The 144179-nt window shown below is 37.8% G+C and overlaps 2 protein-coding genes across 9 annotated transcripts; both read left to right on the top strand.

Moving 5' to 3' along the window:
- The first annotated feature begins 6638 nt into the window (after positions 1-6638).
- Positions 6639-94091, top strand: SORBS2 (sorbin and SH3 domain containing 2). 7 transcript variants are annotated; one of them, XM_072861495.1, is made up of 23 exons: positions 6639-6648; positions 14459-14551; positions 16163-16189; positions 17188-17312; positions 31691-31835; positions 35638-35813; positions 40990-41056; positions 42136-42180; positions 43390-43576; positions 46642-46756; positions 54122-54205; positions 56326-56382; positions 63240-63292; positions 63977-64164; positions 66422-67984; positions 71016-71104; positions 73815-73861; positions 75191-75305; positions 75402-75530; positions 77304-77507; positions 89270-89319; positions 92393-92499; positions 93296-94091. In XM_072861495.1, exons 1-23 carry the CDS (start codon positions 6639-6641, stop codon positions 93355-93357), a joined length of 3738 nt encoding a protein of 1245 aa, XP_072717596.1. In that variant the 3' UTR covers positions 93358-94091. The 7 variants fall into 7 exon arrangements, with proteins under 7 accessions (XP_072717596.1, XP_072717597.1, XP_072717598.1 ...); XM_072861496.1 differs by lacking the exon at positions 54122-54205; XM_072861497.1 differs by lacking the exons at positions 54122-54205; positions 56326-56382.
- A 17580-nt stretch (positions 94092-111671) lies between these two features.
- PDLIM3 (PDZ and LIM domain 3) lies at positions 111672-136817 on the top strand. Of its 2 annotated transcripts, XM_072862807.1 has the most exons (8): positions 111672-111912; positions 116727-116878; positions 118584-118668; positions 126384-126451; positions 129773-130036; positions 132691-132818; positions 133923-134034; positions 134863-136817. In XM_072862807.1, the coding sequence occupies exons 1-8, from the start codon at positions 111820-111822 to the stop codon at positions 135050-135052; spliced, it is 1092 nt and encodes a 363-aa protein (XP_072718908.1). In that variant the 5' UTR covers positions 111672-111819; the 3' UTR covers positions 135053-136817. The 2 variants fall into 2 exon arrangements, with proteins under 2 accessions (XP_072718908.1, XP_072718907.1); XM_072862806.1 differs by lacking the exons at positions 126384-126451; positions 129773-130036 and adding an exon at positions 125754-125941 and having other exon boundaries at positions 111677-111912.
- Positions 136818-144179: the final 7362 nt, after the last annotated feature.

The raw sequence follows: 144179 nt of genomic DNA on the forward strand, positions 1-144179 counted from the left end.
AGGAGGAAATAATACCAGTTTCTCTTAATTTTGCATTTATAGTATTCTCAGAAAAATTACATTAGGAAAAGAGTCCAAGGTCCGGAAAGAAGTTCCTGTGTCATCCGATTTACTCCCCTGCCTTAAGACAGCCCTGTTTTTCACATACACTTGTCAAGTTCAAGCTCTTAAGTTTGACCACAGCACTCCCAATAAGTGCTCCAGACCTTAATGAATGAATAGAAGCTACCTTATGATTTTCAACTTATATTTAAGATAAATGAAATGGTTAACAGTTGTTCTTGTGCCAACATCGTTCCTTTACTTCTTCCAGTTATGTCTAATCCCTAGATGTGTTTATAGAGAATGATCAGCCATCGACTCCTGTGATGGATTCTCCTGTACCTGATGCTCTTTAAACTCTTGCTCATGGGAACTAGAACCACTTGTGATTTTTCAAGACAAGATCTTACCAGTGCCTTGAATAGCAATGTTAGTGTTGTATTTGCTAGAGGAAGTAGGCTCATGTGTCTGATATGTCGTAAGTTAGATATCCACCTAAGTTAGCTAGTAATACTGTCGGCAGTTGAAATATCTTCAAGTTTTTATTCCTAATTACAACTTGGCAAACACAGTAAAAATCATAAATCCAACTTCCATGTCTGTTCTGCTGCCTTGCCACACTGCTCAGAAATCACCTGTTTTCTACTAGAATATCACTCATAACCAAAATTTCTCGATAGCTGGAGCAGGGTAACTACCCATCCCCTTCCTACCTCTGAAGGAATCTCTGCAAACACAGATCTCCTCATCTTCTCCTGGTCAGTTAAACCAACTCATGCTCCTTGCAGCCCAGACATGTCTCCTAGTATTTTGTGTCTCCCGAGGTGATCCAGTAAACGGAGCTTTTGTATGTACAGATTTCCCTGATCATGCACTTATTGCTGCTGACTACGATGCGACCTATCTATTGCGTTCCAGTAGAAGTTTATGGCCATGTACAAATCAGTCAGACATCCCAGTTGTTTAATGACCTGATCAGTACATTTGCAGATGGTGCACATAAGTAACACATGTATGATGACACTGCACTTAACATGAGGATGTCTTCACAATCCTGTAAGCAAAATTTAAAAGTTAAAATTACAGAAACTATGATGGCAGTTGTCTGCCTGTGTTTTGTTCTTTGATTGTCTATCTGGCAATTAGTTAGAACTGGAGTATTCAGCTCCTTATAGGGTGAGGCAATGTGATCTGGGGCCAACAGTATTTATGTTTAACATTAAGCATAGAAATAGGTCTGTGGGGCCTACATAAAGCATATGCTTAAGCATATGCTCAGCATATGCCTTGCTGGGTTGGATCTTAGTACAGGCTCCCTGTCATTTTGTTAGCTTGTTGTTGCATGTTAATGAAATTGAAACATGGTGGAACCTTCTTCAGTACCTTCTCAATTTTTTATTATAAGCACTGTCTACCTATGCTCCATCAAACTTTTTTCATACGAACAATACATTTGCATGTACACCTTCCTTCTGCTTAGGGGCTCAGCAGGAGAGACCTCTGCTCCCAAGGAAGCTTCAGGACAAGTTGTTTCTTCGTGTGAGTCACTCTTGCCACAACCTAAACATTTTGCGGTCTGTCAAGTTCTCATTGCATTCTCATTGTCATAGTCATCCTGCTACAGCCAAACTTCTGAAATAATTTCTTTTAAAAACTGAGAGAAATAAAAGTCAGCTTCACTATTTTCCAGAACTAATGCTTCATACTTTTTTTCCCTCCTTCACTGAATGTATGAGTTGGCATATAAAGTATATTGGCCTGTTGCAGAGGTGAGAGCAGGAATGCTCTGCAGAGTCTTAACGATTTGGGTTAAAAGAATTTACTACCACATGCAAATTAGGATATAGAATCCTGCCTGGTAATAAATATGTGTTTGTAGATTACCTGCCATGTTTAAACTGACTGAATAAACAATCCTTGGAGTAAATCACCAACTGATTTGGCTCCTTAATTTTGCACATATTTTCTAAAGTAGGTTACTGTCTCTAGCTCAAACTGTGAAACTGGCAAACACCACTAATGCAAGTCTGACACTCCTTCTCACGCAAATCTGGGAAGCTCCTGTCCTCTCCAAGTATCTGGGCGCTGCTGTCTACCTCAGACAATGAAATCTGTCATTTTCCAGCCAGATCACACACACATCTATCCTGCTGTTGATCCATCCACACTCTGTATTGTAAGCCAATTGCTCCTCTCACCGAAGGTCCTTGGGGTAGAATTCATTACAAAGGGTGGTAACTATAAAGAGCACATACTAGAACTAGCTTTAAAATTAATATAAATACTGCATCAAAAAACTACATTTTAAACCTGCTTTTTATATCTTGTGAAATGGCAAGGAGTAAATAACAGGTAACTTAAAATCTGTTAAAAAAAGTCATTAGTCCATTAATAATGTCTGGTAATACTCATCTTATAAAAGTTGTCCTGAATACCTTTGGGGGAAAATATTCACTTGGTTCAAGTCAATCAAACTCACAATTTACCCTACAGTACTGAGCACCAAGAATGCCTGTAATATAACTGTAGGGGCTGCTGTTGGTGGGGAAGGGGGGGGGTGTAATAATAAATATTTTCTCTTTGAGCCTCTTTCATACTCTGGCTATATTAAGTAGAATAGTCAAAAATATTTTCAGACACAATCTATGTGGAAACTGCCAGCTTGTTTTGAAACAGCAATAGAGTCTGTATGCTCTGATTCAAAATATACCAGGCAAGGTGACTTACTACCTTGTTCTTCAAGAGCCTTTCAAAACCTGTGTAAGCAAGCAGGCAACTAGCATTCTGGAGTTTGCCCCCTGGTTAGCTACGCAGCTAGCAGGCCTGGGATTTCAAAGGGGTCTACACTCCATGGCTACAGAGCAGGAGGCAGAAAGACCCTGAAAGTTAACCATGAACTTGGATGCCTTTGATCTGATGCTCCTATGTGGCATTTAGAAATTTGCAATATATTAAGTTATTAATAAAGCTGTAACGATAACTTTTGGAGTTTCTGTATGTGCTTCCAAAAAAAGCCAAACAACCTCCTTTCCTTTACCTCCCAGGTAAAGGAACCTCCCAGTTCCTTCCAGAATTTTACATGGAAAGGATATTCTAACTTCTGATGGTCTCTATCCTTAGGTAGTTATGGATTATAGTTATTAACAATGATTAACTTAATTCTTTGAACAAGGTGCAAGTGGGTAAATAGCATGTTAGTACTCATTTAGGCTTTGATTCACAAAGCACTTGCTCACATTTATTTAGTTGATGTTTGGTTGGATGTTAAAGCTCCTACCTTACAGCTGTAGGTGCTCTAACATCTGATCAATAATGGAATTAAACTTCTCCCAGTGAAGATATGCGTCTTGTATTCATGAATAAAATGAGGGCGGGGAAACCTTTCTTGACTTCTCACTAGCCCTTTTTATAGCTGCATATAAATGTGGAACAGAAGGGGTGACAGAATGGCTCCCTGCAGCACCCCACACTTCAGCACTTATCAGGAACAGAAGCAGCGATCACAACTAGCTATCAGGGTCTCTTGGAGAAAATAGAGCAGGTGTCAATGAGATTCCCACAAGTCTTTTCAGTAGCCTCTCTCAATGCAAAGTATTGCTGAGCTGAGGTAATCTTTGTAGCGTTACCAAGAAATATAGGGAGTTATCAAGAAATAACACAGCAATATATATTAAGTATTTAGTGGAACTGTAGCAATGGTAACTGCAGCTGTATTCAACCTGACGGACCCATTTTTGTGCATTAGCGCGGTCATTCATTTCCTACTGCGCTGCTTCTGCCAGATGAAGCCAAATATAGAAGGTTAATCCTGGATCTTCCTCTGCAAAAGTTAGACATGCTACTGTGGTTAAACTTAGTGTTCTTTTACCTCAGCATCTAAGATCAGGTGTGAGCTTAGTAGAAAACCTGCCTGACCTAGGTGACTGAACAGCAGTCTCTGATTTTGCAAACTCATGCGTTCCAGTAGCGCTTTGTGTCTGCACAATAATTACGGGCATTCCTTCAGTCACAGTGTCAGCTATCTAAGAGCTGAGTATCTTAGCTGATCATTGGGCATTCTTTTTGGCAGTGAAGAGTGTCTGACGCTTCCAGTGGAACATTCATCTCGCCTCTGTCAGGGGTCTATATTAGAGCTACTTACAAACCCATTCACAAAGAACAATTTTCAGGAGGCAGTGAAGTAGGAACAGAAGTACAAAGCAAAAAAGGCCTTTGCGCCCCCTTTCCCCCCCCGCTTTCTTGAAGTAAGGATCTTAAAGACTGCTTGAAACAATACTGAGTAAAATGCTTTCAGGCATATGACTGTTAATTTCATTGTATTCGTTTGGATCCTACTGCCAGTATCATTAAGTATTTGAATGCTACTTCAGCTCCTTAGAAGCAGAGAATTCCAAATAATTTTAGTATTAAATGCAAGGCCTACTGTTTGCATGAGTGCGATTTATATTGGCTTATTTACATGCATACTTTTCAGGTATGCAAGACTCATTTGTTCTTCAGGAAAATGAGATTAATGTGGAAATGTTAGTGATTTGTATGCAATCCCTCGCTGAGTGTCAGCAATGCAGCCTAAGCTGTTCAGATAGAAAAACTCTTAGGAGGACAAAGCTGTAGTGCTAAAATTGAGTGTTGTCTGTTAAAACTTGAGTGAGAGTTAAGCATGCTTTATGTAAATATATCAAAGCCACCTGCTAGAAATCATTTTGGCTCTGCAGTGTTCCAAGAGTTCTGTACTTGTTGGGTCTGAAAATAAATATCATGTTGCATTTCATAGCTTGCGTGCGGTACCATCAGTGATTCAGTTCCAAGCTAAAAGAAGGCTTGAAAATAGTGTCTCCTCTAGCAGCCTGAAAACACTGTAGGGATTTGAGGCTTTAAGAATATTCTGTAGCTGTTATAGAAATACAAAATTTCAGTCAAAGACAATTTATCAAAACAATGAATAAAATAGAATTTGCCTTAATTTTTAAAAGATCTTTTAGAAATTCTCAGAGGTAGCTTGCTGATAGCTGCAGCTTAAAAAGAATGTAATAAAACTTTATTTACTGCCACATATCTATTTCTGTAGTTCTCAAGAAGTTTAACATGCATCTTCTTTGTCACAAAACTGACTGAATAATAGCAGCAGAGTTCAGATAGTTTCTGAAAAACAGTAATTCTTTCAAGCAGTGGAGAATCTGGCCTCATTATGAATACAAGAGAATACAGCAACGTGCATGTTACCTCAGAGGTACAGCTAGTTCAGGGTTCCTGTTGGGCTGAGCTGGAATTCTGTTTCGATATTTTGTTTACTTGGATTAATTAGTATCTTGAGTCTCCCATTAGAAAAAGGGTCCCTCATGCACACATTCCAACTTACTCCAACATAGTCGGGCAGTTTATATTTTTAATTTATTTTTTGAAGCTGTATTACATTAAAAATTCTGATTTTCCTTTGTTTTCTCCTGAATTGATGTGGGAACAGTGCAGAGGGAGAATGACTTTTTTTTTAGCCCTCAGTATTTTGGCCTCCAGTGCGTCTGCCCACTCAGTAAAGTAAATTATAGTGGGCAGAATATATGTAACGATACAGCTGAGATTGGCCAGTAGGCAGAATGCCATTGGAAACCTTTTCTGCATTTTATCTTTTTATGTCTAAAAGAGCCTGAATAGAAGAGGTATTAAAGCTCCTGATCTAAGATAAAGCCGTGAAATAAACTGGCAGAGATGGAAAATAGTGTCTAGTTTGTCCTGTGATATACCATCAGTAGGTTAAAGTCGCCTTTTAATGTAGGATGTCATGCTTTTTCTACAGCTGTAATTTGGTTTTGTGGGCTTTTACTATGTGCTTGTTTGTAAGTACTGTATGGAGTTGGGATATCTAAATAAAGAGATTCAACTTTTGCATGCATTTTACATTATTTTAGTGCAAATTATTACAGTTAAAAAGCACATTGATGTATAGTGATTTGATTCCCTACCTATTGACTCCATTGGGAGTTTTGAAATGGATTCCTGTGGATGCCAAGATGTATGCCCTGATTCTGTGCCTAGCAATACAGAGAGCAACAGTAAGAGTGTCAGTGTTGTCTGTAGAGACACATTAAATCACTGGATGAAAACAGCTGCATCTCCTGCTTATAAACCATTGAAAAAGACCTGGTAACTTTGGCTGCTTAAAAAATATTCGGAGAGATCTACACTTTATATCTTTAAGTTTGCACAAAGGAGTGAATAAAGCTTATAAGCAGCCTTTAGAAATATTTCTCCATTCCTGTACAGGAGTAATTTTTAATTTATAGTTTCAAGACCAAAAGTCAATCACTAGTTTTTTATCCCAGAGCAAATGTTTATAACAGAGATACTAAACACTTGAAAATAGAGTAGCTTATAATGGAAGCCACAGCTCATCTTTAACTTTGGAAGGACAAGCAGTACCAATTTAATTAAAGCTGTATTAAAATAGGACTGTCATTTGTATCATAGTGTTTCTCCACCCCTCCAAGAAGTCCTGCTGCCATTTTGTACCACACATTCTTGTCTTGTGCAAATTAATAGATCGTTTTATTTCCCACAGGAAATCTGAAGACTTTTATAGCAAAGCGTCCAGTGTCAAAATGAACACAGGTATGCTGCTTCTGTGAGATTTTTCTTTACTTTTATGTGTTATTTAGTAAGCAGAGAAGGTCCCAAATTTATTTAAGTTTTCATGAACAAATTTTACTTTAGTTGGTGGTGAACTCAAATTAAGCAAGATCTTTTAATAGTATGTCTGCTTATGTGCATTTGTATTCCATATATAAAATTTACATACATGTTTTTCTATGTATGGATATATATGGATATGTGAAATAGACATGCATGTGTAGCTTTCTGTGCTTAAGTTGTAAGTATCAGTTTTGTATGTGTATGGTTTATGTAAAAATATGAGTGTGAGGACATAACAGCTATGGAAAAGTGGTGTTAAAGCATCACATTTTCCTAAGAAAATGCACATGCTTTAAAAATGCTTTGTTTTCATTCTCTACTGTCATTAAATTAAGGGGCATATAAATACTACCCTGTATTATTAGCTACACTTGCATAATCAGATGAGGATAACTATTTTGTACTTAGAGGGATTTATATTTTCTCTCAAGTTGCTGTGATAGATGTATTGCCCAAATGAAGTACTCTATAGGAAGTTATCTTCATGATCCGTGAAAACGTACTAATATTTGCTCCTGAATCACTGAAGTCAAGAGATAGTGCTGCTGGTTTTGCTGGAAGTGGGAATAGGCCTCTCGAAAGCAGGCTGGTGAAATCCTGGCCTCACTCACGTCAGGTGTAAATTCTCAGTTGCAGTCAACTCTTTATACTCCACGGGGAAACTGTCTGGTTTGCAGATTAACTGTGGCACAAGGATAGACATATCCATACTTTCCAAACCAGTTGGTTTCATCATTGACCATAGTGCTGCACCAGGACACCTGATATGAGAACTTGAAAGAAGCAAAATGTGTTATGTGGGACCTAAGGACCTGAACTACCTTTGAAGAAGCCAGTTTGGGTGTTTCAGCAGCACACTCTAAATCAACAGGATTAGCTTTTCCATGGTATAGGCTGCCATGATCTAAACCACTGTATTAATCGGGCTTCCTGGCTTCCCGTTGTCTCAGACAATGACTGGAACTCAGTAGGACCAGGTTCTTGGACAGATTTTTTAATACAAAGTTAAAATATATTGGCTTATTTGAAACCACTACATTTGTAAATATAATAAGCAGGAGAAATGAAATTTCTCAGTTGAGTTTGTGGGGTTTTTTTCCCAAAGTTTTGGTGGTTGTTAATTATTTTACAGGCGCTAACCAGTGTGGTGTGTTTTTCATTTATGGAAATACTATTTGAAATTTGTCCTGCCTCTTGCATTTTTAGTGAAAACGTCTTTCCTAAACTTGTCAGTCTGTATAATTAAGGTAGTACTGAAATACTGCATGCTTCATAGAACTGTAATTTCAAAAGTAACTCAGCTAATCATCATACATTTGACTGTGATTACATTGTGCATTGCAATCATATGAGTTAAAATCATACGATAGATGTCATTTTATAGCTTCTACTTTGAAAAATGTGGATAGTCAGAGCGGTAAATTGCCAGTTTGTGCTACTGCAGCTCTGAAGTATGACTTTGTTCTATGTTGTACTAAGATTTTTCATGTAAGCTAGAAAATCTCAAGAGAAACAGATGTAAGATTTAAGTAATCTATGTGGCTGGATGACTTCTGTTGGGGATTGGGAGTGTTCTGATCACACAGGAGCCTTAAAAACTGACTTAAAGGACCTGAACACACTGAAATCCTTTCCAGTTACCTAAGGATATCATGATTGTAAGCTGAACTGTAATCTGCTCCGCACTTACACAGTGAAAACATTTTTCATTTTGTGTATGCTTGATATTAATGTGCCTGTTACCAGCTGCACTAAAAGGAAGTATTGACAACAAATCTGGTATTTCCTATCAGTTCTATTGATGTAGATTGTTTCCTCACTGCAAAAAAAAAAAAATAAATCCAGTGAGTAGGGTGTAAAAGTGAATATCTTGCACCTGTCTGTTGATAAAGCATCACTTTACTAAGGAAGAGACTGACTGAGGTGGAAGCTGTTCTGCATGGTGTTCTAGTCTAGTAGTTTCTGTTTGGTTTTTTTTAAAATATGTTGTCTTTGAACATAAAATGGGTGCTGCAGGGGGGTTTTTTATATATTTCACTGCTTTATGACAGGAATTTGTGCATGACACAATTGGAGGTTATCAGATACTATTGATTTGCCACTTGTTTGTTTTAAAAATATGCATTTCATTAATTACTCCTACAGATAAATGAGCACTCTAGTTTGACGCCAGTAACTGCTGAAGTGGCAAAGCTAGTGTATATGCAGCTTTAAAAAGAAAAAGTAAGTCTACTGCTTAGAGTGGGCTCCTCTAATCCAGTGTTCCCTGTGGCTGCAGACTTGGCAGTCTGTCTCAGCAAACCCTGCGGAAGATATTTTTGTCTACAGAGAAAATGTTTTGAAGAGCTTTAGTTTTCAGTACTCTACCATATATGGGAGGGATTTTTTAGCATTTTATATTAATTCTGTACCACATGTTAGGAAGGAATATTCAACAACATAAGGCAATGAGACATGTTTGCAAAAGCAAATAAATTAGACATAAGATATAGGGGAGGTTTTCAGAAGGACCAAAGGTACTTTGGCTCATAGCTCCTTTTGGTATTCAAATGCTGTCATAATTTAAAAATAGTAGTCTAATAGAACATGTGCCTTTTTAAACCCAGACTGAGCAATCATCAACAGAATAATGTTTTAAACTATATATAGGGGTTTTCATCAATGAGTCTTCAAGTACTTTACAGATTTGCTGAGCATTATTAACTTGGTGAGACATTTTGAGCAACTAAGTCACAGAAAACCTGAGCTACCCATGAAGCTCATATCAGATTAAACTACAGGATAAATGTGCTTATTGTTCATACTATATATGTGCATGCATAACTGATGTTGGGGAAGAGGTAATTGCATCGAGGAATAATGAATGGATACAAGTAAATAGAATAAAGAATGCATTAATAGAATAATCCATTCTTTGTTAATAGAATAAAGAATGGAGAATAAAGAATGGATACGAGAATCTGCTAAAACAGATTCTTAGTGTCCATCCGTAAATATTTTGGCTGAGTTTCACACAGATAATTAATGGTAAATGCAGCTAATTTTAAAATTATTAAACAAGTTAGCTGTTTGCAGTAGATGAAGCACATAAAAAGCAGCCAAGGGTGAAAAAGTATGCAGCTCTGGAAGATCGCAAATATTTTGTGTTTGTTAAAATTGTTAATGGAAGTCATCACACACACTAATCTCTTACATTTTGTCTGGGAGACAAGAATAGAAATTCTTGGGTCTCTGCAGAGTTCCTGAATTGATTGTGAAGCTACTTTTAGATCACTAAAGCAAATTAGGTGGGCTTGAGTGTTTCAGGCATTCTACAAAAAAATTACTTTTTTAATCATTATTTGTTGTAATTTTGCAGCACCAAGTAATAGTAGGTCCGCCTGTGTAGTTAATGTTAGGTTATGTGATAAAAGCTCGTCTGCACACCCACAAAGGAGCTCTGAGAAACAGTGGCAGGAGGAGAAGCCCAAATAATAGCCTGCCCTGCCAGGATACTCCCAGGCACATCACAGGAGCCATCAAAGATCCATCTCCACAAGCCTAGAGGAGCACAAGGGCAGGCAGGAACCCAAATTAAGGATTCCAAGAAACGAAGAGAGGCACAAGAGCCTCCCTTGTCGAGGCCCCTCCCAGGACTGTCCCAGGAGAGCCTCAGCCAGGCATGGAATGAATGAGGATCCACTCAATGTCTGAGCCCAGTTTCTGGCATGATCCACCTTGTACATGTGTGCGTATGTATTCTCACTAGTGGACCTTCATCCTTCTGATGGACCTTCGTCCATCAGAGAGGGATGAGGCCTTTGTACCGTCTGTGTACGTGTGAGTGCTCTCTCTGTGATCTGTGTGGCCAGCCATGTATGTATGTGGTGTATACGTGTGCTCGTGTGCATGTGTCTGCTGGGAACACAACTCCAGACTCACTGCTGGTTAGACCGGGGGACGTGGAGAGGCAGCAGCTTCATCTGTCTTGGACCGTTGGAGCCAGCGCTATATATTTGCCTTAGAAGGTCAGAATGCAAATAGTGATCCCTGGTCTAAAGACTTCTAAACTTGAATTCACTGTGCAGACAAAGGGGAAAATGATACTGTTCACAAGTACAGTGGATAGAACAATGATCAGCAAACATTATGTTTGGGTGCCATTTTTCTTTCTTTGAGCTGTAAGAGCTTATTAAAAATTTCCTGCTTCTAGCTGCTCTCTCTCACCTCTTCACAAGAGGTCACCATCCTTTCATCTTTGCCGACTTGGTTTATACCACTGCTTTTACTGACTCTCTGAAACAGTCTTTTCAAAAAAAAACACCCTATGTTCCTAAATGGAAGTGATGGTGTTTTGAATTGGCTCCATTCTGCTCTGGAGCAGGACCTGACCAATAGACTATGTGTCAAATAGAGATACAGCTCACTTACGGTGATGCTGTCTGTAGTGGGAGCAGTTGTTGGGATTGTGGATTTAGGGGGAAAGGGTTAAAGTACTTATTTGTGGAGAGAAACAGAATTAAGGGAGGGAGAGAAAGAAATGAGGAAAGGTGAGGAATGGAGAAAGGCTGGAGAGAAAAATTGTAGGAGAGGAGTTGGCAAAGGGAGAGGAGCTGAATGGTGAGCTAACAAGAGGAAGAGAGCATCCAGAGCCCCACTGTGAAGAGCTTAGGATACCTACACAAATACACATCCTCCTAGCTGGAGGGCAAGCCACCACCTTGCATGTCTTTTCCAGTCAGTGGGTGGCTCGCTCTTTTTCTCTCTTTAAAGGTAAGTCTGCAACATTGATCCTAATATTCAGGAGTTCATCCCTGTATGGCCCTTGCTCCGCAAGAGACTGGCAGAAACATGTCTCACCAGATAATCCTTACCTCCCGTTTCTCCTTCATTTTCTGCAGTACCTACTGAGGATGCTTATTTGTCTTTTCCTGATTTGATGGGAGTATGTAGGGCTTGCAAAAGAATATCTAGGCACCAACTGTGCTAAGTTCTGATTTGGGCTGGACTTGCGTTTTAGGCAGCTGTTTTGATTGTGAATTATTGCCCAACTTCATATTCTATTACTGCCTGCAGACCTTAGCTGATTCGGGCCTCCTTTGCTTCAATATTAAAACAATACCTAGGAAGACAGGATCCTGACTCCTGAAGAATTTGTCATGTCAAAAGCATAGAGAATTGTGCGTATGCATATACATATTTGCACGCATTTCATTTTTTTATATATGCATACATTTTGTATAGATTGTTTCACATACCCGCATATGTTCTTGAGTAACAGCTGTGCAATATTAATTGCTTATAGTTTGCAAGTGAAATGAGCAGATTATCATTAATTCAGCCTCCCTTACTGTTTTTGAATTCTCTGTTCTCTAACCTTTGAGCTTTTTGGTGTTATTTGGACTTCAAGAATCTGGGTCAATATAGTTAGTATTTGCTGGATATTTGATGGAGCTGTGAAAAAGGAATACAAGCTGAAATAAGTCTCTTGAAGTTTAGCTGTGCAAGGCCGTGCAGATAAGGGAAGCAGTTTGAAAACTGCCTCTTTTGAGGCAGCGTGCAGATTCTTCTGATCCTCATTCAGATATGATGCCCTTGACTTAATGGGAGCCTGGCCTGAACAAAGATGGAAAGATGGAGTCCATCATGCATAAATATGTACCTGCCCACACACATTCGTATTTTATTAGAAATTTTGCACAACTCAATATGGTATATTTGTGCAGTTGTGTCTTAATCGAGTGCTAATTGACTCTCGTTATTTTGTACAGATACTGAAAATGTTATTGCAGGTACAGACTTGTGTATGGGCTTCTATATATAGGGGTAAATGTTGTATGCATATACGTATATAGTCCGTTACAACATCTATTTTAGCTATCTTGTAGGAAGCCATGTCAAACACTTTGCTAGATAATGGGTCCACTAAGTATAAAAGTCTGACTCAGTTCAGTTACATTAAAAATTAATTTGAAGCAGAATTTCTTGAAGTCACAATGATGAAATATTTGTAGTGTTTTCTCATTGTCTTCCTTTCCTCCCACTTCAGTTTCTCTATCCTGAAATTCAGGAAGGTAGCTCTTGAAAAAATACAAATAAAGCCTCACTTTGAGTAAAAGATGTGACAGTATAACAAAATTGTTTGCCTGTTAGCTTGTATTAATCAAATAAAGTATGCTGTCAAAGTCTGCCAATATTCGGATAAGAACAGAACCTCAATATCAACACATCATCAAATCTCCTTGGAATTACTTCTGGTGTATGTCGGGGGGCGGGGAAGGAATACAAGAATGGAAAATGTGATTTTAATTACCATTGCCACTCTATATTTATGTAAGCAAACTAAAACAAATGTGCAGATTTGACAGCCATTGTCTTTGTTTCACATGTACAACACCAATAATTAATTGCGGGTAATGTATTGCTTTTGACTATTGCTGACTGAAATCATTTGGCCTTTTGCCTTGAGACTTGGAGTTGGCAATGAGTCTTTGGAACCGCTTACACCTGGGGCAGTGGCTCTGATGTTTGCCAACCTTAACAACTACTTAATGCATATCCTGCAAGACCTGTGGCCAGAGGGCTCTGCTGTTTCGGGGGAATATTGGAACCAGCAAAGAAATACCAGGAGCTCACTTCTCTTGCAGATGTGGGTTAAAGATGTCTCTGTGGCTCAAATTACTGCTATCATAGGAAATACTTTTATAGTAATAGGTTGCAGGTCTTCCTTAAGCATAATTTTATAAAACTCCCTGTCCTAGGACATGTATAAAAACTGTTAGGGCCTCTTATCGTAGTTGTGGTTCTTCTTGACTTCAGTGGGGCCCTGTATGAAATTTCAGTAATATCAAATATGCAAATTAAAAGAATTATTATATTGAAGAGCAGAAAAACATTCTAGTTAAATATAATCAGGAAGAATATTTATTAACTTGCTTTTACAACTATGATAGAGTTGCTAAAAAGCTAAGCTGTGGGAAAGCTACCTTCTAATAATAACAAAGTATTTATAAAACAGAATGACAGCTCCAAGTGAGAGAGGAGCAGAGAATAAGGAAAGAAAGGAGTCACACAAGATCCAGAAGAAAGGTTTTTTCCATTCCTGATTGTTCAGAGTGATTTTAGATTTCTAGTCATTCCGTCGGGATGTTATTGGGTTCCACACATATTTTTTTTCATCTTCCATTAGATAAAAAAGAAGCGAAGGGAGGGAGAACAAAGATGTTCCATGAAAACAACAAAAAAATGATGCCATCCTTAGTAATTTTGTTTCTTGAGCTTAAAGGATCTAAAAGACTGAACAAAAGCACTTTGTCAGCTGATCAAACATAAGCTTAGTTTATGAATGGTGTCTTTCTAATGCATACAATGAAATGATTTTACAGTGCAGATTATTGATTAATATTACTCTGGAATGCTTAATCCTTCATCTTGATTACGTGTTTGTTTTTACTAATTAGCTATAATTAAGGAGTCTTTCAGGTAACAGAATGTATATCTTTCCCTAGTGGATTAAGTATTAAATATTGCTTTCTTTACTTATTTTCTGTGAGGTTTATTGTTGTTTAAAGCTTGTGAAATTTTATGTATTCTGCTAATCTGCGAAACTTGCAAATGTACACGTTCCTGCAGGAGTTCCCTAACTGCATGCTTATTTTCATGTATGTTTGGCATATCTCACACCGTGATACGTTGCATGTGCTTGCTCCCTTTGTCTGGGGCTGCTCTCTGTATTGTTTTGTGCTTCCAGATAGCGGTGGGTGTGCTCGCAAACGTGCTGCAATGTCTGTCACATTAACAGCTGTGAAGAGAGTTCAGAGTTCTCCAAACCTATTGGCCTCAGGTATAACCGCTAACCAGTGAGATACTACTCCTGAATGCCTTTTCTATGGTGTTACACATTCCTGCAATATTACTCTGCAAGGAGGAGAAGGGTAACCGTATTTTCTGTTCCGCTGATAGGTCTGTTACTTACTGCTACAATGCTCTTTAAAAAGTGGTCTTAGTTTCTCTCTGCCTATGCTTCGTAGCCGTTATTGAAAAAAATTAGGAAGACTCAGGAAAAATCAGTTATTTATAAATTCATTTTGCCTTTGATACATATTTTGGGTCTCATGTCCCCTGGTTTTTTTTCAAGACAACATAGCATGAAGAGTAGGTTTTATTACAAAATTTGTTTATTGCAACTTGCTTTAAAAACTCTTCTCAAAGGAAAAGAATCTGAATGTTGTTGTAAAATGATCATCAGAAGCCAGATTAACCTTAAAAAAATGATTTAGCAAGCATGTTTTCCTACAAATATTTAAAACAATAAAAACATGCAGAATATTCAGTAGACAGGCAGAACTGCTTCTTAGCAATACTCATGTGTGGTTTTGCAAAATTAAATCTTAATGAGTATCAGCTGCCCAGGTTCACTGGTGAATTAAGTAGTTGTAGGTATAAATCAGTAAAGAATCTTGAGTGGTGTAGACTAATTTACACCAATCTGAACATGCAGTGTTCACAGCAAACAAGTATAATACAGGAAGCTGAATAAAGAATTAGCCAGAAAATAATTGCAAGATAAAGTCTTTGTTTTGTAGATCTTTTCAAATATAAGACTAATCCCCAGGAATAAGAACTGTTAGAATTTATGAAGCAAATTAAAAATTTGGTTGCTACTCTTTGTAAGGATAGTGGAAGGGTTATTGGGATTACTGCATGTAAGTAAATTTAAGAAAACATTGGGTTCTTATTTCTTAGTAACCCTTCTAACAAATTTTTATCATTTAAGCATGCAATACAAGCCTCTTAATGTCTTGCTTTGTTGCACTTAAAATTTGTGATAAGGAGCGCTCTTAGGACTGTAATTATTGTACATTAAAAATATTTTTAGTCTGTTTAGAGACGTTGTAATTCTAGTTTCTTTAGGAGAAAAAACACTAATATATCTACAAGTAATCCAAAAAAACACCAGCATTTCAAATCTTTTCTGTGCTGGCAGTATGTATGTATCAGTTTCTGTGTTTTGCTTTGAAGTGGTGAAGAAAGCATCACACATTCTGGCGTGAAAGGGGAGAGAGAATCCTGACAGTCTGTAGGCATCTTTCTTGGTTTTGAATTAAACCTTTCCAGCTCATCTTAAAGGAATGATATTTCTTTTGATGCCTAGATTTTAGATGGTAGTATATCACAACATTGACTGGAAAAAAAAACCACAGCAAATGTTTGTTTATTATTGGCTGTCTGAAATAGCAGTGATTAAATAACAGTGACTCTCAGCGCACTATAACCTTCTGTAGAACTTGTGCAATAAACATTATGCAGTTACCTGTGGTCTAATATTCTGAGGTGTGCTTAGGTAACAGGAGGGAATTAGGTAACTGAACAAAAAGACTCCTACATATTTTTCAAGTTTTGTCATCATGTTTTTATTTCTAACACAAATTAATATTGGATGTTTCTTTTTCAGGATCTGATTCTCAGTCTCCAGATTCAGGTAAATAAAACACTGTGTTATTTTATGCATCAGTGTAATACCATGTAAGTGGATGAATTACAGCAATCTTCCATTTATTTGATTTCATTACTCCATACATTCACATTCTTTAAAGAAAGGACCACTGAAATTGTAATAATAATTGTAATCAAATTCAGGTCTCATTTGAAAGCAGTATTTCCTATAACACAGTATATGTTGTCAGAAAATGAATTGTGTGGGAGAATACAGACTGCTAATTTGCCACCTTTAGCTTCAGTGGCACTTGCAATTTCATTTTTAGTCCCTTGCTCAGGATTGCAAATTCTGCCCACCCCACTTAGCAGCCTACTCACATAATGTGTTGCTTTTCCCAGCCTCTTACAATATTTTGTCTTCAAATCTGTAACTTGTTGAGGCAGGATAGTATCTCCCTCTGTGTTTGGGCAATGCCTTGAGGGCTTTTCAGCTCTGAGGACAGATACAAAACATGGTTGGTTGGTTGGTTGGAAAATCGAGGTGTCATTCAGATTTAGAAATAAGATGCATTATTGGAACAACTAATTGGGCATTGTGGTGAAATTTGGTGAAACTGCTGTGACCAACTAACTTTACATGAGCTGGGATGTTTTTCAAAATCCGACACAGCTGTGAAGTTCAAGAACCTAATCTGTGAAAGCACTTCAGCCTGCTTTATACAGGGACTGAAGCACCAACATCTCAAAAGGGCTCCCAAGGTTAAAGTCCATAGTCTGTATGCATGTTGTGGGGAGATATCAAACTGCTACCAGCAGTATTGTCAATTCTCGAGTTTTCTAAATTTTAATGATAAATATTTTGTAAGGTGGCAGCTTTAGCCCTGTTCTTATAACTTCCACGGTGATAACAGCAGCAATGTCAGTTGTGTAGTAGCTAAACTTTTCCACAGTTTGTTTCATAGCTGGGTTGCTATGATGTTAGCAATATAGAGATCTACTAATCACAAAAAAATGGTTTGATTTTCTGTTTCCTCACAAAAGCTTGGAGATCTTACAACGATGGAAGTAGAGAGACACTGAATGGAGATGCTAGCAGTTCATCTCTTACTGCAAAAGGTTTTAGGAGCGTGCGGCCAAATCTACTGGATAAAAAATCACCAACTCAGGTAAAACTGACCACACCAAATTTCATGCTTTGACATTTGTGTGTGGATTATTCTTGGGGGATAGCATATATAGATGGAATACCTCTATGGAACATTGTCCTCATGTCTTCCAGATAGTGCAAATCACCTGTTCATATGGGTCGTTACAAACTGACTTACTGTATAGATAAAGTATACTCCACACAGGATGCATGCCTCCAGGTTAATTGCCAGAAATTGCTTTCAATGAACAAGACAGCCAGCTAAATAAAAGTAGGTCATACACAAATAAAAGCTTCCTAGGAGTGTTCCCAGACTTCAAAGAGTACTTATTAATATTTTACACTCAGAGAAATGCATCAGTCATCAAAATAATATGTGAGGATAAACGTTTATTAATTATAAGCTAGACAATGTTTCTGCATGGTTTGCAGAACAATATAATTAGAGTACGCTAAAAAAAACCCACTTAACTTGGAAACATATTTATCTGTCCAAAAAAGACCAACGTACCAACATCAATAGTGTCTCTGTTACTATTTTAATTCAAAGGTTTAAGAGGCTCTGTGTGTTTTATATATATGTGTTACCTGTGAATAATATCTTGATATCTAAGATCATGGAGTGCATTTTGGAAATTACTTACATATCTGAACAATTTCACAGTAATAATTCTTATTCAGTGTAATAATTGTTTTTTTAAAAGAAAATGGACTATTATGGGCTCCCTTCCGATCCAAGTTTACTCTGAGCAAATGGAACATCTAGCTTTCTAAACACAAGCTGTACAGCCCTGCACAGCAAAAGGTGGTGGGAACCTGACCAGTTCAATTGTCCATTGAATTGAGCAATGTTGGGATGAAGCCCCTTAAGTTGCTAGTTCCTTTATTTAAAGATAAAAGTCAAACTGAGTTATACCTCCTGCTAACATTTACTTTCTTTTTGTTTCTTCTTCAATGTTATTTTGCTGTGTGTGGATGCTTTTGGCAAATAAGGCACCTCTGCCACCCCCTAGAAAAGAAAGTTTTCGGAAAGCAAGAGTAACTAATCACAAGAATGAAATTAATCTCCAGGCAGTAACAACTGGTCCAGCTAAACACCTTCCCACAGATACTGCCTATTACACTAACGAGAAGTCTGTCCAGAAGACAACGTCTTCTCAAATATCTAACACAAGTGTGTCCTATGCACAAAAAATGATTAAACCACTGACCTCAATCTCCAGTGCAGGCACAAGCACAGTAGCTGGTGTTAGTACTACTCTCCATCAAGGCCAAAGGCAACAGTCTCAAAAACGTAGGGTATCTACCCTGAAATTAACCCGGACACGTGACCCAGCAAGTAGCATTCATTGTAATACACAGCAAGAGCTCAAGCCTGTTGAAGTGCCAGTATTTCCACAAAGGCCTGTCTCACCTGCCTGTAACCCCGTGCCTGAGATACACACAGCATCTCTTTCCATTCAGATAGCTGCCATCCCTGACAATAAAGCAGAGCCTGAAATCCAAGAACATCCACCTAGTATTTCTCCAGACACTTCAAAGATGTCTTCAAAGGATTTGGGACAAAAGTCTACAGTTCTTCCTTCTTCACAGGCTGCAGAATGCCATGTGGTATATTTAATTTTTCCATCTTTTATTTTAGATCATTCATGAGTCACTTAATAACCCTCTGTTTAGTTATACTTACATTATCAAAGTTAGACCTTGTGTTTTCTGGGTAAAACTACCTGTCATATGGATCAAAACAGAACTGAACAAAAAGGTTTGGGAAGGGTATTTAAAAAAAAAATTAACCCAGCTGAGCTGGAAGGCAGACTTCTTTGTTCCTCTGTGAGCATGTTATGGAGTGGAAATGCACAACAGGAAGTTACTGAATTGTAGGTAATGCATCTGCTTAAGTGGCTCTTCCTAGAGGGGATTGCATTAAAGCGTTATGCTGCCATAAGTGCTGGAAGGATTAAGTATGGATAGGAGAGGGTTGGGGGGGTTCCACAAATGCAGCTCTGCCAGTTTGCTAGGGCCACCAAAAAATTTATTTTCTCAGTCAGTGCTTTCTGCAAGACTAGTCACTGCTGTCTCCTATGTGTCCTGTGCAATAGTGCTTTTCAAAGAAAATGGGTTGATAAAATCTTTTGTCAACTACCTCTACATGAAGCATCACAAGGCACTGAACTTTTAAGTCCCTCTGTTTCCCCTATACCCTATGCCTACTGAGATGACAATTCTTTGTTAACTATACTGATCTTATCTAGGAGAAATGGGAGTCTCAAGCACACATTATAGGACCAGAGAAGTCTGAGCAGGGTTTATCGCCATTCAGAAAGTTACCGAGTCAAATAAAATAAACCTGGGAGCGGTAAAGCAGCAGCAAATACATACTAGGCAAAAGGAGAGCTCTGAATAAACTTTGTCATTTCTACTCTGCTTTACCTAGTCACATTAAGATTTTTCTACCTAGAAAGTTAAATATTCTAGTATATCTACCAATATACCAGCTTATGTGAGTTAGAAAGCCCTTTGGTTGGAGGTAGGCATTGCTATAGGTCTAGGCATATCTGCCTCAAAGCTTTGTCTGAGCGAGGGTCCCATCATGGCGTATTTGTGTTCATCTAGTTCTGCTGAAATCAGTGGGGCCACTCTGAAGTAAATATGGCACAATCTTGCAAACTTAAAATCCATTGACAGCCCTGTTGTCAATAGTAGTAACACATCTGCTCTCTCAGACTGTGGTTCTTGCAGAGCATCGCATTCAACCATGTCTTTACTCTGGAAGCCATAAGTCTATGAATAAGCTACAGGATAGTTTTACAAGTTGTAATATGTCAGTTCCCCCCTTCAAGTCCCAAGTAAAAATTTTGATCAGAACAAAGCTCTGTGAAATTATATAGCAACAATTTGCAATGCTCCTTTTGAATTCACTCCATTAACAAATGGGAGCACAGAAGAATTAATCACATTTGTCCTTCTCAAGATTAGAGACAAAACTATCATCTTAAACCCTTCTATTAGGCTACATAAAATTTAGAACATTTTGAGAAAAACAAGTTGCTTTACCCTTGAGAATAACCAGTTTGCTACTTAGTGATTTTTGTCAAGTAGAACGAGTCAGTTCAAGCAAGAGGCACAATAAAGAAATCATGTCAGAAACAGTAATGAAGGCTGAGCAAGAGCTTTTTCCAGTAGATAGGGTAGGTATGAAGATTATAGGAGGCAGGCTCGCAAGCCTTTTAAATATGGGCATCAAGGGTCATGGTCAGACAGTAGGACAGATGTAGGTATGGCCAATACAACTTCTCCATCTATGTTTTCTTTTCACTTAAAAATAGTTGTTCAGCCTGTTAGCAATATGATGCATTATATATGCTCAGATAAAACAAAGTGTGTCTCAAACAGAAAGTAGTTTTATGACAGCTAACAAGAATTAGGGGAAATACCTTTTCTATGATCCAGAATAATACTCAAACTCTAATCAGAATGACTAAAAAGAATTTATCTCATAGCTACTTTTTTTTTAGAATTTTAAAAGTCAAAACACATTTTGCAATTTATTTTTATTTTAGAATCTGTTTTAGTTTCACTATGAGCTGACAAAAGTCAGAAAAGTAGCTGTGACTTGTTTGGCAATTCTACACTTATTTTTCTGCCTTCTTGGTTTCAGTGTATGGGAAGAATGATCAGAAATTTGGCAACTGGGTTTCTTTGAATAAAATGATAAAAATTTCAGTTGATCACAGGGATCATTAAGGAATGTAGATAGCTTTCAAACTGCATCCATTTATTGATCTCTTGCCTGCAAAATTCAGCTGACAGCCTCCCTGATGTTCAACTTTGAAATAAATTCTAAACATTAGTATGAAGAGGTGTGTCTGGCATCACAATCAAGTCATGGAGCCAGTGGGGTTTTGCTGACTCTGTTGAAATACATACCTAAAACTAGAGTACAAATCAGCATGTGAGGTGGTGTAAAATTCTACATCAGATGAGGTCCCAAAGCCAAGATGCCATGGGCTACAGTTAGAAATTGAGGCTACAGCTATATGTCTAAAAAGATTTCTTTTATGACTCAGATCTCTGGTTGAAATCTTGGAACTGTTCTAACTAATGCCAAGAATTATGATCCCCTTTAGCGCTATATCTCATGGTATTTGCAAAGTTCACAATTTCTCTCACATAGACAAATTAACTTTCAGTATACTATGCATGACAGTACTCTCATTTTTAAAATTGTTTTAGATTTGCAAGCTCTACAGGACTTTGTACATCAGTTAAAATACTTTTGTATATGCAGATAATAGGTTGTTATGTTAAGCTATATCCTCTAGGGATGCTCTCAGACTGTAGATTAGGCCTATCAGCAATGTTCAAAGCTGCCACAGAAACTCTCAAAAACCAAATGCATTTAGAAAGGCGCTGTAAAAACAAACAACTCTGCCTTTGCATCTGGGTTTATGTATGTGGAGGAGAATGAGGTAAGGTTGGCTAAGCATCACTTCTTAAGAGGTGGTGAATGAGAAATACTGTGCATGTGTGGGTATCTATGTGTGTAGGGAACATGTACAACTATATTATGTCACAGAGCATGGCAAAAATACAGCCAAAAGAGAGCTTGTATGGTCCAAGTCCACGCACAACAATTTTGCTGTATTTTTTAATGTATCTTGTTATGTTTGTGCTCCTATTTGCACTTCATTTCAGAGCTTGTCTGCTGAAACTTTAGGAGCAAGGAGAAGTGTGGTATGACTCACCAAGTGACATTTTGTAAACACTCCTACTCAGAGAAAGGTTAAAACCCTTAAAAGTATATATGAAAAGAGAATCATTCAAGTTACTCAATATTTGGTTTTTTACATTATTACAGTCTCAAGAGATGCTGCTGCTGTGCACCATATTGCAGATACGGGAGAAATAACAATCTATTTCAACAGAGAAATTAGTATTTGTTAGTATGAGACAGATGGAGGTAAATTCTGTTGTCCAAACTTATAAGAAAAAGTTCTAAACTAGTAAAGAATTCTGAGCTGCATCTTCTGAAATAAACACCTGGTATTTTTATGTTCATTTTGTTGCTGGGTTTATAAGTGTCCTCCTGTTCTAGATACTGCTCTCTCAAACTGTGGATGAAAAATATTTGTGCTGTTTGTTTGAATTCCACAGATGAGTGAACACTTGGCTTAGTCCTGGTGTCCTGGAGGAATAAAAACTACTATACTAGATGTTTACGAAAGTGTTTCTTTTGCCAGCCTTATAGCTGTAGACAACAAGGAAAATAAGCCTGGAATTCAAAAAATTGTTTCTGAATCAGTTTAATACATTAGTGTTTGTTAGGTATTGACAATACATTGAGTGATGTAGAAGGGAGAGAAGAGAGGTGTCAGTGTTTTGGGGACAGACGGCAAGCAAAGAAAGTTGAGCAAATAATTTTCATTTTAAGTTCTGTATCACTGGTGTGGTTTTGCACAAGGGCTGAACTCCACCTCCTTATACTGAGTTTAGAATAAGAGGGCTAGGTAGTAAAAATGGGCATAGGAATATAACTTGCAGCCTCAGTTTGGAAATTTTGACATCAGCTTTTAACAATTAAAAATAGAGGTATTTTTACCCATTTGTGCAAGCGTATGGGTGTCATTTGACTGTTGACTACTAAACTCTGCTATGCATTAACAAAATGAGTTTATTCACTTATTTCTGAGTCTCCTTATCTGTGTCTTGACTGTTGAAGCAAGGCCAGCACTTTGGTGTCATTAGTAATCTCACACCAGTCCCCACAGATCTTGCATTAAAATGATAAATGACTGGTTTTGAAACCCATACTAGGGTCACATGTCTGCTTCATGTGAATTGGGTAGCAACCGTATTCTTCAGGCCTGACATTTTACTATTTGATGGAAGGTGAACATTTCTAAGGACCAGCAGAAAGTTGCGCTTGAGACCTTCAATTCACTTCAAGACAGTGATGACATCTATCTCTCTCTCTCAAGCATTGCTCCACAACCGAAGAGAATTATGTAGTCTGACTAGTTTTTCATCATTCTAATTGATTAAGTACTTGTTTGGCATTTAATCTGCCTGACTTCTGCTAGCGTTTCTTGCGCTATAACAATTACAAACCTAATCTGAAGCACACTGAATGGAACTGGTATTAAAAGTTTTCTGGAATGCATTCAGCCTTGTCCTCATATTTTTCACAGTGATGAAAAATATGGATCAGTAGTAGCCAAACGTATCTGTTTAGACTTTACCAACACTCCATGTTTTTTAAATGGTGTAATCAGTTTTTTAAAATAATGCTGTTTTAAATCACCATTTCAGCCACTCTTTCCCAGAGTGATGGTTGTACCTATGACAATTCTAGAACCAGGTAGAATATTCAAGTTTTACTCTGCAAAGCTGAAAAACTTAATGTTGGGAATCAGTACCTAGAATTGACACATTCCTTCTACCCACGTTGTAGAAATGGTAACTTTATATTCTTTTTAAGAATTTAGCTTGATGAAATCAGCTATTATTTGCCAAACACAATTAATTTAATTCTTTAAGAACTCAATTTCACTAGCTCTCTGGATGCACCCTGAATATCTCTTCTTGTGTTGTCCATCCCTTCTTTTCTCAAGCATGCAGGCAATCTTCTCAGTTCGAAACCAGAAGGCTTACTAGGTTTCTCAAGTCTCCACAATTTCCTGTTATTTTAACAATTTAGAGATCAATTTACATATTTTGGCTCAATCATATGTAACTTTTCTTCTGGGGATGCTGAGAGGATATCTGGTCTCAAGAACTTCAGAGCTTCATATTGTCTCTGCCTCATAATTGCATTATGATCTCCTGGTTCATGCCTTTTGCTGGAGATCTTGAATTATGACATGGATGATGAAATTCGTCATGAATGATGGCTCTGTCTTCCCTTTATGTGTCTGTGAGGTGAAATTACTGTTTCTTATATGTGTATGTAAATGCACACATCTTAAACCCCTGATATACTATGCTGTATAACCAGCTGTTTCAGATCTGCATATGATTGCTTTTCATGAAATTATTTTAATAGTATTCCATTGTTTTTTGAAGTTTCCATTGGCAAAGTAGTTATCTCTAAAAACCGTATCTCCTTTTACAGTCATACACTCCATTACTGATTTTCTGATTATGAAGTAATCTGTTCAGATTTACTCTATGGAAAGATATTTTTTTTTTCAGTTGTAGATTTGAAACATTGCTGTGAATAATATTTAGATTTTAAGCTGTTTAACTAAGTTTTTTCACTGTTTTAACTGCAGATTTTAACAGCAGCTTCTGGCTATTTTGTGTACCCCAGAGGTCCAGTAATGCCAAAGAGTTCTTTTGAACCGTTTGGAACAAGTGATGGATATCTGTTCACATGCTTAAGATTCTTTTCTGAAATGCTTATTCATAGGGATGGTCCCATTGACCTCAATAAGGTTATTTGTGTAAATTCTAGTTGATCTCAGCAAGAATTATGGAACTAGACCCCCAGTGACCTCTCATAAGTAGCACAATCTGGGTTGTGTTCCAAGTCTTCCATAAGGACTTTAGAAGATATTTTCAGATTTTGGATTAAAATGCCAAAATGGCATTTTAATCTGATGGCTCGAAACATTTTTTGAATGATTAAAGACATCTGCCTATTCTGAGCATAGGAAATAACCATAATATTATTGGTAACAATGTGATATCTATGAGTAAATGTTGCTTTTTTAAGTAGCAATTACTGCATATGGTATCTTACTGTCCTCTATTTTACATAAATTTAAAATCCCAAACACTGTTTCCCTGCAGCTATACCGGAGTTGCTCAGCCCTATCGAAAGTGAAACCATCAGTGCTGAAGTAGGCAGTATTTTGACATACTTCAGGAATTGCTTGAAAGCTTGTGGCTAATAAGCAGTATAGAAGGATTTGTGCAGCTGTTTAACAAAGGTTGGATGCCAACATGCTTTTCCTGTATCTTTCATTCAAAAAGAAGTTGCAGATGCAAAAAGCCGGTTTTAGGACTAGTTTAAAGCCAGTGTCCTGTGACTGATTTGAAATAACAGAACATAAAGCTCCTACATTGTGTGGCAGTTTTCAGAAGGCCTCTCATGAGGACATTCCCTTATACTTTAAAGGAATTATGCTGAAGCCAAACAACTAGCGTGTTTTGTTTCAGTATGAAGTCATCCCTGTCCTGTTCTTGTGCTCCCAATCTTTGTTGTTCCTCAGATTTATACCAGTTACCCTAACAATCCTTGTGTCCTCTAATGTTGAAAAGACTCCTCTGCACACACCTTATCCAGTAGGCTGGCAGGGTGCTTCCAGGGTGCTTGGAAATTCTAAGATCATCCAAACATTTTTATTAGAGAGGCAGTGGAGAAGATGTATTCAGTCACAAGAGGCAAAAAAGTCCACAACTTATTGCTTGCAGACGTATGAACATTCAATATTAGTGTTTCCATTTAGCTTGCAGTCCTGCCCATCTGTATATTACAGTTAATTTCAAAATGATACCTGTCCTTTAACAAAAAAGAGAGCAACATTTACAGAGATCAGGCTTGCAGATCCTTTTTTCCTTTTACAAACAAAGTGAACATGATGTTCTCTAGCCTCATATTTATGTAAAGTATAAAATAGTGTGAACCTTCTTGATGCACAACTGAGATCATTAATATATGCAGTACATTGTGAATATTCATCCCCAGCACACTATGGTTTCTGGCATTGCTTCCACTAGTATTTGATGCATTCATTTCTTTCATGTTTTCCTACTTTAATGTAGAGCATGGTTGATTTATTTCCTAATCCATGTGAATGTGAACTTCCTCGGGCTGCTGAAAAACTTACACTTTTGTAATTCTCCTACACACAGCAAGAGGCAAGGGGAAAAGTTTTTTATTCATTTGGTAATCTGTTTCTTTTCTTATTTTTTTTTCCTCAAATCTCAGCTTGGAAACCAGAAAGTAACTGCCCCTGTGATGGAGGTAAATGCTTCACAGACACACAGACAAACAGCAACAGAAGCTTCTCCACTGCCTCTTCCTCCTCCTGTGGTACCAGTTAACAGAGCCTTTTTCTCACCAGACAGTGGCACCCATCTAGTACCATATTCTTTGCCAACGCTTGATGATTTTTTGCCTTCACGCTTTTATAAAACCCCAGCCCTTTCACAATTTTCCCATAAATGCCCATGCCTAGCTCCTGAAAGTATTATCCACAGGAACGAAACAGCCTCTGTAAGCACAGACTCTGCCATGAGTGAGTGCTCCTCCCGCACAGTGAGTGAGTGCTCCACAGCCATTCTAGATGAGCTGCAGACTTGTAGCTATGATACTACTGACTGCTCTGAAACACCTTCCCCAACCTTGAGCCAGATGTCTGCTGTGTCAGATGGCACCACCTTAACCAACACTGCTGCCACTTCTCATGTAATTATGCTTCCTTTTTTCCTCCTCCATTTTCTTCAAACAGGTTGTCAAAGGGGAAAAGAATTCGAACTTGTCTGTTATCCTGTTACACAGACAAGTATGCTGTTAGTAGTTGTCTGTGTTCGCAGTCTGGCAGTATGTTTTGCAACAGTTGTTTAAAAAAAATCATTGGCATAGCAGATTGGTAATAGGAAAATTATACTAAGTTGTTGCACAGTTGTATGGTCAGCTAAGGTGTATCAAACACTTTGCTTAAAAGAAATGAAAATAAATTCAATAAATACCTGTTTCAAATGCAGTAAAAGCAAGCAGTCTGTAGAGTTTGAAGAGACTTGTTTAAAATACTGTTAGCAATGTACAGGTTTGTGGAGTTTGTAGCCTCTGCGCTACCACTGGTTTTGGTTTATACTGAGGTACAGATTTCAATAATATAACTTGTACATTCATAGTAAATGTTGGCAATATTTAACGCAGTTTTTTCCCCAGCCGTGACCACTGACAGCACCAAACTGTTTCTCTCCCCTCTAACTAACCTTTTGCTCTCCTAAGCACAGTTTCTTACAGGAGTGAGCTTCATAAATAATCCTGTAGTACACAAGTGTCCTGTTACTTTTCTCTTGGTTAAGTCAAGGAAAAAAACAGCATGCAATTAGGCATTTTATACATACATTCACTTTTCTGCACCTTAGTACACTCATATATGGGTAGAAAGAAGGTATGGAATTTGGGAAAAATCCAGATCACTTCTTATTTTTTTCGAGATTATCTGCATGATTAAAATGAGTCAGAACAAAGCCTTCATTTAGATTGAGCAATTCATTGTTGAATTACAAAACAGAGAGATGTTCTGAGACCAAAGTTTTACTGGGTCACAACAGTGTTCAAACTTTGTACAAATACTTCAGCATGCTATCATTTTCAAGTCTGAAAAGAACAGTGTGTATATTTTTAAAGTTTCATGTATATTTTATAAAAAGTATTTTGAGTCCAAACTTGCACATAGTGACCTGGGAAGTCAATGATCTGTTGTCAGTGCTCTGGATGTTGTTAAAAAAAATAATATTAATAACAGGCTTGTAAAAGCTGTCATTCCTAAGTCTTGTAACACAGCTCTGAAACTTTTTTTTTTAAAGAATCAGTACTGTGAATGTCTGTACAGCCCAGTAGCTGTAACCAAAGATACCATAATCAATATAGACTGGTATGTGTAAGTAAGGCACAATCACTACATGACCATTTACTAGCTATGGGAAGCATGTAACATTTATATTTTCTTCTAACCTAGTTCTAAAATAATCATCCAACCGTGTTTGTTTTCTTTGAGCATCATTTTTGTAAGCTGAAGTGAACAGTCCTTCCTTCTTTCCTTTTTTGGGTAGTCTCCCTGTAGAGGGATATGTTATGGTCAGGTCTGACCACCGCTTTCTCTCTTAGACATGGCAGGGATGAGCATAACAGTTGTTAACCATTAATGGACAAAGAGAAAGGGCGAGTCTCCCACCAAAGGACAAAAATCCCCAAACAGTCTGAAGAGCCCCACAGACATTAAACTGCTGGCAAGACCCCACCTCTGCAGTGTAGAAAAGTCTTCGTCTCCCATCCTCTGTAGAGGAGGCCCAGATGACTATAAATGTACCCATGAAATCAGAAAACGATGGGGAAGCTGGTGGCACGCACATGTGTGCTGCTAGTGGCTCTACTCCTGTAATGATCTTCATTCTGAAAGGAGACTCTTGTTGGTTTTGTAGATGAAAACCGCTGAGAGAACAATAAAAGTAATACAGGATTGTACCATCCAGCACTGTGCCCACGTAATACTGAACCACGCTTTCAAAGACATTATGTCCACATTGGGGATGTTTGTTTATTCTTGAGGTCCTTAACGAGAGCTTAGGCAAAAAGGTTTTACAGCAGATCCTCAGAGAAGAAGAGCGAGCATCAGGAAGAGCTGAATTAACAAAATTGTAAAATATTCCAGGCAAAAGGCAGAACTAAACATAAAACTGTGGTTAATTGGCCATACTTTTAGTCATAGGTTACAGCTTCTTTGAAAACCTGAAGTATGAGAATTGTAATTATTATTTGGGCTTATGCTTAGAATTGGAGTTAAAATCAGAGAACAGCTGGTTTTAGAAACTATTTTTTCTGGTTCTATTCCAATTATGAACATTTCCCTTATAAAGTAATTTTCATGGGTTCTTTTTGTTTATGTAGTTTGAAAATGTGGAATCTAATGGAAACTTGGAAATGGAAGTACGCATTAGATTTTGCCTTTTCCCAAGTTCCGGGACTGTCTCGAGCTTCAAGAATTGATCCTGAGTCTTTCAGCCTAATTCAACGTCTTGAGGCCAGGGGTGTGCTGCGCAGCATTGCTGCACAAAACTGCTCAGACACCCATAATGGGACCTCTTTCCCTTTGCTGCCTGCCTCAGCAGAGAGAAAGTTAGAAAGCAGCTCCAATCCCAAATAGATGTTTTTCTCTGCTCTGATTCCGAAGTTCAGAGGGCTGCTCTTTCTGATGTTCAGGCCAATTAAAGTTTAAACCTGGTACCTAGCAGGAATCGTTATAACAGTTTGGTTACTTAGCAGCAGAAGTAGGTGGCTCTGCTAGCAGTGGAGCACAGGTAAAGTATACCGGAGAAAAAAAGAAATGGAGGAGCCTAGGGAAACGAACAGCATGAAAGAGATGAGGATTATCTTCCCAGTAAACTGGGAAATATGTGCGTTTTGGTGAAATAGTTTTTTTTCTCTATCATCTTATTTTCCCACAAAGGAGATTACTTAGGAAAGTAAAAGGTCTAATGCACGAATAGGCATCTTAAAGATTTCACTTCCTTGTAAAATCTGGGAACAAACTCTGTCGCCTGGAACTAAAGCATCGCATGCTCCGATTGAAATGTCAATTGTTCCCAAAAGATTCCAAGGGCAGGAAGAGGCCCTTGGAACTTTGAAACTTTGCAAAACTGTCTTTTATAGCTAATCCCCTCACCAGTGCAAGATGCATCAGATAAACAAATGTAACAGCCACCTTCATGGAAAAGTTCCTCAAAGAGAAAGTCATTAGGAACTAAGAAATTACAGCTGCACTGATATCATCTCTAAAACCTTTAGAAGCAAACCCAAAAATGTCATATATGCACATGCCACATCTATATTTAGGACTGATGTCCATCAGCTACTTGTGTGGATCCTGTTTTCATAATATTGTGTACGACTTGGTGTAAGAGCCTGACTGTCTAACCCAGCTATTTGGTAAGGCCCATCACAGGAATATCTTAAATTTTTATTACAGAAATTCAGAGAAGTAGCTTTCCAGTCTACAAAGAACTCACACTAGTTCTGCTCCTCTCTTCAGAGAAACAAAAGCCGTAATAAATGAGTAAGAAGGTATAAGGTTCTGGACAGAGTTGCACCCTGCCTCCCCTAGAAACAAGCTTTCCCAAAAAGACAATATGCAGGAAAAGAGAGTGGGTGAACCCCTGAAGTAGGGTAGAGACAGCTGGCCTCATCTAGCAACCTCATCTGAAAACAGGACTTCATACCTCTTGAAATGCTATCCTGGAGCTCGTGTAGCTTTTATATTCTTGCAGCTCCAAGTTCTTTTGGAGGGGAAGATGGTGTGAGAAAAGCCAATTTAGTTTATATTTTGGTTCTTGACTTTATTAAGAGAGGAAACATTTAAACACAAAAGTTTTAACGGAGACATCACCACAACACAAACTTTTCAGCTCAGTTCTGAAAACAGGCATCCTTAAAATGAGAAACCCCCGAATGCATCTAGCCGTTCACATGATGTCTGCATAGGAGCCAAAATTTGTTTTGCTCTCTTAGCTATTGGAGGCCGAGACGTTAAAAATTTCAAATCAAATCAATAATCTCCAAAATGCAAATGTATACAAGAGGTCACGAACCATTTCATTTTTAAACGTAAAAATAATATGCCTTTTAATACGTTTTTTACTTGTGCTTTGCTGCTTCAGATAGTTTTATGTTTTGCATTTACAGCATGTTTTAGTTCTTCTCTTTTGTTATATAAGATTCAGCAAAGTTTGTAGCACTTCTGATTTTGTTCAGATTTAAAGAAGAGTTCTGCATTAAAAGAGATATTACAGAGAGCTTTTCTCCCTTTTCTGCTGAAATATTCACTATCCTCTCATTTCATTCAATGCTCTCTCAATATCTCTGTTTAGATCCTTGCAATACTGCCCATAAAAGTGCTACAGCCCAGATGTGGGGATTCTAAATCTGGGGGCAGGGAAGCAGATTGTTGCAGAAGTTCCTCTTGTGACTGAAGCCTAAATGGCTTGTGATGCTGCTGTACTGCCGGTTTACTTAGCGTCCATTTTATTTATTTGATTTTGTTCTGTTGTTTCGTGGTTGTGGATTTTTTTTATTGGTGCTATTTATTCTTATTGTGATAGATTACACATCAGCATCCCATAGTCACTCCAGCTGGCTTCCATTTTTTAAAGCAGCTTTGGCTCCCTCTCTTTAGCTAGTCTTAATGAGACTTTCCCCTTCGGTCTGAACAGAAGTTACCATTAATATCAGCAGGGCTTGAGCATGTGTGTTAAGGGAATATGTCTCTTGGAGTGAGTGATCTGTGGCAGGCAGCCTTTGTCACACAGTGGGAGGAGCTTTTACTGCCATCTTCATTTTATATTGCTGTCAGACCTCTGCAGACCTTGTTTGTGCCATCGTCGTTGCCTTGACCGTGGTCTTTCTGTCAACTTCCCATGGCTTCAGCACGCTTCACAGACAGCACATACATGGAGAGAAGGGGGGAGGTACAAGGTATAGAAGGAACACATTCTGCTCCCCTTGTGATGAGTTTTGTATTTCAGTGAATGCAGATGCCGTTATGGCTAGGTACCTGACAACTGGTAACTGTTGTGTGGATAACAGTCTTGCATCACTCTCTGTTTGGGATGGCAGTCGGAGGGCTTTGTGTGTAATTTAATGGGATATTGTTTTGTTTCTCTCAGGCTCAGATCACAGTGAATGGGAACTCTGGCACTGCTGCCAGCCCAGTGAGTCACTCTCAAAGGCCTTTTTCCCCTTCTTCAGCTTACCCTCCACCAGCTTCGCTCAGTTCCAACGTTGTTATCATGCAGCACGGCAGGATGATGGGTAAGCCTCACACAGAATGTTTGCTTTATACATTACGCAACGTATTCCAATTCATGTGGCAAAGATTGCAAACAATTGCAGAGTGCTTCACATCCATAATGAAGGTATTGTCTATTCATCTACCTTCGGCAGTAAATGCAAAAAAATAATAGCATTTATTGTTAGATACAGTAGTGATCCTGAACTGGAATTACTATTAAGGTTTATTACTTACGTGTGTGAGAGTGACCTTTTGCCACCTTTCTACTAGCTTTACCGAGGAAAGAGCATATCTCAAAATAGCTCAACCTGTGCAGCCCCTTCAGGTTTTGCCTTCTTGAAGAAACCAAGGGCCAACTTTGTACATTGGTTCTCTCCACAACTTCTGTAATCTTCAGTAGAAATACTGCCAACAAAGGGTGGGGCTCTGGGCTCTTAAACACCTAAAGCCATGTCAATCTATACTTTGTTTCTGTATTTTTTTGTAGGGCGTTGTTAATTTTTTTTAAAAAATACACAATCAGCCTTAGAAAGGAGCTTTGCCAGTATAATCCAGTTTTGCCAGAACAATCATTTGCTTGCTGCTTTTTCTACTAATGTTTTGCATATTCAGATAAGACTAGACATGCAAAATAATTTGAAAGTGATCCTGGAGTTTACTTTTTTGTTGTGCATGCAGGGAAATTAGGTGACAGTTCTTGCTCTGAGACTTATGGCTCAGACAAATGCTGCTATCCCTATCATAGTGATAAGTACAAAAACTGCATACATGGGTTTCTCCACATCCCACAATTCTAGATTCTTTGATTGCTTCCAGTTTGCTGATCTAAAGGCCTATCAATTTTGGTTTTGATATACCTGAAAGAAGTATATATATATACGTTGGAAGAAGGGAGATATTGTGCCCATCTTTAAAAAGGGTAGAAAGGATGACCCTGGGAACTACCGACCTGTCAGCCTCACCTCTGTGCCTGGGAAGATCATGGAACAGATCCTCCTAGAAGCTATGCTAGAGCACATGGAGGACAGGGAGGTGATTCGAGACAGCCAGCATGGCTTCACCAAGGGCAAGTCCTGTCTGACCAACCTAGTGGCTTTCTACGAGGGAGTTACCACATCAGTGGACAAGGGAAAAGCAATGGATGTCATCTATCTGGACTTCTGTAAAGCCTTTGACACTGTCCCCCACAACATCCTTCTCTCTGAAATGGAGAGAAACAGATTTGATGGGTGGACTGTTCAGTGGATAAGGAATTGGTTGGATGGTCGCATCCAGAGGGTAGCGGTCAACGGCTCAATGTCCAGATGGAGATCAGTGATGAGTGCTGTCCCTCAGGGGTCCGTACTGGGACCAGCACTGTTCAATATTTTCATCAATGGCATTGACAGCGAGATCGAGTGCACGCTCAGCAAGTTTGCAGATGACACCAAGCCGAGTGGTGCAGCTGACACACCAGAAGGACGGGATGTCATCCAGAGGGACCTGGACAAGCTGGAGAAGTGGGCCTGTCTGGACCTCATGAGGTTCAACAAGGCCAAGTGCAGAGTCCTACACCTGGGTCGGGGCAATCCTCGGTTTCAATACAGGCTGGGGGATGATGTGATCGAGAGCAGCCCTGCAGAAAAGGACTTGGGCGTACTGATGGATGAAAAGCTGGACATGAGCCAACAATGTGCGCTCACAGCCCAGAAGGCCAACCGTATCCTGGGCTGCATCAAAAGAAGCGTGGCCAGCAGGTTGAGGGAGGTGATTCTGCCCCTCTGCTCTGCTCTGGTGAGACCCCACCTGGAGTACTGCGTCCAGCTCTGGGGCCCTCAGCACAGGAAAGACATGGACCTGTTGGAGCGGGTCCAGAGGAGGGCCACAAAAATTATCTGAGGGCTGGAGCACCTCTCCTGCGAGGAGAGGCTGAGAGAGTTGGGGTTGTTCAGCCTGGAGAAGAGAAGGCTGTGGGGAGACCTTATAGCAGCCTCCCAGTACTTAAAGGGGGCCTATAGGAAAGACGGGGACAGACCTTTTAGCAAGGCCTTTTGTGACAGGACAAGGAGCAATGGTTTTAAACTAAGGGAGGGCAGATTTAGACTGGATTTAAGAAAGAAATTTTTTACAATGAGGGTGGTGAGGCACTGGAACAAGTTGCCCAGAGACGTGGTAGATGCCCCATCCCTGGAAACATTCGAGGTCAGGTTGGATGGGGCTCTGAGCAACCTGATCTAGTTGAAGATGTCCCTGCTCTTGCAGGGGGTTTGGACTAGATGGCCTTGAAAGGTCCCTTCCAATCCAAAGCATTCTATGCTTCTGTGATTCTATGAAGTAAAGTGTTTTCCCGTGACTTTTACTCTTGTATGATGCTGAATTCTGTGTTCCACAGTAACAGCCTGATTTAATTCTCCTTGCTCATGTAAAAATCCTACTGATGGTCTCAGTTTGAGGCCTATGAAGAATGAAGGATCAAATCCAAAATATTTTCTAAATTTAACATCATGCATTTTGGGAAAAAGGCCCAAATATTCAGACGTTTGCCATGCAGAGTTGTTCCTCGCCATATATGTGTAGCACTGGATTATTTACAGGATTTCAAACTTGAGTAAACAGCTGAAAGAGCCATTGCAAATCCAACTCTCTGCAGTAGGAATGAGCAGAAATATTCAAATTAAAATTAGAGCTTTCAGTCACCAGAGCTCCTTTTGCTGATTTATATTACAATTCAAATATTTTGTTTCAGAAGAATCAATGGATGTTAATGTCACACAAAAGGCAATTATAATCTTCACCAGTAGAGTTAGAATCTATTTATTTTTACTCCCTACGTTGATTTATCTTGTGTGGAAATGTCTCACAAGCACTGTACCTGCTCTTGCAAAAAAGATGCTTTGTCATAGCAGCCCGCTAATTTACTGAAACATTCTGCCTGAAGGAATAGGGCTCTTTTTCCTGCATACAGGAAAGAAGTACATAATCTGCAACAGTACAAATTTTTACACGACACATCCCAGCAGTGAGGTGGATTTTGTTAAATAAATGACTCTGAATTTTAGAGGGAAATGGTAATAGTGACATATTAATTTCATTAATTATAAAGGAAGACTGGGGGGAGAGGGGTAGAAATATTGCAAGTCACCACAAACCAGTAGCAGCCTGCACAGTTCACCTAAAGTGCTGTAGTTGGATCATCAGATTGCTCTATAGATGCCAAGTTACTGAGGTCCATTTTTATGGATTTTTATGTAGAGGTACTCAAACATACCAACATAAATTTAAGGGATGAAAATTGTACATCAGAATTTGTTTTTTAAAAATATTCATGCATCAAAACTTAATGTTTCTAAACACATATCGCGTAAGTCTTTGTGGAGGCCTGTTTGGAATCTGTGGCTGTGCTTACAGAATAGCAATCTTCTGTAGTTTGCTAGACTTGGCGGGTGGGGAGAAGTTTTGAAATTATATCACTAGTTTCAAGGAAAGGTGCAAGAGTTTGATTTATAGGAAAAAGGCTGCTGCCACTATTTCTCAATAGATTTTGCTGGGTTTGTGGGGGTTTTTTTCTTTTTTTTGTGAGCAAGATGCTGTGAAAAAGTACCTCTTATCTAAGATCTGAGTTGAATAGCCGGTCTGGTCCTTAAATAAGTTTATAATTCTGTTAATGTAACATTAAGTAGGGCAAAGGCCCAGCTAAGATGATTTTTTTTTAAGTGTTGTATATGTATGTGGTTAAGATTGTTGTTGGTCTTTGTACAGCATAGTGAAACGGGGAAGTGTGTTATAACTGCCAAGTATGATTATTGTATCATTATACAATATTCTGTCATGTTGTCTTTACAGAGTCCACAGAGACATACTCACAGCATGTTCAGGCTGTTGGCAGCAGCACCACCACCAGTACAATACCAATCTGTAGATCCTCAGAAGAAGAAAAAAAAATTACAGTCATTAAAGCTCCACATTATGCAGGGATTGGCCCGGTAGATGAATCTGGAATCCCTACAGCAATTAGAACGGTAGGAAATTCTGGGGAATCTGTGTATGAACTCGTACAATGAATTGATTGTTGGTAATGGGTTTTTCACATTCTTCTAGTCTTATATAATGTGGAATACAGTGTGCGTAATCAGCGAGCTCATGAATATAATATTGTGTGTTGACGGAAAAGGAGAATGCTGATGGGAGCATAATTGGGCAACCTCATGTTTCTAGTTTTAATTAGAAGTAGCCAAAACTTTGTGTCTCTTTCTTGCTTCTCTTGTAGTTCTGCCTTTTGGAGATATGCAGTAATTGCATTTGTTTTGTTATTTCTAAAATAAAGTTTATACGTACTATATATATGCGTGCATGCAAGTATACATGTATGTGTGTACATATAAAAACCTCATGCTTCTGCATTCTGGGGGGCAATGGTTCTCATGTCATCAGGGTAGCGTCAAAATGAATAGTTTTGTTCTGATAATAATCTTAAGTGACTAGCATTTTTGTGGGAGTGCAATATATAATCATTGTGCCCTTGAGTGACATGTAAACGAATAGCGTGGAAGCCCTTTCATTGTGACTAGCCCAGTTTTGATCATCTGCCACTAGTCACTGCTTGAGTGGTCCCGGGATGTCGAACTGAAGAGTTTTGTTTTCACTATGCTGAAGCATTCTTTCCACTCTGCTGTCAGGGCAGCCTCTTCTGGCTGGCCCAGAGAGCACAGTGGCAGCTGCACTAGGTCTGTAAAGGAAGCACTTACTGGCCTTCCCAGCCAGAGAAGAAGTGCTGTGCTAGACGGAGAAAGAGTAAGAACCGTGGGAGCCAGGATGAAAGCGGCAGAGCCCTTGCAGGTGAAGTCTTTGTCAGGTGCAAGGATGTAGCAGCTGTTGGATGTGTCCTCTCTGCCAATACTGACATACGGGGCTGTGTTGTATTGCCAAGAACTGCTCAATGGATTGAAAAATTAGGGGGAAAATCAGGAATTGATGGAGAAAAGCAATAGGAAAAAATCAGAATAAGTGGTAAGATGGGGACAATTTTGATAAGAATGGGGGGAAACTCTGGCATTTCTTGCTTTATTTTTGACATTAAAAGTAATACGATCAGAATCTTTTAAAAATGAAGACGTTTCTTTGCAACAATGCTCTAGCTTCCTACCCCCTTTTTAAGTAAGTAGTCCCTATGCTTTATATAGGATAAAGTAATTATTTTTGTTCTTTTTTTTAATAGTAGATTGATCTAACAGGGTGCATATCAGTTATATAAGATTATAAGAGAAGTCCCCCTCGAGTGTGCTTAACAGAGCTGGCAATCTGCCAACCTCTATTTAACTTTCGGATCATATGGTCTGAGTCTCTCAAGTTTTCTCCTAAAAACATAATGTAGTTTGAATTAGGACTTTTTTCGGATGGATTTGCTCTGGGTTTTGTTATGTTTAAATTTCAAAATATCTTATAGCTTGTAAATTTAGTATTATAGAAATGATTCTCATAATGAGATATGAGTTAAAAGATTATGCTAGCATGTGTGTGTGTGTGTGTCTCGTGCCGCTTTGTGTCCTTATTCTGCTTCCTTAGGACTAAGCTGGAAGTGAGATTGTTTTCAAGATACTGATTTGAGATTACATTTTAAATGTGCACGAGTATATTTGAGCCCTGTGTACCCCAGTCATGTGAGAACAAAGGTGATATAGTTGTCAGCAAAAGATTCAAATATGCTGCACCTTGACACCTCTCAGAAGTGCAGTACTATGCAGAAACATGCAAAAGTGCTATAACTGCATTTCCCATGAACAGTAGAAGGTAGGCTATATCACTCGCTCCTTCTCCAAGGTCAGTGAGCAACCCAAATAGGAATCTTCTCCCAGAAAGTTCAGCCTCACTCCATCTGGAGAGAGAGAGAGTAGTTTTCAAATCAATTGAGTTTATCATTGCATGCAAAGTTTAAAAGTTTCTTATTCTTCCATCTTTATGAAAATGGCAACAGTCTACCAAAAAAGCAGTAAATGCAGATTCATGGGTGATAGGTTACATACACACTGTGTTCCAAAACACTATGCTACTCAACGGTAAGCTTGTAAATAAGAACTTGGGAGTATCCGTATTCTAGATTTGGAGTGCTTTTCAGGAGTAGAGAGATTTTTCAAGCTGCAGTTATCTCCTCCAAGTCTGTCTTTACTCTCAGAACATGGTTTGTGACAGTTGTTTAGCCAAGGAAAGCAGAGTATGTTCTCTTCTCCTTCTATTCCTGCAAACCCTCTCTGTCCAAAGCTGCTGAGAGGGGAAGGATTCCCATAAAGCCTTCCCTTCTCTCAGAACCTCCATCCTGTGTTAGCATGTTCCCTCCATACCACTGTATGCTGGCTCCTGCCAGCTCTGGCAAGTGCAAGTCTGAAGCCTGAAAATTCACATCATTGTTAAGTTCTGCCACCATGCCAAGCCCTGCCCCAAAGATGGTGAAATTCCAAGGCATTAAAAATGAAGTCTTTTGAAAACAGAGGGTAAAATGCTGTTCACTCAGAAAAGCGTTCAGTCAAATGACACCACCAGAGTTTACCACCAACAGGGTCCTAGGAAAGGAAAAGACAGATTCACAGAAAGCAGTATGACTGCTCTGTTTTAGACTATCCAAAATGATTGCTTCATGTCTAACTATCAAAATTAATCTATAGAATGAAAAGGCCTCTATTTACTAAGGATGAAAAAAAATCAAGTCCCACCAGATTTCTTTTCTGTACTTAGTGATGTAATATTTCAGCTTGAAAAAAAAAACACAGAAGGTCCACTGAAAGTCATAAATGCCTCCTTTAATTGCATACTTTCTGATGGATTATTAGAATACCGCAATGATTATGGACTCTCCTAAGTACCAACTGCAGGTACTTCTTCTGTCCTCTTCGTGCTATTTGGCTGATTGTTCATTCACATATGATGATACTATGTTCCAACATTTAACTGCAACAACTATAATGTATGCAAAGCAGGATGGCGTCTGAATGGCTTGGTGCTTTGTGAATACTGCTAATTCCTCAAACAAATATTCGTATGTGGGATTAGTGAATATAAATTGAGAAAATTTATTTTAAAATTAATTTATTCTATTCCTTAACTAATCCTATCTGGCTTATAATGTAAAGCCAAATTATTGGCTGAGGCTTTAAACCCCAAGGTAGGGGTTGGGGGGGAGATGATGAGAGACAAACGTTCAAATGTCCAGAAAGATGTTGGGAGACCTTCTTCTCTGGTCACATGGGAGCTTCTCCATACCTGATCTCTATGTGGAAGCCTCCTGTGGATTTGTGGACCTGTGGACCTGACTGAAAGGAGGATCCAGCAAAGAGATATATCTATGCACCTTTGTTCCTTGAGAAACAGGAGGGTCATAGCAGTAATATTTATGCACTGTTTCCAATCTATTCACCTATCACTGGTTCAAGCTCTATTGGAAGACTCTTCTTGGCCCAATACAATCAGAAAGGCAGTTGCAGTATCATGGGACCACTGCAGGAAATGAGGAGTACCATGGAGGTTATGCTCATCGGCATGAATTCCTTCAGACCTTTTGGACTTCCTTGTAAACTTTTGAACATACATGATCTTGGAGCACCAAACAGCATACTTATTTCAAATCCAGCTAAATTATTCTTACCAGAGTTCTGCTAGTACAGATGTTAAGTACCTTTAGGGAAACAATGTTAAAATAGTCCAAATCTGCTTCTGAATATCTTCTCTTTGGCAAAAGTCAGGAATGTTGGTAGGTGGGGGAAGGGACTTGATCTTGATACAAAACTATATCTCCTTCATCTCTATCTTGCAAGCAGGTCTGAGTAAAAAGCATGACCTTCCGCTTAAATTTCTTTCTTCCCCAGCAGATCCTCGAGTTCTTCAGTTGACTGTCAGCTCTTCTTTAAACATTTTTTTTTTTAAATGTCATTTAGTAGCAATTTTATGAGAACTCATATTGATTCCTCAAAATATGGGAGCATTTTCTGCCTAGTCCCTTATAGTGAGAGCTCACCATCATTAACAAAACAGATTAATTGTGTACAGTAACTGTAACAAGTATTTAGGGCAAAAGTGCGATTCACTAAAGATGGCATAGAGCCAGGTGAACACACTCAGATCTGTCAGTTATTTTGCAGAGAAGAATTTATGGATTTTCACTTTTCATGGTAAAGAAGAGTGGGCAGAGTGATTGCAGATTTAGTATTAGCTAATGCAAGATAATGCACATCAAGAGAAGTCTTTTGAATTATCCCTGTGCACCATGAGATTTGAAGATAATTTTGTACATCTGCATTAAAACTTTTGCTTTTCTCACTACTGTGGAACAAGTAAAATTTTAGGACCTAAGAAGAATAAGACTGACAACATGTTTGCCTTTGTGTTATCTCCTTTTCTGAAATATTATCATCCTATCTCAAAGAAAATTGCAGCAAAAGAGAAAATGCAGACGGGTAAGAGATAAAAATAATAAGAAGCACAAGCAAATGTTGATATGAGGAGAGTTCGGGAACTTCGGGATTGCTTAGTTTATAAACTCGGGATTGCTTAGTTTACAAAAGTAAGGATAATTTAATGAGTGGTTATTGACAGGTATATTGTATTCACTTTTCTCAAAATAGAAAAATAAGTTAAAATTAAGTTGCCTGGAAAGGGAATTTAAAACTGATTAAAGGAAATACTGTTTGTTTACAATCCAAACATTAACTCTTTAAATATAGTGTTATCTTAATTCTTTTCTTGGTAGTTTTCCAAAGTTTTTCTGCATTATTTAACAATTACATTTTGAAGATAATTGAAGTTGGAAAATACCAGGAGTTCAAAAGAAGCTCTTCTTACACGCTTGTAATTGCTGAGGTGTTTGTATTTTCCTGTAAAGTATCTAGCATTCATCATTGTCGAATATAAGGCACTAAGATAAACTGTTGATCTGGCACTAATTCCTATGTTCCTAACCATTGTACCCTCCAAGATCAGAGTCCAAAACTGACTCAGTCTTCAGTGTCTTCCAGAACTTGTTACGCAGGAATTCCTAGATGAAAAGCATAAATACAGCATTTGAAATAGATGGTATGAAAATGATTATATTAAATAGGGGACAAAACATAATAGACTTCGTGTCCAGAATAACATTAAATGTTTGATCAGATCTGTACATGCAGGTATATTTATTTTTTTGTTAATTGTTAAAAACTGTATTTTATTTAGACAGTTGACAGGCCGAAGGATTGGTACAAGACAATGTTCAAGCAAATCCATATGGTTCATAAGCCTGGTAAGTATGCTTTTGTCTTGGCTGGGTGGTTCTCAGTGGTATTAAAAAATGCACTTTTCTGCATTTTGATTGTCTGCTATGTGAAAATACAAGTGTTCACCAAGTGTCAGATAATGAATCAAATCAAATGGGTAAATTCGATGATAGATTTTACTGCAGAGCACGCTGTTTTCCTATGCTAAAGGCTGAAAATTTCTAATGGGTTTATTTTATTACTAAAACTAAATAAAAATTAAAGTGATTCGCATAGGTATGCAACCAGTATGATTCCATGTCACTGGGGAGCTCAGTGAAGTGATCCTCATCTCCAGTTTGAGGGATGAGAAATTGGCCACTGTAAATCTCCTACCATACCAGCTCTCTCTGGGAGAGCTCGTGTTAGGACAGCATGGGCTGGTAAACAGGCTGTTGTGAGGATACATTTTCTGTCTGAATTGCATTGGTTTTGCTGAAATGGAGCTTTGGTGACATTACTAGCTTCAGAGTTAATGTCCTTTATCATGATTGTCACCAAGGATGTCAAGAAACTGTATAAATGGCAATTATGCTCATTACACCTCCAGAAGGAAGGAGACTATTCGTCTGAGGTAGAGCTTGCCTTCAGTATGGTCACACAGAATGTTAGTGGGAGAATAAAAAATGTAAGCAGGAAAATTTTGGCTTTCAAGGTCTATTTTGAACATTAGTCACACAGTAGATATTTCAGGTTGCTTTTTGTGATAGGAGCAACAACTTAATAGTCTCCAGTAGAAGAGAGCTGACATAAGGAAGAAATTGAGCTTAGGGAAGGGAGAAGAGCAGACAAAAAGCTGTAATTTGCAATTTGGTGCTAACCAGTAAGTACACAATATGGGTGACATGACCAGAAGGTACCATTTTACCAATAAAATAGTAAAAATAGCCTATGGTAAGTATAATGGGAAGAGAGAGTCTTCAGAAAACACCTATGAGATGATGAAAAGAAATACAGCGCTTGATTGCTTACCGATCTTATGTTTGTATATGCAAAAACAAAGCTGCATTGCTGTGATAAACTGGCATGTATTGCACTACTGTAACATGCATATTTCTTTTTGTAGATGACGACACAGACATGTATAATACTGCATATGCATACAGTACTGGTAGGAATTATTCCCTCACTTCAAAATGAGTCTTTTGTTAATGTCATCAAGTAACAGGGGTAGTTAACTATTCACGTTTGCTTTTATAATGCATCTATAACACTTTTAACGTCGTGTTTGATCTCAGTTGGTGTTTTTTCATGCCTTTTTTCCCAAATGAAACAAAGTTTAATTTTGGTTTCATTCGTAGCACAGAAATGTATTGCAGCTGTGGGCCTCTTACTGCAGATGGGATACACTGTAATGCTGTAGTTTCTTGATTACATTGCATTTATTTTCACTAGTGATTGTGAGTAACACAGCCTTTCCTTATCAAAATCAAAAGGGAACTACTGTGTGAAAGTACAAATGCTAATTACTGACATGGGAAGACAAAAATGTTGTACTGAAAACACCTTTTAAAAATATGCAGTAAGAGTGCCTAATAAAGATGATTCTGTTTTATGATCTTGTTCATTTTTACTATAGGCACTGGTGTTGACATTATTTAGCTGCAAGACAGACATATTCATCTAAGATATATAGTTGTTGTGTCTTTCAGAAGATTATAACCATGTGGTAAAATTATTTACAAAAACAAAAATGGAAGTGGAAGGCCAAAAATGGACTATATGTGCAAAAAAACCATAGTGCCTTGTGCAAAAATGCCATTCAAAATTCTTCCATTTCAGTGTTTGTTGCATTCGACATGGTCTCATACTGCCTTTTTCTGTACTGTTGAGAGCATTTGTTGTGGGTCAGTTGTTTGAGATCTGTTTGGACTCTTCTGATCCTCTTCAAGATATGCCTAGTTGTCCCAGACTAACAGTAATTATTAAAACAATGAAAAAAATGTGCATTTCCTGCCTCTTCTCTTCCTTCTGAACGTAGAACAACTGAGAGGCAGGATGAGCCTGGGGATTAATTACAGGCTGTCATTAACAGCTCTAATGGATATATATAGCCATTAACTTCTCCTCCCCTCAAATTAATCATTAATTTATTTTAACTATACTGCACTTTATCTGTGTGTTTGTAGTTTTATATAGAAATATATAAAAAGTATTCTAATGAGCTACATAGTATACAGCAATGTACTTTTAAAAATGCATTTACACATTTTTGTAACCTTGCAGCTTTATTAACTGTGGGTTCTTGTAGCATTCCATGTTGTGTTTTATTAAAACTCATTATCATGCTGTGACTATTTCTGGTTTTGTTTTATATTAGGTAGCTACAGTCCATCCTTCTCTGCTCAGGCACACCCAGCTGCAAAGACACAGACGTACAGACCATTGTCTAAAAGCGCTTCTGACAGTAGCTCCGATGCCTTTAAGGTCTCATCCCCTTTACCACCTCCACATGTGCCACCTCCAGTACCACCACATCGTCTGAGGGAAAGATCTACATCAGAAAAGTAAGTTAGCATATTTTCAAAAAGTGTTCTTAGTATGTACACTAATCCAATTACAGGATGTCACAAAGGATAAAATAGCTATAGAATAATATGATTTCAAGGGCTTTATTCAAAGGACAGTCAGGTGATGAGGGGTAATCTTCATCAGTAGTGTGGGCATCATGCGTGGTGCAGCCATTTTGTCAATGTGCTAAAGAAGTGCTTCTGCTTATTCTTACAAGTGATACCACCATGAGCATTTAAGATTTTCATTCTCATTAGCAGGATTGTCCTGCTTGTTGTGTTTCAGAGCAATCTGTGCTCTAGCAGCTGTCTTGAATAGTTAGTCTCTGAGTAGGAAAGGCTATTTATGGTATCCAGGAGCAAAGAGAAAGGATCTAAAAGATGTTGTAAATTGAAATTCAAGGAAGAGCAAAACTGTAAGAGTGTAGCAGCCAACCCACGTTTCCCCATAGCTCAGAAGTGCTTTCTATCCCCATTTTTTCAATCTCCATCTCCATTTTGGTAGACCAAGAGGGTGGTTACAGATTAAAGGGGCATTTCAGATTTCTCATTGTTTTCCAGCTTCAAACTTGCTTCACAAAACCAGGTCCCAGTGGTTAGAGTACAGTCTGGAAAAGGTTAATACTTAATAACTCAGGAAAGAAATGCTTATCCTTCTGATAAAACCATGCAAAGTGCCCTGCACACAAACTCTACAGAATCTCCAGCATATCTGTAGCTACTAGCTCAAGCAAAAAGCTTTTTCTTTAGTGTTTACATTTATGAATGCTACATGTTAATATAATATTATGTTGTTATACATTTATATGTGTATGTATGTATATATTTTATATATGAAAAGGGTCATTTTTAGTTCCATTTGTGGCTACAAGCCCACCTCTCTTGGTTACACTCAAGCAACAAAACAGAATTTGCCCATTTTTGTGAGCTTGGACATTGTAAACATTTTTATATGTAGAAATGGAATTAAACAGTTTCAAATAATTTACAGTTTGAATAAAATATTATGAGAAAAGACCATACTAAGTGTTTAAAGTTAAGACCATGACTATGGCTTTTTGAAAAATTTGTAGGTAGTGGCAATCCCAAAGGTAATCCAGCAGATACACATATTGCAGAGGAAAATAAGATTGCTCGAGAGTTACTAATTTGGGCTACTCCTGTTGCTGAGGGCAGATTGTCAAGAGGAAATGCTAGGGGTTAGAGTTGAGCTACCCTCCCAAAGGCCATGAGGTTTGAATTTTGTTAGCAAGTCATACAGAAGTGTAGATTTTGTTAGCAAGGCACCAAAATGTGGATCTGCTTAGCTCTGATCCCTGAAGTTATGTGAGTCATCATCCTGTGCTAGGCCAAATGCCTTGGTCACAGAAACTGAGGCCTGTTGCAGTTCCTTTTGTCAAGCTTGAAAATAACTGCTTCAGCACTGAACTTGGATGTTTAGCCTCTCCTTTTAATCTCCTGCATGATAAGACAGGCAGTGGAAATCTATGTTCTCCAGGGCAGGGGATGCCAAACATGTTAGTTATGCTTTGCCTGCTGCTGACAGCTATAGCTCGTCAATCTTTTCCTGCCATTGGGAGATTCTTTTTTTAATTGCCTATAAAGCCCGAGTATTTAAAAATCTCACATAAGAGGCTTAGGTCCACATGTATCACAGTTTCATAGCTGGGAGGCAAGATATGGTTTGCATTAACAGTTGGGCTCAAAAATATAGTCCAGAAGGGATTACAGGCTAAATGCTGTAAATTAAGTGAACTGAGTGTCAATCAGAATTTCAGTAGCATCCTTTTTTCTTCAGTGACTTGCAGCATAATGCAACTTGATCAGAACAGTTCCATTTTCCTGTTCATTCTCAAAAAATACAACTTTTTCTGCTCTGAAACTAATTTTTTCCTCAGTGAAAATAAACAATAGAGCCATGTAGAACTACTTCCCTTGAAATGTAGGGCGTTTTATAAATAGAGGTGTCTGTGTCCCAGAAATTGCACTCACAAACATATTGTAAACAAAAGCTACCCCATAGATTTTTTTAAGGCACATGACATGTGCCTTATTATGTCAGGTCACATCAAACCAAGTCACATCAGAAAGGCCGATAGAACTGATAGAATTTAATCAGTGTATGGTCTTTCTTATTGTAAATACCAGCAATAGCTGATAGGATTTCCCCTTTCCTTTCCCCCATTCTTTGAGTTACTGGTTGGTCATTTTACACGGAGCTAAATAAAAAGATGTGTGAGCTACAGTTTTCCAAATGCAATGTAGGTAGTGACTACAAAAACTGCCATGAAAAGGTAGCTCTCACTGTGATAGTAATTAGCTATCCTCCAAAAATGTATAGGTAGCTATTAATAGGACATGGTAAATCACTGAAAAAATGTGGTAGTAGACGTTACTTTTTATTCTTTGCATAGCTGTATTAAATTGAAAGCAAATTTATAATTATAGAGAAAATGGATAAATTTCTGTCCCAAAGTCAACTGCCAAATTCTTGTTCTTGTTTATCTATTCAAATTTCCAAGGAAACGGTATAATGCTTGGAAGAATATTCAGGAGCAGTTCTACAGATCAGGATAAAGAGCACCTATTAGATTTTCACACTGTCTTTTAAAATAATTCCTCATTTTTTGTCTCAGAAAATTTTGTAACTTTTTCAATATGGACTTACTATGACAAAAATATCTACCACTTGCCTGTATTAGTATAGTGCATAAAACAAGTATTGTAAATTTGCAGTTTGAGAAGGCATGTCATGGTGTTTTGACACAGTATGTCAAGGAAGTTTTTGAACTGGTCTACCAGTTATAACAAAAGTATGAGTGATCACATAAGCTGGACATCTCTAGTATTTTTCCTGCTGTACTCAGTATACCTGCTGTAAACAGGCTAAGATGATACAGTGGTTAAAACATTGGGATGCTAGGCCAGACGTTTCACAGCTGAAATCTGGAAAGAGAAACCATGCTGAAATTCATTTGGTTTTGGATGTTTATCTTGCACAGAGCTGTAAAGCAGATGGCCATGACAGTAAATTAACTCAATTGCTCGTATTTGTTATTTAGAAATGACTGGGATCCCCCTGACAGAAAGGTAGATACCCGCAAGTTCCGTTCTGAACCAAGAAGTATTTTTGAATATGAGCCAGGAAAGTCATCAATCCTTGAACATGAAAGACCGGTAAGACACATAAGTGAAATGGGTAATATAGTAAAGAGGTTTGGTGAGAGGTCATCTTTTTATTATTTACTGCTGATTGTAACTACTTAGATGAATAGTGAAGGTCCTTTTTCAAATATGATTTTGCATAAATTTGTCTTTGCTCTTTCCTGATGGTTGTGTTGAAAATGTGAGTTTGGCTTATTTGCTAAACTTAGATCTTCTGATATTTCCAAGAAATCAGACCACCACTGCGCAAACCTAATGGATGATGAGCAAAACTGTGAATTAATGGAAACTGCTTTTTCTAATTGCCAGGCATCTCCAGCACTCATTTTCAGTAGTATTAACAGCACATATGATATCTGATTAATTAATGCATAAAAATAAACTATTTGCATTTTCAAGATGTGCCTAATTGTACACTTAAGGAGATTTTGGTCAAATACTGGTCAAAGTTGCCCAGAGAGGCTGTAGAATCTCAATTTCTGGAGGTGTTCAAGACCCACCTGGACACAGCCCTGAGCAACCTGATCTGATTAGACCTGCTTTTTTTTAGCAGGAGGTTGGACTAGATGACCTCTGGAGGTCCTTTCCAGCCTCAATTACTCTGTGATTACTGAGTGTACATTAACGTGTAATTAGAAGTCTTTATTCCTGCTTTCTGAATAATGATTGCAATTGTGGAATTTTTCACAAGCATGGCTAAAAGCTACACTTAATGCATGCAAAATGACCATTAACAGAAGTTTTCATTTGCTGTAAGACACATTCACCCAGCCTTTCTACTTTAGCTTTGTGCTATCACAATACTTTCTTATTTTAGGAAAACTGTTATGTATCAATGGCAATATTTTCTTTTCTTGGGCTTTTACTTTGAGGTTGGAATGGTTGAGGGAGTCCAGTTTTAAAGAAGAGGTTTATGTAATCAATACTGGATTATTATTTGCTTCTGTATTACTGTATTACATGCTTGTTCGCAGAATGTATTTTACTAACTTAAAATACATTAAGCAAATAATTTAATTCCAGAATATGTAGTATGTGTGAAACACCTGTACTAAGCACCTTTCCCTTGTGTTTTTGTGGTCTTTGCAGGAATATAATTTTTGTTAGCTAGAAAATACTAAGCTGTGTTTCTGTGAAATAAAGTTCTTGCAGAACTGATGCATTTTTCAAAGAGGAAATTGGCATTTCTATATGAACTGCTAATTAATCAGTATAATTAAATGGGATTTAGTATTTATTGTGAAGCTGAACTTAACAAATCATTTTATTTAAAAGGTGATGGCATTTGTTCTGAGCACTTTTTTGATTGCTATGTCTGCATTATACACACTGAGGTCATTTATCAGCCTTCCCAATGCCAAAGAGTAACAGCAGATTCAAGTTAAAAATAAGAAAATTACAGTGATGTTTCAAGAATGGCCTCACTTCTAATAAATTACATTTTCTACTTATGTAATTTGAAAAAAAAAAATTCATATCAGAATTGTGGTGCTGATGAATATGATCATAGATACAATTTTTCAATTTTAGCGTACTAATGAAATTACAAAAAAGTGAGCTTTGCTGACTGCTCCTGAAGCCTTTTTTTTAACTTGCTTATGCATTTTATTTTTTATGTTCTTAATCAAGAGGTTGGATTTTGAACTTTGTTTGGTCCTTAAAATATTTTCATGCAGAAAAGCCTTAGTCGCATTGTACTTACTGAGCAGCATCAGTCAAGGGCAAGATCACACTTTGTCGTCTGAAGCTTAGACTCGAAGTTTAGACTTAGCTGATGTAAATACAAGGAAACATCCCTTTGTAGAATAAATTTTAAAAGCTGAGGAAATAATATTCATGGACAGAATGGAGAGGTTTTTTGTTTATGTCTGATTCAGAGCTGTAAAAGATTGGAAAACAGGAATTAATGTAGAAGACGAGATGAAAGTTGTGCTGATACTAGTGTAACATTATTAACTGATACAAAAATAGTTGAAGTGAGCTATCACAGTTTTATCAGTCTGGAATTTCTGTGGTTGATGATGTTTAGCTTTATGTATTTATACAATTGCTTTGGACCATGTTACAAAAAGAAAAAGATTTGGTTTCACTAAAGCATTTGCTTTCCTTGTTTTCATTGAATGGGATATGGAGAGCAAAACTCACGACTTGTTAAAGGATGATCGGCAGAGTAGGTCAAAAGATTTTTCTGTGTGTCTAGGAAAAGCTGACATCTGAAAACAAAGCATTAGTTCCAAATTCAGATAAAACTCCAAATTCTCAACTGTGTCAGTATTGCATGAGTTAAGTCTTCCATCTTGATAATCTTAAAAGATTTCATTTTTAAGGTCTGAAAAACTGTTCTGTTGATACTGAAAGAAAATATTAATCAAAATATGGAATATAAAAATAAATATAGTTCATTAATTTTGTAAAAGACAGACATTTATAGCATCTGACCTAGAAATTCTTACTTTATTAGTTTTGCCAAAACCAAAAAAGTCAAAGGGAGTTTCTCCAACACACTAAATCTTAAAATTTTTTGCTGAAATTAAATCATTTTCATGTCTACAGAATTGCAGTTTTGATGGCAAAATTATCTGAAAAAAAAAAGAAAAAATATTTACAGCTGCCTTATATGATAATAAACAGGGCAGATGAGGTTGGAAAGATCAGCATTCCCTTTACTGATGTAGGCACTCCATTGGAACCAGTTGTGATTAATGTGGAGATAAGAAACATGGGAAAATATAATAAAATGAGATTCAATGTAAAACTAACATTTAGTGGGAAATATTATTCAGCAGACCCTCATTCAGTAGGTCAGAAGAAAGTGAGAAATAATAAACCTAAAAAAAATGACCGAGTAATAAACATTAACTGGATAGATTGGTTAGGGATAGATGATTATCTTTGCTATGAATATAAAAAGATGAGTGTCATTTCAAGCTGCAGTATCATGTAGCAGCCTTCTGTCATGAAACAGGAAATTAATGGGTTTTCTTCTGTAATTTGAACTTGGAAGAGTATAAAACATCAACAAAAAGGAGAGGCTTGGGATTTGTCCTTTGAGATTACAACTAAAAGTAACTGACATGAGTCTGTTGAGTAGTTTTCCAAGCAATGATGTGGCAGGTCCTTTTTTCCTATTTCAATAAGCCCGTAAAGCGTTACCATTTTTTCTAATAACATAGCACTGGTAAGGTGGCACGTAAGTTGTTCTGATGTATGTTTCCATCTCCAATGTCTGCAATTCAATAAAACACTCTTCTTTTTCCCTAATATCATCTAAACCATGGATTTGTTTCCTAAAATGGGTGTTTACTTTCAGTAAATAAGTAAATTGCAGTGTATAATTTAATCTTACTCATAAGAATATGCAATTAAATTTTTATTCTTTACTAGTTTCAACCTTGTATATGTGAAGTAATTCCTTCACGCATGTACATTTCTCTATTTCTGCAGTAAAGCAAGTAAGGAAAAATCTTGGTGTTACTGTAAAGAAAGACTTTGTAAAATTGGGACAAGCAATAGATGCCTTTATTTTCATTAGGTGTTTTAGTCTAAGCATGAAAATACACATATGCTAGTCACATAAAACTGTCAGGTTAAATTTTAGTTCTAGATTTTTTAATATATGATCAGTATACAAATTTTCTACTGAGTTTATATGCAAAAGGATTTCATGATCAGAATAAATTAAAAAACATTACTGTTTTGTCAAATACCAGATATAGACTGGGCTTGCACCATGATGTACATCTGTTAGTTTTGGGTTTGTTTGTTGTTTTTTTTACTGTAGTGGAAAATTTGAAATTTTCTTTAGAATATGCAAGTTTGGTCGCCTTTGACATCTCAAGCTGGTTATCAGAATATTCTACTCAGTGTTAATTGCATTACTTGAGTAACACTGTCAACTAAAAAAATTTTCTCAGCATGTTTTAAAAAGAAATCAGGAATTCTACATATAGGTATGTTTTGATATGACATTAAAAACATATGTCTTCTCATAAAGATATGGAGAGACTAAGTCAATGTGGTAGTGGACTTGGAGCTACAAGAGCTATTTAAAAGCAGTCCAAAAAAAGGAAAAGCAAAAGCAAACTCTTTAGAGTAATAAAATGCCAAAGCCAAATTTACAACAGACATCTGTCCATTGTTCCAAAGAGGCTTCAGTATGGTGTCTGAACTTGCAAATGCAAAATATTAATTTGACCATGCAGATTGTTTAAGAACCATTTCACTCACCAGTTTCAATGCACACTTTGATTATTACCTGTGAGTGTCTACCTGTGTATATAAAATCAAGCACAGGCAAAGCTGCATGCAACACTATAGATGTAATTTTTTTAAATTATGTCAGTGGTGGTCTATACCTGAGTAAGTTCATGCAGTGCTGTGTTGACCATCTGATGCAAATGGCAAAAAGAGTGAAGTTACTTACTAGTCTTTAGTAGTGTATCTTCAACAAGTGATGAAAATGTTACTAAATGACTAGATGAAGGATAGAGTACAGGAACATGACTTGGTTTCACTGACAAGTCATAAAAAGGGAATTTACTTTATTGCTTTTACCTTCTATTCAAGCAGTTTGGGAGATACTTTGTGAGACCAAGCCAAGTTCTGGTTTTTAAGTCAAAATGATTTGTTCATTTTAAGTCTCTTAGAAGGGGAGATAATAGAAAAAGGTCCATCAGCGAAATTGAATCTGGAAGCCAAGTGAAATCTATTGCCTGTGTATTGATCTCGGTAGCACAGGGAATGCAGAGTTCTCCCTAGAACTGCCAGGCAGCAGTGAACTTGCAGAATTTAATGCTGAGTTTCTTTTTGTTTGCTGCCCTCTGTGGGTCGAGCTGTAAATAAAAGTAGGACTCGTGTGCGTGGAGTTAGCTTTACACACTTTCTTATGCTCTCATTTTATTTGCACAAAATTACATAAGGAGAACTCAAAAACTTAGAAAATACCTCAAATACACTATTTCTAACTTTTTCTTTACAAACAGAAATGTGGGGGGTTTTAAGCTTTCAACTAATATGCAAGAGTATTTGAAGATAAAAGGGGAGCCAGCTCCCATTCTCATTTTTATCTCCTTGGCTAGCTGGATGGAAGCCCAGCTTGTCTGACCGTGTGTTCTGGCTCCCTGCAAGAAGGGACCCCAAGCCATCAATGTGTAGGTGTGGGGCTGCTGCTATCCAGGGGACTTTGAGGCTCACAAGGGTGACGCTGGCTACGCAAGCAAGTAATGTCGGTAGGCCTGGATTTGTAGTACCAACAGCTCCACAATTTCTACACTATATGCATTTCAAGGGATTTATTTATTTATTTTATGTAGATGCACCCAGTTGTTGATGTTAACATTTCTGTCTGTGAAAATGAATTCATTGTATAATATAAAGATGAAAACATGCTATAAATATTTCAACATACTGTAACTTACTTTGGAGAAATTATGAAAAAGCAATTGTTTAGTACTGTCTTCTCAGATTATCCAGATCTAAATTGTGGATTTTTTTTAAGGTAAGCAAAAAACTGAATATGCCAAGCATTCTCTGTAATGGCTATCAAGTTGATATATGATGAAGTTATCTTCTGCATTGTGAATCTGTCATTTTTTGCCCTCATGCCTTCATCTCTCTGTAGAAGAGAATCATGTTTTTTCTTAAATCAATTATAGTCTTTATTAAGGTCACAAATCTTTACTGGTCAGTTCATGAAACTAATTTCAGTGGTGTTTTTCTACTAAAGATTTGGATACATATAGCTGAGTTGAAACAGTTGTCATTAGCAGTGCTGAATTATGGCTGTGGATGGTGGAAATGTAAGGGCAAAAATCCAGAGCAGCTTCACTTCCTAACCTGCTATGGAGCACAGCAAGTTGTTCATCACTGGCATTCACTTCCCACTCTGTTCAAAGGAATAATACTGCCCTTACTTGAAAGGGACATTGTGAAGATAAACCTGTAAAACAACAGTTAGTGTCCAGATATTGCATGAACAGCTCATAGGTATGTGAGCAGCAAGAGAGTTCAAAAGGGCTGTTGACCTTTCAATAGAGCAAAATTGGCAGCCTGTTCCAGTAACATCAAAGGCAGCAAGAAAAGTGCTGTAAGATGTTTAATTACCTGAAATGGTCAAGAGCATGGTGTTCTCTCTTGCAGAAAACAGAAATAGCTGTATGTGATTGCTCTGGTGTATTGGTGACAGCTTGACTCAGGAGGAAAAAGCGTTACCTACTTAATCACCAGTATCACTCTTTAGGCAGGACCTGTTGTCATCTTTGAGGATTGCTTTCTAGGTCACACCATAATTAGTGTCTAAGTTCTGATAATTACAGTTGTGGAGGACCAAATTTTAAATTCAGAAATGTCTTTAACAAGAGGCTTTCTCTGTTTCAGAGATCTTTAAGCCAACAGTTCACTGTAATTCTGTGCTGCATGACAGCTTACATCAGATCCTACAAAGGAACTGGAGCTATTTAGAAAATAATTAATTCAGCCAAGTTTACAGTTGATTAGATATCCCATTGGGAGCTCTACTGTTTTGTACTGTCATGTTTTCATGCTACTTGAATAAATCTGTCAATTATTCTTCTGTTCATTGAAAGATTTTCTTAATGCTATCTTCAATTGCTACTTTATCCCTTTGCTGTGAGAATTTTCAGATTAAAACAATGTATTTCATTGTGGAAAAAAATGCTTCATTATGTCAACAAGGCTGTGGGAGATAAAGCAGTACAAAATACTGATAAAACAAATATTATGGAATGCATAATTTTTTGTTCCCTATTTTTTGACCATAGGATTTAAAATATACTAGTTCCATTTCTCATGCTGAAGTGGCTTTCTGATATAGTCATGCCTGCATGATGAATATTGATAATCTCTGCTCAGCACTTGCTTCAAGACAGCAAGATCCAGAATTAACATGCTTTGTGAGAAGACAAGGAATGACCAAAAAGTAATACTGATAAAATTATGTCTTTATTGCTGATCAGATGGGCAATTTCTTGCCTATGCTGAAGATGACAATCATTTAAACCATCTTCTTAACAAGGAATCTTTAGTGACAGTAAACATACTTAAGTAATGCAGTGATGTTTACAGAAGTGGTCAAAGAGCCCTCTTAGCTTTAGAAGAGTAATTTTAAAATGTTTAACATCTTCCAGTCATTGGAAGAACAGCAACAAAAATAAAAGTATTAAAGCTACCAGTCAATGACAGCTCTTGAACAAGAATATTCTCTATCTTAAATACCATCTTCATTCTTTGATTTTGTTCCATTCCTTTCCCCATATTTGTTTTGTGTTTGTGTGTGTTTGTTGCTAAAGTGACATGGCATTTCTAGCACTTTGCTCAGTGTGTACCTTTTCCTTCCCTTTTCCTTCACAACTGCTCCAGACTGATCGCATAAACCCAGATGACATAGATTTAGAAAACGAACCCTGGTATAAATTCTTTTCAGAACTGGAGTTTGGACGTCCGGTAAGTGAGGACAGAATATTAATATTTAAACATTAGGAAAAAAAATTTATAATGAGGAATCTACAAATTACCAAATTCAGCAAACATATGCCAGTAAAATTAATATGATTTTTTTTTGAGAAAGGTCAATAAAGTCATCTCATACATATAACTATTATTTTTCAAGTGGACCCTTAACTTGCCAGAGTAGTGGCTTTAACAGCTTTAATACGGACTACATGTTAGACAAATAGTAGTGTGTAAATATTTAAGAACAAGACAAATTGCATGTTAAACAGGGATGTTTACTGGTCTCCCTAAATCTTTTGCATTTGGCTGGATTATTTTTGAACAATCTTTCAGAACAGAAAAACACGTCAGTTTTTGCTTTAGAGATGCTAAGTTAGAAATCATGTATTTTACTTGAAGGAATGTGTCTAAATTTAAATGCATGCAGCCATATACAAATTGCTTATGGCAGTAAATACTGAGATTTTTTTCCTTTCTTTCCTCTCTTATATGCGTACAGGCAGAATACATATTTTGTACCTGAACACAGAGATATGGGTTTGCTCTGGTTTCAAGCTGGACACATGCTTGAACAAACAGACTTCAGTTCTGCTCTGATTTTCAGAAATAGCCAGGTCCAAAAAAAGGACTCAGGCAAACGGATGCTACCTTAGTCCTACTGCAAGCATTTGCGTTTAAAATTATAAACCTGAAAAGCTCCATTTTGGTTTGAAACACCCAAACAACAGAGATAACTCAGTTTTTCACCTCTGGTTGCCTAGGCACTTGCAATTCTTCTGCAAATACCACAGGCTTAATTGGACGTAAGCACCAAAGGCTGTTTGTATATTTTATACACGGATAAAAGAGTAACGTTGTCCTCAAAGCAAGACTGAGAACTAGGTTTCACTTCCTCCCTGCACAGTGCCTTGATGAGTAGGTTGGAGATGCGCCTGCTCTTGCTTTTGCACACACCCTCTCTGGCTCCGGGGAGCTCAAATTCTTTCCTGTACACTCTAACATCTTTAGGAAAAAGGATAACAAATGTCTTCATCCCAGAAGAATGTCTAACACGGTGGTTAGAGTACTTTCCAGACAGGTGGAAGATGTGAGTTCAGATCCCCTCAGAAAAAGGAGGGAAGTAAACCCCAGCATTCCCTCAGTCTGGTTAAGTATTCTCACAGCTCCCCAGGATCCTGGGCAGCTTGAGGGAAAAAACCAAAAGCACCTGCCCACAGGCAGGAAATCCCAAATAGACATGGCATTTGAGCTTGAGAGTATCAGGATTTAAAACGTTCCCATTCTTACCTTCCCGTTAGCTAGCAATTCTCTGGAGCCCCCCTCAGCGTGCTGACTGACATGCCGGGCTACGTGAGGAGCCTGAGCCCTTGGTGCAGGGCCCTGGAGGGCACGCTGGGAACCAGGTGCCTTAGTCCCTTTTTGTAGCTAGCCATAAGCCAAAATCAGAACTCCCAGCTACTTCAGTGAGAGCAGAAGAGAAAGCAAACCACAACCATTCTCTTAAAACTTTAATTTTTTAATCATAACATTTCAAAAAATTACCCATTGAATACCACCTGAAAATTTTTTAAAAAAGTTAAATATATCTGGGTTTAATTTGTTGTCCAGTGGTCTATCACATTTTCACTGATTACCTTTTATCTCCTTTTATCTAGCCATTCAAGCTGTTTTGTCATTCCTCCCTCTAGGTGGGCAGAAACAGTCCAGATACATTCTTCTGATGAACAATATGTCAACAATATTTTACTGATAATGATAGCCTGAGAATAGTGTCTCCTGTAAGATAAACTATATTGAGATTTCCCCAGCAGAACATAACTGTGATGCTTTACACTCTTCTGTCTCATCAGTATTAAAAACTACTACTGTTGATTCAGCCATTCCAGTTGTAAATTTTACCACCTGAAGTTACTAACATTTTGTTAAGATGCTTATAATTTAAAAAGTATTGTAACACATTCTTCCTTCCATTCTACCCATATGTGTCACTCTTTGTATCTGACGTTGTCAACACTTAGTTTCTAACTGTGTCACCTTCTCCACATGTTTCATTCCTTGCTGCCATTGATTCTACTCCATTTCATCTCTACACTTCTGCTTTTCTGACGCAGCCACCTAAAAAGCTTTTGGACTGTGTTCAAGACAGTTCTTCTGGTGTTTCCAATGAGGTAAATGAATGATTCCTGTTCAGATGATTCTCTTGGGAAGAAGGGTTGGAGTGCTCGCCATTTATGTCTTAAGTTTGTTAAAATTTAGTGGTATTCCTTCTGATAGCTGTGAGACGTTTCTAATTCACAATCATTGTATCTTTGTCTTCGTATCTTTCCAGATCACTAGTGCATTTGGATGTTGATCTTATTATCCTAGGAACTGTGAGTCCTTATCCCCCAAACTTCTCAGAGATTAACACTCAGAATTACACAACAGCCCATACATCTCTCACTCTGACAAATTCCCACTTCTTCAGAGTTGAGCAAGTGCATTGCTTTTCAGACACAATTAATACACCAGCACAGTAGTATTTTTTTATTAAAATATCTGACTGCAAATTCTATATGTCGAGTGAAAGCCTTTGTGGCTAAGCTATCATTTCCCCAATTAAGTATTTATGACTAAGGTTGCTGAGCAGGAAATACAGCAATTAATAATCCTGTTGTAAATTTATAACTCCAGGATTAACAGTCACTGTCATTACTCCAAATAAAATGCATCAAGATCAGGTGGTGGGCTACTCTGAGTGGGAGAGATTCAGGCTTTCATTCTTTCTCCCCTCCCTCCCCATTTTTAGAGTGTTAGGGCAAAAGTCAGTGAATCCTGTAACGACAACTTTACTTCATATGGTGGCTTTACTTCATTCATATTCCTGATTCACTCTCATCTTCTGTAGCCTGTCCAAAAATTAAACGCAAATCATGGCCTTAAATTGATAATTGTTTGCAAGTTACTCTGGTTTGGTTTTAAGCTCTACAAATCTGGAAAAACCTCATTGTTGTGAAATTTGGGCCCAGTTCTCTGAGACAATAAGCTTCTAGGCCTTTGCTCATACTTGAGAGTACTCTATGTATCAGAGAAGACAATTTAAAAGCCCTAGCATGAGTATTTGAAATACGATCATGTTCAGTAGGTCTGGGTAAAATGGTTATTAAGTAATACTGGTTTTCTCTTTGTTTAATTTACAAAGACATTTGTAAATGTCTTTTATTTTGAAACTTTTTAAATCTTTGAATATGATAAATCATGTTCACAAACTACAGCAAATTAAATATTTTTTCAGGAGGGGAAAATACGCCAAATAACTTGTTAAAATATTAGAACCATCATGCAAACAAGCCTGTTTGTTGTTTACAGCTTTTGCCTACTTTTCCTAACTTCATTTTCGGTCACCATTAAAGCCTTGATGCATGAAAACAGCTAGAACATTGGCATAATTGTAAATATATATCTGATTTTTTGAGTAGAACCCAATCAAAATATCCAACAAAGTCTGTATTTGGTAGTTTGGGGTGGTTGTCTCCAATATTTAATTATTTTTGTCAGGCAGCCTTTATCCATACAGGACAGTGTTGAATATTCTGGAAGATGCCTAATTAGCTTTGGAGATGGGGGAGTGGGGGAGATGTGTTCTGTTGGGCCACCTGGAAGTGGCTTGGATGGATCATGGGTCAATAAATGCCCCAGAGCTGACAGGACAGCAACAGTGGTACCCGCTCTTGGCAGTAAAAACCAACCATATCCACTGTTTGCTTTCCCCTATATGCCATATCAGTGCAACCCTACCTATCAGTATACCTTCTACCTATGCAGCCTATCAGTGCGGTAGAAGGTATAAACTCCACACAGCCTATATATAATAACGTATGCCTGTGGATTGTGCAACATACAGTATTTTTCGTATAGAAAAAACTTCAAAGAAGGCATCAAAGAAAGGGCAAAAGGGCAAGTTGCATTCAAGGTGATAAGAGTATCTTAAAGGACAGCAAGCACAATCCATATAGTAACCCAGCAGTCAATTTTGGCATGACACACACTTCTTGCTGTCTTAAGCTGATTACTGACACACTATTTGTGGCCTGGAGAATGCTGTGGATAAAGAAGTTCTCTGGGGTTTGGTTTCAGTTGTGTGATTTACCCATTGCCTTCCATAGGAGGCAATGGGTATCTATCTACACCACCCTTGGGATTTACATCATGGTCTGTATAGCCCTGGAGCCATTACAAGTGGTGGAAGGTAATGACTGCCTCATGGCTGTTTGGCCAGTATTACGTGACAGATGGTCTTGGTCCAGTCTCTAGTGGAAGGGGTTGGCACCTGCGCAAGAAACCCAGCAATGACAATTAATCTGCAATTTTGTACCACCTCATGCAACAGTTCTAACAGAGATCATCTGTGAGCCCGAGTTTCCTTCCTCTACTGGTACCAGACCGTGGTGGTGACTGGTCCACAAAGATGAGGTTGATAGTTGTGTCCAGTTTTGAAATAAGACTCTGACGTTTTCCAGAACAGGCTCAATGTGTGTTTTGTGGGTAGTGCAGGGAAGTACACAGACCTGAGGCCTTTGCTTCACTCTGTTGTGTAGAAATGTGAGGAGAACTGTGGTTAGACTAGCTGTTGGTGTGAGCAACTGCTGCTGGCTTCTACAGTTTCATTGCAGATAGACCTCATAATATTAGATATTTATCGTAAAATCATTGAAGTTGGATAGTGATGGGAGAATTGTCATAAAGTAGTTTTCAGCTTTCAGAGGTTGTAAAGAAACACTTGAAAATATGAACTGTATGAACAGTAAAGACTCAGGAATAAATATGTTCTTCAGAATATATTTTAAAAAACAAATGCCATCATATTTTGTTTAGACAGAATAGGTTAACAGTAATGCACTCATCATGAGCCCCACGCACATTCCAAATATTGAGAAATAAAATAGGAATAATTTCCTAAGTGCTAATAGCAGGTTTATGGTCTGTCTGAGAATATCTGATGATCATCAGCACACCTCCATACCAGAACTGGCTCCAAAACACAGGCTTCTATTTAATCTGCCTGTGGAAAGGAGGTTTGATTCTTTACTCCTTTCCTAGAGCAGATGGTATGGTTTTGTTTCACAGTACCCCTTCTCTCTCATGTTTAAGTCCATTGACTTTATGAGCTAGGTTACAATACTTAAAATACTTCAGTCAACAATTATCTGTTTCTGTTCTTCACATTCAAATCCACAAGTCAGTTTTTATTTTAAAGTGTCATATATAGTTTATTTATCACCTAAGAACAATGCAATGACAGATGATTAAAAAAAACCCCAAACCCCCAAACCTTGAAATGTGTGTTTTGCTAGCAAAATGAAACTTGTAAGGAATAACTTCACATTTGTTTGCAGAAAAATAGGTTGGTTTTAGCAAATTTAGCAAATAAAAATCAGATGCTGTGATAAAACTTGATTGTATTCCAGTCTTTTGTATTCTCCCATCATGGAAAAAAGCATATGTGGAGCACCGCTGCACAGAAAGCCACCTGGGAAAGGGATACATCATTGTATGAGTGAGGCAAACCTTCACTCATGGAAACACCTAACAGTGGGAGAAGCTGGGCATGTGATCAGTAATGTTGGTGGTCGTCTTCCAACAGGCTGTTGCTACAGCAGACCTGCCCCACTGAGAGCGCCATCCTCCTGACATCACTGACGCACACTTCCCTGCTCCGTGAGAACGTGGGCTATGTGCCACTACCTCACCTCGCTCCTCTTGGTAACAGCTTAATTCTCAGATTCTGTGAAGATCTCTCATACTCAGGCTGCAAATTGCAGATCAGTGTTGCTTGAGGACATGTTTATTTACAAAGAATAAACACAATAGTAATTCCTAGCAGGTGGACGTATTGCCATCGATAACTTTTTTAATGCCGCTTTCTACTTCCTACTGTAGTGCACACACTGTGGGTTACATGCATGGCATTCTCTACTGTAAATGAGATGCAGGTGAACAGAGGAGATCATGTCTCCCCTAATGGGTCTGGAGGTTGTATTGGATGAGCTGAAAGTGACTGCATGGCAAGTAGCCCCTTTTTTTAGCATAGCACTAAAGTAATTTTTGGAGCTTTTATTTCTAGCTCCCCTCTTTCATCCATAGCATAAGTCACTGGAGCAGAGTTGTATGTTGCCAGAACTTGAGCATCAGTTTCCACAACCTGAAAATCCATGATACAGTGCAGTAGTGGAAGGATAAGGGTGAGAAGAAGAAGAAGCTTATTCTTTTGGTTTCCCTTTTTATTATAAAACAAAATATTTGTCAGACAGAACAATGTAGCGCATTACAATAGAATCACATTTGTTGTTTGGAAGCAGTTCCAGAGGTTTTGGGCTAATTGAGCTCTGATGGGAAGAATTTAACAGTATGCATCAGGTAAGAATTTCAGCAGCAGCAGAGAAATTGCTTCAGCTTTGCCTCTAATGTGGTGACAGAATATTAAAAAAGAGACTTTAAAATCTCACAAAGATGCATCACTTCTAGAGCACGACTCTTACTTAGAGGTATTACCTGAGGTATTACCTGAGTCTTGCATTGCTTCCATTCTGAAGAGATGCAAAGACTAGCAAGTTTAAACACACAAATCACTAAAACAGTGAAGTGGTACAATCGTCATGGTTTCATGATTTAGTCCAGTAGTCTCTTTCATTTCAAAATAAATTGGAAGAAAATAGAGAAGTAGTTATAACAAAAACCTTAGGTTTCCTTTTTTCTAGACATTTGCTTACTTTGAGATTTCCCCCACAATGAAATGCACGTGAGAGTTTGTGGGATGAAAACTGCCATGTTGAACTGTCCAAGATCACCAAGAAGCCTTGAAATAGGCCAGAAACTAAATTCCTTCAATTACAGGCCAGTTCCTATGCTTTCTCTTGGTGAAACATCAGAGTTGCCATAACTCTGTTTGCCAACGTTACAACCCAGTGTTGTTTTCAAAATTTGTTACCTTCAAAATTTCTGTTGAAATCAAGAGGAACAAGAGCTGTGCCCAAACAGTACTAATAGGATACAGCTCATATTCATAATGCTTAATCTAATAGAAATCCATGTTAGAAATAGTTCTGCCACAGTGTTTTACAAGTTAAGCCAAGTATGACTTGAGAGAAGTATCGGGAACCTCGTTTTGCCATTTCTGGTGGTCAGGTTTATGTTCCTGGTTTCTGCAGTGAGCATATTCTTTATAGATCACTTATCCCAGATTTGTAATCTCGCTTGAGGACGGATTCTACCTTTGTGTTTATGCAGCAGGTGATTCTGCTCCAAAGTGGAGCTTATGAACATAACAGTATTTAACAGTGAGAACAATAGTAGTAATAAGTAGTAACACAGAAGAAATACTTGAATACTTGTCCACAAAGCAAAGAAATTTCTGTTTAGAAAATATAAACATTTTGAAACCCTATGCAGAGATTACCTTAAATAAGTTATAGAGAACTTATTTTCTCTGGAAAGTAACTTTAAAGTCTTTGAATTATTAACATCTTTTAACTGTTTACATCTCAGCTGCCATTCTTACCAAAAGCCTGAAAGTGTTTTTTTTACCTGATTTTTAATGTGATTTAAGTTAAACTACAGTTAAAAATTACTAAGAGCATGATCTTAGCTCAAGTTTTAGATAACATTTGATCCATATTGTATCATGTTTTTGTGGTTCTCTCTGCCTCACAGTATAATAAATTTCAGTATAATCCAGAAGTCAAAACTTCAGTTAGTTCCTGATGGGATCACTTGGTATGTGATGCAGGTCTTAAATAGCGAAGCCTACTGACAAATGAGCTGTAACTGAACAATGGTATTGTCTTTATAGTGCCCCACCTGTAAAAGTAGTTTCAGCAGTTACTCTAGAATGTAATTTAAAGTATGCAGTCTCATGAAATCTGTTCCTAAATATTCTTAGACTACAGGTGCCTTCTAGAAGTATACTTAAGTGTCAGTTCACAAATCTGGGTGAAGTCCTATTCATGAACTTGCAATTCAAATCACTGGGAAAAAAAGAATACCTAACAAAAAAAGCACTTACACAGGCTATGAATGCTATTACTTCTGCAGTCCTTCTGTACAGAGAAAAGTCTGTAACGATTTGTCCATGCAGAGAAAAAGTCTAGAAGGCTTCTATAGAGAGAAGAATAGTTCCTGCAGCTTACAAAGCTATATGATAGTTCTATTTCCAGTCCATCAGGTTAGCTTGGAAATGACATGCCAGGAACTTAAAACAAGTTTAACTTTTGAATCATACTGCTTCGTACCCATGAAGAAATACCCCAGGGACCATGCAGTTCCTTCTAAATTCATACCTCGTTACTAGAGTTGTAGTATTACTTAATTCTGACTGCAGGCTTGAAATGTATGAAAGGATTGATTTATAATTAGTCGTCGTTTAAGGTTGACTGTATTAATAATAAAATTATGGAGCAGGACTCCATTCCATCTTCCAGGGTTCGTGCAGTAGCTACTACTGTAACTCCGTAAGCAATGACTAATGTTCTGTGATAAGAACTGTTCCTACCCCGAATATAAGGTGGTCAACAACTGGCCACAAACATCATGGGATTTACAAAAGTCTCTGGCTATAATTGACTGTGGGATTTTGGTGAGTAACTGGGGGAGAGGAGAAGCTCTGCAGACCTCACTTGCGCACAAAGGAATTATTTTCAGGTTTTTATGGTTTTTATAGTACAATTTTGTTTCAGCTGTTCTGTATCTATTTTTGAAAAGAATATAGAGAAGCATGACTTTGGATCAATATTTAGTAGTGCTTTCAAAGAAAAAACATTACTGAAGTAGAATATGAAATGAAATCTAGTGATGCGTTTTAAAAACTGCATAACTATTCTCATGAAATATTGCAGTATCTATGTTGGAGTGCCCCGGATGTTAATCATCATAGTCTGGTTTTTATAGGGTTTGTTGCACAGTAACAATCATAATCAAACATGATAAGCAGAAATTGTCACCCCTTTTTCAAATACACATGTATAACAGATTCATATATTTGTTTTCACAGACTTCCTTATATCATCACTATTCCACAGACAAAGGCCTGGACAGGCCCTCTAGGTAAGAAATACAATATATGATTTCAGTAGACACAGATTTTCTGTGTGACCTGAAGCTAGCAGATGTTACAAAGAGTCAGATTTCAACATTCACCTTGTGAGCTACTGACAAAACAGACAGATGCACGGAGAGGGTGTTCGTATCTTGATACTGAAGTGTAAATCTTACTTTTGATTTAGAAGGACTTACTGTTTACATTCAAAATAAGCCATGCTGTATTCTGGATCTTTCCACTAACATCCCTGAGCTTCTGTCTCAGCTGCAGTGATCTCTCACTTAACCTTCCTGCCTGCAGCACTTTCAGTGCTGTTTCCCTAAGCATGCTACCTCATCTGTGCTCTGTCTCTATCTTTTTCCTATCTTTGTGCTGAACTTCTAGTACCAACAAATAGTCTAAGAAAACTTGATGCATTTATTTCAAAGCCTTCACTATGAAAATGACAATTTCAGCAATTTTGTATAAAACTTTAAAACAATGAGGTGAAGAAGAAAATGCAGCTTTTCTCTGTGAAATATGCTGCAAGATGTCCGAGACCAGTGCTTCTCCCCTTTACATGTCTTTGATGTATTTGTTCTGGTATAGTTTCATCTATAGACCAATAATATAATTATGAGCTTACTTTTTTAAATTCCTGAATTCTGATCTCAGAATCAGGCTGCTGCTAATACTGCTTATTTCTGCAGTTCTGCAAGTACTGCGAGCGACTACAGAAAAAGAAGGAAGTCGGAACCTGCTGTAAGTCATCAGAGGGTGCACAGCGATCAGAACGCAAACAGGCCTAGCCTGGGCCGTACAGATATGCAAGGCCCATATACCACCCTTAGAAAGCCTTTAACTAGCTCGTCTCCTTCTTCTCCATCAAGAGCAAAAGGTAAGAGGAGAGCATATTTGTTAGCAGAAAACCACTGATGATATGTTGTACAATACGCCGGTGGTAAATGCAACTGTCTGCTGTTGCTCAGGGCACTTTACTGGGAGATTTACTATATGAAGCAACAGCTTTGGGCCTTTCATGAAAGGCGAACTTGTAATTTTAAGCTGAAAAGCTGGATTTGTAACAATGATTTTCCCGTGTCAACTGCTTATTCTAACAAAAGAAAATTGACTAAATGAAGGCTATGATTTGTACCACAATATATAAACCCACAAAGTTTTATTAACTCCACTATTCTCTTACTAGATTATTGTGATTTTAAAACTGTTTTCAGTATATACAAAAAGTAAAACAAGGCAAATAGCATATAAAATTAAAGATGTGTTTCCAGAATAGTAGACCTTTCAAATCTATAGCTGATGTCTTAGACATTGTCAGTTATCAGGACCTAATTTAATTAAGCAAACATCCATAGTCTGATTTTTTATTTTGTAAATCCTTGAAGTATTTAGTACAGCATATAGCATATAATTAGCTTATTTTTCCAAGTAACTTGCCATTCCATTACTGTTCTCCATGTCTCTCCAGAAAAGAGATAATTGAATCAGTTGTTCATTTCGGTTTGGGGTTTGGGGTGGTTTTTTTTAGCAAGACAAAAGGTTTCCAGTAAAACATATGATGGAAGTAATATACAGAGTAATATCATATACAATATGTCTCCTTCTGTTCAAGTTATTATTATTCATTTAATTGCTGTATTTTGTAGCTATACTTTCTAATCAGCCTATAGCTGTATTAGGGACTATCTAAACCTTTGTAAAAGTCAGTTCCCACTGAAAAGAACGTAATTTCCAGCCTGCAACAGAATGCATCAGACAGAGAAAAGCAGTGAGGAATATTAAGAGTGAAGTGATGGAAAAGCAAATGTATTTTAAACCCCATGTTATAGTAGTAATTTAAAAAGTGGGTAAAATCATCGGTTTGGTGTACCAGGCCAGGCAGTGAAAAGTTGGTAAACTCCATTTACCTGCACTTACCTTTGACTACACCACCAATAATGAGCACTTACCATGACTTAAAACGCTTCCTGTGTTTGAAAATCCTTCCCTTAAGAACATCTACCACAGCTAATTAACTTTTGGAAGGTGACGTAGCTGTGTCACTCCGTTCTCTCCCAGCATTATGAAGCCTACTAGAATGTTACTTTTTCTTGGAATTAACCATTTTATTAAAGAACGAGCACATTATAAGCTGTTTGATCACCATGGATTTTGAACTCAAGTGTTTCAGTTTCTGATTCAGATTCAAGTTGTTCTTCTAGAAAGCAGATTGAGCTGTTTGAAGCATTTGTCCTGAACTGAATGTTGCCACTTGAGACCATTTTTGAAAAAAATGAGACCATTTTTGAAAGTTCAGTGCAAGTATGAGAGATGACAGTTCCAATTTTATCTCATAGTGACTTCTAGATATAGCATGCGCATAAAAACATGTCTTGAAACTTGCTTGAAGACTCAGGTTTTGTTATGGAAATCAAGCTAAGGGTTATTGTTTCTTCGACGTGCTGGTTAGGCTCAGTAAACTGATACATCTTCCTTTACACCTGTATAGCAGCTCCTCAGGCACCTTGTTCTGCCCTCTATAAGCTGTAAAAAACACTGCTCCCTTCAGTGCTATCACACAGGGAAAGAGCAGGCTACCTATGAACAGCTGGGAGAAATTTCCCATTTGATCTTATATAAAGATTTATCTTTATCTTAATTATCTTAGAATATGCAGTTGCTGTGAACTCTCTGAGCATTATCCAGCTCAAAAATTCTGAACAGCTTCTTTCAGAATGCACAGGTGGAAAAGTCAATATTTGACTGAGGTCTAGATTTGTCGTTTGGCTTCATCTTTAAATCCTTTGCAGCTTTTATTGTCTGTTGACCTGCTTCAAAATCAATATTAATGCTTATTTTCTTACATTGCTTTGGTGGGGGGGTTGCGGAGGGGGTAACATCTCCATAATTCATAAGGAATTCTTTCTGATGTTCAAATTATCATGAGTACATTTTTACAGCTGGAAAATAACTTAATTATTAGCTCTGCTGCCCCAGGCTGTAGCAACCTATGTACTGACCTAAGTTGACAGATGCATTAATTGCTGTCTCTTTTCTAGTCTTTCTAATACTTACTGATGTTAATTCCAACTTTCTCAATCTTTTAATTTCTGGCAATGTCTCTCTTTTACCATGCTGCTCTATGGATTATAAAGGTGGGGATATTAGCAAAGTATATCCATCCCTTTTAAGTTATTCAGTGCACAACCACAACACCTCAAATGAATTAGATTACTGTAGCACTTACAGACAACATTTAGATGTTCCAAATGATTCAAGAAGGGCAATCAGCTACAAGAATGGCTGGCAAATGACTCGTCAAAATGCAGAAGTCTGGAGCAGCACAGAAGAAACGACTTCTCCAAAGAGAAAATCTCGTAGCTGTGATGATCTGTTAACAGATGACCGCGATAGCTTTCCCGATGCACAGGCCAAGTCTGAAAGCATGGGCTCTCTGTTATGTGAGGAGGACTCCAAAGAAGTTTGCTCAATGAACTGGGCCTCCCCATATGTTCCTGAGGGCCGTGGTAGTAGTCGGTCAAGAATTCGTCACAGATCTGCACATGATGCCCCAGGTTTCCTAAAAATGTATAAAAAGATGCACCGCATCAATCGTAAGGACTTGATGAATTCTGAGGTTATTTGTTCTGTGAAGTCCAGAATACTGCAGTATGAAAAAGAACAGCACAAAGGTATTCTTCAAGGCTGGAGAGAGTCTTCTACTGAAGAGGTGCCCAGAGACATGGTGCCAACCAGAATATCTGAATTTGAAAAATTAATTCAGAAGTCAAAATCAATGCCGAACCTAGGTGATGAAATGTTGTCAACTATTACACTAGAGCCTCCTAAAAATGGCTTATGTCCAAAGAGGCGATTTTCTATCGAATCCTTGCTGGAAGAAGAAAATCAAGGCAGACATCCCTCTCAGGTACAACGGAGCTACAAGTCTAAAACCCTGGTGCCAATTCATATTGAAGTGACTAGTGATGAGCCACAAAGATCGCATATGGATTTTTCAGACAGTGATCAAGATGGAATGGTTTCTGACCTCAGTGACTTTATCCAGATAGAGGGTTCATCCTTTTGTAGTGAAAGTGACTTTGACCACTTTTCCTTCACATCATCTGAAAGCTTTTATGGATCAGGCCATCACCACCACCACCACCACCACCACCACAGGCACCTCATCAGCTCCTGCAAAGGGCGATGCCCGGCATCCTACACCCGCTTCACCACCATGCTAAAACATGAAAGGGCTAAACAAGAAACCACTGAAGATCCAAGGAGACAGGAAGCAGAATCTGGCCTCTCTAAGATAGCATTCCTAGTCAGTCCAGTGCCTTTCCGAAGGAAAAAAAGTGCAGCTCCTAAAAAACAAACGGAAAAGAAAAAATGCAAGTCATCGGTATTTGAAGCACTAGATTCTGCACTTAAAGACATCTGTGACCAAATTAAAGCTGAAAAAAGAAGGGGGAGCTTGCCCGACAACAGTATATTACACAGACTTATTACTGAGCTGCTTCCAGACATTCCAGAAAGGAATTCATCTCTTAAAGCTCTGAAAAAGAGTCCCATGCACCAGCCTTTTCATCCACTGCCTCAAGATGGTGCTATCCATTGCCCGCTGTACCAGAATGATTGTGGAAGATTACCTCTTAGTGCCTCTTTTCCAGACATGGACGCAACTAACAACAATGATAGTGCACTGTGTTTCCAAGGTGGATTAACTTTCTTCTTCTATCCTTGTGATTTACTTATCCAACCTTACCCCCTGTATTTCCCACCCTTTCTCATTCCATTTTTGTGTTGTCTATAAGAAGCTTTCATCCCACAAAATTCTTAATGAAGGATGTCATTTTTACATAGGTGATAAGGATAGATAAATTTGCTGTCTATTCACAAAATACAGTGATCTGGACAACTGGAGTAATGGTCTATTTCAACTAACAGATTATTAGTGCTATAAGTTACAATGGTGTTATTAAATTAAGCAATGTGGGTTTCTTCCCCAAGAAAAATACCTTACAGAAAGGGAATGCATGCATCATAAGATACTGGTCAAACAGAAGACAATACGCAGATAGTCCTTCCTTTATCATTTAAAAAAAAAATCTACATCTAAAATGTGTTGTACTGTATAGTTTTGTTACATGTAAGTGATAAAAATGCTGTTAATTCTGCCAGTATCACAGAAAGTTGATTCTGTTTTCTTAGGAAAATACACTAATTGGGCTGCTTTATATTACTTTTTGTGAATAGACCCTAAGGTCATTTTAGGCAGTTTCCATTTCCACTGTTCAAAGAATACGATTTCCAATTTCTGTGGCAGCAAAACTAGTTCTTCTCATAGAATTTTAATATATGAAGTTTTGAGAAGTATCCTATCCTCTTAGAAGGGAAATTTTCAATAATCAAAACTTGAATGAAACTGTCAGGGCAAGTATAACTTTTTAAAAAGTCTGTCTTGACAGTGATCTGGTTTTAAAGTTACTACTTTGAGTTGTTCGTTGCTCTGCTTCTCTTTTTCTCAGAAAAATTGCCTGAGCTTGAAATGTTTTTAAAGTTTAACTTTGCAATATTAAAAGAAGCAAACTAGGTTCATAGCAGGAGTGCACAAAGGTGTATCCCAGGTGATTTGGATTAATGTCCTTGGCAAGTCTATCATTTATTTCTCTTTTTAAATGGTAACATTTTTGTGTTAAAGAATTCTGCTTCTAAACATACAGTCCTCTGTGACAGAGCATCTTTGATAATTTAATGACATTAGAAAGCTATTCTTGAAGTCACAAAGGGATGCAAGAGATAATGTTTTTAATATATCAATTATGCAATATTTGATCAGACCCATCTTACTTATCTTGACACAACTTTTTCTTTTGCAAGTACCACGCTAGTAAATATGTATTTCAAGAGAAATCAGAATTGAAGCTGTTACCATGTCCTCTTAACTAGTTAAAACAGACATATTGAGAACAGAGAATTTGGTAAAAACCAGCTATAAAATGCAGTTCAAAATTGAATTAGTCATACTTGGGGCCTGATCATGATTGACCCTGGCAGGCAGTACTACACGATGAGACTGAAGTTGTTGGAAATTGCCACTGGTGACATATCACAGTTGCTAAATGAGAATTTTCCAGTCCTTGAAAATAAAGAAATCCACAGTGCAGGGTAAACATGGATTCCTAATAGCTTCTGCAGCTATGAAGGAGCCTGGCATGAGGAAAGCGTCACACTCTGTCAACATTAATATCCCTAAAGTAGCGTAGAGAATGAGATGGCAGAACATTCCATTGATTTCCATCAGCACCAGTCATGGCCGAGCTCTACTTCTAATGAAGTTTCGTGTTTTGTTGGATCTGTGTGTGTCTCTTACAGCCACCATCAGCACAGAGACCCCAATGTCATAGCAAAAAATACTGAAAACTACCAATATTGACTGCATAAGGAGCTGTATAGAAATAAAGGAAATTGTTCTTCCTAAAGCTGCTGCATTTTCTCTCCTTCCCTCCCATGTCCTTCTCTTTCTGTTAAAGAAAAAATTAGTAGATGCCTTTGGAGGCATTATATCTTTAGGTTTATGCAGTGAACGTAGATCCTCATTCACAGACACATGCCATATCAAGAAAGCTGTCCAGAACGGGGACTGTGATATACTTGTTGGTGATGACATGCTTGCAACCAATGACATAAATAATACGATTATCTCATTTTTTGCCTCCACTGTATTTATTAATAGCCTCAAGTTTTTATGGTTTAGCCAACAGCCCACTGGAGACCATTTACATCTTTCCTGTGTACGACCCCAACATAATGGATGAGATGCTTTCAATTCTTTGTTTTCCACTTGTAGTTCTTTAGAAATGTATCGGCTTGGTAAGAACAGATTGTGTGAATGAAGTCAAAGGAAGACAAACATCAGTCATATGTCTCCACTAGCAGGTATCACTGTGGCAGTAGGAGACTAAAACAGTAAATCTCAAAAGTCAAGAGGCAGTTCATTTCATCCTCTGGTCTGAAATATTTGCGTTATATTTTCATTTCACATTGGCAACTTGCAGAGCTATAAAGAGTGTAAGATTTTTATTTTATTTTTATTAAAACGTGAAAAGATGTATTCACCATCCTATAATATACCATCCTGTAATAAACATTGGTAAACTGTGAAAATCTGCCACATAGATTGGTGAGTAATGATTTGTACTCCATCTCTTAAAACAGAGTTGTTTTTATGAAATAACATCCTTTAAATTAATTCCCTTGAGCTGCCTAACAAGTGCCCCTGGCAAAGTAGAAAGGCATCTTAGATCACTTAGGAGGAAACATTTTTTCTTCGCTGTTTTCTCATTGAAGCATGCTTTAATCATGTTTTGTGCATGTAATTATGTGTTGATATTGTTGGCATTCTGAAACAGTTTCTTGCAACCCGATGAAGTCCCGGTACTGCTGTTGGTCCAGTAGGGGTGCATCCCTTCGTACAGTAAGGCATAATTTTGCTCTCTCGATCCTCTATAATATATTCTTCTGCTGTGGATCAGAGGACAGCCTTTGCCTTTGCTTGAGAGTCAGTGTCTTTTTTTTCTTTAAAGGTGCACTTTAGCCATCATATCACGTGCTTTTCTTTCTATTAAAGGTAAAATAATAGATTTCAATATCTCTTTGCCCCCCTAAGTGAAACCAAGCAGCATCACAGATTTGAATGGTTTTGTTTAATTTACCGTAGTTTCACATAATTTCTGTTTTCAGTAGACCAGGAGTCTCCTGGAAGCTATTCTTCTGCTTTCACTGATGTGGGACGATGTACTCCAAGGGAGAGAAGAGGAACTACAGACAAAGAGGTAGTGAAATGACAATAAATAATGCAGCAATATCCGTATGGAAAATTGGTAACATATCTGAGTCAAGATTTGTGTTGGTTTTAAAACACTGTAATGATACAGACCAAAGGAACAGATGGGACAGCATCTTATCATCAGATGGGACAGCATCCTTCTTTTTCATTAAGGAGATAGGTACTTCAAGAAATTAAAAGAATATCAAGCTTTGTAATATCAAGCTGTATCTTCTATTTATGTTTAAATAGATATGCACATAAGTACTAGTCATTGATAGGCTCTGTCAAAGTTGACCGGAGTGGGTGTTTGGGACAGAGAAGAATAGCAGATGTGATTGGGGAAAGGCTCTTTTGAGAACCAGAGCATTACACAAAGAAACTCCCTCAGTAGTTTCAAAACTGATACAAAGAACATCTATGTTTCACCATTATTTTTGCTTAGAAAAAGCAAAAGCACTGCTGTTAGTGTGTTAGACAAAACCACTTATCCTATGAGCGATCTCTAATTTCTGTTAACAGTTGGTGATTGTAATTATATCCTGATTGCTTATAGTAATGCTTTGGAAGAGGAAATGGAAGCAGGCATACAAAACAACATTTACAGTAACACAAAGTATCACTGAAAAGTATACACAAAAAAATGGAGTATATCATTCAGTATCTTAAGAATATTTCTAGATCTAGAACTATAAATGCTCTCCAAACAGGCTTCAGGGATTTTATTCAATCATAAAGTAAGTACATTTATATTAACCAACATCTACAGACCATAGATTGTTAACATTTTCCATTGATTTTTATTAAAATATTGCACAAAATAATGGCAGCATAAGAGAGTACTGTATTTTAATTGCTAATATTTAAGTTTTTGCTCTGAGCCATCTACCTTGTTAAATGGTGGTACAGGTTAGAACTGGTTACAGTATCTGAATTCAGATCCACTTATACCCCACTGACATGGTTATATTGCTGCAATTCGATTAACAGTGTGATTTCAAAAAAGGACTGCTCATTACAAAATAAAGGTTAAAAAAGTTCCAGGAGCCATATTCTGTCTTCCTTTTAAAGAATTTTGTGACATTGAAAGTCATCTTTCACTTTGAAAATACATAAAATACTTATGCTACAAGCCATTCTTAAGATCACTGTAATTTAAAAAGAAGAAAGAAGAAAGGCTTCTCTATTTCCAGTATGTTTTGTACATTTCAAAGTATTTTGTATTTAATCAGCTCCACTGTTCTTTTAATATTATCTCCCTTCTTCCATCATCTGCTTTAGTAGTTACAGCACCATCTGTGCCAAAATCAGGAAAGAGTGAAAAGGGCTTAGGTACAGGTGATGATATGAATATCCCCTCCCGTCTAAAAGACTGTTTTTAACAACAGCAGGGAATAGAAAAATGCTTTTAAATTTAGACTATCTTATTTGAAGGAGACTTGTAATGGAAAATTGTATTAGTATTGCAAAATGAAAGTTGATAGGATCCCTGTAATAACTTTGGGGACTTTTTTATTATAGCAAAGACAATGCTCTAGGTATGCTAAATTTGCTAGCCTTTAGATGACAAGAAGGGAGAGAACCCAGTCAAGAACATCTGGCCTGGAAAAAAGGTAAAATGCAAAACTTACAAGTGTCCCTTTTTATTCCTCTTATAAAAAGATGTGCACCCTTACATCATTACAAATAGTATCTCAGAAATAGTGTAATCAGGTCATTCTAGTCACCAGCCTATCCTAGAGAGAGATTTTTAAAAATGTAGCAATCTCATCTGCGCAAGTATTTGCAGAGAAAGACTAAATCACTTTACCAAATATCATCACATAATACTGCTAATCACTTCTTGCACTTTCCGGTGAAGTACCTAGTGCTGGTTATCCATCAGAGCAGACACTAGATGAGTGAGGCTCTTGGGCTGGATCACAGTTCGTGTTTTCAGCGCAGCTTTGAAAACAGTGAAAGTCTAAGTGTCAGCCACACAGGTGAGGAGAGGTAGGGTTGTTTTACAGCATTATTTTTTAAACAATAATGAGCTTACAGATACTTGGTGATAGAACTTGATAAATACATGAAAGGAATGATATGATATGATATGATATGATATGATATGATATGATTACCTGTGGTAGCAAGAGAGCTGCACAGCTGACTCAGGAGATCAATTCCAGTCCTGTGTTTCTCAGACTTTCTTAAAACTATGAATGTGATTATAGAAATTTAAAATATTCCCAACCTTTTCCAGCTGTCAGAGTAATTTTCCCTTTATATAAATATATATATATATGTATTTAAAAAATGTGATGCAGTATTTGCAGTTGAAATTAGCCTAAAGATAACAAGTTCAACAGAAGAGGCATCTAAAGTATTAGAGAATATTAAGCATGTGAATTTCCATTGTACCGAGAGATCTAGTTGCCTACAAGTCACATTGGCATTTAGTTAACTTTTTTTTTTACTTTTGTAGTTCTTTTAAACATAAAGTTGCAAAGCAGTCTGTACTAAAATTTAGCTGCTATTTCTATTTTTAAAATACTAAGTCCAAACACCTAACTACCTTAAAAAAGGAAGTTGTGTATTTAATTGCCTATTACTGCAAGAACCACTGTAAGGCACACGTCCTTTTCTTTTTGGATCTTGGTCGCCTTTTTAAAAGCTGAAACGTGTTTACCGTATAGTAATACTACCAGAATGTATTAATCACTTTGCCTGCTTTTCAGAAACTGCCAGCTAGAGCTGTGTATGACTTTAAAGCTCAGACTTCTAAGTAAGTACTAGTCTTTTGTTCATTTAAGAATTCATAAGTCAAGAAAACTCTTTCTAGCACTTGTGGCAGCTAACTGCTGTTCTAGCCAGTTTCAACAGCAAATGCCATGAAAGCAGAGGATCCTGCTTGCTGTCACAGTAGCCTCTGCATTAGAAAACTGTGTGAGAAGTTATTTTGTAATTAAAATGTCATAAGTTATTATATGCTCCATTTTATTTATTTGAACACATGAATGGCTGTGTATCTTCAGCCTTCTAGAGCATGGGTCCTGAGGGTCACCCACTGAACCCTCTTCGTTTGTTGTGAACTGTATTTAGGTTACACAAGGTACAGTGCTTAAAATTCTGTCATAGACAGTGTGCTTATTAAAATTCTGTATAACGCTTCAGCATCTTCCTGTCTGTCTTAACATACACAGGCTCTCTGCAGGATGTGACATGTCCCATACCAAGACAAACCACAGTGGTCCACAAGAAAAACAAAATCAGGAAACACTCTTCTAGGATATGAGAGAGTCAAAGTAGAGTGCTTATATTTCATTCCTGATGTGGTTCTGATGATCCAGGGCATTAAAACGATCTTTAGATATGGCCAGACATTGCCACTAGAATTACATTAGCTGTGTCTGGTAGCAAACTCACAACTTGAATTACCAGAACAGCAGATTAGCTCTTGAAAAACCAAGTGGATGATACAGCAAAGAACTCCCAGGCCAGGATCTGAAAATGTTCTTAGTTATTTGGATAATTCCCTTTTTTGGTATCCTACGTTAAGCATATCACAGGCCCTGAGTATCAGAAATGGTGAGAACATAATCCTGTGTTCTTCGTGCTTCTGAACAGCTGTCTTGAAAGAAAAATGTGTAGAGCAGAAGCATGCCAAGCTGTGCTGCTGCAAAAATGTAGTAATGGACCATAGAGACATGGGATATATTCTATAGTTTTCCCTACTGATTTCATGAGGAACACCAAATACCCCTCAGATGCCTGTCATAAGGCAGCATCTAAACAGACGATCCAAAAGACATCATATTTGCATGCAGACCCTATACTAAGTGCTCTGGTAATAACTAGCAATACTTCCTTGAAATCAGAGTGTAAAACAGGCCTATATAACTTACAGATAGTACCCGGGATTCATAAATGTGAATAATTTCATTTTATATGGTATAATCAACTCGTAAATGTACCACAGCTGGGACACTTTTTCTTCAAATGTTTAGTTGCTACATTCTGTTTCAGTTTCGAACTGTAAAGGTCTCAGAAACTATGCAGGTAGAGGAGTTAAATGTAAAACTGTAAACATCTGATCTAAATAAATTTGTTACAGAGAGCTGTCCTTTAAGAAGGGAGATACTGTCTATATCCTCAGGAAAATTGATCAAAACTGGTATGAGGGTGAGCACCATGGAAGAGTTGGAATATTCCCCATTTCTTATGTTGAGGTTTGTTCTCTGTTTTAATTCCTTGAATTAGTTGGGTAATAGGTCCCACAAACTGCATGGGAATGATGAAAATCTGTGTTTTCTCTTTTTCCTTAGAAACTCTCTCCTCCAGAAAAAGCACAGCCTGCCAGGCCGCCTCCCCCTGCACAGATTGGAGAGATTGGAGAAGCTATTGCCAAATACAATTTCAATGCCGACACAAATGTGGAGTTATCACTTAGAAAGGTACAGTTTAGAACTATCTTTATCAAAATACCATTATAGTGTCTACTGCTACACAGAATTAATATGTAGGTAAATACTGTGCTTTGGTGCACTTTGCATTCAATATTTGCTATGCACAAAGCAATATAATGGTAGGAAACTACTAACATCATAGCTTATTGGCTTGCAGTCTTTCACAGCTACCTGCAAATAGTTTAAATATGTTGTGCATGTAAACTGGATTGTGGTAGATTAGCATATGCAAACATCTGCCAACTGCCCACCTAAATTTCTAGTTTTCACTTCAATTATCCATTCCCTTTTTTTAATAATTATTTGTTGCTGTCACAATTATCAGGGTAAGGTTTTCAATACAGAAGAAATAGAAAAACACAGAAAATAGAAAAATATAGAAAAAAAGGCTCACAGACATTTTTGTGAATGTACCATCACTTCTTGCAAACATTTCATTTAATAACAGTCTGCTTTTTATAACATTCTCTTACCTTTCTATGTACATACTAGTGGTTATACTTTATTGCACATGAGCAAAATAAATGTAACTTCTGAGGTTTGTCAGACACTGGAATATTACCACTGTAGAGTAACTTTATTATTGCAGATATTATATACTTAATTATAAGCAGTACATACTTTTTATCCACTGGAAAGTTCTGCCTCTTACTTTTTTTTTTAAGAATTAGAGTTCGTACGAGTTATTTAGTGTTTTGTTTTTCTTTTGAAATAAGAGTAAGGGTACAGTTTTTTGATGCTGACCTAGAGCCTAATCCAGGATCACTGAAGATAATGGGTGTTTTTCCACTCATTTGAGATTGGTAAACGTCAGAGAGGTCTAGAATAAATGAGGAATAGGAACTTGGAGAACTAGGGGTTGGGAGTAGTTTGATGATTTATTTCTTTTTAAAATTCTCTTTTGTGGTTATTGTGGTGGACATAATCTTGACAGCCCAATTTTGGTCTGTTTTTAAAAGCTATCTTGCACTGGTTTTCTTTTGTTCCATCCCACTAAAGATAATTTTAGGGTACTCCACGAATCAACTACAGAAACAAAATTACAGAAACCCAAGAGAATGCAAAACTAATAGGGAAGGATTTGTTACAAAAAGACACATGGTAAAAAGCACATCATGTCAAACAAAGGAGGGGGTAGCTCATGAAGTTTCACTAGAGAGAAACATTGGAATAGAAAGTTGATATTTTCCATTTCAGTTGCTTAGCTCTCTAAAAACAGTAAGTGAGCCACTGCCCATCTTTTTTACACAGGAAAAGCACTTCTTTCTCTCATCTTTCCTGTGAACTCATTTTTTAACTTTCTACCTCCACTTACTCCAGTTTTACTGATAACAAAGCACTTGCATGGATTTCATTGTTTAACTTTTATCACTTTTAAGGCAAAATGGGCATAGCAGTCACTATTGCATATTACAGTTAGGGTGTTAGCTAGTAGTTTGGCCAACAATTAAAACAGGTTATGATCCAAAGAAAAGTTTAAATGTTAATCCCCCAACCAAGAGTAGGAGACTACATGAGATCCCCCTCTGATAAAAGAATAGCATTTGCAGTCTGTGACTAGCCCCCCGTTTTGCTGGAACGGTACTTGTATACATGGTTGCTATAAATGGGAGGAGAAATGTGAAGATGGAGACGATTCTCAAGGCTGATGGGAAACAGCACTGCAGGGAAAATAATACTATGCGTTAAAATAATATCTGCTATTCAAAAAATTAACTTACAACGTATCTGCTGACAACTCATTTTCATAATGCATTTCAGGGAGACAGAGTAATTCTTCTTAAGCGAGTTGATCAAAACTGGTATGAAGGTAAAATACCAGGAACCAACAGACAAGGCATCTTCCCTGTTTCCTATGTAGAAGTCATCAAAAAGAATGCATCAAAAAGTGTTGATGACTACCCTGATCCTCCAATACCGCAAAGCTATTCTAGTGACAGAATACACCATTTAAGTTCAACTAAGGTGAGGATTTTTTTTTTCTTTGCTATCACCCCTAGAGTGGGTTTAGAAGGACTTGTAATTTTTTTGTTAACATAAGATAATGCATAATTCATGCATTAAGTACACTACATTTTCCTTCCTGTCTAGGTAGAATTGCATTACTAACTTGTTATTAAAGTATTTTAGTAGCCAAGTGTGTGTCTTACATTCTGCCAGTATTTTTGCTCTTTTCTTCATTAGCTATTACGTTATTGAGAGTAGGGCCAGGCAAAATTTCGGCAGAAAAATCGAGCCAACAGAACAAAATTTATTTGGGAATCTTAGACAGAATTTGAGCATTAAGGATATGTCTAGCAGACTTTTCATAGTGCAATGTGAAGACATTCCCATAACACAGCTGTCCTAAAAGCCTGCAGTCCCATAAGCATGCAAAGGGCAAGAGAGGGCAGTTTGTGTGGGGACACAGTTTGCCAAGACCAGTTCTGTGCCTTTCAAAGTAAAGGAGAACAGCTAATGATTCTGTACTATAACCTTCCTCCTTTTGCCATTGACACTCTAGAAGGAGGCTATTGGTACAACGGAGACACGTTGGAGTGGTATGACAACAGTGGCAGTATTGTTTCATTTAGTAGTGAGGCAAATGTCATCACATGGTCAATGAGCTTGGATTCAGACCTTTATAGTTGTAATTTTTCACACCAAATGTCTGTCATAGGTTCTGAATTCTTTTCCTTCCTAGTCTATATAACTACTACAAATCATACTACATGATGTTGCAAAGAGATTCCTGTATTCCAATTTATCATTCACTCGTGAGATTTCAGTCACCTGTGTGGGGAACATAACCTCTTTGGCAGTGACAGAAACTAAGAAAGTTTCTGCATGCAAACTGTGGTTAGCATTAATGTATTATCAATGATTTTGAATGCTCAAGATGGAAACTTTTCTAAATCTTCCTCTTTACCTTTGTTATTTATCTCTTCAGCATGGGCAGTGGGGTTTGTGTGTAATTATAAACTTCTTCTCTTGCTATTAATCTCTATTTTTTTCAGTTGGTTTTGCCCTCTTTTCTACTTTCATATACTTGTATATTGGTGCTCACTTTAGATGCTTCAACTTTGAGATAAGTTCCCCATTTATTTGCAGCTTTGGGGACAGCTACCAAAAGATGTCATTTATAGACAACAGTGGCCTCTGAAAATACTGCATAAGACTAAACAATATGAGCTGGTTTTGGATAGTTGCTAGAACAGGTCTTTGTCTGGTTTTCCAGAATGTGTCACAACAGAGAGCTAGCTCCTCTCTCTTCCATTCCAACACAACTGCTGAAGTAGCATCAAATTCTGTAGCAGCAGACTGAGGTATTCATAAGCTACGGCCCCTTATTATTACAGGAATCCAGAGGTTCCTGAAGGCAAGTCAAGAGTGTGAGGCAACTTAGGTGCTCCATATTATGGAGCTGTCTCTCTGTATTTGGAGATGCCTCTCTCCCTGTTTTCTATGGAGCAGGCTTGTCTCTGAGGCATCCTGCAGCTAAAGCTGGTGTTTGTGTAACCCCTATTACCCTTGTTGAGCATAGGTGATGCTTCAGAGCATTTACATTTAGATTACAAAACTGTCCTGCCACTATCATTAAGTTAGTTATTATTAAATTAGTTCTGTAAGGGAGGAAAGGCGAAGAAGCCTTCTTTGTAACATAGGAAACTTTTGCAATCATCTGGTTCTAGCTTAAGTCAAAGAAAAAAGAAAAAAAAAGCCTCTACTGATGCTTTTAAACAGACATCTTGTTTCTTAATTCAACTGTATTCAGAAATGGCAATACCATGTAGGAAGACATCTTGTTCCTGACTACCTAGAAGGACTTTAGCAGTCCTGAAGGTGTTCTGGAGTTTACCACAATTGCTGATACCACTTTTCCTATTCCTCTGGGGTCTTTTAGCACGTATCACTCCCTGTTGCTAGAGCAATTGTGCAAAACTTCACTGGCCTAATGGCAATAAAAACAAAAAGCAATACAAGTCAGGAGCAAACTTTGTTCTCCTTAACTTGTCCTGGCCCATGTATATCTTTACCTCTAGTGCAGCCTGTAGCCACGGGAAACTAAAAATGGCAATGCCTCCTCGACAGTGTTATTGACCTTAAAACCACAGGTTAGAGGCCCTTGTTCAAGAGGAAAGATGAGGGAAAGAGATTGTCGCTTGTAACAGCCTAGCTCTGTTTTAGCAGACTGCATTGTATCAGCCTATAGACTGTTTACTTTGGTACAGAAGACTCTGTAACAAAGGTTTGTCTAACTATAAAATAAAGCTATCTGCCTCAAGGAAACTCAAGCAGAAGGTAAGTAAATTAACCTTCCTATTCTGTGACATTAATTTAGCCTTTTGAAATTATTTTCCTATTCTAGAGCAATACTTAAAGTCTGAAGTAGTCCAGATAACTTAAAGAGATGTACACCTAATTATTCTGGATAATTCTAACAATGAGATCAAAATATTTTTCATTCAATTTTAATTTTGAGGATTAATAGTAACAAAAATGCATTTTCAGTATTTACTGAAGCAATGGATATCTACTGATGCTGTGTACGTATGACTCACCAGTCTCTCATTCTTACAAAAGGACATTTCTTTTACCAGAAGGATACTTCAATCAATATTATGTAACAGTACTCAAAATATACTGCTGTGTACTCTGCTGTCACGATTTCAAAAGCATTGTTGACTGCCTACATTCAATTAGAATTGAATGTACCTTTCACAAATGTTGGTGTCATTTTGAACTAATAGGGTTACTTTTGAAGAAAAATTCATTCTGTAGCTGCTCACGCCTTAATAAAAGTATGCAATGTATTAAAGATGTTTCTTAAGCATTTACTCAGAAGTACAAAGAAAAAGTAGAAGTATTAACATTAGGATAATTAGAAAACACCTCAGTTATTATAGTTGAAAAGAAATACTTAATGACACCTGAAGTGTGCTTCTGAAAATACTGTTCTCAAAATAACAGTAGTGGTTCGGGGAAAATTACATTAATATTAATTATATGATTTAGTAACCTGTGACATGCTCACTAACAGAGCGCCATAAGTTTAGCAGACCAAATGCAGGTCGCCTTCATGAATGTAATGATTCAGATCTGCCTTAATGTTTGACATTTAAGCCCCAAGCCAGAACCTGATACAGTTTCATTTTTCAAATGTCTTTCCTGCTGTTCTGATTCATGTAGTAATGATTTCAGACACCCGTGCTCGCTGAAATGATACCCTGTAATCCAGATGATGGCACAGACATTCTTCTTTTCCAGTCTGCTCATATCCTAGTTCTCTATCATGCTTATTTATTTATTTAAATTCCTATGTTTTTCTTATTTTTGAAGTTGCCTTTCCAAGCACTGTCCCCACTTTCCAGACACCTTTCCTCCTCTTGGTCACACATTGATCAAAAGATTCACCAGGCTGCCACTAGTGACTGGTTTTCAAGGACTGTTGGTTTTTCACCTTCAAGCATGTGCATCTTACCTCCTCCACCATTTCCAGACAGTTTTCTCTGTGACTTAGAAGAACTCAATTCTTTGGCATTAACAACATCCCAATCTGTAGCAATCTCCCCAGGTAATAGCATTCACCGAGTTAAGGATGATCACTTTATTCCAGATACAGAGGTCTCTCTCAGCTGTCCTACAGCTCTTCCTCTGCCCTTTCTTGTATCTACCTCTGTCTCACCTTCAGCCGGCTCATCTCATGACATAGCATATAAGCATACCAGCAACAATACCAAAGCAGAAGATAAAGACTTGAGAGGTATACTTGACTCTTCAGTTGTCAAAGTACCTAGAGACTTGTCAGATACTACAAGAGAAGGTGAACATGTTGATGCTATCTGTAACATCCCTTCACCACATGAAGCTGGCTCCATCTCCAGAGTGCTAGCTGCAACTGCTGAAAACGAAGAAGAAATCTGTCCTGCAGATCTGTCAGTTAATATAGGGGATCAGTCAAAGCCTCAAGAAGCAGATTTCTACAGAGGAGCACAAGACATGACAGAAGAACTGACAAGACTCTATATAGAGGAGGATCTGGGACATGACAATTTAGAATTCCCAATAGCAAGTGGAGGAGACTCCATGGTATGTTATGAAGGATACACTTCACCGAATATTGATAAGGTATTTTAATTCCTGAAAAACCTGGTTCTGTGTTCAGATAGGTTACTCACTATAATTATTCCCTGCCTTTTCTTGTATTTACATATTTGTATTGTGCACAGGCACAGTTTTATACTATTGCATGGGATAAAAATTGTCAGTGTTAGGGGATAGTCCCTTCTCAGAAGCAGGCATATACACCATTGTAAGTTCTATGGTGTATCAATTCTGCTGGTCCTTTCCCTTCTGTCCTTGTTAGCTGCCATTGAGCTTCTGATGTGAAAAGCCAGTGAACTATTTTCCTCACTGGCTCATTACATGCCACCCCTTTTGAGCCAGCGGCCCCAGCAAGCAAATGCTATCAGCAGCCTTCAGAGGGAGGGACGTGCCTCCTGCAGAGACTCAGCGGTTTGTACTTCGCAAGTGTCACTTCACCAGCTGATATATTTATAGTAGACTCTGTTACGAGAATGTGACTAATAATAACAGATCAAGTTACGTTTGGCAGTTAAACAAATGCTTTCCCCTAAAGCCCTCCCCAGTTCCTCTTTGGGACAGTACAACACTGAAGTATCCCAAATGTCTGCTAGCCATTAAGTGCCACAATATTGCTACACAGTTTGTGTGGTTTCTAGGCAAAGTCTTAGAACAGATCTTTTCTGTCCAGCACTTATTTCAACAGATTGTTCAGGCAGTTGCTCTGGCTAGCACATGCAAACATGTAAATCAGATACTTAGGACAATATGTTTTAGGCCAAATGTAAAACTAGTTAATTAGAAAGATTTTGCAGGCTGCCTCTGCCCTTACTTGACCTGAAAAACACAGGAGAAACCATAAGAATAGAGGTGAAATCCACTGCCACAAATAGCAACTTGTTTTGATTTCTGAGGGAAGAATTTTCTTCCAGAATAGTAGACTGACTAATAATAAAATTAGCATCACATTTCTGACTGTTCATGTTAGTTACATGACTCCTTTTTAAGCATTTTATGTCCTTCACAGCTGGTTTTATAGCACAATTACTTCTCATTTTTCTTAAACACTTAAGCCAGCTCTACTTTCTATGGGAACATCAGGAAGCCCTGATCCTCCATTCCATCTTTCTTCTAATCTTCCATTTCACTCTGCCAAGGCACCAACTTCTCACTCTGTTCCTACAACGTCCCCGTCTACTGCTTCCCTCTCACCCCCTCTCCTTTCTAAACCCTTACATCAGCAGGAGAGAGACTCACCAAAGTTAAAGGTAACTGCACCTCTTGAGTATGGATTGTTGCAAATCTTCATGTATATTAAATAACTGCAAGGCTAACACGGAGTTTGATCTTTTCAGATGTGTGTTCCCTTTACTAATATTAAATAACATAGCACATGGAGTATTAAGATAGGCCTTCTTCAAACGAAACACAGGGTAAAACTATAACCATTATGATACAATGAAATAGCTTAAGAAGATACCAGTGATAGGAAAGCAGAAAGCCTTCAACTCAATTTCAAGTCCATACCAGGACATCAGTAACTCTTACTTAATTGAAAGAAACAGACTCATATTCAAGTACACAGAAACTAAGTAACATTTGTAGTTTAAAAGTGTTTTCAATTTCAATCTGAAGCCTAGGAGAACTGTCATAAATTTCACAATAAAGCACCACTGCAGAGGGCCACGTTCTAAATACCAGTTCTGTTAGCCAAGGACTGGACAAAGATTATTCCCTCTTCAAGACTTCACTTTGTGTCAGCATTGCACCTCTGTGGCAGAAAATGAAATCTGGAAAGCCTGTTGCTCTAGATAGACAAAGTCAATTCCTAGTGGAGTTTAGACCCAAAGTCAATTTCCAGCACTGACTTCCAGAGAGTCCATTTGCTCATGAAAAGGAGATAGAGTCCTGTAAAAAGATTGAGAAACTACCCTAGAAAAGTGATCATTACATCTATGGCAAACCCCCCCCATATTTTAAAAATCTACCACCTCTTGCAGTGTGTGTTCATGGAAAACCCAGACATAATGGACTTCAAGAAGTCTTAAGGTCCACCAGATCTGTTGGTTTTTTTCTGAAGTAGGGAAGAGATGTAAGGGCATGTTCCAGGGCACGAATCTGTCATGGGCTTAGGTATGTTTCACCTCAAAGAAGGAGTAAAACACAGTATTGCATTTGTTCTGCAACTTTGAATAATTTGTCAGTTGTGCAGTGCTTTTGATAGGTACTTCTTGCTTAGCCTAACCAACAAAATTCAGAAAATTGCCCATCTACACTGAAATTCTTTTTAGGTGAGCCTGATATTCCTTGCTCTTGTTTGAGCAAGGCACGTTAATGCCAGCTGAAAATAAATAGAGGGAGTATCTGTTTTGAAAGTTCAAAGATCTGCTCCTGGGAACCTCCCAGACAGTGTACTGCTCTTCATTGGGCACGGCAGGAAGCAAGACTCTGAGTAACCAAGGGAGAGGACTCCATCTTGCAGACGAAGAGCCTGAGTACTGAGAAGAACTAGAGGTCTGGAGGGTTGTTACAGAGTTCTAGCTCTTAATTATTGTTTTCAAACCATTTCAAATCTGGATTATTTTTTAAGTCTAGGGAACAGATTCCTTTATAAACTTAATCAGTATAGACTTATCTATTTGAAAATTGTTGAAATTATTGTCTCCTACTGACAAAAGATTTTTTGCACAATATTTCCAAAATGAGATGAAGATTTATTTCTTCCCAAGGGTAAGCAAACTTTTTTCAGCAGTCAACGCTGACTACATTGCCAGGATAGAAAGTTGCATTAAAATAAGCGTAGCCAGGTTTTGGCTGTCATCATTTCTTGCTACTCAGGCTACAGGCTGGACTTGAGAAGGAAGGACAGTTCCTATCCTCTTCGGTTTGTGCATGTTGTCCATGATTAAAGTCTCCTCTCAACTGCTACAGCAGAAAGAACATGAGACATTTCCAGGACTCAAATATCACAAGTGAAGGGAGGTTCTTCAGAGAGTTCTTGAAACTGTATACTGATACCTCAGTAGTTCTTGTTAATGATGTAAAAATACATACATACATATGTGTATATGTATATATTTGGAATGTGGCTCAAATCTATAGCACGACCCGGATTTGGGCAGTAGCATACAAGGAGCTATGGGTGGGAAGTGTCACTTCGCTCCATGTTGGTGGGAGGGGTGTGACCTCCAAAGGAAAAACTCTCAAGACACTTCCCAAGGAGAAATGCAGATGTCTTCCTGCCTCCTTGGCCTCCCTTGGTATCCTTTTTCTGTTATTCACCCTCTCAGCTCCTAAGAGGGGGCTGTTCTTCTGTCTTGCCACATTCTACTGGCAGACAGTCGCAAATACCAATGAAAAGTTTCCAGTGTCAGCACTCCAGTCCTCTCACATTCCCCTGACTCGCCCCTGCCCCTGAGAATTCACATTTGCTGCACACACTCCCTTAGGAACTGAATTCTAACAAATATTTAGCTGATTTATAGTGATGTTAACAAAACGAGGATTTTTTTTCCTTAAAGTGCTTTCCATCAACTATTTACTTGCTTTCTAAATCAAATTTAAGGTCCATGTTCTGTTTTTAACAGCAAGGAATTACAACATTTGTCATTGGTATTTCTGAGATAGTATTCATTCTCTGTGCTGTTGAGCTTTTCTGTATTATTAACTGAGCTACTTCAGTGGGTATACTTGCAATACCTGTTCTTACTCCAACTGCATACACTGTGCGTGATTAATCTTTTATCTGTAATGTGTAAGGGCATGTGCCAGAGCAGCAAACCCTTGGAAAAAAGACAGAGTGGCAACAATGAAAATACCGTATACTAATAGTACCATAATTTGCACCTGTAACACACTTGCTTTTTGTTATCAAGAAAAGCATGTCTGGTTTGCATGTATGAATGAAGCAACAAAAATCCCATGATGCTTCATTCTTAAACTCTCACTTGACACAGTTTTTGTGGTTTTTCTAGGCTAATTTAAAGAGAGAGATATTTGTTATGGGTAAACCTCCTCGTAGCCCAGTGATGACTAAGAGATCCTGCAGCTCACCTGTCAGAGGTCACAGCTATTCACACAGGGTATGGTACGGGATGCCCAGTGTGCAATAACAGCATTTCCATAGAAAAGGAGCTCAGTGTCTAGTCTTGCTGTATTTTGCTTTTGCCCAAGTGTCTCAACACTATCAGTATGCCGTGTTTTCTTCCTGTTGTGCTTCTGTGCTATGTCTGAGTAAAGCCAACAGGTCTGTGTGCGCCAAATCTTCTTTTATAAATCCATTAGTGTATTGTATCTCTGCAGTATTGCATAGTATTTCCAGTGCTACAAGATGCAAGAGATCAAAGTTCTTTAGATTTAGCCTGTTTTTTTCTAAATTACTGCTTTTGTTCCAAAGCATTTCTAGTTTATTGAAATTACAGCTTCTAAGAGTCACAAATTTATACTTCATTGCATGTATGACTGGCTTTTGTATACAGGCTGAATTCTTGGTTTTGAATCCACGTCCTTCTTTTCCAAATGTTTTGTTGCTACTATGTTCTGTTCACTCAACGCTGTGCTTTTTATCCAAGCACTGTTATTCCAGACTATCGTACTCTTTAGCCTTTCCCTTCATATCTGTAATATAATAGTAACATAATTGTAATAATTTTACCTACCCAGAAAGTCAGATTGTTTAGAGTTTGCATGTGTTTGGCTCAGAAAGGTGACCTAAATTATGAAAAAAAACCCAACCTACACCATATGAGAGTAATTTCAGTTTAGGACTAAATTATCCTCTGCATCGGTTTCTTAACATTTGGCTCTTAAAACTGATGACAAGGTGAACTGTTTTCCATGCTGTTGCTGCTGATTTTAGGTTATTGTCTTTCTGGTGCTTCCCTTTTTAAAACTGGAATTTTAATTTAAGATATGCAGGCTTGTGTAACTTTCAAAGTCTCGGCTTTTTGGCAGGCCTCTTTACTACCAGGTATGAGGGGACAGTGCTTTCTTCATCATTGAAGAGAGACAGTTCAATCATAGGAAGGCCAAGATTCTTGTAGTAGAGACAAACACCATCCCAAAGAAAGTCCAACTGGGAATAAGATCCATAAAAAAGGGATTAAGCCCTATTTTAATTTTGCATGTTACTCCAAATGAATGGCATGTAATCAATATATTAAGAGGACTGTATTGGTCGATGTCTAGTGCATTTATGACTTGAATTCCAAAACTACAAGAGCACAAATTGTACACCTAATTTGCGTGTTTAGGACTACACAGAACTATTATATGCAAGCGCATATCAATCATGCATGAAAATCAGGTGTACAACTGGGACCATTGACTTGACTGCAGACTTTTTAATGTTTTTGGGACTAGGTCCTACAGTTTTTCCCAGGAAACAGGACAGTGTAGTGAACTGAATTCTAGTTGGAAACTAGAAATCCTAAGCACCAAGAGCTACCCATAGAGTGATGCATTTCATGATATCTCTTGAGCACTGTTAGTCAGACCTTGCAACAGTCCCCATTCTAGCCAATGTCACGGTATGTGGGATGAGAGCTTAGGGAAGGAAAACGGGGAGAAAGCTTCTTGATGTCAGCTGGGGTACTACTGAGGAATGCATTTGGATGGAGGGCGAGCTCCAAGGTCCCCCTGTTCACACATACCACAGATTACTTCACCCTAGTTTTTCCAGATTCTAATTCTGTCGAAGTTTTCTCTGTAGCAATAACACAGAGTTGAAAATCTTCACTCACCTTGGTTTTCTATCATCTGTTTCTACAGTAGTTAAGTAGCAATGAAATGTTTTAAAGCGTTGAAGCATATGCAGAAAAAGAAGATAATACTGACCTCCCTAATTTCTTCCTGGCTTGGTATATGTTCCAAGCATTAAATAATTTCTAGTATTGTTTAGGACATTGACTTTTATTGTTTGCAAGAAAAATCCTTAACCTCAGTTGAGTTCTCTTGCATCTCTGACTAACTTTGGCATTCAGCTCAGTTACGGACCTGATGAAAGATCAGCAGAGAATAAGGTCAGGTTCTAATCCAAGTACCAAGCAATCTGCCCAGTGGAATATTCTCTTCTTGCTTGACAAGCCAACTGTTGAAGAGGGTTTACTGAGAACTGAAATGTCTAATTTGCAATCTTTATTGTTGGATTCTTCAGTAAAAATTCTCCATGTCTTGTACACTGGCAGAGGAGAGTTAAATGAGGGAGAGAAGAGAGTCAAAGAGTATAAACAAATTGTTTTGGACTTTGAAAGCCTCTTTCCCACCTAGCTGTCATTAATATGAATAAAAGTTCTGTGATCGACCTGCCTGCATCTTTAGGTGCCTTTTTAAAATTATACTCTACAGACTGTAAAGATGAAGTGGAGAACGTTCACAATATTTTCTGCAGGTATACATACAAACCTGATGAAAAGAAATTTAACTACTTCAATTTCATCTGGAGATGGGGCGGGGGGGAAACACAGTGCATTTTAACATTCAGTTGATATCATCAGGCTGTGGGTTGTTTACCACTGCCTTCTCTCATGGAAGACTGTGTCATCTTCAAGAGTAAACTGAAGCAAGATGAACTGAAATAGTCAAACCTGGGAAAGAGAGAACCATGGAGCAATAAGACAAATGCCATGGCTTCAAGATCAGGTTGCAGTTTACTCAATTCATGAAAGAAAGTGCTATGAGCTGTGTTTGATATCCACACTCTCAAAACAGATATGGTTCCCAGACTTGTATCAGACTGTCCGTCTCTACAGCATGACCACAGGGCATCCTCAGTCAACAGAGAATATGATCACTGCACACATCAAGAGCTCTCCCAAGCAGCTGCTCCTGTGCTGTTTCTGGCCCCAGCCAGATTCTAAACGGTTTAAGTCAATGTCTTTCTAAGCAGGATATGGTTTCTGTAGGAGGTTAATATTTTTCATTTCTATTGCGTCGGATTTATTGGATATTAGTGGTGGGTAATGGTCCATTAAGAAGGAAAGTAGTTCCTTTCATAAAGCTTTGCACTGGAAATACAAACTACTTTTTCCTCTGAAGTAAAAGTGTTAATTGTTATTTTCACACAATTACATGCATTCTTTCAAAAATTCTTTCTGCTGTTTGCATCCCAACAGCCTGCATGGCTTTGTGCTCCCCCTTGAGATGAAAGAGAATTAATTAAAGCACAGCATGTTATGCCTGCCAAGTTAGTACTCTGTGTGTGTGTAATGCAAATTGGTATGTTGTTTGTCTGTGCATAGTCTAAATTCTGCTGTTACGTATAGGAGATTTTATTTCTGCTTATCTAAAAATATGCTTTACCCAAGCAATGTATAATGTTCATCACTTGCATCTGATTTTTCTAATGCCATTTCTGTTTTACAGTGAAGAGGCAGCAGAGTTCTATGCCAACTTTCTACTCTACTATAAATAGAATGGACTGTTGATAAAGTTTAGTTTTTATTATGTCCTCCAAAAGTCAGATCTTTAAACCTGCCAAGATTCCGTTGCTTGCCATGTCTCTTAAGAACTGGGCAGGGGGGGGTGGGGACACACAGCAGCAGGGGGGGTGTTCTTTTACACGAGGTAGAATATGAACTCTCAAGCAACCATGTATCATGCCCCTATCCAACTATTTGGACCTTAGGCTATAAATCTTTATTACATTTCAAATCATTTCATTTCAGCCACAGCGCCCTGTGCTTGCTCATGAAAACATACACAGTGGGGGGGAACCGTAAGTATACTTCTTGTCTACTAAACCAAAACCTAACATTTAAGCAATAGCCAGCACATCGTCAAATAATTTGTTAACCTGCCAAGTACAATTATGAAGAGATTTCAGAAATTTACAGATAACTGCATGATGTAGGAAGATATCCAAGAAGGTCCCAGAGGGCAAAGCCTTAGTTATTTAATTTACATCAGACAGACGTGCCAACTTACAGTTCTCCATCGTCTATACTTAAAAGGGATAATAATTTTGTAAGAATAAAGTTTGACATTTTTTATTCTCTCCATTTTTACATCTCAGCAGAATGCCAATTAAAGATTTAACATTGATTCAACTCATCTGCTTTACTGACTTGACACAAATTATTCAGAAACAGTTCTGGATGTGAACAGAGAGAAAAAAAATAACTTGATAATGTTGATCACAGGCTCACACTTTTTGGTGTCATTTACATGTGCAATTTAAAAATTAAATTATCAATTAAAAATTAGTTACAAGAAAGCCTTTCTGAAAACTCAGTAACCTAGATCTCAAGTCTTATTTTCACAAACAATGTAAGCACTTGGGATAAAACATGTAAGGCTGTTTCAGTGCTGACTATTAAAATGCAAGTTCGGTGCAAGATTGTTTGACCCCCGCCCCCCCCCCCCAGTCTTGCACTCAGGTCCTGCTTCAGCAATCATTGAAACCAGTAGCCATTCTTCCTCTCGCATCAAAGGACTTTGGAGTATGCCCTATCAGATGATTTCTCCTAAACATAACTAAGGCTTAGCATCTATTTAAAAGGTTACCTGTTAGTCACTTGAAGGAATGGCAAGAGAGAAGAGAGGGGCAAAAAGTTACCAAATAACTACACCACAGATAATATATAATGAAAATTGGACATTTGGGTTTCAGTCTCACTAAAGCCATTTTTCTCAAGCTCCTGTTGGTTTTGTTGAGCATACTGAAGCCCCTAACTCTGTTTTGTAAGCAATAATTATCTAATTAATTTTGTTCAATGTAGTTTAAGTAGTTCATGACTAAAGTTACTTATTCCTAAAATTAAAATAGAAATATATTTAAATTGCCAACCAACCATTCTTTGTCTTGAATATGTATCCTCTTAGTGTTGTAAATGGTAGTAGAGTTTTCATATTTAAGAAATTCCTAGATTAGCAAAGAGAGAATTAAATGACTACAAAGGAGTTACTAAAATGGATTATCTAGAACTGACTAAGATTAGATTTCTAAAATACAAAGAGTGCTAATTGGGAAGTTCTTGTTAGTGTATTTGAGTAAGTAATTGGCTTGAATCCTATTCATGACACATTACAGCTGCAACTGCTGTACCTTTGGAAGCTGCATTTAATCAGTTTTGGAATATCATCATAGCTCTGCTTTCCTGGAATAACGATAAGCGTGACAGAAAATGTTATTGCCATTTAATTTTTTGCACAGATCGTTCTTACTCCTGCTACACAAATTACCAGAGGTAATTGCTTAAATAACCAGTCCCATTCCATTTTGTTAGTCTGATTAAAATATAAAATTAGACTTTTCAGATTTGGGAAGATAACTGCCAGACACAAGAAATGAAGTTTAAATCATTTTTTTCTCAGAACCATGTCTTTTTTTTCCTCCAAACCAGCAATGTGAAAAATAAATGTGGTTCATTCAAAAAGACCATCATTACACTAAGCCTAGCACCAGTCTGTATATAGGATTTTCAAATTGGACTTTCAGGAGCAGGGATTTTTTTACTGAAATAAACATCTCATTTAAGCCATGGAAACCGCCTGAATGAAACAGCTAATGGAAATATTCAGTACCAACACATCAAAGGGGGAGTTATTTTGTTTTTATTGGGGCAAGTGTAATGGCATTAAGGTTTTAAAGTCAGTGAACTGTTGTTAAGAGGGGGAAAATGGACATGATTATGTTTTGTTTCAATATTTTGAAATTAAAATTATTTCCTTTGTACAATTTCTGCAGTTGTACCCTGCTCCTTTACACGCAGGCAGTCATAGCTGGGGCACAGATGGTTAGAAACAAAGGCAGATTCTGACTCTGCAGGACTCGTGGGCTTTTGCAGCAATCTTCCCGTGGGCTGTCAGCCCAAGCACCTTCAGTTCCCCCTATTAAGGGTTTACTGCCATTCTTTCAATTCCAGGAAACTCAATTAAAAGCTGACAAGGAATGAAAGATAATAAATCTAGTAATCTCATACCTCTTTCCATTTATCCACCTCCGATCCTTCAATCTGCAGCCCCTGGCCGGGGTGGAGGTACAAGTCAGTGTCTGAATACTGTTTGAGTTTCCATCCTTATGTCCTCTGATCTGATTCGAGCCTCTCCCTCGCTCTTAGAGATACTTTTTTTCCATAGACATAGCAGGGGCGGTTTTAACCAGGGAAGTGGTTACAGCTGTGTTTCCAAACAGCAATTTCTCTCCACCTTCCCCACAGAGGCAGGCACCTCCTTACATGCAGAGCTCCTATAGTGCCAAGTCTCACCTCAGCAGTTGGTACGGAGGAGCCCAGGGAAGTCCCCCAGTCACCGTGGCACTGCGTGTCAGCCACCCTTCTCCACCGACCGCAGAAGGACGCCAGGCCCTTGCTTGCACTGTGCGGCACTTTGCTCTGCTGGGGCAGAGAACGCGTACGCTAGGTTCAGCTTTCTGGAGCTTAAAGGCAGAGCCACAGTTTTAGGTGCCGACCGTGGCAGGTTCAGGGGCTAGCACATCTACAGCCTCCCCTCCAGAAGTCCTCTGTTTTGGTGACTCAACTATAAAATAATGTTTAAAAAACCCCAAAAAACCCTAGAATTCTGTGTTCAAAGCAACTGATTAAATAAACTGGTTGAGGAGCCATCAGGCTTGCCTTGAGTCCCCAGTCTGTAGTGTCTGATGAGTTACCTCTGTTTATTTACTGTAATACATACCTAGCCCTGAAGTCCACCAGGCAAAATAAACCCTTTTCCCCTGTATTTGCAAAAAGTGTTACTTATTAGTTAATGTTTAAACCAGGTCCTTTACTTCAGCAAAGGTGCAAAGAACTCTTACTTCTTTTTAAAATGCATCATTTGTCCTATTTAAGGTTTCAGGCTCTATATAACTATACTCCTAGGAACGAAGATGAATTGGAGCTCAGAGAGGGAGATGTCATTGATGTGATGGAAAAATGTGATGATGGATGGTTTGTGGGTATGTTTTAATTTAGTTGCTTTTTCTTTCTTTTTTTTTCTCCCCTGACCTTTGCTGCCCTCTTTGCTTGGTGTCTTTTAAACAAATTAATTTTTGGTATTCAGTGTAATAAACCTGAACCTGGCTTTATCGGGAGAAATTCCAAACAAAATCCACTGAAATTAGTGGGCGATTTTTCACTTGTGTCTTTTGGAACTGATGGACACAAATTTACATGTGTCTCCAGTTTGTCATACAGCACTGTTGTCACTCTCACCTGACACAGAACAGACTACGTATTACTGCTCTTTTCATAAAGACCAGGTAACGTAGAACTTACTCGCATGAATACATCTACAGCATTGACTGCTTGTGAGAACCAAGTATTCCTGAACAGAGATTTCATAACTAGGCCTAGATAAGGTGGTTTAATCATTCTATAAACCGTCTTGCACACAGTGGCTAACTTAATCATCTAACTAGTCCTTAGCATTTCAAAATTCAAATTATTTAAACAGACTTGATGTTGTAATTAAACTATTCCTATGTACCAAGTCAAAATTTTAGCACAGATTTTAATCAGGCCTAACAATTTAATCAAATATGCCTCTTTATTTGCTTTTTCCTTCCTGCAGTTATAATTTGTTAAAACTCACGACTCACAAATGAGACTCAAAATAACTTTTTGAAGTTATATTATAAAGAACTGTAGATATTTCTGTTTGTGCAATATTAAACATAAAATTTTTTAAGGCCGTGCTTACATAGTGATTTCCTGTTGTTATTCCCATCTTTCATCTATTGCTTCTAATTTCAGGAACCTCGAGAAGAACCAAATTCTTTGGTACTTTCCCTGGAAACTATGTCAAGAGGCTGTGAATTTTTTTTCTACTTATTTATGCTGCATCTCTGCAACACATCTGCATAAAGCTGCTAGAAAACATGCTACGCTGGCCTTCTGTTTTCTTGCTTGCAGTCTCAAATAGAGGCCATCTAGTTCATCCTCATCCCATCCCATCCGCCAAACCGTCCCAGCAGTATTACAGCAACGACCACGGTGTGAATAACTAAGCTTTTCTGAAACAAGAGGAATCGTTTCAACATTTAAATACTCCCTGCTTTAAAGTCTTTTCATTTGAAACACACTAGGAAAAGCGTGATGACAGGTACACAGATGAATTGCCATGGGGGTGGGGAGGGGGAGAAACTGTGCTTGGTTTGGACGTTTGTGGTACTGTCATGAAGTCTGATGGGATTCTTTCAGCATGCATGTAAAACAGGGGGAAGTTGCTGTTCACTATTTTTAAAAAAATTGTTTGAGTTTCCACATTCTTAGCTTGGCGGCATTTGTTGCTTTCACTTTGCCGTATCACAGGTTTGCCTATTGTACTGGTTTACAATGTATGACAAATTATAATACAGATTTTTTGCCTGCACTTGTACGTTGTAACATATGCACAGTGATTGTAAAATCTCAAGCAAGCGTACTGAAAAATGGAAGACCTGCAAGTGTTCTGAACGGGTGCAATGGTATTGGCTAAACCTTTTCTCTTTTTTTCCTAATAAAGCTATAGTGTTTTCTGTTAAAAGGTAAGAAGTGCGAGAGGCACAAAACCTCGGGAAAGAGGATTTAATGAAGAGACAGACAATGATATAAGCATAGACAATAATAACTTGCTACTGATGTCTGGCATTAAGTGGTTGTAATCAAAATGTTGTAATAGTAAGCAACATGAAATTTGAGAGGTTAGTGGTTTTACGTGTCACAGGATTTTTAAGAAGCAGGAAGTAACCAGTGTTAGTGCAAAGGGGTGTTGGGTTGGGGTTTTTTCCTAACATAGCCACCTGAAAAATATTCACAAGTATCATGTACTGATTTATTTCACTATATATATATATCTATATATATATGTATGTTAACGAAACCTGAGTTACACGTTCTTTTTAGGAATTTAGTACAGAAAAAAAAGTCACAAGTATTAAAACCGATACATTTTAGAGGTGGGGTTTTTGTTTCTCCTGAATGAAACAAGTATTTGAAAACATACATTTTCCATAAGCAAAGGTAAGCATAAATAGCAAATGAAATTAAGGCACAGGACGATAATGACTATGGCTTTATAAAAATAAAAATTCAGATTTGGTTTCTTCAGCACCTTATAGATGGCAAAAGCTTCTGCATTTCTCATGGGTAAAGGATTGAAATTATCAAAATGTACGTAGTCTCTGTAGCATTTTGTACATATGTTTGCTTTTTTGTACAGAGCCATTTGGTTGTTGATTTTAAAAAAATTAAGTTCCTTATTTGATCTTTGCCCTCTTCACATACAGAACATTTCACTGCATTTTTCTTTCCTTCCTCTATTTACCATAAGCACATCTGGATAGTGCAATTCTGTAAGATAGCATTTTATGCAAAATTTTATTAATTAAAATATGGTTTACCAGCCAAATCTAAATGTACATATGTCTTTATTACTGAGAAATGTCATTAAGACAAAGGTAAAGAAACATCTTTGTGCAGCATACCTTTATTATTGCAGATTTCATGGCAAAAGCTTTATATTCAAAGGCTTTCAATTTTAAACTAGATCTGCATGCAGCTTTGCTGTGAGATTAATACCTATCTTTGATGCCATTTATGATTGAAGACTTAAATATCTGTTGCCTGTGATATTTAAAAAGTACTGTTTCTACTCTGTATCTGATTTTAGAAAAATACAGGTTTTTCATACCTGGCTTTCAGGTAACTGACTTTGAATTCCTACAAGCAAAAGGTCTCTGTGGTTTTTTTCTTGAATAGACTTCTAATAAATTTTGCTTGGAGTACACAACTGTTTCCCACATCATTTCTCAAAATACACGTAACATATTACTTAGGTGTTGCAAAGCGCTTAATTCTTCGAGCTTACATGCAAATAGTCAGTTTTGCCTTGTACAGAGATTTTTTTTCCCCACCACCAAGCATACACTGGTTATATGTATGGGCAACTAGCATTGCCCACACAGCTCTCAGTTGGTCCACTTCAGCGTCATCCCTTGAATCCCAAAAGCAGCATTATGGACTTTCTGCATTGACTGTGCTAATTTGAGATAATTTTTCTGTTGCCAGAGCCACCCTTCACTCCAGAAGCACAAAGGTAAAATACACAACGGTAAGCCCTTTATAGCTGGCAAAAGTTGCCACATCCTCATCCTTTCCTTTAACAAAACCAAAACAAGAATTCCTGTAAAGTGACAGCATAGAAGCAAGATTTAAGGAAAATACAGATACTTGGGGAGCATCTTACACTTGGGATTCTGCCTGCAAAACTGAATCATCCCATACTAATGTCTCTGGCAAGGAACAACTGTTCAAACAAAACCAAAACCCTGCAACAAGAAGCAAAGTAAGCAAGCAGCAGCCTTTGGGTTTGGGTTGTTTTTGTTTTTTTTCCACTGGCTGGTAACACAGTTACTGCTAGTGCCTCAGGTTACTGCTCTTTGGTCCTGCTTTGCCAAGCCACGCTGGCCACCCTTGCCGGGCTGCCTCCTCCCAAAGGCTGCGTGTGCTGTACTTCCACCACTGAAGAATGCAGCACAACAGCAACCTGCATTTGGACAGGAGTAACTTATTTCTTCAAGTCTGATTCAGGCTCAGTTTTGTCTTTACCATAGCTGGGCTGGAAAATGCAAAACCACCGACACCTCTACATACATGAGCATGTAGCATAAAAAGTTAGCTTTGTGTACAGGAAGGTTAAGACCAGGGACTGCTGTTAAAACTCCAGCAGATAAACTCCTTTGTCTGTATAAACATTGTCAGTGCTGGGAGTGCTTTCAATTTGGACAAGGTCTAATTTAGCCAGTACTGTTGTCGCTGAGGTAAATGTGCCTTTCCAGTGCTAAGTTAGCTTAAATCCACTGCACGCATCCCTTCTTACAGCCCTACAACCAAATACTGGAATATACAATCAAGCGTTGTGTGGTTTGGCCTTTCTGTTCGCTGGGTGACCCAGTGTGGGATCTGGGACATCACTGAAGCACTGCTTTGTGCCACATACCTGTAAGAACCGTAAGAAATAGGAAGTACTGTGCTTTAACAGTCTTTTTCTATAAAAGCTAGCCTAATAACATCAACTGGTTGGTGTAGCCTCACTAATACAAAAAAATTCTGGATGGTTAAGGGTCCGAGTGGTTAAGGGGTGAAATAGCATCCTCTTTGCCAATTGCAAAGGGGATCAAAAAAAGGAAAAGATCGGTCATTGTGATAAGAATACCAAGTCATTGACAGTTCAGGAAAAAACTGTAGTGTTAATGTTTTAGTCAAAAAGTAGAGAAGTATTGAAGTTCTAATCAGGTAAACCAAATATATTCAAATCAGCTAAGTCTGCTGAAATCCCACCTACACTACATAAGGAACAGACTGAAGGATCTTTTGAGCTTCCTTGCATAATCCTTGTATATTCCCCTATAAATTCATGAAGGAGACCCCACAGGAATAGGCAGTGCTTTGTCCTTAAGGCCAGAGGAAGAGAGACCTGGGAATTAGAGGCCAGCCAGTTTAATATCTAGGAAGAGACCAGAACAAATCAATTAAAAGCCTCAGATAGTCACAGATTTTTCTAGAAAATGATGTATCAAACCAATTTCCCTTTACCTGGTCAGGCTATGCAGCATGCATCTTGATTTCTATTAGGATTTTCCTTTAATGCTATGACATGGCAGCTGTGTTAGCAGACTAAGAAAAGTCTGTATCAGTCCACACGAACTCAGGCTTGTTGCAGAGTTGTGCTATGTTACAGATAAATAGGTAACATAACCAGTGTCCCTAAAAAAAAAATCAATAGATTCCACTGCCTACCCTGCAGCGAGCTGCACGTTTGCTGTTGAGGCAAGGGCCTCTTAAAACAAGAAAACCCACAAGACGCCAACAAGCCAGGGAGACCAATGCATGAGCATTTCAGGGTAACGATCTATATCCCAAACTAAGCCAAGGGTCACCCCAGCAGGTTTAACATTCTGTCACCCGCCCCAAAGCAAAGCATGTTGTCATTCTGCAATGCCTGGTATTTACTAGTTGCCTTCTAAATGCTGATGCACAGAACCCGGACAGGAACACGAGGTGCTTCCTGTGCGTTTGAAAAAGCAGTGCATGAGCCAATGGGAAGCTAGAAACATGAAGTCAGTAGCTCTAGAAGGACCTTAGGTCATTGCTAAGTCTATTCCCTTACAGCATTTATAGTTACATGGTGAAACCCTGCCTTTGCTCCAGTTAACAGCAAACACCATTGAAGTCAACAGATCCCACAGTATTGGTAATACAGTTTCTATGTTAGCTTGAAAAGAAAATTGCACAAGAGAGAAGCACTGAAGCAACGGAATGTCCAGTTTGGGTTGGTTTTATTTTACTGAAAAGGATGAGTGCAGGCAGAGACCAGGTCCCACTACACAGCACAGCAGACTGTTCCCTTCTCTAGCACCTAACTGGCAAGTTAAAGTCAAATTATATGTGGCTCCAAAGTTGCAAAAGCATATTGAAAGGGCCAATAATTCAATTTTAAAACATGTTTATACAGCAGAACCCCTTGTTATATCCAGCAAATATCAATCAGTCCGAGATCTGAATCCACCTGTTTTACAGAGCAGGGAACTTGCCAGACCAACATGTAGAAATTGGTACCTCATCCATACACAGTAAGCAGGGAAGATGAATCTAATAAGGCTTTCTTCTGCAGCTCTACAGGTAATGAAATCAACATCATGCTATTTATTTGACTGAATGCAAAAAATGCGATTTTATTCTCCCCCTGATGGCCAGATAGTTAAGTTCCTAAGTCCTAGCTAAAAATTGCCCAATAGAATCTATTATTCTCATCAATATAGTGAAATCGCATTCCTTTGAAAATTAAAAATATTTTTTATATATATATATTTGCAGAATATGACAGAAATCCACTGAAAGGGAAACAAAAGAATGAATTAATTCCTGCTTGCACTACCCTGAGTCAGATACTATTTAGGCCAGAGAAAGTGATACTGGTGACATATAGGCTCTTGTTCATGTATTTTGTGTCACCTCTGAAACATGAAAAGAATAACAGAAGTTTCTAGGTTAATATGCAGTGATGAAACCAGGGAAGAGCCTGAACAATCCTGCAGGTACAATTTTTAGTGTAATCCTGCTGGTTGGTTACACGGTGCACCGTAGTTCTTTAGCAGCTCTGCACCCACAACTCCCAGCTCCTGCTTCATTTGCATCAATGTGAATCCCATATATAGAGCATTACAGAATTATGCCTTCTAGTATTTAACTTCTGTTTCTTCAAGAGTCACAGAGAAGGAGCAAAGTTCTGTGTTCACAGACTATTTAATATTACCAGAAAGTAGAAAGCATTCTTACTAAAATAGCCCTAATGCCCCTAATAACTATCCCATAGCAATTTTTTGAGCAGCCTTTGTATAGTGACATCCCATCTAATTACAGATGGGGTGCACAGAGGGTTCCGCTTCAGCGGAACAGCATTACATCACAAGTGACACTGGAGGGGGGGGCAGAAGTGTTGACTGACAACCAGAAACGCGTTGCTAGGTTTATCATCAGTACAGATACTCACATCTCAACAATTTATGTTTCTTGCTGCCAACACAAATAACAAACTTGGAAGCCATTATTTCATCACCCACATATATGCATAGCAAAGTAATCCTCCTACATTTTCCATCCATCAGAGAAATTAGTAAACCACTTTAAAAAAATACCCCAAGAATAATGTAATTATTTATTTCTACCACTGAAGAATTACCAGAGGGTTACACACAGTGACTCCTAATACTTCCCTCCAAAAAGGAGGGGATACACTCCTCTGTCGCAAGCCACTGTTTCCCTTTGCAAGAGAGGGTCCTATATTCCCATGGGTCTGCTTCGGGTGCCTAGCTCTAGGTCCAACTGATTTGAACAGTAGCTTGCTATTTAAATATCTTAAAGGATCTGGTCCTTTAAGACTTTTTTGTCTGTCTTACATTAAAGTAAAATGGAGGCATTTTATTTCAAGACTTTCTACAAGTGCCATTTAAGAACCAAGGAAATGGACTGTCATATTAAAATAATAATCAAACCTTCAGTCATTTGCATCACAATTTTTTTTTCTCGACACAGAGTTAAGCATACAACTGAAAGCAGCACTGCCGATGGGGAACGCTGAAGAGACGGAACATGTCGTTCTAAGTGGGTCATCGCACTGCTTCTGTCGCTGTGATTTACTAGATAAACCCCGAGCATGCAACGACCCAACTCGTGCTTCCCCAGGTTAACGCTCCAAACTGTAACGTGAAACATGTACAAATACTGGCTGGCTCAAGACCCACTAAAGGCTTTTCTTACACTACCACTGATTCATCTGTTATAGATAGGGTTTTTTTCACTTGTAACTGGAAATATTTGAACAGGTGAGAATCAGCCCTTCCCTCCTTAAACCATAAAAGAGAACAAATTAATGTGGCCGGTATGCCTGAGGTAGTAGAGGGCAACACTTATATGCCACCGAAGAGCTCTAGGAACTATTTATAGATTCACTTCATCTGCTCCTGCAGCCAACTCGGAGGTACAAGGCACAAAGCAGCACTACACACAATCTGGAGCAGAAAGTATGAAAGCCATATGCCATCAAAACCACAGGGAAACATCTAGGACACACAAAAAACCCCCTCTGCTAGCCCCCAATCCATACCTAAGTTCTGAAGCGAGCAGACTGCTATAGAGGGGTGCAAAATTTTTGTACCTACCATTTAAGTCAAAAGGAGCTCTACAGAAGAGTGGTCAGGAAAGAAATTGGCCCAAACCTACATCAGCATCAGATGATAATTTCTGATCATCACAGTTTTCATTACAAAACTGCTGGGTTTTAAGTTGTTACAGAAAACTGACTTTTCAGCAGCACACATCACTGATAAATGGTAGCATCCTGAAACTACTGCTTACTATCCAAGCCCTCTTCGTTTTTTGCAACACACTCTTCCTTTGTTTATCTATTTCATTGTGTGGTCGTAAACAGCGCAGGCTTCAAGACAGCAATCAGGCTTCTGCAGCTTATCTGTACAGCACTCATCCAAGAGGACCTTGGTCCTTTAAGGTCTTAACCATTGCTTTCATACCGGGCAGGGGGGGAATCACTAGATTAAAATAAATTGTGTCACTTACTTACGGACATATATTCACAGGCACATCCTGTACCTTAGATACAGAAACAGCAGAGGTTTCAGAAATACAGGTTAAGTTAGCCTTCCCACTCCGCACCCAAAAAAAAAAAACCCATACAAAAAAAGCCTCAGAGAGAGTCATGGTGATTACTGGAGGAGAAAGAGCAGCCCATTTGGGACATCAGAGGCAGACGAGACCAGGCAGAGCTGCTTCAGGCCCTGGAAACAGGATACTTAGCCTATTTCATGCAGCCAGCCTTGCCAAACTTCTTCTTTCCCCACATACACCCTGTGCTTCCACGAATGCTACCTCCCCAGGAAAGCCTTAGAACGGCAACTCTGCGAGTCAGGTCAGACTAGGGAAAGAGCGAGATCAGCGGGGAAGATACAAACTGCTGTGGCAAGCTCGTCAGAAGTCAAGCCATTTCTGAAATTCTCCAGGCTCTATGGCCTCCTACTGCCCGCCCTGAAGGGCAGCCCACTTCTCCCTCGTGTTCTACGCCGAGTCAGCCCCAGAGGCAAGAGGCCTATTGAAGGAAAGGCACAGCCCACCATGGAAGTGTGAAACATTTTACAACTGAAAAATGCTGCAATTCCATTTTAACCTATTCAAGGCCTTGCACTCTGGCTCTTGCCTTACGTTATCCAGATCTCTACCAAAAGCATTACCTGCAGCATCTTGGTCATTACTACTGGAAATCCAGAACTGTCAAAGATGGAAGAAGTCTCCTGCATCAGGCCGTAAAGTGTATGCTGGCTAACAGCTCTACAGCTCGACGGGTGTTGGTGAGAAGGTCCTGACTTTAAACACGCTGACGTTCCCTCACCTGAGGAGACTTTGGCAAGTTGCTTTTAAGCTCTGGGAACTGCAAAACAGAAATTGCTAAAATGCAATGGACAGGCAAGAGAAAAACTCAACCTTCAGGGAGACTTCTTTTGAGTTTCTGAATTGGTTTTTGTTTTCAGGTTTTTTTGGTGGGTTTTTGTTTTGGTTTTTTTCTTGGGTTTTATTTTTGTGAGGGGATGGTGGCAAGGTGGGGTTGTGGTAAGGTGGTGGGGGTGGTGGTAAGGATTGTAAGCAAGACAGTTTCCAGATCTTTATTTCCAGAGAGATTTTTGTTAGGAGAGGTTTACTCACATTTCAAAGCACTACCTGTATATACCATGATTTACCTGTCTTTCACATGGTAGAGAGAGGATTATCCTTTGAAAAGCTGCAGAGACATCATGCTCAAATTCTGGCCTGGATTTCTACAGTACTAGAAAACTTCAGGAGCTAAAGTTCCCAGCTATGGTATGAATTATATTAACTCCCCGCACGCTGGAATACAGCAGTAGTGGATGTATGAATACCCATTTTAAGACTGTTTGTGTATATGCGTATATCTGACAGTTTTCACATCGACCATCTCAGATCCAGTAATTACATGTCAATAAAACTGAGAAGTTTGTCCTAGTTAAGTTTCTGCCGGTTCTGTCCCTGCTGCGGTTGTACCCTTTCTCACGATGCAGCTAGCTTTTGCAAATGTTTTCTCAAACCTGTGCACTTATTCCTACATTCACTGAACAAAAGCAAGCAAAAAGTCCAATCAGGGCAAGGTGTGAAATGCATAATTATTTACTTCCATTCAGTATTTTCTTTTGCTGTTAAGAAACTAATTCATGGGCATGGACAAGCTGACAGTGTCCTTTTAACAAGCAGAAAGAAATCAAAATTGTAATGAGGAAAATACTTAAAGTATAAGCTAAATTTAAGCATTACGCCTGAGTAACTGCAGTGTGCGTCAGGACCCTAGGATCCAGCTTTGTGGCTAGCTACATTCTGAAGCTGCTGATCTCTGGCTCAGGGCCCACCTTATACTTAAAACAGAATACCATATTTGTCTTTCAGCTGTTGCCATTTGTCATGACCCAATAAACATGGCTAACTCTTCCATAGCAACTGCTGTTAAAATGCTAAAACCAAGCCACGAGGTGAAAGAAAAATAGATATTGAATACAGTACTTTATGGAACATAAGACAACGATTGTATATTAAAAGAAATTCTGATGCCTGTCTCAAAGAAAAATACTCAGAAGGTTTGGCACTTGGGCTGCAAATGACTGTGGCCTTACCTATGATCTCATCATTTGTTTGTGTGTGAAGTCTCATCTCTTGGGAGACCACAAAACAGATCAAGGTATTGATCTGAAAGTTTGACACATACTTTGGAGAAACCCTGGACTGCTCTGTCAGACTGCTGCTTAGAAAAATCCAAGTATTCTTTCAGGCTTAAGGCCTGAAACTTTTTTTTCCTTCCTTCTAAGCTTCCCAGATAGAGGTTTTGGGTCAGCAGACTAATACAAAACAATTGTAAATACCTATTACTAAAGGTATCTTTCTCTCATACACACAAATGCACACAAACACACAGAGAGCAGTTGATGGAAAAACCTGTCAACTTCAGTGATACAGAATAAGCCACCATGGACCATACGCCAAGTCCTTATGGTCTCCTGTTGCCTACATGCCTCCAAAAGCCTGCAGCAAGCCCAAGGGAAACACCAGGGACACACTCTCAATGGCATTCACGCTGTTGGAGTACAGTTCTATATAAGGCCTTTGCGCTGCTCTGCTAAATCTGAAGAGCCCTATCAAAGAGCACTATTTTACAGCTGAGGATAAAGACATGGACTAAAAAGAACTGTTTAGAATTAAAATTGGGAGAAACCTCAGAAGAAGCCCCAGAAAGGATGGGCAGCTTTGCCTCCTACCTTACTTCTGTCTTCCATAAAGGTACTTTGTAGATAGTAGTAGCACCCCCAGACTTTTCTTATCTGTTATTTACAATGGAAGGCGTTCTCAATAAGTCAAAAGTAGGATAATAATTTTAAAATTGTAGACAGGAAAAGAAAAAAAACAAAATCTGCTTTAAAGGTCATCTAGAGGAAGGCTAAAGCCTAGACCAGGAATAAAGTACAACTCACAACCACACGAGCATGAGCGTTTTCTTCTTTACCAAGAAATCACTGTTCTTTTCTTGACACTTCAATTCAGATCTTTTCACTGACAAAAGTGAACTAGAAGAAGGGAGAAAACATACACACACACACACACAAGTGCTTCCATGGGGAGAGACATACTTATCACTACACACAGGATCTTGAGCTCACAGTTTTACCGCTCCGAGAAGGACAAGCTTTCTCTTATTCAGTAATGACTAGAAGAAATGTTAATCTCTTCAAACAGCGGTTTTTCCTAAAGTAGCACTGCTATTACCTCCTGCCCGACAGGTTTCTCTAGTCAGACAAATTATACTGTGGATCTGTTCCTAAAGTCTTGAACTTTGCAAAATTCTCTGAAATTTTTGTTACATCAAGTGCTACGGAATAAAATCAGCTCCTTCTCCAGTAGCAGCATAGGTAACCTCCACACAAACATTCCTTTTCCTGTAATTTACCTTTTATCTTGATTAGTTAAGGAGTAGAAGGTGGCTAATTCTGCAGGGCTTGTAGTCACTCCACATTAAAGATCACACTTTTACAATTACAGCATATACTCCTATAAACTAACATAGCAGGGACATACCACAACATTCTGTACCAGTTTTAGTCTCCGAATAGTGTGGATACAGTAATTCACATCCCGTGAGTGAGACTTGGATAGCAATGACAACATGCATGTCCAAAAACAAGGCATGCAATGTCTAAGCAAGATGTACACAGCAGAAGCTGACTGGGTCACATCTGAAACAGAGTCAGCCAACAGCTTCTAAGGATCTAAAGTTACTGCTATACACAAGTTAACATACCCCCTCAGAAAAGCTGATGTTACCTCCATCATTTCCACTGCCTGTTTCCCGGATCCTCATCACCTTACTTCCTCCAGAAGGACTGTCAGGTAGCCTCTTCTCTTCTGTGCATTGCCAATACTTCACTTGTATCGTGTAACCCAGCACAAGAAAAGATGTATGGTTAGCTACCACTGGCATACTAAAAGCACTCGTACATTTATTTTGGCCTACAGAGACACAGGCACACCTCCCGTTTTCAGCCCACGCACCCAGGAAAAGCATAATGATAGCTGATGCTCTACAGACTCTGCCCTCCCAAGATGTCTGGGGTGGGGAAACTACCCCAACTACTGCACAGTGTCTCAGACAAACAGTAATAAAGCCACCAAAAAGCACTCCCAACCCCTTCTACCAGGGCTCACAGGCAAGGCAGCAACACCTGCTTGTTAGATATGCTATGGGGCAATAAGCTGTCAGAATGCACATTCATCCCTGTTTATAGCTACTACCAGAGAAAAGCTCATTTGTAAGAATCACCACCAGCCATTGAGAATAATCTAGTGGCAACGTTCACATTTTACCCCTACGGTTTGGAAAGAACAGCAGATAAGTCTCTTGATCCCACTTGATCTCTTCACCATCCCTTTAATAAATATGATAAGCTTTTCTCCGGAAAAGACAAGGAGGTTAAAGTTTCCGTGTAACAAAAAAAGATTAAATGATAGCTAAATGCATACAACCACCGATGAAATCAAGAAATAGCACTAATTATTGTAGAAATACAAAATGAGACTTTGCTTTTATTAGAGGCAATGCTGCGTGTCCGAAGAGTTATGTTATGGTTCTTGTAGATACATGTCATTGCACGCCTAATGAAGTATTGTAACTGTTTCCTGAATGCTGCTCTATAATATGTATCATGAAAGAGATTTCATAATCCTAACAATTTCTATGTGTTATTTCTCAGGTAATGGTGAATGGCAAGCACATCAGAGAACTGTTTAACAGCTACCTTATATTGTTTAAAAAATTATTTAAGTGTTAGCATGTTAATTTATGAAGCATACTGGACTTATCTGTTGGCACAGAGCCTTGCTAACTTCATTCCAACCTTACTCTTTTGGAATGAGCTTATTCAGTTTCCAGTGCCAAAATGGGCTTTAACTTTAAACCAAATAAGGCATCAGCTTGCCAGATTTGTAGGTGACATTTGACTGTAGCTATTAAAGGGAGCAGAACCACTGATGGGTGAATGAGCTGAAAAGAAAAACAACTCCTTCCTCATAGTCAGCTCTAAGATTTTCCATCAGAACTTCTACAGGCTGTCAGAACAGAAGGGCAAACCCTTTTCCATACACAACAGGAAAACACATCCTCTCAGAAAACATCCAACTCTCATGAAAGTAATTAAGTGTGAAATTTGAGAAGTGCCGCAATTAAACACAAAATTTGAAGTGCTTTGCAACTTACTTTTTGGCTAGGAACCATAATTAAAATATGAGCTGACATTACATCAGGCTTACAAAGAAACCAATAAAGGACAACAAATTCCTTCCGTAGTCACAACAATATCTAACCCCTGTAAAATAGACAAAGGCACAGTAGAAATACTATGGCAGAAGCAACACTTCAGGTAACCAATGCACTAATCAGAATCTTAGCAACACAGATGGAAAGTCAATACATGCATATGTCAGTTTGCAAACAAGTTATAAACGTGAGTTTTCAAAATGAAGGTGAACAGTACTTCAATGCCTTAATGCAACTTAAGCATCTCATTCCATTCAAAATGCTCTTTAGGTTTTTTGAAACGCCAGTCATTATTTTATATATGCCCTCAACTCCTCCTTTACATTCTTTGAAAATTAAAAGGAAAACAAGAAAAATCAGTGCACAAATTCCAGATAAGATGAAAACTCAAAAGAAAACACACACATCTGTAATTAGTGAAACAAGTTTTTTAAAATAGAATATTCCAGTTTCTACTTTCAACTTGCTTAGAAGTTTATGAAACAGTTCTGAAATATACCATTTCAGTAAAAAAAAAATTACTTTTATCGTATTTGCTTGTTGATTTAGATTAGGTCCTTAATGTTACTCTTAATGTTACAGACTCTAAGATACCTACACCCCACTTGCTAAGTAGGAAGCCTCTTGGAGAAGGTGAGTAGGCTTAAATCTTCAGTTTCTGAAGTATTTTCAGAACAAATTTATCACCCTTGAAAGATTAATGAGAAGGAAAAAAAAAAAAAAATACAAGACAGGACATTCCTGGCTTCCTGAGCCTGCAGACAGAAAATTTAAGATGCTTATCAGTAGCATTTTGCAACTCAGAACCTAAACAGCAGGGAAAAGTACCAGAGCTATGTGAAAATGGTAACTGAAAGCTTAAAATGAGAGGACAGTTGAGCCAAATCACCGTTTCAAAACAAGTACTAAGCTGGGGCGGGTGGGGAGGAGTTGTAGGAATGTCCTTCTCCACCTCACATCTATTTCCAGCCTAGAAATTTCTAACGCCTGGGAGAGGGGTACAGTACCAGAGCCCCACTCCTCCTCTCTTTGCCAGGTGCATGAGAAGAATACCAGAGCTGCTTGTCATGCCAGCTAGAAAAAGGAAAAAGGATTTCTCCTTTGCCAGGAAAATCTAAGGGTACTGCTAATTTATCAGACATCCACTAACTGAAAGCTGATACGAAAAGTTCACTGGGATCCAAGTTATTAACCATTCCTGCTTCCTGACTGTGAAATTAGGAAAAACTTCAAACTGTACATAAACAGCCATATCTTATTGCTTTGGGAAACTGTTTCAAAATAAGTAGCATTTATTATAAGAAGATTTCCCATATACCCATGTGTTTTGAAATAGAAAACAGGCTGTGCAGTAGGGAATACTCTGGCCTTTCACCTCTGGAGAGCCAGTTTAAGTACACGCTGTTCCACATGTGCAAGTGATTTTCAAGCTCCATTTGGTATCCTAAGCTGTTACTGTCTGAACTTCACAAACAGTGGCCTAGTCCAGTACAGTTTATCATGACAGAGACTAAGCTCTGAAATGGAACAGGAGACTTGTGGCTTAAAATGCACACTCTGAAGAGGTTTTTTTGTTTCTGCCTCTACCAGGGTTTATTCTAGTTCTGCAGCCTCCAACAGAGCACGCCATGAGTTTACAGAAGGACGAATCGGTGTTAAACATGTGCTACTTATAACATATTTTTGAACTCTCAGTCTGCCAAATTGTCAGGAAAACAACATTTCCTTCCATCGAGGCAGGGATGCACAGGGAGAGAAAATAGAAAACCGACATCCAAAATATTCTGACATGAGTTAGGAAGTGCATCTTTTGGTAACACCAGGGGAAAATGATGCCGTGCCGCAGACACAGGGGTTTGATTGTCCTAAGCTAGTGTGGTGGCATGGTATGCAATGATGAATTTGTATACCATGCTTCTACTCTGATACCTAATTTGTGCCCCAGTCCCCCAAATCTCAAAAACTTGAGTGATATGAAGAAAGTTCACACAGCTTACCCCTCCCCCGCCCCCGGTTCAGTTAAAAAAAAAAAAAAAAAAAAGAATGGCTGTACTCTTTCAGATTGCATTGGGTAGAAGGATAACATTTGGGACAAAAATCAAATGAAATACCAATCTAGAGAGCAAGAGCCTGCTTCAAACATTACGGTTAGTCATACTACAAACCAAAAGACTATATTATGATTCTGAGAAGTCTACTTTATATATAAAATCACAGCACAGCCATTAAATCAGAGGATGTATAGCTGCAGGTAAGAAAAGTTGTAACACCAATGATCTTATAGTGTAACAAAACAAGAAAAGCTATTAAAAGTAATTGTTTTCTTATATGGAAGTTTCAGTGGAACAAGAAAAAAAACAACTTAAAATATCATACATATTTACAAAAATCCATTTTCATAGCTAGAACTATTATGAAAGCCAAAATGATGAGCAGAGAGAGCTGTAGCTAGATACGTAGTTTGAAATCTGTACTGTCATCATCTTAGAAGACCCATCTTACTCAGTTTCTTATTGTTTCATTACAATGAATCTTTAATTTCAAGATTTGCTTATTTAGAAGCTGCTCAGTATATCTAGCAAAGCCTGTCCCAGGATGATATTCTTATATGTAAGTTGCCTTAAAACCAGACATAGGAAAAGAAAATAGCCTTTATTTCACTGATAGGAGTATACCTTTATTAAGTGGATAAAAGGTTCTATCCTCAGTCCAGCACAGCTGGTCATCTTGGTCTGGTATGAAAAAACAGAAGGGCTTTAGGGAGATAAAACAAAAAAAATGTACATATACTCTGTAAATGGGTGAAGTACTGTGTTAAAGGCAGTCACCGCAAAGAAACTAGGAAACAGCCTTATATCACAAGCATCAATTCAGTATTGCCTTTAAAATAATTTTTTTTGAGAGTTATAGGGGAAAAAAAGTGTAAATAGACTTAAAGCTCAACCTGTGATACATCAATAAAACAGGATCCAGCAACTGGTGTCTGGACCAACAGCACCTTGGAGAGCAAGTCACCCTTCCAGTAAACCAGGCAGGAAAAAAAAAGAAAAAAAGAAAAAAAAAATCTTTGATCCAGAGCTCAGTCTCATATAAGCATATGACTTCCACTGAAATTAAGAGCAATCACCTGCCTAGAAAAAGGTTAAGCCTATCCTCCCCATCCATGTATGTAACAAGACTAGAAGGGACACATAAGCAGATCTCAGTATAATAAAGAGACATAAACAAACTTCACAGACACTTAAGCAATCCCAAATTATTTTCACCAACTAACAGCTGTCCCTAAATGATCACCCCAGTGTTACTTCACCAGCAGCCAAAACACTTAGCAGGATTTAAAATTAACAGGATTTCTAAAATAAATAAACAAATAAATGTAAGCCTGTGTATTAAGATATAAGCCAATAACTTACTAACAGGAATTTCAAAGAAACCTCCCAAGTGAGCAAGTTATTATACTGTATCTGTATACAAACAAGTATCTGATTTTTGATACTGGAAACTCAGAGTCTGATCATGGGTTTGACATGATACAGAAATTCAATAGAAAAATATTCAGAAATATAAGAAGTGCACTGAAGGATTCACTATTTGAGATTGCCAGTACTCAATGAAAAAGAAAACGCAAATTGCACATGAAGGAACTCTTTAAATTAATATATCTAATATGCTATGTGTTCCCAGCTACAAATCAGCTACAAGTCATCACAGGATTCACTAGGAAAAGAGGGAGGAAAATGGTACCAAACACAAGAGTGTTTTCACTCAAAACAGGTATCAGGGACGAAGAAAAAGGTAAGAAACTGAAGTACTACTTAGTGATAAATTATGGCCTTGAACACACAATGTAATCCGGCAGGATGAACCACATAGAGCGTCAATATATTGAAGGCATATATTGAATCAACCTCAAAACATGTCGTAACATCAGAGTATATGTTCTGCTCAGAGAGTTTTTTTTTCTCGGCTTCAAAACATAAAAAATATTTAAGCTACCAAGATTAATATACTCCTGAACTACATATCTGCCTTGCCTTATTTGTTTAAATGTGCCTATCTTCCTTCACATCCCTGATGTAAGCTGTGCCCCCACAAGCTCATGACAACTGTCACACTGCAAACTCTTTGTGATACAGATATGTTTTCTGATAGTTTTCTTTGAAACAGTTACTACCATTTATTTTATTCCAATGAGGATGTCAAATATACTCTAATGATAGAGAAGGTCTTTGAAATATTCTGGACAAGAACACAAATACAAAAACCCATGATGAACACTACTATCTACTAGCAAGCCACAAATAAAGGACAAACACCAGAAAAAAATTCCGAGGCTAACCTTCATAGTACAAACAAACAAACAAACAAACCCCATACCATTAAAAAAATACCACGACTCCCACCAACACTCAGGATATTACTGAGAAGGACTTCAATTATGTAGACATTAGCAGCAGACACAGATAAGGACATTCAACAACTCAGAGTAAGAGGTGGAAGCCAATTTCATATTGAAATCTACAGATAAATTACCCATATCAGAAGTTATATGAATGGCATGAATCTGCATTTTATTCTTCCATCTCTTACTGCTCTTTCTTGTTCATCAGAGACTCTTCTAAGCAGGCTACAAATAGTAAGAAAGGAAAGAGTATGGAGTGAACAAAAGTGGGTTATTACACAAAAGATATATATCCTCATGAGTTTTTATTCTTTCCAAGCTCTCACTGACTTGCTGTTGACTCATTCGGGGGAGGGGGAAAATAAATAAAAGAAAAAAAAAACTTGAAAAAAAATAAAAATCCTGCCTGATGAGAACTGTAGATACTATCCTGGAATAGGATAGTATCTTTGCCCAAACTTTGGGCAAAGAAATGCTTGAAGAACATTACCCATGCACATATTCACTTTGCTAATATCACATATAAAGAGAAATCTGTAACAACATGATAAGAAAGTAAGTGAACACGTACGCCATCACTGAAAAATCCTCCCTCTCTTTTTGAAGAAAATCTAATGGATATGGAAGTCAGAATAAAGCTGATCAAGCTGACGCAAGAAAACCAAAAGGAATGCAAAGTATTTATTCAGTAACACCAACAACCAACAGAAGGTATCTGCAACTACCTTAAAAAAACCTAAGCTTTCTACAAAGAGAAGAGACATCACCAACTAATACTGCATTTCTCTTCCTCAGTATGAGAAATATGCATGACATCAGTCCAGATTTTTCAAGCCATTAGAGTTGGTGCATGCCATGGTCTCAAGTGACTGTAGCCGAAAAACTCAGCTGAAGGGCTGGAAGGACTTTGTAGTTCAATAAACTATGACATTACAAATAAGACAAGATGTGAAACAAGAGCTTGAGAAGGAAATCTCCTTATCAGTATTTCTGTTTACATGAAACAGAATCGTGTACAAAGTCAGAGCAGTGCATTGCATAGTTGAAACGAGCACCAGCAATGTAATCAGCATGATATCAAACAAGCAACAGGGTTGCTTTAAGAAACCAGGACACGGCATCCTGAAGCTTACTGATTGTCGGGCCGAGGGGAACGCTGAAGCAGCAGATAAAGCTGATGTATTTGTTGTAAGCTTTCCAGCATTCAGGCTTTATTTGTCCGAGTTCGATACTCCCCTCTGTGGGTGGAGAAGCTGAGGGACTGGCTGACGTCACCCAAAGAGCACGGATAAAGTGCAGTGCCCGCAGCTGTGGGATGAGTAAAACTTCCTAAGAGGTATACAAGGTCGGCTGCCCTGTCTGGCAGGTGCTCAGCTGACAGCACCCTTCCTCTTATAGCTCGGCTCCTCACACAGACCTAAGGAAAAAAGAACAGTAACCAAGAAAAACCTGTCCAGAATGCCACAAAACGTTACTCTCCAAGGACCAGCACCCTGGGGATTCAGGCTCTCAGGAGGAATAGATTTTAACCAACCCTTAATCATAACCAGGGTATGTACTCTTTCCACTTCCTTTCTATTTATTACATTTATTAGTTATTGCAGATTTTTGCCCTTTACTTTTCTGGAGTTGAGAGATGCAGATGAAGCTGTGCGTAGATTAGCAAGTAGCTGCTAGTTCTGAGGAGAGCCAGCTGAATGCTAACACTTCTTACAAGTTTTGTGTGACGTGTTTTTGGGACTGCTTTACTGGTCTAAGAGACTTTAACTTCATTTCTACTTATGCCTCAAAAACTGAATTTAAGTGCCTTGGCGGCAGAAAAACTCTGGCATGATTTCCCCAAGCATTCAGATGAGAAAATTAGTTTTGAGCCTACTAAAGGCCAGACCCCACTTTTCTCATTTTCACAACTCGCCTCTGTGATCACCAGGGGGAGAAGACTGCTTGGCAGCAGCTCCTCATGTCTGGAAGTTTGTGCTTTGCAAACTCTGTGCCAACTTTATAAGATTAATCTGACTCTTATTTAATTAAATCAAGTCCTGATTATTGCCAGCAAAGGCAACAGCACCCATTTTTACATATGTAAAGGTTTTCACTTTCATAAATGTTAAATCAGTGAATTATTAGAAAGTCACCCAACCCTGAATATGAAGGAGAGAGTTCTTTGGTGTTTTCTGCCATATTGAGAAACAGACAATTTACCTTACCTCCCTAGTAACAGGAAAGAATCCGAGCCTTTATTTTTTCATGGATTTCGAGCTATTAATTGCAATTCATTTAAGAAACCAGTTAATTGATGAATGGAGCATATAAAACACCGTCAGCTGCCCTGCACCTACAGACATAGATCTACTTGAAAGACAGGATATGTATTTTGATAATTTGTATATTTTGAAAATCGTGTTCAATGCACATCAGACTAGAATTAGTTCTCCTTATATTTTTGCTGCTTTTCAGAACCTCAGACATACCAAGCGTGTGTCCCATGAGCCTCCAAATCACCAATGCTTTTTTTTTTTTAAAAAAAAGCCCTGCACTATGACTCAATATATACACTATGCCTGGTATCAAATAAACATCAAGAGCCTTGAAGGATAGGTACTGCTGATGCCTTGCAGTAAATAGGCTTCTAAACAAGAGTCTGTAGAAAATTTAAGGACCAACCTTTCACATATTACACTAGTAAAAATTACTTTCATTTAATCACTTATTCCAGATTTATATAAGCATAAAAGATTTTACTTATTTTAAACAGAAGTAAACCAGAACGCTATTATTTGACTGTGTGTACCTTCATAACAAATACTCATAGGACATAGCAAAACCTTTGGAGAAACAGAAGACAAAACACTTTGAATGAAAAAAGAAAAAAAATCTCTGGATGTTTTGGGGCCTTCATTGCCTTTTATGGGCCTCCAAAAGAAAAATAGTTTCCATTATCTCTAATGAAAAATATTTTAGCGGTGTCTGGTTTGTATTTTCTTTGTGTTTAGATTAAGTGCAATGAAGTTTAAAACTGCAATAACAAAGGATGTTACTATAAATGTAACTTTCTAAAGAATAAATTATTTTGCAATTGACTCATACCTACCAAATGCCTCACAAGACATAAGCCGTTGGTTTCTAGCATATTATAGAAATGCTCAAAATCACATTTCAAGTAGAACTACGAAATAAAATATATATGGGGAAAAATGACATGTTTAAATTTGCTTAGCTCAACTTCAAGAATATTAACGGTAGGTTTGTTTAAAATCAATATTTTTGTTGCTGCAGCACAGATTTAGAAGAGTCCCTAAATAAGTATTCGTGCAGTGCCCCTCAAGAAGTAGTGAATATTTTGCAAGTTTCATATGCCTTGCTTTTTGGGGCCTAGGTATTCCTTTTGTCAAAGGTATCACCAGCCGCCCATTCATATTTGGCTTAACTGTCCTGACAAGAAAAAAAAATTATTAGCCATGAAAACAATAAATGGAAATTATTTTTAAACACAATTTTGAATAACATAATTGGACAGGTGTTAAGTTCAGTTGGATATAGTCCCTGTTCAACAAGAGAAAGCTTTTACCAGGACTTGTCAAGAGAGACAGACAACATAAGAGATCATCATCCACCTGTCTAAAGAACAGATGTCACCTCAAAAGCCCATCTGCGATTTCCCAAGCAAGGCAATTCTCTTGACTGTTTCAAGCAAATGCAAAAGCCACAGATCATGATCACTGGGAGGGTAGGAAGAACAGGAGGGGACTAAAAATAGACATATTCAGATTCTATTAGGGTCAGAAACAAAGAATTAACTAGAAATAATGAAAACATTTCTTGAAATCCTTGGAACCTTACTTGGAACACAGATACAAAGAAAGTACATCAAAGAAACTGATCAAAACCCTAGTCTTAATGAAACGGAATAATTTCAGTTTATTCTGACCAGAAGATAACATTTTGGGTTAAATGTTTAGAGGAATGCAATCCTAGAATTTAAGTCATATTGAATAAAGCATTACAGAAACAATTAAAACTTGTAGAGGTTGGAGGGAACGGCAAAATATTAGCAACTCTAGATTAAGTTATATTTTAATATAGACCTTTACAGATCACAACGCAAGTATTTATGATAACTGAACTTTATATTTAGCCACTCTGTCTGCAGACATTCATAATTCTCTTCAGAAAACACAGAGCCTGAAACATTTATGAAGGAGTGCCATGATGAGCTTCACAAGTCTATTAACAGATGCAGAGAGGTTTTCTTCAAAGTTTCATAGGAGACGTTGCCCCTCATGTAGTTAAATAGTTATCTAGTCTCTGACAACATCTGAGTGTTCAACACATATCCTTGCATTTATCCAAATGAGAGATACCCAGGATACAGGAGCAACAGCCGTGCCATACAGACGTGCCCTGAAGAGCAAGGCAAAAATTTTCCCAAAGCACCAGTAGAATCTACCTCATGCAGCAGGGGTGAGCAAGCAACAAACACTACAGTGATAATATGATTCTAAGTGTTCACAATACACATTTAATGCATCACCAATAAGTTCCTTAAGAAGCAGTATCACTTTGATTACCGAGGTACTGACAATATCAATATTATACCCATGATATGGTATGATCTTGCAATGCACAACCTGGTCCCTCGCTATAAAATGTAGGCTGCAGTACTTTTATCTGCCCCTCTTCCCCACAAGCAACAGTCAAGATTCCCCCCTGAAATACTGAGGAGAGAGAAGAGCTGGCACCTGACCATATTCCTCCTACCCCATCCTAGTGGCAGATCTCCAGCTCCTTCCATCAAACCCAGGAAGAGCAGATGAGGGAAAGGACTATACAAGGGCAGGTAGTTCTGCACCCCAGAAGGCCTGGGCAAGTAGAGCTCAGCACCCCCATCAAGGCGTTAAGGCCCAAAAGACATGTCCCAGAAGCCTGGCAATAATTCAGCTAAGGAATAGGAAATACAGACTCCTGCCCCTTTCCCTCCTTGCTCCCACCAAACAATGGTAACTCCATCCAACCATATAGTGGTATCACTGCAGCTGGTGACAATACATTAAGAAAATCCAAGGGATTGTGCATTATTACCATCAACATAGAGCGGGTTAGGTCCTGCTAGCAGCACAGCTGCAGGGGAATGTAGCTAGACAGATATGCTACTTTATAAGGCAGGGTCATTATCTCAGTACGTTACTGAGGTATGCCTCAGATATAGCAAACGATTTGTTGTGGCATGTAAAAAGCATAATCTACCAAGTTATCGATATAAGGGTTATTCAAGCAAGCTTACTCTTCAGAGGGAACCAAGAATGGCTGGTTTTGCCCATTTTGGGTATTAGAGCATCAACAATCACACTCGAACACTAGGACTCCTGCTGCAGTTTGTCATTCCATGCATGTCCACAACATGCTAAGCAAAGTCAGGAGCCATTCCAGGTTAAAGGGAGAAGCATTATCATACCTCTACCCCTGTCCTATTACAGTAATGGAAGTGGTCTCAGTGTCGTTCATTTACACTTACAGCTGTTGAAGTCTGAGAAACAGAACATTTTGGAGACTCCAGACTTAGAATCTATAAGCAGCTTCCTCAATTCATACTCAGACAGATTATTCAGGCACCTTAACACTTTGTTAAGCACACAATACATGAGTCCATTCTTTTAGAGGGTGAGGGAGTAAAAGCCTCCAGCTGTCCACAAGTACCCGTTTGGAAAGTTTGCCTGACTTGATAATAGCACATGCATTGCAAGTTGTTACAGTGACATCAAAAATAAGTTTACAGGCTGGAATGCAGGAAAAAGCCCACAAAACAAACTCTAAGTTCTTTGAGCATTCAGACCCACCTAAGAGAGATGGACAGCTGGAAAGAGGAGAGACTTACTCTATTTGGTTCATTTTTGCCATTGCTTCAACACTAATACAGTGCAACACATATCAGAAAGAATATTTCTATTTGAAGCACAATTTCTTAACAGTTCTATTCTTCTGCTATTGCCTGGAGTTGTAAGGGAAAAACTTAACTGTGTTTTTCAAGCAAATTACACAATGGCAGTTGAGACGGAAGGTTCAAAGACAAGTTACAGTAACTACCGAAATCAGAGTGGAAACTATTTAATGCAGAATTGTGACGATAATTTCCATCTAATTTGAAGTTATGATGAATAAAGCATTTATATGGTGACCTGACAATAGAACTACAGAGGGTCTGGCAGAACTAAGAACTCACTGTTTTTGTAAGCAACCATATAGTTGTTTACAGGCCCACTCCCTCCCTCCCCAACCCAATAGGAAATAGGGAAGCATGGTGAAGGTTATTTTCTCTATCAATTTTCAGGGATGCATGTTGCTTAAGCAGTTAAATTTTGTTTTTTCAGATTACACCTGGAAGCAAGGCTTCAGCTGCCAACCTGTGCCCTGGTGATGTTATTGTAGCTATTGATGGGCTAAGCACAGAGAACATGACACATAACGATGCCCAGGAGCGAATTAAAGCAGCTGTGCATCAGCTTTGTTTGAAAATAGAGAGGTATGTGTACATGTCTGCTTCCTTCTGAAAGAAGATACTACCCAACCAACTGATGATACAGTACAACTATTATATAATGTAACCATTTTGAATAGTTTTAAGAATTTCACAAAACCTTTAAAATTACAAGCACCCAGACCTACCTCACCAACCCCAGATTAGACAAGACTCCCGAGAACATATCTTCATGGGCACAAGAATAGGCTCAGGCTACTCACCACATTTATTGAGCTGTGAACCGTACCACCTACTGCCGCTGCTGACTCCACAAGTCCTACGTTTGCTGTCAGTAAGCAAACAATTCTTCATATTTTGGGGAAATAATAAAACCCTCAGCCAGCTGTTGCCTGTTCAGTTTCCTCTCTACTCTAACACTCCCTCAGCCACGGGTGGTTATCATTGCCTCCTGCTCTCAAGCACAGACAAAGCTGCTGGTGTACCCTCCCAGTTAAGGAAAGCAACATCACGTCAGACTTTCATAAGGGCTGACAAAGGAGGGGGTTTAAAGCCCACCTCTTTGGTCACAATGTATTAAGCCAAATACAGGATTCTCAAAGCAATGTTAAAAACAAAACAAAACTAGAAAACCCTCTCTTACCTAAACTGCAGGAGTCCAGAAATTTTTTGCGTTCGTTTCTCTCAACTAAAGCCAGCAAAAGAAACAACCTGCATCTTCGCATCTCCTAACTGAGTTTGCTCAGCCTTTCATCAGAATCACCTAGCACACTCTTGCAGCTGCCTCCAGGAATCAGACAGCTCTGATTGACCTGAGGCCCTCAAGGAGGCACAGAACTTTATTACAGCTGACCACAATATTCCTTTCCAAATACAGAACGTTGGGGTTTTTTTTTTTGGAAGGAGCATTGTCCAATTACTAGAGCACATACCACAGTTAAAATATTCCTGCAGTTAGTTCCAGGTTCTGTTACAGATTGATATATGCCATTTAGCAACTCTCTTAGGAAGTAATTTTCAAAATATGACAAGTGTAATTGTGCCTATGAAATACGTGCATATTTTTAAAATACTAAATATTTGTACTTATATAACAAACAATACTAGATTAATATTGAACATTAATATTACACTATTTTAAAATTAGCTGCCACGTTTCACTTTGTCCGTGAAGACAGGATTGTAACTGGTATTTGCATGTTTGCTATCTCTGCTTCAGTGACTGAAAGAATCATCTGTGCAACTCCTATTTACAATTGCACATATACTTTGCGTACCTAGATTGCACTCCTCCTACATTGAAAAGCAGGCTTTGCATGGATATCATGGTCATAAAAAAAGAAAATGATATTGTTCTGGTTTAGGATTATTACTAACATATTCACTTCTTTGTGCAAAATATTCTGAGGACCCAATGTTCCCTCTATCAACCATTGAAAAAACAAAACTGTAAAAAGTTTGGTCAGCTCAGGTCAGAAAGGCACTAATTGCCCTTTGCCTTTGCTTTTGGTAACTACTAACAAATTATTTCCCATTGTTCATAGTATACGTAGTTTTTAAAAAAAAAGTAAATACACTTTTTATATATTATTTACATATAGTATACATTATATATCATTGAAGTATTTTTATGTCAAAATATTAAAAAAGCATAGAACAAACTGCAAATTTTCAAGCTGCATCATATTTTATAGGGATGTATACGACTCTACAGGAATTTGACTTATTTAAAGTCTGCCTTTCTTTCTAGGGCAGGAACTAAATTATGGTCCCCACAAGTTTCAGAAGATGGCAAAGCACATCCCTTCAAGATAAATTTGGAAGCTGAACCACAGGTATGAATTCTTAAAAGTTACCTAACCATTTCCATTCACCTTTTCACACTCTAAATGATCTCCCTTGTGGTCATTAAAATTCTTTGAATAGCACCTCGTCCACTATCTGCCAGTTTAAGCTAATAAGAACCATCACGATTATGATATATATGAACATTTTATCTGAATGGATGTTTCTGATTTTTCAGCTATAACTGAAACAAAACATTAACAAGTTACAACACATCCTCATTGTTCTTTAAAACTGTACATATCACCATAGTTTTATTATGGAAAGAAAATATCTCCTATTATTCTAATACAGTTTAAGTTGCTTTAACTCTTTTAGAGATTCTTCATTATCTAAGGAAGTTCTTCAATCAGGAATAAATGTCAAGTACCAAAGCAATACACTCATCACATCACAACAGTCAGTTAAATAGAGAGACCCATTAATACTGAGTCTCTTTACTTCCGTACATTTTTATACTACACCACAGAACTGAAAGTTTAAAATTTGTACAAAACCCATGTGCTGATCAATAAGCAAACCATTCGCCACTTTTGGCCAGCAAAGTCTTGATCCTTGTATATGAGCAAAGCAAATCCAATCAATTAAAATCCTCCTCTCTCTTCAAACTTGCACCCAGTCCCTTGTGTAAAGCTATGAGCCAAAGTCTCCATATTGTTAATAGTTAATTAGCTAGCAACTGTCTACAACTAGTGCTTTATTCCTTTGTCATTCCTCTGTAACCTACGTGAACATTTGCTGTTCTCTCAAGAGGGGGGAGAGAAGAGCATTCTGCTAATCCTGGCCTTCCAGGATCAAAGCAAGTATGTGAAAGTATTCATTCTGTGCTACCCTAGAAAAATGTAAGTGCAGATTCCATTTCAATAAATCCTATGTAATAAATATTTCCACCAGTTCTGTTTTCATGGAGTCATTCCCAAACATGAATATGGCATTTCAGTGTTCCAGTTCTCTCTTCTTTCCAATCTAAAAACTTGCATTAAGTGATATAGCAAACTTCATCAGAAATAACATAGCCTCTTCAGCAGTAGGAGATAGTATAGTGAAGAAACAAAACTATTTTAAATGCATATTTTTGTGGAATAGCTAGGATATACATAAAATAAATAGTAATGGAACAAATTCACTAAAAAAGCTATAGAGAAAACCATGTAGACATGTATGACAGGAGAGTAATCCCTTTGCATGAAAGCTGCATTCCTAAAAAGGATAGTTACTTAAAAATAAATCACAAGATTTCATTAAGTGCTATTTGGCAGACTACTGAAAAGCAGTCTCCATTGGGCAATCAGAAAAACTCTGTTTCTCCTAGATTAAATAGCCAACCTCTTCATTTTAGTATGTCTCCCTCTTTCCTTCCTAGGAAAATCAGGAGTACTGAGTATATTTAATAAATAATAGGCCCCAGAAAAGTAGCAATGCTTGTAAACAAATATCATAGAATCATTAAGGTTGGAAAAGACCTCTAAGATCACCTAGTCCAACTGTCAACCCAATACCTCCATGCCTACTAAACCATGTCCCGAAGTGCCACATCTACACGTTTTTTGAACTCCTCCAGGGATGGTGACTCCACCACCTCTCTGGGCAGCCTGTTCCAATGCTTGACCACCCTTTCAGTAAAGACATTTTTCCTGATATCCAATCTAAACCTCTCCTGACACAACTTGAGGCCATTTCCTCTTGTCCTATCATTTGTTACTTGGGAGAAGAGACCAACCCCCACCTCTCTACAACCTCCTTTCAGGCAGTTGTAGAGAGCAATAAGGTCTCCCCTCAGCCTCTGCTTCTCCAGGCTAAACAACCCCAGTTCCCTCAGCTGCTCCTCAGAAGACTTGTGCTCTAGACCCTTCACCAGCTTTGTTGCCCTTCTCTGGACACGCTCCAGCACCTCAATGTCTCTCTTGTAGTGAGGGGCCCAAAACTGAACACAGTATTCGAGGTGCGGCCTCACCAGTGCCAAGCACAGGGGCACGATCACTTCCCTAGTCCTGCTGGCCACACTATTTCTGATAGAAGCCAGGGTGCTACTGGCCTTCTTGGCCACCTGGGCACACTGCTGGCTCATCTTCAGCTGGCTGTCGACCAACACCCCCAGGTCCTTCTCTGCTGGGCAGCTTTCCAGCCACTCTTCCCCAAGCCTGTAGCGTTGCATGGGGTTGTTGTGACCCAAATGCAGGACCTGACACTTAGCCTTGTTGAACCTCATACAATTGACCTCGGCCCATCGATCCAGCCTGTCCAGGTCCCTCTGTAGAGCCTTCCTACCCTCAAGCAGATCAACACTCCCACCCAGCTTGGTGTCATCTGCAAACTTGCTGAGGGTGCACTCAATCCCCTCATCCAGATCATTGATAAAGATATTAAACAGAACTGGCCCCCATGCTGAGCCCTGGGGAACACCACTTGTGACGGGCTGCCAACTGGAGTAAACTCCATTCACCACAACTCTCTGGCCTCGGCCATCCAGCCAGTTTTTTACCCAGTGAAGTGTACGCCCATCCAAGCCATGAGCCGCCAGTTTCTCCAGGAGAATGCTGTGGGAGACAGTGTCAAAAGCTTTACTGAAGTCCAGGTAGACAACATCCACAGCCTGTGTTAAACCATATGCTAAACCATTCTACAGTTTATTTACATTTTAGATTAAATTCTGCCATCCAAGAACATCCATCACCCTGTGGAAAAAAATACAGCCTTTTTTCCTACAATTGCTGAAATTTTAAATTAAATTTTACTGCATATTTAGTCACAACACACAAGACTCAGCAGTGTGTATACCAGTAGTGAAAACAGTACAACATCAAAGTTTCTTGAACCTCAGATGACAAATTATTGCACAACTATAACCTGTGTTGTTTAGGTCATATTAGAGTTTGCTGAAGTCCAACTATAAGTAAAGGCATTGAAGCCCAGACGAATGGAGAAAAATCCAAAAGCAGTATAGTATTCCTTCAAATGTAAAACATTTTTATCCAAAAGTATTGTACACATTGACTGGTGTGCAGAAATGTAAAACCATTGAGTTCTATAAAAAGCATTTCCTCCATTTATATAATAATTAAAATTACTCAAAAGGTCATAGATGTTATAAATGTAGTCAGATTTTTTTCACTCTTGCCAGACAGACGTTTTAAAGTTCACTAAGAAAGTTTCACAAAGGGAAATCAATAATTTAAAATACATTATAAGCCAACTAAATAACAATAATAGATGCAGACTTACAGACTCTTCTTAGTAAGTACCTAATTTCTATTTGTAAGCTAATAAAAGATAGTTATAAGTGACAGTAAAACATATTTTAAATTGTTCAGCAATTTGGACAAATACTTGGCCAAAGAATGTTTACGTTAGCTTAAATGAATGAAAATTATTCTACAGATGCTTGGAGATGGTTATGTGAAAACTGATAAACAACTAAATTCTGTGCCTACTCTCAGCTATGGAACAAGGAACCTTTACACTGTAGCAAACTTTTGCGTTAAGCTGAGCATCCCCAAAGAGTCATTTGGAGATTGATATAGGCAACTGTCATGGGACAACAAAAACCATCACTATTTTTTCCTCTGGGAAGAGGAAACTAAGGCAACAATTCTAGTAAATAACTTACAGCAATAAGTGGCTGACTGAGAGCCACTCTTGAAAGCTACACATTCCCCCATAAAAACCAGACACCTAATTTCGTTAGTCTGGAGCAACCTATAGCGTGATGGATAAATAATAGGAAATAACAGACTACTTGAAGTATTACTACTACAATCATATTCTGTATACACATTGTATTCTGTATAAAACCAATTTAGAACATAAGGTTCTCAAAGAATATAATTAGGAAGATAAAATAAAACAGTCTAAATGGCAAACTGTATCTTATAAAATAATTTTTTAAAATCCTTTCTGCTGTATTGTCAACTTAAAACAATACTATGACCTGTAAATTTTTTCTCAGTTACAATCCCTTTAACCGCATCTAAAATGAATTTGTTTCCATTACCACAATTTCTTGAATTGTTTTTATTTGGGCTTTTCTTTTTTGCTTTGAACATTTTATTCAGTGTGACTAGGCTTTTGGCCATGAAAGACATTATACATTCCTGGGAGATACAAATATACTATACAGATAGATAAGCATAAAAATCTAAAAAGAAACCCAAACCACTATTCTAAAAAGTAAGCTTATAGTCTATTACCACTTATAATCAAGTATTGAAACAATATAATTGTGCTAGTCTAGTTTTGAGGACCTACCCCCTCTTCCATAACAGCATTCAACAATAAAGATTTTAGTTACGTGATACCTCCAAAATGTAAACATCTGTGTACTGTCATAGCAATTATCCCCAAGGAATCCCATCATATGGTCCATGTTGGATGCATTTTGACAGACTTTGGGGGCTACATTCATTCTATTCCTGATACCTATATCAATACAAAATGTAGCTACCCCTGCAAAAAGGACGTCAGTCAGCTAGATAAAAATTAAGAAATTAAATAATGTAATTCTCAAATATTCCTGATTAGGAATTTCAACAACCTCCAGTTCTCATTTAGCTTTTGAACTAAAGGAGGACTTTTCACAGATTCAATGAGATCCAATAAACACAAGAGCTGGACTATTTTTGCTGCTGTATGTTCTGTCACTGACATTTTATATGAATAGATGAGTTAAAAAGAAAATGGAATTTAATTCTAACTAACTGCAAATACTTGTTTCACAACTGTTATATTGTAAACATGCTATTATGGTGCCACGTGTCTTCTGTGCTGTTCATTTGTCAACAAGAAATTTAAAAAGGGGATGAAATTACAACGTTCACAGTTGTTTTTGTTTGTTTTGTATCATACATGGATTTAAATGAATTTTAAATACTTTGACATTAATATCTTTCATTAAGTATACATGATCCTAAACACTAGTAGGTTATTTCCATTTACTAATGCATTTTGTTAATGGCAACCCAGTTCTATCAACCAGAAACAAGGAATTGCAAGTAAAATCTTTGTGCTCATTTATCTGATTGCCGCTTTCAGTAGCCTCTTACAGTGCAATGCTGCTAAACATTTTCATTTAATAAAACTGCTTTTTACTGTTTGCATTTTCTGGTTGCACATTCTATATAACCATGACTTTTCTTTAGGTCTGCTCCTAAATACATTTCTGAAACTTTTGTTTTAAATGAAAACAAAAGGGCCAATTCACATTCAGGTTTTCACAATTTTTATAAATTATTCACCAAAACTTTGAACAGAGACTTGATATTGTTTGAGAAAGGAAATAATGCTCTGAGGAATGAATAAAAATCTACAGATGTCAAAAATGTGTCCCTGCTCATCTAATCTCCTCTTATTATCTTGCTTTATTCTGTGGTCTTGAGTATTCAAATATCTATTTTGTCTTTTGGTAATAGGTTGTATTTGTTCTAACTATAAATTTTTCTAGTATTCCTTAAAGCCTAAGGTAATTTTTAAAAGGCATTTCTGCATCCAAAAACCACTTTGTTTAGAGTTTTATTTAGCAGAACAAGAAGACTAGTTTGTACAGCTTGGAAGACATAAGTGAAAGACCACAACTGCAACTGAATAATTTTAAAGCTGAAGATGTTGGCTGTGTCACCGTTAAAAACATGTGATAGCAAATATGTGACAGCGTAAACTGTACACAGTGATTAAGCCAAAGCTCTCGCACCTAAGGCACAAGCTTCAACAATTTGAAATAAATCTCATTCAACAGTATCAGAACTTAGACTGTCTACAGGTCATATGACACAGTGGGATAGCAATGGAAATACAGAAATGGTCTATAGTATTGTAGATGTTTTCCTAGTACACCTACCACACTCAAAAACAAAGCCAAATCAGAGAATCGGCAAAGATTTCCATGAAAATTGAAGTATTAGTGACCTGTGCTATCTTAACATTGCAAGTTCCAGTCTCTAAAGAGACCAAGTGAAATTGTACAAACCTATTCGTTAGGAACAAGAGCTTTTTATTGCATATGGATGGAAGTTCAAGTGCTCTCGCAGTACTGTCTCCAAAGAGCGCTGCAGGACATCAGGAAAAGGTGATGGACTACAGCAGCAAACGTTCTTCACCCACTAGCACAGAAGGAAGAAAAAAACCCTCAGCAAAACTATTTTTTTCCAAAGTCTTTATTTCTGTGGATTAGGGACGGACCTGAGCTCACAGGGACTCAAAGGAGACTGTACTCAATATGCACAATACATATAAGTGAATTTTCACACATTCAACAGTCTATTCCTGTTATATTCCTGGCCAATCACTAGAGAATAACATTGTAAGTTATCTGAAAGGTCATCAGAGATTTTGTTTCCAGATCTTATCCCTATGAATTCCACAACTGGAGGAAATTATCTGGGCCAAAAATAAACAAAGTCGTATTCCAGAAATAAACAAACATATGCAGAATGATTTCCAATTTACCCATTTCTGGGTTTTACTTATTTATGATAATTTCACATTATCTTTAAATTATACCGCATCACAGTTTTTGACACACAGGTATGCTTCAAAGTATGGAATAAGTTCAGAAGAATGTCCTCGATCTGATGTACATTCAAGACTATTTCAGTTAAAAGAAGGGTTAAAAACTACGTGTTTTCTAGGCAAGACATTTACAATAAAATCTTCATACTTTTGCAAGTCCCTCCATCAGTATGTGACAAAAAAGCAGAAGCCAGAGATTAGCACTAAAGCAAAGCAATTAAGCTAACTATACATCGAATGATTCTAAAAGAAGAACGTAAACAGTGCAAAATCTAGAGAACAGGTTACTATAATATTCATCCCTCCCATTTCTTCTTAAAGTTGCACACTACTTACAAATGTGGAATGCCTTCTATTTGCCCTGAGGCAGGAAAATAACAGTCTCTGAATGTGTATGGCTTAAGTAGCATGTAGAAAATTCATGGAAAAATATAGTCTGCTTGCACCGGTTAAAAATAACAGTCGCAAAAGTAAAAAACGCAGAGATTAACAATACTGATGTTGTCAGATTTACTCATTACTAGCTTTGGTGTGCATTGTAGCTTTGTGTATTTTGTCTGCCTATCATGTACAGGAATTCAAGCCTATTGGTACAGCTCACAACAGAAGGGCCCAGCCTTTTGTTGCAGCAGCAAATATTGATGACAAAAGACAGGTAGTGAGCTCCTCCTATAATTCTCCAATTGGGCTGTATTCATCTGGCAATATTCAAGACGCGCTTCATGGACAACTGAGGGGTCTCATTCCTAACTCATCGCAAAAGTGAGTACTGGAATTTACTTATAATACATGGTCATTTGTGGTATATCGCTACATGTTCTGTTTTCCATTAAAAAGTCCAGCTCTTGCTGTTTTTTCTGATAATCAGGAGTTTATTGATTATCCAAAAAAATGGTGATAAAGGAAGCAATTTTTTCCAACACAGAAAACTATCCATTCAGCTCTGTAGTAGCAACGCTGCAGGTAGCTAAAATTTGCCCTCTACGTTGGGCTGCAACACTACCTACCGTCCTTCTCTCTTACAACTGCACTTTACTCTGAATGTTTCTGAACACAAAAGTGATTGTATTTTGAGTAGCAGGAATGTACTAACTAAACACGGTTACTTCATGGTTACAATTTTAAAACTTTGTTAGCTACTTTTTAACTATAAATAAGCATTTACAGGCCAAAGAAAGTTATTTTAACCCTCTTTTCTTTACAGGATATGAACTACTTTGAACACAAGCATAATATTCGGCCCAAACCTTTCATAGTCTCAGGCCGAAGCAGGTTATAAACTCTGAGTGCTGTGCTGGATTTGGATGCATGGTGTTATTTTTTAATGGATACTCACCATTCACATTAATAAAGCATACTGATGCATTTGAAATTTACTTATAGTAGTATATAGCCTAACACTGAAATTAAAAATACCTGAAATGGTTGGCTTGCAGAGATCAGGCTTGAAATTCAAATTTCTGTTTCCGAAAGAAAGCAGGTCCACACTCCCATCTCAGTTATACTGATATGAGTCTGAAGGAACTGTATTCATGAACCTGATTCAGTTTACAGCGTAGCACCAGATATTGTATACTTATAAATCTATGGGACTCTGAAATTCTTCTGTCCAAATGCAAATACATGTAATTTGTTAACTTGCTAAATAAAAGATAGCTAGTTATATAAGGTATCATCTAGGCCATTCAGAGATCTTACATCTGCTTTTCAGCAGACCTCTATTCAGCAGGCAACCTAATGCAGAGCTAAAATAGGAGAACTATCTGATGCCACAGACATGTAAAGCTCTAAAATGCAGAAAAGCTTATATATTTACATCCGTCATCTTAGTGTAATACTCCTCTATCATAACTGGGGATGAAATGCCTCACTATTATTTACATTATTAAATACAGAGGGGAAAAACCAATGCAAACCCTGTGGCTAATAACCCAAGGAAGCTCAAAAGCGCTTCCTTTATCCTTTCTAGCAGTAGCAGTTTTTACCAGTGAACTTGGTGCCCTGCATTTCATTCTGAAAATTTAAAATGCCTGCATTTCAATTACACTAATTTAAGTCTGACAAACTAGACCAGAAAAACAGGATGATAATTGATTCCTGTGTACAAAGGACAATCTCATATGGATTATCAGTTTTGTGAGACGTGTTAAATTTTTCAACCACCTGAGTGATAAAGAGGAGACTGTAGAAGATGGATAGCATCCCATCTTTCTGTGAACAAGAACCATCAATGGAGAACACCGCTGCAGTGGAGAAAAGGTGCCCATCTCTCCTTGCAGCCTGATGCTGGTAGAGGATAAATGACAGAACAGTCCCTAGCAAACATGCAAGGCCTCTAACCATAGGCAGCACTTGCATACTGTACCTAAACTGACGTTTGGACCACTAGGTACCATTTACAGGTACTTAATCGGATTTATGGAGATTCAAATGAGTGTCTCAAGAGCCTAATCTCCTAATTCAGAAACCTCAATTACACAATATTTTCTGTGAAAATATTGAAGTAAATGGCCATTTTCCAGCATGTCATATGGGGAAAAAACCTGCAAAAATTAACCTGACAGGGATGCAACAAGTTTCAGAACTTTAGTTGGGCAAGCTCTGTCAGGTGTTCTAGCACTGGAGAAGTCTGTGTTTACAAACTGCGGAATCTCTGACAGAGGGTGTTACATCTACAAAACCTTGGTTGTCCCACTGTTTGTCTGCTACTTTGTCATCAGTTTGGCTCAATACATATCCTCTGCTAAACACAGCAAAAACCAAACCACCACCTTGACTGTACATATCCCTTTAGGACAGAGAGCTGAGGCTAAATAGGACTTTGACTAAAAGAAGAGCTGATTCCAGCCTCTGGGTTTGAGCTAATGGATTTGACATTAGCCACAATTTTGGACTTTATTCTGGCAAAACTAACTGGAAATTCTATTTAATCTATGATTATATTTTATTTATACTTATAATTTATTCTGTTTTAACATTACTTTGGCTGCTTATAGCAAGAGTTGTGCTTTTTCTAGCCTTTTCCTGCTACTTTCGACTTACTAACACTATCAGCACTGACAAAACTTATTCTACTGCAGGATCTAAAGGTGGTCTTGATTATTCTAAAATAAAAGACTGCAAATTTATAAGTTGCCCCAGTGTGAATTTTTTGGCTGGCTCATGCTAGGCGATGATGCAGAACTGTACTTTTGCTTTAAGGCTTGCCTACCATTTCTGGAATTAGCTTTCTTTTGATATGTTTTTGATTGTGGAGTATATATTTCCCTTTACATTTTTGAGAAAGTGGTCCTACACAAATTCCCCTCTGAATCAAAGGGAGAATTTTGGGTCGTCTTCTCCACCCAGGAGTAGCTACTGGGCAGAGTACTGTACTATCAAACTGGGAAATAGAGTATTCTCCCAGGTTTACAGAGAATCATTCAGCTTGGAAAGAACTAACCACAACCCTGATATGCAGGCTGGAGGAAAGAGATTAAGCATTTATCATCCCATAGCTCTGAATAACACATAAATGGTAACCAATGGCTCTGGAAAGCCTGGGCTATGTGCTGGTACACAGCAACAGCAAAGAAATATCCCATAACGAAGAAAGCCTCTGAGGTGCTATGGAGAAAAGACTGAAGTGTTCAGAATAGTGACACTGAAAAAGACTTTGGGCTTAACGTTCACATTGTTCTACTAATCCTTTTCCAGAGATGTCAAATTGGTGTGCAGTAACTTTACTTCAGCAACAATTGTCAAGCAACATTAATATTTCTAAAAAACTGTACATCTTCTTTATTATATATAAATTATATGTAAAATCTACTTCAAAAGCAGTAAAATTAATTCTCTGAATACATACCCATTGTTCTTGTGAAGGACCACTTTACATTCTGGAAACACTGTAATTTAGAAATGCAAAAGTATGCCTGCCTGGTTTAGTATCTTTTCTTCTTTGAAACATTCAACAAATATTTAAAAAATGAAATATCTTGTTAAACTAATTTTAAAAGATTAATAAATATCTTCTTGTGGAATTTAAGGAAATCTAGGAAATGTCACATTCATTATTTCATACTGCTTTATAGGAGTCTCTTCAACTGTGGACTAAGATGGTTGTGAGGTGCAGGACTGGAATGATGTGTCCAGGATTCCAGTACTGCAGGTGTTTATTCTGTCACTGACATGGACAACTCACATAACCTTTGTATGCTACCCTTTCGCAGACGTTAAGAATTACTCACTTAGAACAACAAATTTTAGGGAGGCTTAATTAACCCTCAATAAAATCTAGCATTAAAAATGTAAAGTAGTAGTATATTCTGAATTATTCAATCTATCAAAGAATTTTTACTATCTTTAAAGAAAATGCATGCCGGAATTTTAAGGACTGCTTTATAACTGGCATTGATACTTTTTACAGGAAAATACTTTTCAACGAATACACATACTTTTGCTTTTCTCCACGTTCTATTCTTTTGCTTTTCTGTATCTGTTCTGTTTACGCTTTTCAGCCTGTTAACATCACCATATTCCTGTCCTTTTGTCTTTATTCTCTATAATCTGATATGCATTGCACACTCTTCTGTAATCTGGCTATTAACACAGTGGATGCAGCACTCCCTCGGGGATTGACTGTGGCAGTGGACGCAGTACCCCCTCGTCAATTAGCACGGTTAGCTCTATCTGCCCTACCGAGCTGAAAGCAGTGTCTAAGATGGCCCCTAACATTCCCTTGGAAATGGAGCTTCCCGGTGTCAAGATCGTACACGCTCAGTTTAACACACCTATGCAGTTGTACTCAGATGACAATATCATGGAAACACTGCAAGGCCAAGTTTCTACAGCTCTGGGGGAAACACCCATAATAAGGTAATTAGAGCAGTATCTTTAATATTTATGAATATACAAATTTAGAATATACCAAAAATCATGAGCTTTAATAATATCACGCTTTCTACAAACATGGGTAAAAGGGTTAGAGAGAACCTAAGTCGCTTAAAGCCATTCAGTATTTTCATAAAATATTAGTAATTAACGATTTTTAACCCAAAGTATTCAAGGAGTCTTTCAGAATTTACAAATAAATATTCCATAGGAAATAATCTTATATTTGTAGCTAATAAATAAAAACTGATGATGCTACCTGGACTATTAGCTGACTGACCCCTCCAAATCAAGATTCTGATTCCCTCCAAAATTCAAAACTCTTTATTATTATAATAATTATTTATTTAATAACTTATTAATACTTAATAAAATATTATTATTAACTCAAATTGATTTCAACTGTTGAAATTCAGGTTATGAAGCTTAGGAAATCTTGTACATGTTTATAGTGTTCTAGACATTTAACTCCCATTCAGGACAACTCATTTAGTACGACTAGCTCTTGTCCAAAAAGAGCCAGAATTGATTTTGTAGGCCTATTAATGCATCTCTGACTTATTAATTTTATCCATTGCAATGACTAAAAGTCAGGTAGGAACCTTATGTATCTGGATAACAATGATGATTATACAATACAAAGTTTTAAAGCATTATTCATTTTTTTCAAGGGACAATTCATCATTCACATTGCTTTACCTTTACTTTTGCATAATAGTAAAATATTCTTCTGTTTTACAACAGTACTTAAGTTAATAATTCATACGTATGGTGTAAACTAAAGCTAATTACTAATATTTCAAATAAGCAATAATCACTGGCACCAATGAGCCTTCTTCAGCACCTTGCAGAATCGGGCTACTACTAACCATAAAAATTATATTTATACAGAAGTATTTAAGTTCACCCTATCTGATGAAAACTGTAGTTCATTAAGTCTTTGCAGAGTGATGTTACTCTACTGCATGAATATTTATCCTCAATCACAACAATTAGAGAACAATAAAAGAAAAATTTGCTTTTTCTTCATTCTGAAATCATGGATTAAGCCCAGAGTAATCAGATTTCACAAATGCCTGTGGCATTCCCAGTTTGAGAACGGACTCTCTACACAGGTGTGAAATGTCTCTTTTGTTGTGGGATTGGTTTTCACTATGTATGCATTTAGAAATGTTATCTCACACCTTTGTGTCTCTTTTTTTGCCTTCTGTATGTAATTGTATTATCACTTGTTTGATGTTTAGAAGTATTTTAGTAAAGAGGAGAGAATCAAGGGTTTAATTAGCCATCGGTGAGAACTGTAAAAACTAAGCTCCTTCTATTCATTAAAATCTTGCAACAAGAGAAGAAAGTAGTATTTTCTTCACCAGCTTCAAGACAGCTCAGAGAAATCTGTTTATTGATGAAGATGCAAACAATTAACATCAGCAACAGGGGTCACTGCCCAACTGCCGCTGCTCTTACTGTGCCATTTGACAGCTTAGATGCTACCCTGGGAAACAAACCAAACCATATAAAGCAAAATCCAGTCTAATTCCATGTGGAATTAGTTGCTTATTTCCAGTGGAAACTTACCTAAGGCTTAACAGACAGTAGGACACCAGTTGTAACACAAAGCTTAAACTGGACATTTATGTACGTATCACTGAGATAACAGACTTCATCGAAGTAAATCCGGACCTTTCTAATTAGTCCCAGTAGCAGTTTGAAATTTACAGATGCCACACATTCAGCCTAATTCCTGCCAGTGCATATAGTCATCTACTCTTCCTCTCAACTACTTAGGACGTTAGTTATCATGATGAATTTAAAACATTCAGCACAGTTTACAATACCATGAAATATTCTTGGTAAAATCTTCGGCTCACAGGTCATTGGAAATTCAACCATCAACTGTTGTTTGGACAATAATGTACTTTATATTTTTATCATAAAATTGGCATTACAAAGTCAGCCATGTCCCATTCTAATTAAATTAAGAAATAGAATTTCCATTCATCAGTGTTCACCTTACAATGCTTCCTACTATGCAATACCTACTTCACTCTCTCTTGTCACCTCCATAAGTTAAGTAAGTAACAATTATCTTAGCCAAATAATCACTATATTAAGTAGTGATTGAGCCAACTTAGAAAAGGAAGAATACCTTCATGTCATGATACTCTCCCAAAAGATTTGTTTGCTTAGGTTTTGACTGACCTTATGTAAAGATATGAGCTGTGATTTTAACAACATTCTTGAGGCCAGCTGCTGTGAAAATGGAATTTCTGGATAGTGTACCAAAGAGCACCTGGTAATACAGCAGCTGATTACAGGAATGCAAGTGCTTTGAGGTTAAACACAGGTACCGGCCTATTTCCAAATGCCGTTAGAGCCAGAACGGTAATTATGGAAATACTTGCATGAGTTTGTAGATTTCTTTTTGTAACAATTGCACAGATTCTTTTTTTTCAGCACTTTTTAGATCAAGAGGAGGCTATATAAAGCAATGCTACCTGGAAGAAAGAGTCTTTCAGTAGCTGTAGAAACACATTGTCTTTATGTTTGTTTCCTGAATCATATTCTATGCCTGGGGGAGCTACTGCTTTAAAGTTACGTTTGTTAAACTGCTTTATCTGCTCTTCCTCCCTGTGACACAGTGACCCATCTCCCAACTCAGTGCCTCAGTCTGACGTGTACAAGATGCTGCATGCCAACCAGGAGGAGCCCAGTCAACCTCGCCAGTCTGGCTCCTTTAAGGTGCTCCAGAATTTAGTCTCCGAGGAAGGTGGTTAATAATGACATATTCTACCTATTCAAAGCATTTTTAAATGTTTGTGGGAAGGGGGAATCTGAGAAGAAAATATGGGAGATCAGAGCTATAAGAATTTCTGAAAGCCCAAGGCATTCTGAATCTTATAGATAGCACACCAGCCTCCTAACATTTTTCCCCCTTGCTTTTATAGCTAGCAATCTCCTGTGTGAATAAAATGGGGGTGTTAATCACATTTTTCAGAGTCTCTTCTCAGATTTTAAGATTGTTAATGCACAAAGATGACTTTAACTGAATGATAAAAAGTTTTATGCAAGAGAACTTTTGGGACAAGCTGCATATACTCATGACACCAAGAAAGAAAACACTCTCTTCCACATCCAGGAAAAGAGAAACTTAAACCCACTCCTAAAATGAGTTTCACCCATCCCCTCTTCATTCTAAATAAAAACTGAAGAGGACAATATAATTTACTGTCATATTTCCTTCAAATGAAGAAGTCTTGAAAATAACATTACTAAAGGCTGCAAGTTTGTTATATGTACAGTAAGTGTAAAGAATAAAATACAACCAAAATTAACCTAAAAGGTAAATACCTAAAATTTTAATTTTTATATCTCAATATTTATCAGAGAAGAGAGAAATACACCTAATTGTCTATATATATCATTGTGGGATTTTACTTGGCATTTTCTTGCATTTTGCTATAATTTTGTATTCATACCATGTTACTAATCTTTCCAAATTTGTTGTATGGTTAGTTATATAAATAAGAAGCTTTCTAACAATAGGTCTTGACTATGTTATGTTGCTGTATTAAAGCCAAATCCTCCTCCCTCTCCTACTATACTCAAGACCTACTATCAGAGAATTAGGTGATGTCTGTGAGACAGAGAGCACTATATATACAAAATCACTTTTGTACTTGCTTTTTGCACAGCTACAGAATGTTTTTCCCAATTCCAAAGAGGTGGAATCTGGCCCACTAAACTTGTATAGAGAAACTTCATTGTTTCTTGATACAAGGGACATCCAGAACTGTATTTACAGTAAAAGTATTTAGCTGCATCAGATGCTTTTATATTAGCCTGTACATAACAGGATTGTTTTGGTTCTCAGACGGACGCCCCGTGGGTACAAGAAGTGTGAAAGCACCTGTAACAAAGATACCTACTGCCATGCCTGGTGTCCAGAAAGTGCCACTGTGTGACAAGTGTGGGAACGGGATTCTGTAAGTTGTTTCTTTTTAGTTTTAGAAATCTCTAGTTCAAGCGCATGTCCTCAAACACCACCGCAGACTACAGGAATGCTTTCCAAGTGATGGTCTTGGTCTCCGTCTGCACTAGTAGAAAAATGCTTCTAGAGAACAGAGATATGAAAACATATTCTTCTAAATCCCAAATTATTAACCTGTACCTTAGACACTTTTGATACAGATTATTTCAGTTTTGACAATGTACCATCAAGGCTTTAATCAAGGTTTCTCAGGACCTTTTGCAAGTCAATCATTAACACATACATAATGAAACCAGCAGTTACCTGTGCTGCATTGTCTCGGGTTGCGAATTCTCAGAAGTTTCTTGGTAGTGTAAAGCATCCTTCTCCCAACCCAGTGGAAGTATCCAGAAAGCTCTGTGGGCCTATTTTAAAACTACCAGATTTCTACCTGAATGACATCACTAACTTCAGCAAAGAACACAGATAATGATGAGCTCAGAGAACACAGTCACTGAGGAAAAGAAATGTGGTTTTTAAACGCATTTTGTCACTGATAGGTTAGACTGTGCTTTCTGTGTTGTAACCAAACTAACATGTTTCTTCAAACTCTAGTTGTCCAACGAACTATTGAACTATGTCATCAAATCTACGGCATTTTATGTCACTTACTCAAAGTCAGCTTCCAACCTTAAATTATACAGTGGTCGGCAAAACCACTAGACGAACAAACTAAAAGCCTTAAGATAAATACCTAGAATTTACTTTGTGTCATACTGTAGTTTCTTCTTACTTTAAATTCATATAAATTAATCGTTTTTTTCTTTTCATTGTTTCTGTATAGAGGAACAGTGGTGAAGGCACGTGATAAATACCGGCACCCAGAATGTTTTGTGTGCTCTGACTGCAATCTCAACCTGAAACAAAAAGGCTACTTCTTTGTGGAGGGCCAACTATACTGTGAAGCTCATGCCCGAGCTCGCATGAGGCCACCAGAGGGATATGAAGCAGTTACCGTTTACCCAAAATGCTAGTCTTACGTTAACACACAAATATATGCATGCACACAAAAAGCCATTAACAGCTTAGAACTGCAGTACAAGTGTCAGGACTTCCGCCTGATTCCAAAATAGCAGCTTTTAAATCTTTTCTTGTGGGATTCTGAGAGAGGTGGAAGTCCCTATGAGCCGGCAGTAGCATATTATACCAGTAAAATTCTGCTAACATATTATCTTTGAAGTTGCCAATATAACTCAACGAAGTATAAACTAAAACAGCTGTACTGGAATAAAAAAAGTGAAACAGCTGAGGTATTACATAATTACTACAGCATATACATAAGTGCTGTAATCAAGACATTATTTTTAACGTAAATTAAGCATCTGTGCAAACACCAAAGCCATCAAGGCATTACAGGCGGGGCCCTAACAAATGTAGAAACTTGACAGATCATTAGAAAAGCAGCTATTTTACATGGGTAGTACAAAACAAGCAGTTGTTCATGTCTGCTTCCACCATCTATTATTCAACTACCATTAATGTATGCCAAAAATAGATTTTGCTTACTTTGCTTTGAATTTGGGGTTATATTGACTTAGTTTTCTGATGCAGCAACTGTGATAAGGAATAATTACCATGTCATACAATAAAATGGCTAGTATAATAAAGACTGTTTAGTAAGAAGCAAAACAGAAGTTCTACGTTGTTTTAACGATTTGCAATGAAATCAGCTTCCACATCACTTAGCAGAAAATTGTTCTGAGGCATGGACACACATATATTGTTTTCTGGAAATAAAACCCACACTCTCGTAGGAACTCACTGCAAATTGAGAATTAAAGTAAATTTTAAAATCTTTCTGCAGAAAATGGTACTGGTTTTTTGCATCTCCATCTTTCAATTTCCATAATAGAAACAGTGGGGAACTATCATCATAATATCTTCATTGCTGGTAAATTAAAACTTGGACAACTTTAAAAATAAATGTTAATTAAAATATGCAAAGGAAAGACCTTTTATAAAAAGCCTGGTGAAGTCCTAAGGAAAAAAAAAAGCTGAAAGAATACAGTTTTTAAATCAATTTCTGAAACTTTTAAAGGGCTACATTGCTTTCAGGTAAGTGCCAGCTACTTATACACACCTGACTGACAAACCGAAGCATTTTCAAAAAATATCAACACAATTCATAAATTATTTATGGGGGTATTTTGAATCCACTTTAAAGTAGGAAAATCTACAAAATTTTATATCAAGTCTACAAGGCTAGCAGAAATTAACAACTCAGTGGCAAACAATCTTATATACTTTTCCCATTCTACAATGTAAGAAGCTTAAAATGTAAGAATATGGAATCAAAGTAAGAAGCTGTACATACTTTAAATTTATTTTAAAAATTCAGATGAGTCCCAAAGCTTGAAATACAATGTCCACATATTCAAAGACTTTTCAAAATATCTTAAAGTATTATTTCACAATTTAAATGTTTTTAAAATGTGTGTGTCACAGCATTTAGAATTTATGCCTGCATATCAAAAGCAGACATAAAAGAAGTGTTGCACCCTTTTAAAGCTTAGTTCCTGAATTATTTTTGGGCAAAAAACATAATTCTGCTCCTCATGTATCATGGAGACTATGTGTAGGATTTATATTTTTCCACTGATAAAGCCCATAAAATAAATCTGAAAATCCTTTTGAAAGTAAGAGTGCACATAACGTCTATTTTTACAAACGTAAAATGTCATTGGTGTTTTAAAATATTTGCTTAACATTCATTTCTTTGTGGAGTAACTGAAGGTAAAAATAAATCTACTATATGTGATAAAGACTCTGTATTTCTTTTCAACTGGTATGAAAAATGAGAAAGTGTGAGTGTCAAGTGACTTGACAATAATAGAAGTTTGGCATTTTCAGCCTGACAGAGGAGTATGCTTTGGATTTATCAAACCGCTGGCAAGAATGAAACACAATTTTTGTATTAGACATTTGAGTATATAATCTGGGCAAAATTAGCTTTCTAAAACTGAATGAGATCATGTGCTTTCAAAACTGAAGACCCAAAATTGCTCTCTCTTTAGAAGGCCAAACACAGCAATTGTAAATGTGGGGAAACTCTTGGAAATGTAGATACAAGAACTGTTAGGTTAAAAGAAAGTCATAGAACATGACCTGATGCCAAAACTTTGGGGAAAGTTCAGTGGTATTGCATCATCGCATGGTGCTATTTTGGGAGGTTTGAGGTTGAACATGATTTTGATAGACTTAGAAGGTAAGCCTATCTAATTACAAGTACTGGCCTATGTGAAAACCTTTACACCAATATAACATAAAGGAAACAAAGATTTTCAGTTAATGCAGATTCCAAAATCCTTGATCCTGACAGAGGAGAAAAATAGGAAATCTCATCCTACAGTCACTTCAGTCTGCAGGACTTGAATATAGAGATTTAAATGTGAGAGAAAGTTATAGCAATTCTCTCTATAGCGTGCTCAAGGCTGAATTCTTTATCTCAGTAGGGTGTCAGTGGTTCCTGGCGCAAATCCTTTACAAAGTGTCCAGCTAAAGAACTATCTATCTGCTTTATCTTCTGGCTTAAGAATGGCATAGCCAGTAAATCATGATAGCTTAATGCTACTGCACCTCTCAGCTGTGTCCAGACTTTTTAATATATATATTACAAGCTGAAGAGAGACATGGGATTTATTTTTAGATGGAGAGAAAGATAGTAAGTGTGACTTCACATGCTTGTTATCTCGACTCCTCAGATGTTGATCAACAGGTGTGAAAAGCTTTCCTCAGCTATGCTACTGCTGCATAAACAGCAGGGCTGTTCTGGGAGATGTTAAAAACTTATATGAAACTGTAATTCTCCAAACGAGTAAGCCAAGAACTGCATCTGAAAATACACAGGTTAATTTATATGGTGCTTTTGTATCAATTGTTCCAAGACAAATGCTTTGGTCTTTTAAGTAATGCTGAAGCGTTGCCAACAATTTGAAACCTAAAAAGTTCTCTAAAGTAGTTAAAATAAACTATGTTGTTTCCATCAACTCAATAACATTTTTCAGTTTTTCAACCACATTTCATCACTTAAAAAATTAGACTAACACTTCTGTTCAGATCAGAAGTATACCATTGAAAGTAAACCCCCCATCGCTCCCACTTCCTGCATTTTGGTTCACATCACACAACAGCTTCAGAGTGCACAAAGTGGCTTCCTTTACGATTAAATTCAACTAGAAGATGATCTCTGGGAGCACTGCTAATGCACACCAACCACTAATGGGCATTCAGTCCATAGAATCAAATTAGAGCTAAATAGCCCCTCCTTGAAACACAGAGTAGGTAGATGCCAGGTCCTCAGTACCAACTGGTCTGCTCCTACTGCACCATGTTGCCTGCTAATGCAGACATAGCTTGAAGCATTTCTTGCAACTTTCATAGAGGAAAAGTTTCTTAACAGAAGTTAAATTACTGACTGTTTAAAACTAGAGATATATCCAGTCTCAGAATTTGGACCCAACTTCAGATGTTCCAAAGCTCAGAGGTGTTTGCTCAAGAATTTTGGTTCAAATTTCTATAAACCATATAAAAGGGAACAACTCTGCAGTTGGGTATAGATCTGACTTGCATGTAAAACACATGCACTTGATTTAAACTCTGTTTTAGGGAGGATTTTTCACAGGGACAAGATTATTATTTACCTAGTGGGTTCATACATTTATAAATAAAATGGTGGGAAATGAAACATGTTTGTTGGCATATCCAGTAAATTTTACCTCTAAAGGCAACCACACTCTGCAGATTTGCCCTTATGCATTTCTTTTTTTTCTCTCTTATCCAAGCAAGCTATTCAGATAGCTTCTTTTGAAATTGTTAATAAGAAACTTGCACAAGCAGATTATTCCTTTTTTCTTAACACGTGAAGTTTTGACATAAAATGCATACAAGTCTTCAGCATATGCTCAGTACCACCAACTAAAATCTTTGTCTCCACAGCATATGCTTGATAAATAATATTATCTACACAATGTCCAAGTTCACAAAGGATTTTGTTTCTATATATGGTAAAGCGCACATTTGTTTTAGCATACTGAGTGAGTGTTTTTAGTTACACTCAGTCTACCTAATCCTCGCTCTCCCCACACCAGGGCATGATCCAAAGACCAGTAAAGCTTTTAGGAGAGCTTTGAAAGATTGTATATTATATTACTCTGAAAACAATGCTCTCTTTGGAACAGGCTAGGACAGTTGTCCAAAATAAAACTTTAAAGACACACTGTTTCATACAGTTCATGTGCTGACAAAATTACAGCTGTGTTGGAGTGACAAATCCAGAAGCACAGAAACTGTAGAGTAGTTAAAGATTATTATTTATTATTCAGAAAACACAATATTCAGTAAATACCAAGAGGATTCAGAGCAAGAGGAAAAATCCCTTGCAAGCTTTTCACAGTCTTTCTTTTCCAGACACTGTTCAAAAACAGGTTTTTATAAATGTCTCATTCTCTGTATGATTTTTTTAAAAATCTTTTTTGTATATTCTTGATTTAAGAGGTTTTTAATTATCCTGCTAAACCAGCAGCCTATAAAAAGTTAAATATTAATTAGACCAGACACACTAAAGAGATATGATGGGAACAATATGTTCAATGGCAAAGAAAAAAGAAAATAGAAAGTAATACATGCAGCCAAATTGTCTCAACACATTCAGGCCAAAAACAAGCTTCCATATTACAACAAAGAGCAATATTGTTTATGATTTTACACAAAACCTGGAGGGTGTCAGTAGCAACACCTTACACTCCTGCCACAAGGCACAGAAATATTCAGTCCATTTGCATATAGAAAGTTTCCCAGCACCAGCTTTGCAGACAGTGGAATTACAAGGTGCTTGCAGGTTGTGCAGATACACAAAGCACAGGCATAGGTAGTTTTCTTTGAGCAAGAGTAAATCCCAAAGAGAATCTATGATTGCACAAATTACAATCAGTCTTTCAGTCTACTTACAGCTAAAATATCCTTTTCACATATTGACTTGTTTGTGTATAGAACCCATTCAACCTATTACTTATAAATGAATGCCATCTGTTTAGTAATCGTATTTCTGACTGAAATTTCTCTACCTGGCAACATCATAAATAATTCTCACCACTTCTATACTTTGCAGAGAGTGGACTTGTAACGTTTTTACTTCTACAGCTTGCACATTTAAAAAAGTTGGGAGTGGGTTAAAATTGTCAAATATGAGACACTTAACTAAGACACTTTTATTTTGTCTTTCTAATATTTTCCAAGAATTGCATCCCTTTCTGCTGCAAAGGGATGCAATTGTACAGCAAATAGCAAAAATTGTATCAGCTATTGCTCCTGCTCTAGGCAGAAGTAAGGATTGAGTAAAATATGCTTTATAGTGGTAGCATCTGGGCAAATAACGAGCTGTCAAATCAATCATGGTTCTACAGTGGTATGTAAGGAAAAAGGCTGTTTCACTCTTGCAATTTCCCTCAATTTCATTTTACTTTCACTGCAAGAATACCCCGACCTTCCAAACCACAGTCACTTTTACAGAGAGCTCCGGTTCACTGCTCTAGATCTCTCACACCTCTTTGAGCAAGCCAGTTCAAAACTATACACAAGTAGGATGTATGAGGTGAAAAGTATAATTGTTTCAAAGTGAGATTCTTCCACTGTCTACCTTATCTCATTTTATTATTTATAAGAAAAGCATATATTACAAGAACACTCAGAAGCAGAGATGGCCCAACTGTATCAGCCACTGTATAGAGAATAAGAAATAACTGGTAGCCCACAGTTTAAAATACAGACTAAGCAGACAAGGCAGTTACAGTATGGAAGGGAAAAGACACAATATGAAGGATAAATGGCACAATAATTTATAAACATTTTGTTCTTTTGCTTTTTTTCACATAAGATTGGTGGACTGAGGTTGAAATAAAGAAGCTGTAGGAGTTACAAAGTGAGAGAAAAAGGCACAAATAACCATTCAGCATAAAGAAAGAACACACAGAGTAAAATGTGTAAAAAGTAGTCATACACCAAGACACCGGCAAGATCTTTTATCAGGTGATCCAGTTGCTGGCTGGCTCATATCAATTTCTCTCTTCCCTAAACTCAAATGAATTAGAAAAATGAGAGACCAGGTAAGGATCCTGCATGGTGTTAACAGGACTAGTTCTTTACACTTCCGTTCGAGTATAAATTAATTTATGACTACACAATCTCAGGGATTTCAGGAGATTCTTCTATCCTAATACAGGATTATAATTCTAAAACGTTCACTTATTTCTTCTCTGACTCATAATCCATCTACCCTTTTCCATTCTCACTATGACTTGCTATGAGATTCTTCTCTATGAAGACATACACCACAAAGCTCTGTTAATTGCCTTTCCTGCATAATTCCTATTCAGTGCTTATTAACAAACAACTGGCTTTGCTGAATCAAGAGCTACTCTCAGCTTTGACAGAGTACAAAAGTGTAGCATTTCAGAAATGATGCACTGAGATACAGTGCTGTCTCTCCTTACAGGTCCATGAAAATGCTAACGAGGTAAGCATTTATTTTAACACCACCTTTATTAAGTGTGGAGTTCTAATGACCCTGTGACATAAAGGCTGTTCTTTGAAAGTCACACCTAAACACAGATGTAGCTTTTGACGTCTGTTAGCAAAAATTGTATCAGCTATTGCCCCTGCTCTAGGCAGAAGTAAGGATTGAGTAAAATATGCTTTATACTGGTAGCATCTGGGCAAATAACGAGCTGTCAAAGCAATCATGGTTCTACTGTGGCATGTAAGGAAAAAGGCAAAACCTTTGTGGCATTCAGACTGCAGTATTGCACTGGATCTCATTGCTGTGTGCAAAAAGGCTTTTCACGGCCATTAAATTTCCTGAAAACAACTCCTCCTCCTGAATGCTGAAAGGGCTTGAACAGATAACATCGTAATCTGAAAGCAGGACAATCTCTTTTTTCCCCAAATTCCAAGGTCAGACAAAAATGTTGTGTCTAACCTTATATCTTAAGTACCAATAACAGAGGATACTGGATACATGGTAAAAATGAATTAGTAGAGTAGAACAATATAACAGTACGCTCATACAGATTTCTACACAAAAAAAGTGGGCAAGTTGGCCACAGTAGTGATAAAAGGATCCTCTTTTGAATTTATATCTTAAATTACTCTGCCCTTGCTACTTCAGACCTCCCTGAAAGACATCAATTTAGGTAAAATGACAGTAGCTCTGACTTATACTTTGCCTCTCAAGTTAGAGAACCAAACTGACGTCTCCAAATATTTAATGTATTCTGTCTCTATGATCACCCTGTCAGATCCCAATGCCTCACATACTTGTATACTTACTGCTATCATGTTTTAATAAACCTGTCTAGGTTGCACCTGTTCAAAGGTTCGTGGAACATGTCCACTCATCGTCTCACAATAATCAAGAGGTGACAGCTGTCCCTGTAGCTGATTCTAACATTTCTATCATATTTATGGGCACAGACAAATTTAATTAGCTGTTCATATTTAGCCCACATTTCCCTAAGAAGATTCATGGGGCTATAAAGACCTGCGCCATGCAGTCTCAAGACAGGTTGGCATCTGATACTGCAAGTTATGAGAACAATGGACTGTTTCCAGATAGGTGTCTCTCCTTTTTTTTATTTTAAATAAAAACAGTTAGTGAATACCGTTGCTGACTCTTTCTGTGAAAGCTTTCTTTAAGGAAGAGACAATCAATGTCAAATACCAGTTAAGGAAAATACTAGTAAACCTTGGCACTTCTTGCACCCTCATATTAAAATAGTAATGCCTGTCATTTTTCTAAAGTTTTGCATTAGATGATGTTGAAGTGTTTTGTAAAATAAATCAGTATTTTTGCAGTCTTTTTAAGGATGGGGAATGTATTCATGTATTCAGCATCAGTTTTTAAAAAGATACTAGTTCTGATTTTATTCAAATTATTAGCCTTTAATCATACCTGTTTAGGGGAATCATTAAAAAAAAAAAAAAAAGGAAAAGCAGAATTCTCCTCAGATCTTCAAGAAGATCAATTCACCTTCAATTTACCTTCATCTTCAGAGAATGTCTATTCCATCTTAAGATGACTACCTGTAAGAGGGAAGAGAAAGACTTAACTCATATCACAAGATGAAACACTGCTTCACATCACCGGCTATTGGCAACCTCTTCACAAGGTTTCTTTCTCCTGCTTAGCTCAGCAACTCAAGACTAGGGCCGAGCAAGCACAGGGTTTATGCCAGGCAAAACATTCACTCAAAATATATCACTTTCCCTTTCCCCAAATAAGAATGTTTTAACCCAATACAGATACACATTTTTCTAAGTATCAAAGTCACACCTAAATGACTATAGTTGGAAGAGGCAAGAATTTGTAAGGATGCTTACTTTCTGCTCCTTTGAGATGAGACCTAAAGACTTCTCCCATCCCTTCTCTCTGTCTGCTCTTGTCCAGTAAACCCACCAAGGGAGTAACTTAATGACAAACAACTGACTACTTTGTACATATATTTATCCAAAAAAGACATTTTGAAATTGATCTTCCTCATTTATTGGTACTTGTTCTACAGTTTATATACTCTTCCTGAGGCCTGGAGTAGGTACTCTTTGTCAAAAAATAGTTATTTACTTTCTCTTTTCAAGATCAGCTTTGACGTCCATATCCAATTCACCTATCCACAAAGCAGAAATTCTTTTCCTGTGATGTGACCAAGCAATTACACACTTTCATCCCACAACTCTTTTTTTTCTTTTCTTTCACCAAACCCTTTAATGTGACATTAGGTTTCACATTCACTTGTTGTAGCACTTCCCAGCTTAAAAGGGATCCAGTCAGCAGCCCTCAGCTCTTAAGGCAAACAGTGGGGAATGAGGTGAGTGGGCCACCCTACGTCCTACACAAGAATAATGGCACCCACACGGTCCCATTCAGAAACTAATGCCAAAACCATCTGCTGGGGCACAAAGGGACCCTCCACCACTTGTACACAGAGAGTGGGACTGTGCAACAAGGGTTCTGCTGAGAGATTTCTCTCCCGTTCCTGCTTTGGTGGCCACAGAGCCCTGGTCTGGCAGGCTCTCTGAAGAGCCTCCATGCCCCACGTCATGGGAGAACAC

Source organism: Ciconia boyciana, chromosome 5 (genome assembly GCF_034638445.1).
Source record: "Ciconia boyciana chromosome 5, ASM3463844v1, whole genome shotgun sequence".
Taxonomy (NCBI): Eukaryota; Metazoa; Chordata; class Aves; order Ciconiiformes; family Ciconiidae; genus Ciconia; species Ciconia boyciana.

Coding starts and splice junctions, on each gene's coding strand:
- PDLIM3 (XM_072862807.1), top strand. CDS start 111,820: ATGCCACAAAACGTTACTCTCCAAGGACCAGCACCCTGGGGATTCAGG. Junction 126,452..129,772: donor ATAGTCTCAGGCCGAAGCAG/GTTATAAACTCT, acceptor CTATTAACACAG/TGGATGCAGCACTCCCTCGG. Junction 130,037..132,690: donor GGGGAAACACCCATAATAAG/GTAATTAGAGCA, acceptor CCTGTGACACAG/TGACCCATCTCCCAACTCAG.
- SORBS2 (XM_072861495.1), top strand. Junction 63,293..63,976: donor GGCCTGGACAGGCCCTCTAG/GTAAGAAATACA, acceptor TTATTTCTGCAG/TTCTGCAAGTACTGCGAGCG. Junction 92,500..93,295: donor TGATGATGGATGGTTTGTGG/GTATGTTTTAAT, acceptor TTCTAATTTCAG/GAACCTCGAGAAGAACCAAA.